Source organism: Amblyomma mixtum, chromosome 10 (assembly GCF_055824585.1).
Source record: "Amblyomma mixtum isolate Tamu chromosome 10, ASM5582458v1, whole genome shotgun sequence".
NCBI classification, from domain to species: Eukaryota; Metazoa; Arthropoda; class Arachnida; order Ixodida; family Ixodidae; genus Amblyomma; species Amblyomma mixtum.
The window spans coordinates 138992816-139136994 of NC_143021.1; the positions used below are offsets into that span (position 1 = coordinate 138992816).

General features: G+C 46.3%; 2 protein-coding genes, 1 long non-coding RNA gene and 1 pseudogene across 3 annotated transcripts; 3 read left to right on the forward strand and 1 right to left on the reverse strand.

Annotated features, from left to right (window-relative positions):
* Window positions 1–3963: 3963 nt before the first annotated feature.
* On the forward strand, window positions 3964–111592 carry LOC149327086 (uncharacterized). The gene is made up of 5 exons (XR_016285904.1): window positions 3964–4289; window positions 102200–102279; window positions 104127–104221; window positions 110137–110275; window positions 110890–111592. It is a non-coding gene; the product is annotated as an uncharacterized LOC149327086 (long non-coding RNA).
* LOC149327087 (uncharacterized) lies at window positions 7433–8134 on the forward strand. The gene has a single exon (XM_089563431.1). It carries the CDS (start codon window positions 7433–7435, stop codon window positions 8132–8134), a length of 702 nt encoding a protein of 233 aa, XP_089419557.1.
* A 10798-nt stretch (window positions 111593–122390) lies between the features above and the next one.
* On the forward strand, window positions 122391–123581 carry LOC149327088 (uncharacterized). The gene is made up of 3 exons (XM_089564781.1): window positions 122391–122548; window positions 123199–123347; window positions 123409–123581. Exons 1-3 carry the CDS (start codon window positions 122436–122438, stop codon window positions 123579–123581), a joined length of 435 nt encoding a protein of 144 aa, XP_089420907.1. The 5' UTR covers window positions 122391–122435.
* A 9002-nt stretch (window positions 123582–132583) lies between these two features.
* Window positions 132584–133831, reverse strand: LOC149327089 (P2X purinoceptor 7-like; annotated as a pseudogene).
* Between the last annotated feature and the right edge of the window lie 10348 nt (window positions 133832–144179).

Here is a 144179-nt window from a genome sequence, read left to right on the forward strand (position 1 = left end):
AGCCCCCGAAATAAACTTCCTCTAACGCCGCAATAGCTAAACAATCGTATTTTTCATGCACTTTAGACACTTTAGGTCAGTGATTACCCCGAAACCAGTACCATCCATATGGCTGTATGACGAAGTTGCTTTTTCCAATTCGTGAACACAACGTGCCTGAAATGTTTAATTGCGCACATTTGTCAATGTTTACCGATGAGCCCGGAGGTGAAATGTCAGAATACCAGTATTTCGACCATCGTCTCATCAGAAGAGCAAGTTGTTGGGCTAGTTGGTGCTGTTGCATCGTTGCAACGGGACACAAGACACAAGGTGGAGCAGCGTCCTTTGCGCTGCTCCACCACGATGCATAGTCTCATGCCTGACAAAAATTGTTACGCTAGCCGATTAGTAGCACTTATCGATTATCTGCAATTGTCTACATCAGCAAGCACCCGTGGAATTAATGCAAAAGCTCTCAAGAGCACTATACTCGTTGTAGATGTTCTATTGTCCCACATTTTCCAGCAATCACTTCACTTTGGGTCGTGCATCAGGCAGCAACGTTGCAAAGATTATTCCAGTTCACAAATGGACCGCTCCGTCATTAAATAACATTTATTGTCCGATTTAGCGAACTAACTTTTCCTCTAAACTAATGGCGTATGTTATTTACCCGCACATGATGAAATCACTAGTCTCTCAAATTCTTTCAACCTAACAAACATAGATTTTTTAGAACTCTTTCCGGTCAACTGAGCTAGCTCAATGCACTAATATATTTGCTCCCGTATGGATAATATAAGGCGCGTAGTTGCAGCGGCCGCACCTACAACCGAGGTAAGGCACCTGGACCACGCGACCTTGCTTCGTCATCGCAACCTGCCCACCAGATTTGGAGCGAACGGACCGCCTTGGCATATGGCATCTAAATTAATGATGGGCCGCGATAGGCTGCTCAGGAAGAAAAACGTGGATCGCACAAGCACCAGCGGTGGCAGCGCCTGCCATTCAGTGCTGAGACGCATCGTTTAACCAACCTCTCCCCCCGTTGTGCCAGTAATGTTATGAGCACCCTGAGGGATCCATGAATGTGCATTCAGGAATCATCCATTCCCAGTATTCGAACACTAGCCCACTGATGCTATTGCGTAATACTCTAAAAGCATATTTGGTGCCCCGTCCAGTGCTTTTTAACTGCTCTATTTTCAATCTAAAACCAGCTAAGCCTAACCAAATCCTTCATGCATTCGGTTGCATCAGGTGCGAAATAGGCCAAACAAAAGGAATAATTTTAATCAGAGACTGAAATAGGCCAGCTGCACTTGAGTTTATATTGATTCATACGAAGAAAAGAGAATATTTCATTTCGTTAATCACGAAAATATAATAATAATGCCTTTTCTAGGTATAGTCTGCTTACGGGAAAGTTCATGTGAAGACCTGGGTTCGCCAGAACCTTGCGGCGCAAGTCCATAACTGCAGCCGGTGGAGGAGCGCGTGGGTTGAAAGTGCTCATTGCGGAATGATGTGCTCGCTTGAGGCGTACGTTTCCTGCGGAAAATAACGTCAAGCCATGCAAAAACGACATGTGAAGGACTACACGCATCATACCAGGGAATGTGCTGTAAATTGGACGCTGCATATTTGGCAAGGTATTCTACTGCGAATTCTTTGAATTCTATCAGTCCTGAAACGTAATAAACCAATGAGGGGTACAAGTTCCATTTCTCTTAATCATCTTTGTCGCCTCCAGGGAGGAAACAAGAGACAAACCTGCTTATGTTTTTTTTTTATCACAACTGTATATTTTTTTAGCTTAACAGTACCAAAGATACACGCCGCATTACCAAATGTGTTCTTACAAGAACCGCTGTTGGAGCCCCGAGATCTAATTTTCCAAATCCGGTGTTGATCTGAGGGTGGGCGGCTTGTGATCTATTTATTCAGGAAAATTCGCAAAATAAAGTTTTAATATTTACTTTTAGACCTGGAGATTTCGTACGGAATTGAAGGTAGTCAACTTCCAAGGCAACACTTGCCTTAATAATCTCCTCAATCGGAATGTCTGTTCAGAAAATTCATGTAAAATCAAGCCCACAAAACAAGAAAATATCGATAATGAACGCGCCAGCCTGTGTTCCCATCATGGCGCTAATTCAGGCCATGAGGCCATAAGAAGCGACTAAAATTAAGTTATTCGACTTTCTCGTGCACGATCTAGCATTATATTCAGCTGTATTGGTACTATAGAGACTCATCTACCTCTAGCAGATTTGCATCCTAAGGTTTTGCAGTTCGCAATGATTCCACTGCAGAAACCCAAATAACTGACACCTAACCTGTGTCACTTGTCTTTACCTTACCCCATGGAAACGTTGGTCTAGTCAGCTTCGTTGCGCCTTAAATAAGGACAGTGTTCTTGTTTTCGTCACTAAAACGCGCGCTCAAGCCATAAAACGCGGCTATGCTTCCGGCGTAACCCAGCGCTAAGTATCATTATGCGGTCATTTCACAAGTATCATTAAAGATAACAATCTCGAAGCAGGTCCTGATTCAGGTTCTAATGCTGCGTTGTACTTTCGTGCAAACAGACTCTAATTCCGCGGTCTGTCCTGCCGGCCTATGAACGAAAACGTATTATTAAAATTAGTGAACTATGCACTTAAACACTCTAGTTTAAACGCAGTACACAAAAAGGATATCCTCGCCATTGACTTACAACCAACCGGCATAGACTGCTACGGTTTTTCACGAGCGATCAAAGAAATAAAGGGGTGTTGCAAAAGTTTCTCGGTACATTTTTTCAGTAGGAAAAACAATTTATAATGCATGCTTACAAGGGCTTTTAGTTAAAATATCAAATGCAAAATAAGTTAAATTTCTTTTCTTTTTCATTACACTGCTTATTGCCTGCAATACGCTTCCAATGCGCAGCGATGGCGTCCACCATTTTCACTGCACTGTTAGCCTACCATCATGTTTTTGTTGTTTTCTTCAATTAATTTGCATGTTTCTTCTTCCCTGGGGAGACATACAATTTTTTTGCTTTGGGCAATGATTTCACTTTAAATGTCACATAGCGCGACACCTGTCCATTATTTTGCAATTTGAGGTACGGCACTCCATTTATTTGGATTTGCAGCCCAGTACTGGATGCTCACGGAACGCGTTATATTTTGTAGGCAAACTCGAGCCACGTCAACGGATCATCTCCGGACAGCGATTGCCTGCCGCGCTGATCAGCCTGCCACAGACAAGGCTGATTGCAAGTCACCGGCCAGCAGATTCAGAGACCTCGTGCCTTGATCGACCGCCTTTCCAGGGACTGGCGCGTCTACTGAACAAGCGGCACGTCATCGACTACAGCGCCCTCTGAGCAGCCTACAAATAGCCATCGCGGTCACCATTGTGTGGGATTTGCAGCCCAGTACTGGATGCTCACGGAACGCGTTGTATTTTGTAGGCAAACTCGAGCCACGTCAACGGATCATGTCCGGACAGCGATTGCCTGCCGCGCTGATCAGCCTGCCACAGACAAGGCTGATTGCAAGTTACCGGCCAGCAGATTCACAGACCTCGTGCCTTGATCGGCCGCCTTTCCAGGGACTGGCGCGTCTACTGAACAAGCGGCACGTCATCGACTGCAGCGCCCTCTGAGCCGCCTACAAATAGCCATCGCGGCCACCATCGTGTGGGATTTGCAGCCCAGTACTGGATGCTCACGGAACGCGTTGTATTTTGTAGGAAAACTCGAGCCACGTCAACGGATCATGTCCGGACAGCGATTGCCTGCCGCGCTGATCAGCCTGCCACGAGACAAGGCTGATTGCAAGTTACCGGCCAGCAGATTCAGATACCTCGTGCCTTGATCGGCCGCCTTTCCAGGGACTGGCGCGTCTACTGAACAAGCGGCACGTCATCGACTACAGCGCCCTCTGAGCCGCCTAAATATAGCCATCGCGGCCACCATTGTGTGGGATTTGCAGCCCAGTACTGGATGCTCACGGAACGCGTTGTATTTTGTAGGCAAACTCGAGCCACGTCAACGGATCATGTCCGGACAGCGATTGCCTGCCGCGCTGATCAGCCTGCCACAGACAAGGCTGATTGCAAGTTACCGGCCAGCAGATTCAGAGACCTCGTGCCTTGATCGGCCGCCTTTCCAGGGACTGGCGCGTCTACTGAACAACCGGCACGTCATCGACTACAGCGCCCTCTGAGCCGCCTAAAAATAGCCATCGCGGCCACCATCGTGTGGGATTTGCAGCCCAGTACTGGATGCTCACGGAACGCGTTGTATTTTGTAGGTGAGTGTATATGATCTGACATTCGGTTTTATTGTTGATACTGTCCATTGGCTGCAAATCCCAAGTAGTGTTTTTGTTCAAGTAGTGTTCTTGTTCTACTATGGGCACTGATTTGTGCACGTACCTTGTCAGAATCGGCCGGTTTGTTGTGCGTAGAAAACCAAACGACAATCATTCACCTTGGTGGAAGCAACCGTGTGCACTTACTGGATGCTGGTGTCGGGGAGGGCGACAACTTGTGGTCCTTTTCTGTGTAGCGCATCTACTTATTTGCTCTGGTGACGTCGAGACAAACCCAGGCCCGGACAAGTCTGACCAAATCATTACTCTCGTTAAAGAAATGGCACTGGCGAATGAAAAATTCCAAAAAGACATGTCTAGTAAGATTAAAGATATTCAGACGAACGTAACGGAGATCAAAAGGCGCCTTTCCAAAATAGAAGATAGGTTTGAGGTCGTGGATAACTTGCACGAAGACGTTACCACTGTGAATGCTACACTTCAGGAATCGCATGCTCAGCTAAAAACTATTGAAAAGAAACAGGCCGAACATGCAAGCATAGTCGTTGATGATTTGAATAACCGAATGCGGCGAAACAATCTAATCTTTAAGGGAATTCTTGAGCAAGAAGCAGAGAAGTGGAAAGATACGGAGAAACTGGGGATCGAGTTTGTGGCAAAAAACCTTGGTATCCAAACAGGTGAAATCGAACCCGCTCACCGTGTGGGCCGAAAAAATATTGACCATGTGGGTCCTATTGTTGTGAAGTTCCTGAACTTTAAGGATAATAGCAACGTTTTGAAAAAATGCCTTTAAATTAAAGGACCTGGATTATCCTTGTGTGTGGATTGAGGAAGACTTCTCCCCTGGAATACAACTAGTCAGGAAAAAAACTCAGAGATTTTGCATGCAGTGAACGGCAGTCAGACGACGAAAAGTACAAACTGCTGTTCGATAAACTTGTTTTCAATAAAAAAATATATGCGTTCGATACTGCAAGTCAGCAAGTTGTTCCTCTCCCAGGACACGAGGCGGCTACTAGTTCGGATTGACGAAAAAAGCATGGTGCAGATAAACTTTCATTTATCGTCTGTAATTTTCGGAGTTTGCTTCGCAAACAAGACACCCTTAGTGCACGCATTGAATGTTGTGAAGCGGATATAGTGCTGGGAACGGAAACGTGGTTGCACCCTGATATCGACAATAGCGAACATTGTTTGTTTCGTAACTTCTCTGTCTTTAGGAAGGACAGGTGCACCTCACGTGGTGGGGAATTTTGATTGCCGTGAAAACTAATTTCCAAGCCACTTTGCTAGACAGCCCTTCACGTATAGAAATCTTGTGGCTTGCATTGCGACTGCATGATTTTGTTACCTGTATTGTCGGTGTTTGTTACCGTCCACCGGATTCGCCTGCTGAATTTATTAGGGATCTGAATGAATCACTGTGCTTTGTGCAAGACAGATACCCAACCTCAGAGATAATCCTTGCTGGCGGCTTCAACTACCAGGTATAAATTGGCTGACGTACACAGCCGAAGGCCCTGCAAGGAAACATGAATGTAAATAATTTCTTTGTTTGATTTCTCAGTTCAGTTTGTCGCAAATTGTTTCTGCCCCTACACGTGGCGAGTCGGTCCTAGACCTTGTATTGACAACGCAACCTGAAAAAATTGCAGTGCATGTTTTGGAATGTGTCAGCGATCACAATGCTCCTCACTGCGAATATACGCTACTAAGAAAGAAACCAGAAATTCCTAGGAAAACCATTTACAACTACGCACGGGCAAATGTTGAACAATTGATTAGTGAACTGTCATTGTTCAGTGAGCAGTTCCTAGAATCACTATCAAGCCGTTGCTCAAATGACAACTGGAATCTGTTAAGCGCTGAAATGAACAAACTAAAAGAAAGACACATACCAAAAATCACGGTCACGACATCATCACAGAGCATGTGGTACACTTCTAACGTCAAACGGTGCATCCGGAAGAAAAAGCGTCTTTACACTAAGCCAAACGTACGACATCTGAGGGCGATTGGAATAACTACCGCGCGCAGTCAAGGATATGCCAAGCAGAAGTTTAGAGTGCCAAAGATAAATTCCTTAATCATGATATATCAACTTTACTTAAGACCAATAGACAAAAATTTTGGAAAGTAGTCAATCCTAAGCCTCTTTCGTCTAGTCTAATAACAATAGTAAAAAACGGTGATTTTATTCAGCCATCTGATGTTGCCACAGAATTCAACCTATTTTTTAGCTCCGTGTTTACTAACGAAACACTAATTACCATAAGTTTAAATGCTGCTACTATAAACGCGGACATGTCTGACATCTTAATTACACAGGAAGGAATTGAGCAAGCTATTGATCGTTTGCCGAGTAATTCAGCCCCCGGGCCGGATGAGATATGTCCAAAACTGCTCAAGCTAACTAAACCAGTGATAGCTCGCATGCTCACTCCCAATTTTCAGCAGTCTATTTATACAGGAATTGTGCCTGACGCTTGGAAAATTGCACGCATTATACCTATATTTAAATCTGGAGATCCTTCTGTCCTTTAAAATTACAGGCCCATCTCATTAACGAGTACACCTTGCAAAATCCTGGAACACATCATATCATCAGCAATAATGAAGTACCTCAATCAGCACATTTTTCCCCAAATTAACACGGATTCTTGCGTGGCTATTCCTGCGAGTCACAGCTATTTGAACTCGTAGCTGACCTGCACGACGCTGTACACCATTTAACGAGAACTGATGCCATATTCATCGACTTCGCAAAAGCGTTCGACAAAGTTGCTCACGCTCGTCTCATATTTAAACTTTCAAATCTCAATATAAACAGCAATGTCTTAAACAGGATTGTTAACTTTTTAACTAAGCGTCAGCAGTTTGTGTTTGCCAATGGATTTTGCTCCGCGTTAACCCATTTAAAGTCTGGTGTGCCTCAAGGTTCGGTGCTTGGCCCCATCCTCTTCCTCTTTTACATTAATGACATAAGCAGCAACATCACTTCCACAATTAGGCTATTTGCAGACGACTGTGTTATTTACAGAAAGATTACTGATCCTCTTGATACTAATGTTTTGCAATCGGATCTTGACAAAATCGCTGAGTGGTGCAAACAATGGCATATGGAAATTGTTTTGAAAACAAATCTTGTAACATTTACGACACCTAGAGTCACTGAGCCCATCTTTTATTCTATTGGTAATGTGGCCATTCAAAAAGTTCCTGTAGTCAAATACCTAGGTGTTCACATTTCGTCGGACTTGACATGGCACAAACACATTGATTACATAACCACTAAAGCATCCAAAACACTCGGTTTTATTAGGCGTCATTTGTACTTTGCAAACCAGGACACCAAACTCTTGGCCTACACAACTTTAGTAAGGTCGCAGCTAGAATACGCCGGTATCATCTGGAACCCGTATCAAGTATATCTTGCCGAGAAACTGGAATCACTTCAAAATAAGGCAGCTAGGTTTATCACAAGGAAATACGTTCGCTACTCCAGCATCACCGATATTAAATCATATCTAAATTTAAGCGCACTTGAAAAGCGAAGACTTGTCACCCTGATAAGTCACTTTCACAGGCTTTATCACAGTCCTTCGCCCTTCACAGAATTTCATATCAAACCAGCACATCGCATTTTCCCCCGATTAGACCACTGCTTTAAAGTGCAACCCAAGATTGCTCACACCAAACTTATGCGCAATTTGCCATTGTTCCGTGCCATTTACCATTGGAATAAGCTGCCTGCAGAAATCGTTTCCGAAAAAAATTACGACGCATTTGTTAGCAAGCTGAAGTGCTTAGTCAATGCTTAGTTATTCTTATTACACTGTTCCTAGGATACAGTTTTGTCTCCTGCATTGTGGTCTATGTGTGTGTGTGTGTCTGTTATCAAGTCTTTCATTGACCCAGTTATGTTCACTCTTTACCGGAGCGCGTTTGTTTATGCTTTTCACATTTTCAGGTTTCAAATTTCACTTTGTTGTGTACTTACTACATTCACTATGGGTTTTTCAACCCCCCTATGTAATGCCTGTAAAGGGCCTTTAGGGTATGTGAATAGAAAAAAAAATGTCCTTGGAAGAAAGAAAAATGTGAGCAGAGGCGTTATTCTGACGAAGGTCGAAACCATTTCTAAGCACTGGTTGCATATCATAGCGCTGGCTGTACCACTGGAGTTCCTGCGGTTTTATTTGGTCTTCAGTGTCGCCGTCCTGGCTGTAGCGACCGCATGCCCCATAACACAGCTAAAAGATAGGCATCGAAGAAGATATTTACAAAGCTGCCAGCAGTGAAGCATGGCCACTCTGCTCTGGTGTTTACAATCAGGCGAAGGAGAAATCGGGGTGTGAATTATAACCGGATAGCTTAATCCAGACAGTGAGGCGCATGCAAAGGATCACCTCAATGATTCATGCGATACTGCGGCTGTTCTATATCTTCAGCGGGAGATCTGTGGCAGTGGCACTGATGCATGGCGCCGTGACTGCGGTTGTCATTTCTGGGCCCACTTAGCGCTGCTCTCTCGTCGTACCCTCGGCATAAGCGTTTCAATTTTTACAGCGCAGCTGTTTAATGGTGCATTTCAAGTGCAAGCGTTGTCCGTTGTTGGCGTAATTGTTATTCACGTTACAGTGCGTCACATCATGTGAGAGAGTCCCAATGGGAGAGGACAGTTACAGAATGCGGCCCTAGGATCGCCTTCACAACCAGCGCGCGAGAGGGAAGAAACTACCAACAAGTTATGCACGGGCGTCTCAAGCATGCTGGCCAGCGAAGCGTCCATGACGTCATTGGACACTTGGCAGGAAAGGAAGCTTGCCTAGCGAACTTGGTTTCTCTCGGAGGTTCCGTAGAATGTTGTCTTGAGCGTCAGCATTAAAGAAATGAGTTATTAAGCAGTGCGTGTTTCCCGACAATGCTTCATGGTACGCATGGGAGCAAAAAAAGTGAAGCAAGAAATTAACGGTCAAGTGGAGTAGTTCTGTCGAAACGCCAATTACGCCGCAAATGTTGCAGCGCAGACACCCCGAGATGCGCTGTAGCTAAGCATTCCATAGTATCGAAGAAGCACATAATTTTTTAAACATCTTTTTCTCAGCTATGGCGAAATTTTATTTTTAAAAAAGCCGTCACAGAGTTATGTCGCTTCAAGTTGATTTCTGCAGTTTTCTCTTCCTCAATGTTCGAAAAAAGAAAAGCCAATGAGGATGTAAAAGAGTGAATGAATAAATGAGCTGTTTTTAGAAAGGAAGGCTCAAGGCCGTTTGTTGGGGAATCGGGCTCTTAAGGAAGGAAAAAGTAGGGCTCTATTGATGCATAATAGGATGGCATGGGTGGTCCAGCCACGCTTTACAATGCTTTGTAGAGGCCACTTATCTTAGCAGATTTGCCAATCTCTTCCCAGATCCCATTCACTCCGACTCTGGTCAATGCACGAAATTCCTCGCCATGGTAGGAAAACTACGTTGGTCGACGAGGTCGTCGCGTTGCTTGCGACTCTGAACAGTGCCAAACTACGATGCAAATAAATTTTCTATTAGCTATCATTGCGCTGTCCATAGTAAACAACAATATCGTTTGAGGATGATATTGAAGATGCAAGACCTGTCAACGCTATTGAGTTTCTGTACAAGATTTCGGGTCGCTTCAAGTCGCTTCTGTGCAAATATTAGTACGTAAGCAGTGATCTGGAGGTTCAGAGTCTAGCCAAACCGTCTACTTTATGTCCGAGAAGGTGGACTACCACGAGCGCTCAGTCCAGCATCACTACCTGCTCATGGTCTGCTACGTCGCACAAATACGTGCTTTCCAACTGATTTGAATTCTGATTTGAATTTGAATTCTCTGTAGATTGTTCTTGTGGCAATCTGTAGTTGCCCTGCGGGGAGGCTCTCTGTGCAGTTGGACTGAGAGAAAGCTCCCCTAGTTATAGTTAGCGACATCATGCTTCTATCCCTCCATGGGGCTATCCGAGGGAAGACGTGAAAGGCAGAAAGCTAGCATCCGCTATCGCTGACATGGCCCTGACCCTACTTAAAGACCCGCAGCACCTCATGCGAGTCGGCTCCAGCATAATTGCTGGATACTTCCCCCTACTTCACGCTCATCCGCAATGCCCGACCCTATAATTAGCAAAATACAGGAGAAACCCTAGGCAGCGATTACTACGTGCTGCGGACCATCTTCGAAAGTAACAAGCATATGAAACCACGAGGGCAAGAAAAGATTAAAGATTGGGAGACATTCAGGAAGGACACCAAACTAGCTGCATCGGAACAAATAACCAATTACGAAGATTTGGCGGCCTCCATTCTCGACCCCAAAGAAAAGCTCACAAAATCCCTCGGCACTACGAAGGACCACCCAGCTGTTGACAACCACCTCCTACATCTTTGGGCAGCCAGACGTGGTCTTATAAAACGGCGGAAAAAATTGCTGACGATTACTTTACTTCCTATTGGGAAATTTGAGCGCAACCCATCAGCTGTTTCAGCTTTTCGATAGATTGAGGCAAAGAATTCGAGCAAGACCTCTATGTACAATTACAGAGAGCTTGTTATTTTTCACACATTTTCCTTCTTCAAGAAACACTCCGCTAACACTTCTTGATTGTCATGAAGGAAGCTTTGTGGTCGAAGAAAGAGTTTGGTATATGCTCGACTTGCTGCACCAATGCCTGGTTCTCAAAGACGAGGTCTAAGCAGTATTTCGCGAGGTTGTCACAGCCGTGGGAGGCGTTACGAGCGAGAGGAATGGGGTGTTCTCCCGCATAAGTCGTAACAAATTTCTGTTTGTCTTTATATGTAGATTAAAGTCCCCACCTACCCTGCCACGCTGGCAGGTGGCAGTTTATAGTTGATCGCCAGAATTCGCTCACCGTTGTCAGCGATAACGCATGCAGCCCGCATCTCTATCTCATCACCCTGCGTATCTATAAGCGCACCTCTGGCGCCCACTGCCTCAGGGTGGCAGCTTTGCGCACTTTCGGTAAAAGGATCGGAGTGTGAAAAGTTGTCAACGCCAAGGAACACAGTGAATGCCGACGGGCTATGGCTTGAGCGCCGCGATTCTGGCACAACGTAAGCGCGATTCAGGCGTTCACTGACCCATGGAGCCTGTTATGCGCACTATGGCTTCAGCGCCTATGACCTCAGCGCCGGGTTTCTGGCACTACGTCGTCAATGCCAACGCATGCAGTGCACACCTGTTACTACCGCCACCCGCCGCGGTTGCTCGGTGGTTAAGGCTCTCGTGTACTGAGCCGGAGTACGGAAGTTCGAACCCCAAGGCAGCGGCAGCGTTTCGATGGAGGCGGAACGCAAAAGGCGCCCGTGTGCAATGCGATGTCACCGCACGTTGTAGATCCCCATTGGTCGAAATTATTCCGGAGACCATCAACCAGCCAGCTCGGCTCGTCGCGCGGTCGCACTTCAGCCATATGCTGTGGCATATGAACGACCTTGAGCCGCCGTTGCCTAGCAGCGCCCCAGCCGCGCTCCAACAGATGGCGCCGCTGCCGTCGCCGCTCGCTCCACCAAGTATGCTCCGCTGGGGTAGAGGGAGAGGAGGTGCCGCCTCGCGAGGGCTATTATATATGCCCTTCGCCTCAGTGGATTCTAGTCGTTATGCAAAGCGTGATAGAGAGGCAACAACGAAAGAACGAAGCGAAGTATCGATGGCGCGCAATTCAACTGGGGTTAACCAGAGCTCAACTAAAGACAATTTGTTCTTCCCCTACCACTTTCCTCTCTTCCCTACGGCGCGGTTCCGGTGTCCACCGGGATAAGTGAAACAGATACTGCGCGATTTTTCTTCCTCAAAAACCAATTTACCAAATTTACCGCCACGTAGCTTAAAGCTCGAGTGAGGTGTCCACTGTTCCAAGAGGGCAGTGATGCGTTTTCCCTCTGCTTTCCAAGGTCCCGATCCATTGGTTTCGCAGCTTAAAGCGTGAGTAAGGTGTCCACAGCTGGTTACAACGGACAAGGCGATGGCAACGGTGACGGCGGCGCCGCGAAATGCAGAAACGAGCGTCAAAGAGCTGCACTCTCAAAAAAATTCTGCCTGATGTCCCGTGTAAAAGACCTCCGGCGACAACGGAAATAACATAAACGTGATCCTGTCTTCCGCGATTTTGAAACGCGCCGCAAATGCAGGTGAATTATATTGCGTCAGCCTTCTGGGTTGAAAAACGAAAAGATTGAAGATAATTACCCGAAACTAAGCACGTAGTACCTCTGCGCTTGAAATCTTAGCAAATACTCCTTATATCCGGTCCAAGCGTCAGCTCCTAGTCTCTCATACGCGCTGCCATATACGAGGTCTGTTAGAAAAGTGTCCGACTTTATTTTTTTTTGCGAACACCTGTTGGATATTAAACAAGCGTGCTTACAGCAGACGACCTTGAACCCTCGTGCGCATGCACAAATTTTTTCCCACCTGCCCATAGCGTCAGTCGCTGGGAAGCAGCGTTTGAGTGAGGCAGTGCGCAGTGCTCTCGTCGGTTTTTTGTTGCAAGGAAAATGGCGGAGCGAGAGGAGCAGCGCTACTACCTCAAATTTTGCCAGAAACTTGGCGATAGCCAAGTGGAAACCATTCGAAATGTTCACACGGCTTGCGGTGATGATGCTGTGAGCAGCACACAGATTAAGCCGTGGTGCAACTGGTTTAAAGACGGCCGCACATCTGTGGAGAGAGAGCCACGCTCCGGTCGGCCATCCACATGCCGAAATGACCAGGTCACTGCCGAAGTGAACGCTGTGGTGATGCGGGACTGCTGTGTGACTATGCGAAAAATTGCGGAAGAGGTGGACATCAGCAATTTTTCTGCACATTCCATTATAACCGAAGATTTGGCCATGGAGAGAGTTGCGGCAAAATTCGTGCCGAAGCTGCTGACGGCGGACAAAAAGCAGCTTCATGTTGAAGTCTCACAGGAGATGCTGGATTCCACAAACAGTTACCCTGACTTCACCGACGCCGTAATCACTAGTGACGAGTCTTGGGTGTACGGGTACGACCCGGAAACCAAATCCCAGTCGTCACAGAGGACGCATTCCACTTCACCAAGACCAAACAAAGCCCGCCAAGTGCGCAGCAATGTCAAAGTGATTCTGACTGCTTTTTTGACTCCCTCAGTGTGGCACACCACGAGTACGCACCCCACAGGAACAAAGAATGACTAAAGAGTACTACAGGGATGTCCTCCATCGCCTACGTGGTGCTGTGCGGCGCAAGAGACCGGAATTGAGGTCAACAAGAAATTGGCGCATCCATCGCAGCACTGCTGCTGCACATTCCTCGCATTTGATTCAGACTTTTCTGGCGAAAAACCCGACTACTGTAGTTCAACAGGCTCCTTACTCTCCTGATATGTCCCCCTATGACTTCTGGCTGTTTCCTAAAATCAAGAGGCCATTGAAAGGAGCGCGATTTCAGAAAAGAAAGGACATTATGGCTGCAACGACAGGAGAGCTAAATTCCATTCCGAAAAGGGCCTTTTCGGAATACTTCGAACAATGGCAGCACCGCTGGGAGATGTATATGGAGTCCCAAGCAGACTACATTGAAGGTGATTAGGTTTCTAACGCTCCAGTTATGCCAGTTTTTTTCTTCGGCCAAAGGCCGGATACTTTTCTAACAGACCTCGTATGCCCATTGAAACTCTTTGAAATATTATGTGTGGTTTAGCTCTGGTTAAACCTTGTTTATTGCAAAAGCAATGCAATGTTATGCTTGGTCACACACAGTCGTGCTGATTGTTTGCTTGTTTAGCGTGGACATCCTTGGTTTTCGTCCGCTTTTGAAGGCGTTCAGCATGTTGTTCTTTTTCCTCGGCACGTCACGTCTCCTAGCTTCATTCCGCATAGCACGGCTGGACTCACATTCTGAACTTGAAGTGGCTTGCTTAGCTGCTTCTGATTCTCGCAGTTTTCGCAAACGCTCTTCTCGTTGTTCCTTTGTTTCCTGGGCACGTTGTTTCCGCTGGGCTTCATTACGTTTAGGTTGCCTAATTCCAGCTTCTGAACTCGATACAGCTTGTTTAGCCGTTTTGGCTTCTCGTTTGGTTTTCTCGTTGTTCTTCCGTTTCTTGGGCACGTTGTAACCTCTTTCTTGCATTCTTCCTAGCTTGCTTGGCTGTGGCCTGAGAGTCAAACTGTTCACAAGCAGTAGAACAACTAGATTCATATATAAACTCTTCTTCGGTGACTTCTATGGCGAGACTCCTCGAGGAGCACCGCGCACCGGCTCCTCCTGGCTGCGGTGGATGAGCAAGCTGACGTCACGCGTCGCCATTGCAACGCAGATGCTGACATCACACCATCTGCTACGCGCGGCGGCGGCTCCTCGAGTAGCAGGGGGGTCCAAGGACCGCACGACGAGGGGTTGGACGTGGCATACTATTGCTTTCGCAATAAAATTAAAATTACTATTGCTACCACGCACAGGGGCCTCAGGGCTTACGAGGTAATGAAGCCGCTGGCGCGGCTGCCCGAGCGCTTACTCACCGGGCTGCTCACCTCAGCTCTTCTGGCTCGGAGACTAACCAGCCGCTGCTGCGGTTCAGGGAAATAATAACGCATTGCAGCGATAACCACCGCCTTTTCCTCGCCCCTGCAAAGGGGCTGAGTAAGACGGAGGAACGAGCTTTAAGGCGCCTGCAGACAGGTACTCTACTCTGTCCTGCAGTCATAAAACATTACGATCCTAACACGGATGGGTGATGCCCGCACTGTGGGGATACCTGTGATCTCTTCCACATGGTGTGGGCATGTACTCAAAATCCCCACCTCCCTTCTTCCCCTACCCCTTCCCGAGAGGCATGGGAGACTGCGCTCCTTAACAGCTCCTCGCTTGAGTCCCAAAGGGCTCTGGTGAAACGGGCGCGAGACGGGGCCTTGTCATGCGGTCTCCCGGACTACGGACGCCGACCATGCAGTGGGGCCACTCTGTGGCTTCCAAACTTTATTTTACCAAATAAAAGTTTGCACCACCACCACCATGAGCCGATGCGGCGCGCATGTTGCGGGATTGACGTCGCGTCTCGCGGGCTTTGATTGTTTAGATCCCAGCTCTCAGGCACCCGTTCCTGCGTACCGCGTCGTAGTAGGCGTTGGCCTTGTGGGAGTAACCGCTTCTCAAAGTAGCAGAGCGAAGAACCACCCGAAAGGTAGCTGCCTCGGGAAGATCCCGGAGGGTGCGCTAGCAGCGTGAGATGCCATCTGCCATCGGTTCAGCGACGTGTGGAGTGATCCGCTGAAAACTCCCATTACAGTCAATCGCAATTACCGGACAATTTTTTTCACCGGTGAATTCTTCGTAACGGATGTAATAGGCTAAAACAGACAGCGAAACAGGAATATATGTTCTACGAATTTCAGCACGAAATATACACACACAAATTATGACTGGATGGAGACATCAGTCCATATCCGTGCTGCTTACGAAAGCCCCAGATTTCTCCCAGTATCGATGAATTTTTAATACTTGTCGCATCGCGAGAGCATAATTGAAATATATATGTTTTTAAATGCTCTTTGTAATTCTACAGACGCACTTTGCTGAATACGTGGACTTTATCGATCGTTTCATGTTGCACTTTTGCGCCTTTTTGATGGTGATTACGGCAAAGCTTTAGTGAAACTTACTTGTTAGTGTCGGCAAGTGATGGTTTGACCTCGGAGAATACCCAGACAGATAAAATTCCTAAATGAAGGATACTGGAGCTATGAGTTCGATTCCTGCTTACGACTCTGCTCTTCGTTTCGACTGTAGCGTTTGTTCAAGAGCCAGGCCGCTAGTCTAGACGCGACTCTTCAGCACCGTCAGCTTTTCGCCTGCTGCAGCGAAATATGTGCTCAAGTCAAGAAAAGTGACATGACCCGTCCAGGATTTCTCTCGAAGAAGAACCTCGAGCCACAAACAATGGCTAATAAAAGTCTGCACAGAATCCACAAAGAGAGTATCTAGATCTGAGGCTCCGCGCAGTAGGCATGAATAATGCCAGATAACTCCCGAGTTGATGGATGAGTCTGCGCAGGCATTTCAATCCTAGAAATCCTATCGCCGGAAACAATCGCCTGACATCGCGTCATGGACGGCATGCATCGTACGCAGCTAGGTACTAGGCTGCAGTTTTGGTGCGGGCAGAAGGAATATGAAACGAAACTGAAGATTTCTTGGTTGTGTGGCAGATGGTGCACCTGAAGCTGTTCTAAATATTGGAGGCGCTCCCTGTCCCAAAAAGGACGCGGCATACTTCCGATTCCAGAAAGATTGTGATCTTCGAGAATAGATTTTACAACTTTCAAAAATAGAATATGCATCAAGCGGGCTATTCGTGCGCATAGCTGCCGCAGGCGTATTAAAATGAATCGCTCCGAAAGTCTACGCTCATAATCTTGGTTCCATATAAACATGAGTTCTGATTACAGCCTCTGTTCCTCATATTTTATCCAGGACGAGTTCATTTGAGCCTTATTTCTGTGGAACACGCCGCACTCTTGCAGCCCCCTTTTCCAGTTAGTAAGTTGAACTTCTGCGGAACATGTTGATAGTAACGAAACAGTCAGATTGTCGTTTTGCCTCAAAACAGTTATGCGGAACACAGGTTCCAGCTACTTCATGAGGCTTTCCAATAAGAGCTAGGTCACTTCTCGCGAGATAAAAAGTTGGTGAGCGCCACGATTGGAGACTGCTTTTTTCTCCCACCGTTGGGCGCATGACCAGCGTGCGTGTGACATCTGGAGGCTTGAAAATTCCCTCCGAAGGAGGGTCCCGCTGGCGGTGGAGGCCCTGCCTTTGTTAGCTTTTCTTTTCTGCACTTGTATTCACCGAAGTCTCCTTCAGTCAATCAATCAGGTTTATTTTCATATCAAGGATGTGAGGAGCGGGGACCAAAAGCCTATACAGGCTTGGCGGTGGTCCCCTCTCGCTACAGCAGCTTCGTTGTGCACAAAAACCACAATCACACAACGCTACAGTACGTGGTATGCCTGTGACATATTTAAATGAAGAACACATTGCATCAAAATAAACAAGTTCAGGGCATGGATAAGTATATAACCGTGAAACATTCGTAGCATGAGGGAAGTCACAACAGCAGGGTAAATTAGTACAGTAAAGAAAGAAGCGATATGTCGTTATCTTCTCTAATTACAGTTCGTCACAATAATATAGGACAGCATTTTTCTGCCGTAGTTAGTTCGCGTTCGAGGTAAAGACGAATTGTCTGTAAAGCACGTATTGCAGAGGCGTTCTCTGCATATTAGTCTAGGCAAATCAGCGAGAAATGCAGTTCCTTAGTTTTTGATGTGTACTTCTTACGCAGCAGAAGCGGGTACAATTCCAAAATAGGTACAATGTGTGATGCCTCAATTCAAGCTTGGCGTGTGCATCATTTCGAAGGTTGTTAATTGCACGAACTGTTTTTTTTTCTGCAGTACATGGAGTTTTGTAGTATTGGAGACAGTCGTTCTACTCTAGACGAAGAAGCCTTTCTAAACATTTTGAAAATAAAGGGACTATAAATATTGGATGGTAATTGGGTAAGTTATTAGCATCTCCTCCGTTATGAATTGCAATGACCCTGGCAGTTTGCATGCTACTGGGAATGATGCCCTGGATGAAACGGCAGCTAAGGACATGGTCCAATATAGGACAAAGGATATCAATTACATGTTTGAATCGCTGGATCTGGAAACCATCCACATCCTTCGACTTGCTATTTTTGACGCTGTTAAAGCATCGCTTGATCTCGTTTTGGTCTGTTGGAGCCAGGAAAACGGTAAACGAAATTGACTGACCCACATACCTCATGCAAATAGGGTCATCAATGGTATGCGCAACACACACAAAGAAAACGTCAGAAGAATCAGCCAGCCTTTTTCCTGATAACTTTTCATCAACTATCATGCTTCCAATTCATTATAGCTTTTGGATGTATTAATAATGGCATCAAGTTGCTTCCATACTTAGTCACTTCGTTTCAGAACATCCTTGTTGAATAGACTATAAGTACTCTTTCTTTGCCTGACGAAGAATGGATGTCACCGTGCTTCTATACGCCTTCCATATAAGGAAGTCATTACTGTTTCTATTCTTAATGGAACAATTACAAAGGTAATTGTTGTGTTTTATCATCTCTAAGCATTCTTTGTTTATCCATGGCTTAGAGCACTCTTTGGTTTTCTGGTGCTCCTATTTTGAAAGCATTCAATATACACCGGTTTTATGACGTCTATAAATAGATCATATGCTTTATCAGGATCTGCAATTTCATAAACAGGACTTCAGTCCTTTTGCTCAAGTCTAGACCGAAAGTCTGTCAAAGTATCCTTATTCACTAACTGTCGCTGTTACTGAGTAGCTTTATTGGACTGTTACTCGACTATCTATGAAGCAAAAATTAGTAGGCGATCACTAATCTGGCCAGAGATAATGCCAGACACGATTGACTTGTCATGCAAATTTGTGAGGAAAGCATGCATCGAAATTGCGGCCCATGTGGGCAGGCGCGTAGGGGTCAATAATGGCATTATTGGAACCATTACAGTCTAGCAGGTTATTTACTTTACGATGCTGAGTAGAGGATGTTGGAAATTCTATGTTGATGTCACCGGCTAAGGACTAAGTAAGGTCTGGTTTGGTTTGTTTTATGGGGTTTAATGTCCCAAAGCGACTAAGGCTATGAGAGACGCCGTAGTGGAGGGCTCCGGAAATTTCGACCACCTGGGGTTCTTTAACGTGCACTGACATCGCACAGTACATGGGCCTCTAGAATTTCTCCTCCAAACAAATTCAGCCGCCGCGGCCGGGATCGAACCCGCGTCTTTCGGGTCAGCAGCCGAGCATCATAACCGCTGAGCCACCGCGGCGGCTGTTTCCTGTTATCCATGTTAAAAAAGTGTCAGGAAACGAAAGAATGTTTGAGACACTGCCACATGAAGGTCTGTACAAAACAAAAAAAATGTTCTGCCCAGCCTTTAGCGAAAGTATTCCAAAATCTTGACATGATTTAATAAGGTCAGGAAGAACCAAACACCGAAAGGATTCCTTTGGAGCTTTCATTACTCCACCGCCTATTTTATTTAGGCGGTTTTGTGTGTATCAGTTATAGTGCAGCGTGATAAGGGCTGCATGATCAGTTCGGTACCAGGTGTCGGTAAAAATATTGTCAAGTTCGAAATCAAATAAGCCAAGAAATGCGATTATTTCATCCTCTTTACTACGCACAGATTGCGCGTTATGATGAAACAATGACGTTACTCTCTTTGGTTTTGCAAGAAGGCTACTGATATCTGCTGGTAGAAAGACCTGGGAAGCAATGCATTATCAAAAGGAAAATCTCACTAGGTGCACGAAATCTTCAGATTACCTTTTCCAGGTGATTAACGCAACCAATCCGGACTACTGACGGTTACATTCTTCTTAGCAAAGATGCGGCCATTCCTCGTCCACACAAAGTTCCATCGCTTATCTTCCTTACGAGAACAGTGAGTCCCATCAGCTTCTTGAGTGACAGGAAGAATGCTGATTTTATAGACAGGATTTGCATCTTCATCAGGGTGGCCAAGATCGCTTGTGGTAATTTTTTGTTCTCTGGCTTTTTCAAGGAAGGCGTCTGTCATCCAACTTCACGCACTTTTGCGTGCGTTTCCAGGCACCCTTAGAGCGTGTGGGGGTAGTGGTCTCGGACTCAAAGGAGATGCTCTCGACTCAGCGTGGCAAGCTCAGCGGAGACCAGCTACCAAGTGACAAGAAGTTTTTCGCCGCTTGGTGCCCAGCTTTCGCGGGTCGCAAGCCAGAGAATGGGTCGGAGCCAAAGTTTCACAAACATCACAACGTTTATACAGCAATGAGACAATACAGAGGATTTCACAATCACTAGTTAAAAACACATGTAACGTGTTAACAAATCAATGCAAATCGTCCAAGTTACACTCAAGAGAGACTAAAATACAAAACGGGTATTGCATCTAAAGTGCACTAACACAAGAGAGAGGCAAACAAACAAAACACAGTTTGTTCACCGGGCACCGCTACAGTCCGACGACCAGAGGTCCACGACGATGCCGTCCCGCAGATTGGCGCGCGCTGCCTCGTTGGTCCGTGGCTGCGGTGTCAGGTCACCGACGTCACGTAGGAAGTTGCTCCTCTAACACCTGCATCCTCTTCATGCGGACCACCCACCGATATTGTTCACGTTATGCGCCTCAAGCCCTACCACGCCGCTCCTCTATGACCGGCCTAACGCCGGGACGGCCCTCATGCCGCCGGGGGTTATGTTACGACGAAGTGGAAGTGGAAGACGAAGTGGCCACCCGCGTGTAAGGGATGAACGTGTAAGGGTCTCCCTGTTCGCGTTGGTGCTCCCTGCTAGGAGCTATTCAGTCTAGACCACTACCGCATGTAAATATATGTAAATAGTATTTCCCCGTAACATCCTATTACCAAAATGCATCTCACGAACTCTTGCTTCAGTGACTCGCATTATTATGTCACATTACATCATCTGGACCATCACCATAAAGTTAGATCTGTTGCGCGCCGCGCCAGTGCTTTTTGCCACTTTTATTGCGAAAGCAATACTGCTTGCACTTTTCTGCCATCGATGGTCGTGGCGCCTCCTTACACAGCGGCGCGTCACGTGACCGCGTGACGTCACGACAGACCGAGAGCCGGCGCCCCAGCTCGCGCTATCGATGGCGGAGGTACAGCATTACACGCCGGCTGCGCCGCTGCCGAGAGCGGGCGCTCGCTAGAGCGGGATAAAACGGGGGGGGGGGGGGGGGGGGGGGCTGCAGCTGCGCTCCTCTCAGTGCGCTATGTCGGATGATGTGTACAAGGCGAGGCTGGAACGATCTGCTGCGGCCAAGCGACGGCGCCGCGCCGAAGAAACAGACGAATAACGGGAAGAACGGCTAGCTATACAGCGTGCGTATGCAGCAGCCTGGCGAGCACACCGGTCAACATCGCTTGATGCGGGTGCATCTACAAGTTCAGGGCCAAATTTAATGAGTGGTGCTTATCTTTCCTCATATCTTCCAACCCTCTTCTATCTGCACGTGGCAGCGTTGGTGGCTCGGCTGGAGCCAGTAGGTAGACCCGTGCACTTTCCTTTTCATCCTTCTCTCAGTCGCAACCAACCAACCGTCGGCGCAGAGCGGCGGTAGACACGGCGGATGCGGGCTGAAGAAACGGATGAAGTTGTTTTTGCAATTTCTGGGCTTAACCATGCTGATCCTCTGCCAATTTTTTTCTTGACTCGCTCAATACAAGACTGGAACTTCCTTCCTGAGGCGGTAATATCAACTACAAATATAATTCTTTTAGTCCTGAAACAGCTCGTGTTCGTGTTCCAGATCAACCATATTGACACGCTGTATAAATATTTTTGAATGAACTCATTGTGTTTTTCTCTGTGTCCTCTCTTTTTCCTTGATATATTTAATATTGAGAGGCAATCTGCATCGGCGTGAGTGCTGTGCTTATCCAACGCCATGAGGGCAATCAACACGTTGTCGCTTATGCAAGTCGCACCCTCAGCAAGTCGGAACGCAATTACACTGTAACAGAGCAAGAGTGTCTCGCCGTTGTTTTCGGCGTACAACGGTTTCGTTCGTACCTTTATGGACGTGCTTTTACAGTCGTCACAGACCATCACTCTTTGTGCTGGCTGGTCAATCTACGCAACCCCTGCGGTCGGTTGGCCCGCTGGGCGTTACGCCTCCAAGAGTTTAACTTCAAATTGTCTTACAAAAGTGGCCGCCAACACGCCGAAGCAGATTGCCTCTCGCGGCTGCCGCTCACGGTTACTACTTCCGATGACGAAAACTTCGACGACTATCTCGCTGCCGTTTCCCAAGAGTTTCCAGATCTTGGCACTTTCCAGACGGAACAACGCAAGGATCAGCACTTGGCGCCGCTTTCTGCCGAAGCCCGTGACCCGGCATCCGCAAGCCCTTTCTGCATTCACGACGGTTTACTCTACAGAACGAATTACTCGCCTGGAGGTGAGCGCTTTCTCCTCGTCGTTCCGGCTACTCTGTACTCCTATGTTCTGCAGGCAATGTACGATGACGTCACGGCTGGGCACTTGGGGTTTGCCAGGACCCTTAACCGCTTCAAAGAACGTTTTTACTGGCCAAAAATGCGTCACATGGTTCAGCGCTACGTGGCCACCTGCGTGCAGTGTCAGCGGTTCAAGCTTCCCACGACTTCTTCGCCTGGACGCCTGCATTCTGTGCCACCTCCAAGCACACCATATGAACAAGTTGGACTCGATCTGCTCGGCCCGTTTCCCCGCTCGTCCAACGGTAACCGCTGGATTATAGTGTGCGTTGATCACCTCACCCGTTACTGTGAGACCGCCGCCCTACCTTACGCCACCGCTGCTGAGGTCTCGCTCTTCCTTCTTCGTGCTGTCATCCTCCGGCATGGACCTCCTCGAGTTGTTATCAGTGACCGCGGTCGCCAGTTTACGGCAGACGTTGTGGAAGAGCTTCTGCGTCTTAGTTCATGCCATTTTCGCCACTCGACGCCGTACCACCCCCAGACGAATGGACTGGTTGAACGTACCAATCCGACACTCACGACCATGCTGGCCATGTATGTCGATTCCCGCCAAATAACTGGGACGACGTGCTTCCCTTCATTACATACGCCTATAACACGTCGAGGCATGAAATAACTGGTTACAGCCCATTCTTCCTTCTTTACGCACGTCCGCCTCGAAGCTCCCTCGACAGCATCTTACCTTTCTGTCTCGACACCGAGCCTTCTATTGCCAACACACTATGTCGCGCTGAAGAAGCCCGTCGGATTGCCCGGATACGGACTTTGACATCGCAGGATCGCTCTTGGCAGCGTTATGACCGCCGGCGCAAGGATGTCTTGTACCTGCCCGGTGACGTTGTATGGTTGTGGACGCCCCTACGCAAGCGTGGTTTATCAGAAAAGCTGCTATCCCAATACACAGGCCCGTTCATCGTTGTTGCTCGCCTCAATGACCTCAACTATGTCATCTCTCCCCAATCAACGCAAGGACGCCACTCAAGGACAACCCAGGGCGTGCATGTCGCACGGCTGAAGCCATTCCACTCTCGGGACCCCGATTGATTGACTGACCCAGAGGGCTTCGTCTGCGAACGGGGTAATGTCACGTGCTGTGCATGGGCTCTGAGGAACAAAGAAGACGTGCGGCGGCTGGAAGAAAAAGAGGAAGTCCAGTATCCTGCCGCTGGCGCACCAGGCTCTGATCGACCTGTCTTGTAAATAGCATTTGAAAATAGAACCTGTAACAATATGTTATCTATCCCACTCTCCTCTGTAACTCCCGACCATGGTGCTGAGAGTTTGCGAAAGAAATAAATTGTAAATAAAAACTTCACGAAAGTAAATTTACGCTGCAGGCTATTGTTTCCCGTACCTATCGCAACTGTGTTACCGACTCGGCAAAATATCCTCTTAAATGAGTTTTTAGAAAGTGGAGATTGAAGAAATACCTGTTAGAATTTACATTAGCTTGTAGGTATAGATTACGCGCTCTAGTTACCGAGGTGTTCAGGCTCCCCCTAGCGCTGCGGTCAGCAGTGAACGGCACACAAGAGCGGTTTCGCCGCCGTTCCTGCGCAGACGAGTGCACCCGACACGGCCTTACTGAGCATATCCGTCAGGTTCATCACCGAGTGCACTACGCACGCATCTGATCCCGGCGGCGAGACAAGGCAAGCGCGGAAGCAAGCGGTCGATGCCCGGTGGCTGCGTTTCCAGCAGCTCCGTTACTGTATCAAAGTGAGCAGCGGCTAGCACTGCATTGTCGAATGCAATATCTGCGATAATAGCGCCACGTATCATTGTAGTGTCCGTTCGTTCGCACTCAAGGCGCCGAAAGAGTTGTTATCGCTTTTATTCGTGACGCGAGAAGCGACCAGACTAATCTCGATTGATCGCAGCCATGAAAAGCTACATCTAGCTTTTTCCAGATTACTGCAGAGCATCTTGTCCCGTTATCTCGAAGTTTCCTTGCCGGCTTTAAATTGAGCGATGCCGCGAGCGGCGGGGATTCGTAGTCCGACGACTGACGAGCAAGTTTGTTGCTTACGCCGTCACCGAGGGATTCAGTTCTTTTGCGGGCGCAAGTCAGCCCAAATAAAGAGCTTCGTTTGCAAGGCTTGTTGCTATCTTCCTGATTGCTGGATTGCCGTCACTACAACGTAGAGACTTCTAACATAGTGCCTCCAGCTACCGCTTACCGCACCCCGCCAGTGCACAGCGCCCATCCACCCCGACGCGGCTGCCATGCGCGCCGCTGAATAGCACATTGTGCCATTGAGCGCCACCGAGGCGATCTGCGCATGCTCACTGACGGCACGCGCTAGGCAGTAAACAGTAACGGCCTGTGCTTTCCTAAGATTTATGTTACCTAAACTGAGGACAAGGCAGCAAGCTATGGATAGGAAAGTAATAGATGCAGTGTTAGGGACAGCAAAAAGGCATAGTGGGTCAGGGAAAAAGCGTGGTTTAAAGACATCCTAGTCGAAATCAAGAAAAAATAGGGTTAAACAGGGCATAATTACACTCGCGTTTAGCATCAATATTCAACAAAGCTCTCTTACCACCGGCCCTGAGAAGTCACCAACAGTGAAATGAAACTATGAAGTTGCAGCACAAGTACTGCGTTGAAAAAGCTTGACGATACTTCTGGAAGAAAAACACCACAACCATCATTTCGCATCTGCACCAGTAGTGTATTTTCTTTTATTGAATGCTTTTGCCTTTTTAACATCAAAGATTTTTTCTACTGTAGACATATGCCTCGATAAGCTTCATAGGTGAAGTCGCCGAACGCGGCCCTAAGTTTTATGCTTTGGATTTCCGCTAAGTATGAAAACTTCACGAGTCGCCTTATTCTTAGCTGCTTGCAAGATGGTTTCCACTCCTATCACTGCTTCCTTTGCAAGATGGATTGTATGGGCGAAAGTGTCTAGTCAAACTACATTCTTTGTTGTAAAATACGCTGCACCCTTGCGATGGTCCAGCATCGACGGCACGGTCCCGAATGTACATTTGACATGTATGCAACTCTGAAAAACAGGAAACATTAGCTTCTTTGTAAGCTTTCATGGCATGCATGCGTCAAACGTACAGTAAAAAATAGCGAGCATAAAATTAAATCACGCAACCGAAAGCTTTCCAGGCTAGTACAGAAGCGAAAACACAAGCAGTGTGCTATTAAAAATTAAAACAAGTGCATAGAGTCTCTATACCTAATATAAAAGTATGATAAGAATTTATTCCAAACCACATTTGCAGACTTGGTATATGCCAGGGCTCAGCAAAAAAATGGCTGAGGCTTAACTTGGTAAAGCCTGGAGAATGCGAGGCATCATCGTGTCGCGTAATTTGGAGGCGCACAAACACAGCGACGGCGCGAGGTGGGCCCCCGTTTCTCCACTGTCGTGACCTCATCTTGTCACGTGGTGTGACGTCATGTATCACGTGATTTGGAGGCGCACAACCACAGCGACGGCGCGAGGTGGGCCCCCGTTTCTCCACTGTCGTGACGTCATCGTGTCACGTGGTGTGACGTCATGTATCACGTGATTTGGAGGCGCACAACCACAGCGACGGCGCGAGGTGGGCACCCGTTTCTCCACTGCCGTGACGTCATCGTGTCACGTGGTGTGGCATCATCGTGTCACGTGATTTAGAGGCGCACAGCCACAGCGACGGTGCGAGGTGGGCCCCCGTTTCTCCACTGTCGTGACGTCATCGTGTCACGTGGTGTGACGTCATGTATCACGTGATTTGCAGGCGCATAACCACGGTGAAGGGCTGAAGTGGTAGCTAAAGTAGTATGCTTCGCATAAAAGTCAAAGCTGCAGCTAAGTATCTCAAAATGTAAACAATAGCGGGCCACACATGACAGCAATATTTTCAGAACTTTACAGAGCGGCAAGGTTCCCATAACTGGCCACAAGTGAAGTGCTGACATGCTTGAAGACGTTGAGGGCGATTGAGTGCCAAACGTGTACGTCACTGTAAACTGGAGCGTGATGCACCTGCAACTTGGCGCGCGCTCAGCTCGAAATTCGAGGCCGTTGTTACATATTCATGTCCGATGTGGAAATACCCACCACAGAGACTTACATACACAAGTCTTCAACCCTGGGAATAAAACGTCTATACATGATAGCTGAGTACTCCCTCCCAATCACAAGGGCAATGCTTCATAAGCATCACAACACACGCAGTCATTTCAGTTCTTTTGCAATAAAAACCTTTTATATTCTACTTTAGTTTTCGCGCATACACAACTTTCCATATGTTGAGCGAAACAATAAATAACACGTACCACATTATTTTTCTAGAGCGCGAAAAAATGTGTGGATAACGCTTGCTTAGCAGCGGAGGCGAGGGTCTCCGGACGCGCGACGATAGATTGTACTGTTTCCCAAATTGGCACTCCGGCAGGCTCCAAACAGAGCGCCTATGTAGTGATTATTTCACGCTCGTTGGGGTACATATCTGACAGCATCAAAGTAAAGGAGTTCTGTTTTCTTACTTTCTGTGCAAGCGCGTCGGTTCTACGCACTCAGATCGCGCAACGCTGGCTATCTGTGTGGGATGGGAAGCTGTGTGAGGCGGATAGCGAGCTTACATACCACCGGTGTATTTTTATATTTTGTCACTCATCATCTTTTCCAGCTATTTTTTTGCTTTAGGCAGTATAAAAGCTAAGCCTATCACCTGTTTCATAGGGTCGGACTGTGAAAAATATCAAAATAAGCAGTTACAAATCGCCTTTATAATCTTTATGAATTCGAATATGAGGATCCCGGCTGGTACTTACAGGAGATTTCTTGGGTGAAGTACAAGCTCGAGTTGTTTGATGCGGAACGCTATCCCGTGCCTGTGCTCGCTGTCACGCCAATGGCCCGTTTAATTCTGAGGCTTCCTTGTTCAGCATGCCTTTCCTGATTGCCGCCCCCACGTGGTTTTCAAGCGCATACGAGACCTTTATTGTGGTGTATAAAAAACCTCATGGAGAGCATTCACACATTACGAGAAGGCGGTTGACTTTTTCAAAACCTCAACTGTCAAACAGGCATTTTGGAACCACGGCGTCCAAAAAGAATACGCGGCGATACTGGAAAGTATCTATAGTGGCTTCACAGATGCAACCGTGCTCCTAAAAAAATGATAAAATTCCAATTAGCACGGAATACAGGGAGACAATCTCTCTCCAGAATATTCACTGGTCGCTTACAGGGGGTATCGGCCCAACAGGATTGGGAAGTATGTGTACCAAAAGGTAAAAAGGGCAAAAAGAAATAATATCTATTTGTTCACTGATTTGTGCAAGTACAGTAACGCCTGTCAGGCTCACCTAAAACAATCTCAGTGGTCCGTCGCGGGAAACTCGGCAGCCAACACGAAGACTTCACACAAAGTTACACTGCTTTAGAGAGAAAAAATCAATGATATTGAACAATTGAAAGTGTGAATACTAATCCTCAAGGCACAACAAGAAGTTTAAAAGAAAGCAAGAACAAACCATAATTATGCACAAAGGTTTTTGCCTTTGTTATCATTGTCCTAATCCTCAGCCTGACTACACCCACTGTAAGGAAACTGCCTTGTCATTTGTCGTTTGCCACCTTGTCGTTTGCCAGTTGCGGCCACCCGATCCCCGCAAACTTCTTAATCTCATCCGCCGACCAAACTTTCTGCCACCCCCTGCTACGGATGTATTTCTTGGAATCCACTCCGTTATCCTTAAGGACCAGCGGTTGTCTATCCTTTGCAATACGAGGGTAATCCCAAAAGTATGGTCACCAAAGGGCTCCGGCAGCAGGGAAACTATTTGCCTGGCTGCTCGCCATACTGCTGTGTTCACTGTTTCCCGCCTTACAAACAAGCCATGACTCAGCCCGAAGGGGATTGTCAGTCTTGGCACAGCAACTATTTGGAATGGAGCTCCCGTTGGTCGCTACCGCCAGGTGCGAAGTTCGCGCAGTTATTCGATTTTTGAACGCAAAAGGCGTTACACCAATCGAAGTTCATCGCCAGCTGACGGAAGTGTATGGAGAGTCGTGCATGCATATCAAAAATGTCCGCAAGTGGTGTAGGGAGTTCGCAGTTGGTACTGAAATTCACGAGGAAGAAAGAAGCGGGAGACCGTCAATTTCTGATGAGACAGTCGCGGAGATCGAAGAAACGATGCCGCAAGATCGGAGGGACACACTCGACGAACTCTGAATTTTGGTTCCTGGCGTTTCTAGAAGCACTATTCATAGGATTTTGATAGCAAAGTTGAAATATCGGAAGGCGTGCGCAAGATGGGCTCCGCGAATGCCCACAGACGACCATCAACGGCAACGCGCTGACTCCTCCGGCGAATTTCTTCGGCCTTATGGAGATGAAAAGTAGACCTTTTATGGTTGGTGAAACCTGGGCATTCCACTTCACACCTGAGACCAAACAAGAATCGCGTGAGTAGCGGCACTCTTATTCGCCGAAGCCGCGAAAATTCAAACGAACACGGTCTGCCGGCAAAGTCAGCCTGCCGGTCAAACGCTTCCTCAATGGCATGGTGGAGAGCTGGTATGGCATAGGCACACAAAAACTGCCCCATCGTCGGCAAAAATGCATAGACCGCAACGGCAATTATGTGGAAAAGTAGGAGAATGGTCTGCCTTTTAAGCGATTTGTAAATTGCTTACAATAAACATTTCTTTCAATTTATAAAAGAACTGGAGACCTTAATGTTCGGATGACCCTCGTACATGCCCTGGCCAAGCCCATTTCTTCCTCTTGATTGCGACTAGGATGTCATTAACCAGCGTTTGTTCTGTCAGCCACTCTGCCCGTTTCCGATCTCTTAACGTTACATCTATCATTTTTCTTTCCATAGCTCGCTGCGTTGTCCTTAACTTAAGCTGAACTTCTTGGCTAGCCTCCGGGTTTCTTACTTTGCCTTAGCAGTCTCCGATTTGGTGATTAGATTTCCTTGCTAGTTAACTCAGAGGGGCGATCTGCAGCTCGTGGTCTTGGACCACTAGGTAAAGCAGATCGGTGGGGCCAGCCATTAATGCGCGGATTAGAAATTACTGTTGAATAGCCTCGGAAGTGAAGAACAATTTACTAAGGCAATGAAACATAGGGAGTAGTAAGTTAATGCATGCACTTAGTGTGCGTAGTGGCCGCAGATCCGAACCATGAGAGTAAAATAACAAGAAGAATAAGAATTCGCGATGGTTCTTCTGGCTGACATTCTTATGATACGAATAGCAGGCTGCACATAATCCCCGAGAACAAAGTGTATAACAAATGCATATTGCTCGTGTTAACCTATGAGGGAGGAACCAGGAGGTTAACAAACACGGTTGAAGTTAAATTGAGGAGAGCGTAACGGGCTGTAGAAACGAAATTGCCGGATGTAATGTTAAGAAGTAGGTCGAGGGCACAGTCGGTCAGGGAGAAAACTGGAGTTAACGATGTCATAATTGAAATAAGGACGAAAAAATGGGCACAGACAGGACATGTAATGCAAAGGCAAGGCCACAAGAGATAGTCCGTTAAAATAACTTTTTGGGTTCCAAGATAGGGCAAGCGGAGCGGAGGGCCTCAGATTCGATTGGGGGGATGACCTTAGGAAGTTTGCGGGAATAAGGTAGCTGCGGCTAGCTCATCAAAGGGTTAATTGGCTCGATATCGGAGAGGACTTTTATTGCGAAAGCAATACTAGTTGCACTTTCAGCCCGTCGCGTAGCGAGGCCGGTAGCTACCATATTAGGATATTAGATTGAGTTGGATTGGATTGGATTATATTGCATTGGATTGAATTGGATTGGATTGGATTGTATAACCGATGCATCACCACAAGTCTAACAAGCACCACCACCGGCTACACTACCAGCTGAACCATGGCGTAGCTACGGATATTGCTTTCGCAATTACCGGGCTTAACCAAGCTAAGCCACAGCCACTTTTTTACTGTAGTCGACGTTTAGCCTGATGGTGATACCAAAGATAGAGTCGACGACGGTGACAAGAACGTGCATGGCGCGCAGAAATTCTAATAGGAGCCGTGCACATTCCAACTATGCCAGCTTTACTTCAATCGGCGACGCAAACGGCGCAGATTACGACAGGTGTTGCAACTTACTTGATGCATCGGTCAAAGGAAGAGCTAAAGACAGAAACTTCGGCGCCAGTATCATTTTAAGGGTTGACAGGTATTCCATCCCCGCACATTGTAAACGTTGCGTGGTCAATAGACTATTTTCTAATAGAGTAATCAGTGCCGCTGTGTATTAGGTAAATATCCATCGGTGGGTGCTCAATGCCCCTTAAAATAGCAAAATTTGCACTTTTGACACTCAGACCGCCATGCATTCCCGAATAAGCCGAAATTTTGCCGACTGAGGTCGAGAGCCTAGCAGAATAAATAAGGAGACATAGTTAAGTATCAGCCAAGCGCTATAAGCCTCATTTTTCATTTGCGCTGTTCAAAACTCCGCCTTCCCTTCCCTATTTCTACCGCGGGACATAGCTGACACAAATGACGGCAAGTAAAAGGGCAGCAGCATATCTGCGGTTTGCTACCACTTGGCTCATGTCATTGTTATTGCGACACGCTTGACACCCAAGATGGATTGCTTTGCCTCTGCGTTTTAGGTTTTTGAAAGCGCACTTAAGAGTTTAACGGAAGGAGGAGAACTGATGTGTTACACTGGAGAGGCTGTATGTAGCGCTTAGCCATCGCAGAAAGCATACACAGAGCTCTGTTTTTCAGACAGCCGCTTAACTACTCTAAATAAAGGAATTAAAAACAAAAACACTGCGAGAAAGAAAACTCTGTCATACAACACGGCCGCCGCTATCGCACTGAGGCCAAGGGGAAAAGTAACTATTCCGTAACTTTTATTTTAGTGCCTATTATATTTCTCTGTACACTAAAATGCGTAAATACGCGCATGCATGCATGGTTTTTTTATCTTTGTCGCAAATGGTATGCGAATACCTATTTAATGAAGAAGTAAACATTTGTCTGCTATTAAACAAACTTACGTACAGCAATTTTTTGTTAAACTTAGCCTTTCAAATGACGCTCAAGATAACTCCATCCAATTATTTTCTTATTATAAATGAATTCGCTGACTCGTTCTGGCTATGTGACCTTTTAAGGTAGGAAAGACGTGTGTATTGCAGAGAAGGTTGTATTTAACAATATTCTCGCGAGTCGAGTGAACCTCGTAACGTTCTTACTGAAACGACCGGATTGCCACCGCCTTGAAGTCGATAGCTGCGTAGCGTAGCCTCTGCGTAGCGTAGCACTTCACTTGGAAATCGGCGGGTAATGGCGACACCTGTGATTTTTTTTCTGGCTTATAGATTCTGCCAGTGAGAGTGGTCTCTCTGTAATTAGAACTCAGAACCGTAGCGATGCAGGCCGTTTTCTATTTGTCCTCAGTGACAATTTAAACGCCGTGCTCTGCGGAGGTTACTTGGCTTCTGCGATACAAACGACTTCAAAAGCTGATGGCCCTGCTTTGCTTCCCCCGAGGCGGCCAAGCCTAAATTTGGCATATTCTTATAGCCGAATTAGCTGTGATTAGTGCTGAGAAGGGTAACAAGAGGTGACTGTTTCTCAACAAATCTTCATCTAGTCTTGCCAGATGAGTGCATATTCGAAACCAAAGCGGTCATTTTCGCATATGTTTTATACTCAACATCTTCAATCGCACTTTTCCCGCACCAGCACACATTCTGCACACTGTCACCGTAGTGCCTTTACTTGCAACGATGCTGCGATGAGTGTGAACTTCGTCCAGCCAGCCTAGAACTTTACTCCACACATTCAGAACGCCACTTCCACTTCGAGCAGATCCGGGGCTCCGTGCAGCAGGAAACTGATTCACACCACTTGGCGGAATTCAGTTTGATATCATGTTAGGCTGGCAGGCCATCTTTTTGGTCTGGTCTACCAGCTTTACATAATCCTGATCTTGCTCTCATCCCAATTTCATGCTGAAGCAGCTCTGTTTCGCAAAGCACAGAGCCAGATATTTCTCGCGCACATGTCTATTCCTATAACCTCACTAAACCTCAGAAAATGTGAAATGCGCTCGTCTTTTTTTTTGTTCAGTGAGCAGCCGGGGGGGACGCATCAGCCTGAAAGTTCTGGTATTTCTTTGCCCGCACTCACAATTGAACTCAGCAGAAAAATCATGCCAAAAATCATGAAAAATCAAATTGGCATTAAATAATCCTGAGTAGAGCCCTGACAAGGTCACAAATAGAATGACAGTGCACTGTGAAGAAAAACATCTCTCTGTGCTCTGCGTCTCCAGGCGAATATCATTTGGAACTAACGGCGTAGGAATCAATCCGCACGCACCGCGAACGAAACACAAGACGTATTAAAAGCATCTGCATACGTCCGCAAATTTCTTAAGCAACATGAAAGGTCCCAGCCACGCAGTCCCCTTAAAGTGTACCTCCCTTTAAAGTCCTCTTAAAGAGGCTGTCACCCAACTTCGCTCACTTTAGCGTGAAGTTTCCAGACACCCTTAGAGCGTGTGGGGGTAGCGGTCTCGGACTCAAAGGAGATGCCCTCGACTCAGCGGGGAAAGCTCAACGGAGACCCGCTACCAAGTGACAAGAGGTTATTGGTCGTTTGGTGCCCAGCTTTCGCCGGTCGCAAGCCAGAGAATGGGTCGGAGCCAAAGGTTCACAAAGAAAACAAACTTTATACAGCAACCACCTGGCTCGACTTGCTTGGCGCTGAAGGGGAGGAAGAACAGCCACTTCTGGTCGCCCAGGCGGTTGACATGCTCGGCCTACAAATTTTGGCCCAATAAAGGTCTTCTACTACTAATACTGTACAGCAATGAGACGACACAGAGGATTTCACAATGACTCGTACGAGTACATACAAAGTGATTAACAACACAATGCCACTCGTGCAAAGTTACACTCGAGAGAGAATACAATACAAAGGAATTATTGCACCTAAAATGCACTAACACAAGAGAGAGGCAAACAAACAAAACACAATTTGTTCACCGGGCACTGCGACAGTCCAACATCCAGAGGTCCACGACGACGCCGTCCCGCAGACTGGCGCGCGCTGCCCCATTAGTCCGTGGCTGCGGCGAGTGGTGCTGTCGCGGGAGTCGACCGGGCGCGCGCCGATGAAGCTTAAACGGCGGCTCGGGCTAAACTGACAGCGGTCAACGCCCTTCTTATATAGGCTTGGTCCGCGTCTGTTTGTTCTACGTGCCGAAGTAGGCGCGCACATACACACAGCATCGGCCGTGCAGTCTCCTTCTCGCGTCGGGCGCGCGTCCCTGATCGGTCAAATGCCGGGAGTGGCAACACTTGTTGTTGGGGTAGTTGGTAATACATACTTCTGAAGAACCAGCGCACAAAACACAACGGACAAGAAAAAGGCGGAATACGACGGACAGGAGCGCTCCTGTCCGTCGTGTTCCGCCTTTTTCTTGTCCGTTGTGTTTTGTGCGCTGGTTCCTTCAGAAGCCGGGAGTGGCTTCCAGGAGCTTCCGGAAAGTTCAGTCCTGGTGCCGCCGCCGACACGCCAGTGAAGAGGGGGATGACATCTCTTAGCGCACGCAAGGCTACGCCCTCTCCACCGGTTTGGAGTAGAAGCATCTCCAGCATACTAGAAAAATCGAAGTCATGGTTGACTGATTCCCTCCGGCGAGCAGTGGTGCAGGGGCCAGCTACACACACCAGGCTAGTAGCTCTCCGGGGCTTCCTTCTAACCCGTTTTACGACCCGCGCTAGCGAGATGTGTGCGCGCGGCGCTGTTTTTGTTTCTTTGTTTCACAAATGCGCCGAATTTTGTGAGACTGCGCCTTCCTTTAAGAATATTGTGCAAGAATATTCACAAAACACAAAATTCGCGCGCTCATGAATGCACTTACAAATTCAATGGCGAATGTCAAAATACATTCAACAATACAATGATGTTTTCACATAAATAACACAGTGCAGTAGACAGAATGCATTTGAAAACACGCCGCAGTTTCGCGGTACTCTGACACAAGACTACAAACAGGAAGTGCACAAGTAGAAGCCATTCTTTCGCCTATACTTCCATGTTTGGCCTATACAGCGGGCTCGTAACAGGATTGTTTCCTTCAAGCTTTCAGTCGCGCTTCGAATTCTCTTTCGCAAGCGACTGCGGCTTTTCTTCCTGTCTCGGGTTCGACTCATCTTCCGCCTTCTACTGAGGGTTCTCTTTCGTACGCTGTTCTGGCCCAGCTTCCTATTCGTACTCTTCTCTGTGTTTCTGCTCGTACTTCGAGCTCTTCCTCTTTTCCTGCGGCTAGCGCGTCTGTTGCGAACGAACTTAACGCCAGTTCGCTCTTCACCGCTCCGCTTTTCGCTTCCTCTTTCTCCTCGGTGGGCGCTCTTCTGTTTGCGCTTTCGTCACCAGTCCAAGTCCGTGCTGAACGCTGGGCTCGTTCGTCTGAGCTTGTTCCTTACTTTGCTGCGATGTTCGTGCAGCTCGCTCGCATACGACTCAGCTATCTTCAGCTTAGTTCTCTTTCTTTCCATTCTCTTCCTCAGCTTCCTGCGAGGCCCGTCCTGTTCAATTCCACCTGTGTCTGTGGTACTCGATTCGGTTCTCTATCTTTTTACTTCCTTCCACATTCTCCTAAGTGTCAAGCCGAGTTCACTGTCAATTGCGTCATTCGAGTTGTTCTCTCGCGATGAAGCCACTGGTTCAGCTCTATTTTGTTCTTCGAGGACTGAGCTTATTTCTTCGAAGCCCTTTTTCCTTTTCTTCCTCTTTAGAAGCCTTCCTCGCGATGAGTACTCTGAGCATGGCTCATTAGCCATTAGCGACACATTCCCCTTACTTTTTAATTCTGCTTTCTCCGATTCTTTCTTCACTTTTTCAGTTTCGAAGGAGTCGTCGCTAGGCTTTCTCTCAGTCTGCATCATTGTTTGTGCTGCACTTTCGCCTTCCTCAGTGCCAAAAATTTCCTCGCCTTCGTCATAGGCACAAATTTCTTCGCCTTGCTCACAGCTCGAGGGTCCACTCGGTATGGTTTCCGGGTTTTCCCTGAGTGCACTCTCCTCAGCTATTGCTACATCGGAGCTTTTGTTCTCTTCGACATTTGACCGCTCTGTCTGACGGTCCCTAGTGCAAATAGTGCAACGGCAATTGACTTATTTATTACTAATATTCTTGATAATAATATACTTAGTGGTACTGTAACAGCAGCAATTAGTGATCATTTACCTATATTTCTGGTTGCCGATCAGAAACTTATACCCGCAAAAAATTGCATGCAAAGTTTTATCATTCAGGATGTTACAGAAAATACACTTCAGCTGTTTCGAAACGAAATAGCTGTCACACACTGCTATATTGCTTCCTCGCCCAACGACGCATATGACCATTTTATTTCACTCTTTTCTTCAATATACAAGAAATATTTTCCATATAAAGTAGTAAAGAAACGCCCTGGATGTAGTAAAGTAGCAAAGAAACGCCCACGAAAGCCCTGGATGACTAATAAATTATTAAAAATGATAAAGGTTAAAACAAGTATGTATCACAATTTTCTTGACAGTCGTGACCGTGTAGTTCTAGAAGATTTTAGAAAATACCGGAACTTGTTAAATAAGTGTTTGAAGCGTGCAAAACGCTACTATTATGCACATCAATTTGACGGAATTACGGATTCTAGACAACCATGGAAGAAACTGAGTTCAATTCTACCTTCCAGGCATCAGACAAGAACTTTGGAATTAAAAATAGATGGCCAACAGTACGAGGGAAAAGCTCTAGCAGGAAAATTCAATGATTATTTTCTCTCATTAGTCGAGAGTCCTTACAACACCGACGCCCAGCGATATCTATCTGCCCCAATACAACATTCCGTGTTTTTGAATCCTACTGACGAGTGTGAAGTCCTGAATTTATTCCATGCTTTGAAGAGAAGCAAATGCGAGGATATAGATGGAATAAAAATGCAGCCGGTTAGCTTTGTCATTGACCTTACTGCCCCATACCTAACCGCAGCTGGCTACCTAACGCACCTGGCTACCTAACGCAGCTGGCTGAGGGCGATAGGGGCTTGGGTCCCGTCGTCGAGGTGCAGGACGGCGCACAGCTGCGGCTTAAGTCATGGCTGAGGGCTGCAGAGGCTGCGTGGATGTCGGCGTCACACCCAAGGCCTGTTGAACCTCGTCCCGGATGACGTCAGTGAGCGATGAAACCTGCGGCTGCGTTCCATTTGGCAGCAATCGTCGGAGCTCTTCTCGTACTACTTGGCGTATAACCTCCCGCAGGTTATCGTTGTTAGCGGCGTCCAGGCAGTTTGCTGAAAAAACGCGCTGCTGGCGCTCATATTGGCGGGCTCGGGCGTCAAGTGTTTTTTCCATCGTGGAGGCCTCTTCTATGAATTCCGCCACGGTTTTCGGTGGGTTCCGTACGAGGCCGGCAAAGAGTTGTTCTTTAACTCCTCGCATAAGCAGCTTGACCTTTTCTTCTTCCTTCATGTTCGAGTCGGCACGCCGGAAGAGACGCTTCATCTCCTCAGTGTACACTGCAACGGTCTCGTTTGGGTGTTGTATGCGAGACTGTAGCAGCTGCTGGGCTCTCTCCTTTCTCACGACGTTTGTGAAAGTCTTGAGAAGCTGCTCTTTGAAGGTTGCCCAATTCTCGAGGCTGGCTTCCTCATTCTCAAACCAGACTCTTGCTGGTCCCTCCAGGGCAAAGAAGACGTACCTAAATTTCATGGCATCGTCCCAGTTGTTAAAGACAGCCACTCGGTCGAACTGCTCCAGCCATTCTTCGGGGTCGGCGCCAGGCGAAGCGTCGAAGGTTGGTGGCACCCGGGGCTGCTGCAGAATGATTGGAGTCGTCGTCTGGGGCAAGCTCATGGTGGACGTTGCTGCTGGCTTTCGCTTCCGGGTAGGGTCCGGCAGATTCCCGAACTCTGGTGCGTCCCCTTGCAGGCGTCGGCTAGCGCGGTGGACTGGACTCAGGTCCTGCGGTTGATGGCTCAGAGGGCTGGCGTCACGGCTTGTAGGGGGTGTCCGGTACATAGAAGGCTACCCCGCACCTCCACCAGATGTCACGTTGTAGTGACGGCAGTCCAGCGGTCAGGAAGACACCAGAAAGACTTGCAAACGAAGCTCTTTATTTGGGCTGACTTGCGCCCTCAAAAGAACTGAATCACTCGGCGGCGGCGTAAGCAACAGGCGTGCTCGGCGGTCGTCGAACTACGAATGCCCGCTGCTCGCGGCATCGTTCAATTTAAAGCCGGCAAGGAAACTTCGAGATAACAGGTCGAGATCATCTAGAGTAATCTAGAAACACGTAGATGCAGCTGTTCATGGCTGTGAACAATCGAGATAAGTCCGGTCGCGTCTCGCGTCACGAACAAAAATGATAACAGCCCTTTCCTGCAGCCTAGAGCGTGAACGAACAAACACTACAATGATACGTGGCAATATTTACAACCTAGTTTTGTATACCGGTGTATTTCCAGAGCAACTAAAGACTGCTAAAGTGACAGTAGTGTACAGCCTCCCTGATTTTTAATAATATAGCGCGAGCGTCGACCGAACTGCTGGTCAGCGCCTTATAACGGCGATAAGCGTGCAACAAGGCGAGAGTTCGCGCACGCGCACGAAGGCAGAGCGTCGTCTGCTAGGCTGTTCCAAGCACGAGGACACACGCCCTGCCGCAATATCAGTTCGCAAGATCCCGCCAAGCCGTAAAGCGCATGCGCATTATTAATATGTGAGACTGCATGAGACATGATTTCTTTCTCTCTTTTTTTTTGTTTGCCTATTACGGGAGGCCAGCCTGGCGATGCAAAGTGATAAGAAAAAATAAAAGTAAAGAAATATAGCAGCACATTGAAACCATTGCCTGGATCGCGATAAGCGGGGTTCCAACCAGCTCTTTAATGAGCCTTGCAGTGTCTCGACGGTATAAAAAGGCACCGCAGCTCTCAAACGCCCACTTCGGCGGAGAATGCCTCCACGCGTGCCACTGGAACAACGCCACCGCGTCATCGCAATGTCGCTTTGCGGGAAGTCTCAGAATGAAATTGCTAAGAGCGTTAGAGTCACTCAGGCTACCGTAAGCAGAATAGTTCAGCCTTATCGCGACGAAGGGCGCATTTGTGACGCTCCTCGACATTTGAAGCGCAAGACAACGGAAGAAGAGGACCATGCCATTGTTGCTGCGGCTTGTGTAGCGCCCTTCATGACTGCTGGCCAATTGAAGCAGGTTGCTGGAGTGGACGTGAGTGACAACTTGGTGCGTACCCGACTTCGAGAAGCAGGTCTTCGCAATCGAGTTGCGGTGCAGAAGCCGAAGCTTTCGGCGACTAACAAGGAGAAAAGGCTACAGTTTGCACGCGACCATATTGAATGGACCGTGGAGGACTGGGAAAATGTTGTCTTCACAGACGAGTCCACGGTTTGCACAAAATGGAGCCAGCAACAGAAAGTTTACCGGCCAGACCTCATGAGGTTGGTGATTTATCATTGTTCATTTTTTCGATTTGGCTATGTTTGGCTTAAACCTGCGAAAGTATATGGCATTTGCTTCCCGGGGTGACATGTGATTATCAATGTCAGCTATCACTGTTCAAGAAATAGATGATGCAGCACAGGCGGGTAAAATGGTTCCTAAATAGAATTACTTATACTTGGTTAAATTTAAAAGATGTTTGCTGAGATTGTGGATGGATTATACTTCCATGTGAAGAGGGGGTGTATTGTCGCTGTAATATTTTCATTACGTGTCGTTTAATATTGTCTAGGAGTCATTGACACACTTTATGTTGTGTATAAAATTTTCTTCCACTGTTGCAGGTATGATCCACACTATGTTCAGAAGGTCAAGTCTAGTGGCAGGACGAGCGTAAACATTTGGGGCGTAATAACTAAGAACGGCCTTGGCCCGCTCCGTCGTATATCGGGCCGCTTCTGTGCTGAAGCATACCTGGAAATTATTGATCAGGAGCTTCTTCCCCATCTTCTGGACGGCCCTTTCACGGATGGTTGCTTCTACCTACAGCATGACCTGTCACCGGTGCATGCTGCACGCGCCGTGAAGGAACATTTGGAACAACTAGGCATCATGACGTTGTCTTGGCCTCCCCAGGGAGCGGACCTGAATATAATTGAAAATGTTTGGGGTATCCTCAAGTCCAACTTGTCAAAGATGAGTCTCCACGATGCATCGGCAGACGGCTTGTGGGAAGCCGTGAAGAGTGCATGGGATGCCCTTAAGGATGACGTGGACCTTGTACCCGCACTCTTCGACTCCCTGCCCAGGCGCATCGCGGGTGTTGCTCAGTCCGGAGGCGAGTTTCAGCGCTATTAACTTATATGTATGATGTGTGAGAGCCTTGATACAAGGCCCTGTTTCAGTTCTAAAATGCACCAAGGAAATAAAGGTTATTTGATGAAAATACACAGAAGTGTTCTACATTCGCGGATACATGCAGCTGTGTCTTACTACCCCTTCCTCTCCTGAAAGAACGAGCTTATACACCCCACGCTTCTCAATGCATTCATCGCTCCTAACGTGGCGACTGCCATTTCCAGCTCAGGTGACGCATGCTGAAAGCGGCAACCTTCTTGCAGAAAAAAAAGGAGGCGCAACCATTCGTGGCTCCGTGGTTTTGCTTAAGTAGTTCAGGAGTGAGCGGGTAAACTTTACAGAATTGAGACAACAAAAAAAGACAGCATAAGTGGGCCTTGGTCCAGAGCCACAAAAACCGAAAAATGATAACTCGCAAGGAGGCATTCTCCGCCGAAGTGGGCGTTTGAGAGCTGCGGTGCCTTTTTATACCGTCGAGACACTGCAAGGCTCATTAAAGAGCTGGTTGGAACCCCGCTTATCGCGATCCAGGCAATGGTTTCAATGTGCTGCTATATTTCTTTACTTTTATTTTTTCTTATCACTTTGCATCGCCAGGCTGGCCTCCCGTAATAGGCAAACAAAAAAAAAGAGAGAAAGAAATCATGTCTCATGCAGTCTCACATATTAATAATGCGCATGCGCTTTACGGCTTGGCGGGATCTTGCGAACTGATATTGCGGCAGGGCGTGTGTCCTCGTGCTTGGAACAGCCTAGCAGACGACGCTCTGCCTTCGTGCGCGTGCGCGAACTCTCGCCTTGTTGCACGCTTATCGCCGTTATAAGGCGCTGACCAGCAGTTCGGTCGACGCTCGCGCTATATTATTAAAAATCAGGGAGGCTGTACAAAAGTGGAGAAAAAGATAACTTAGTAAATTATAGGCCAATATCAATATTACCAATATTTTCAATACCACTCGAGAAAATCATCTTTATAAGACTCACTGGTTTCTTTGATGCTAACTCTGTTATTACATCATCGCAATATGGCTTCCGGACAGGTAGATCTACTGAGAAAGCTCTACTTCACCAAAAGGAATTAATTTTAGATAATATTGAAAGGAAGCAGCTAACACTAGGACTATTTGTGGATTTCTCCAAGGCGTTTGACAGAATCAATCATAATATCCTGCTAGAGAAACTGTCTTGCTATGGTGTTCGTGGTATTTCTTTTAATTTGGTTCAAAGTTACTTGACAAATAGACATCAAGCAATATGTATAGGAAATGAAATGTCCTCATTACAAAAAAATAAACATGGCGTACCTCAGGGGAGTATTCTCGGCCCACTGTTTTTCAATGCTTACATCAATGACCTTGTATCTCTAGATAACACCACAAATTATGTTATATACGCCGACGACACCAGTACATTTTTTACAGGAAGCAATGCAAATGACCTTGTCAAATCCGCCAACCTATTCTTGGGCAAACTGTGTAAATGGTCAAACGCTAATAACCTAAAAATAAACTGTTCCAAAACAAAACCAGTTCTCTTTCAAACTAAACAAACAAATGTTCGCATTAATCCACTGAAGCTCCATAATACGGAAATAGAATTTTCTTCATCAGCAAAATCCCTGGGTGTCGTTCTTGATGAAAACATGCTATGGGATGTTCACGCCGAAAACATACAAACTAAACTGTGCAAAGCATTAGGTATATTGAGAAAAGTACATTTTTTACCTGTCCCCCCAAAACTAATGCTCTATAACACGCTTTTTGCACCTCATCTATTATATTGTCATCTGGTTTGGGGTAATGGCACCAAGAAATCACTAAATAAATTAGTTACATTACAAAAAAATGCAATTAGACCCATTTCAAACTCTCCATATAATGCCCACACTTCCCACCTATTCCTTAAATACAAGATTACTAAAATTTCTACGCTTTATGAACGCCAGTTGCTGGCATATTTGAATTCTGAAATCCATAAAAATATAACAACATTACGAGCCGTTGCAAACTTGCAGATTAACATGTCATCTCGCTCCACCCACCACCATGAACATTGGCACGTTCCGCGACCACGTACTAACTACGGTCTCCAGATGCTTCGAAACAGGCGCCTAGTACACTAAACAAATATAAGCTAACGGAAGAGCAGCTGCGGATTCTAACCAAGAAAAAATTATTCGACATTATTAACTAACCTATCCTGTAAGATTTGATTGTATTTTTTAACTAATGCACTCATTCACTGTTTTTGCACTTATCTTGTTCGTATATTTTTTTCCATTTGTTCTTTGTTATTCTTCCCATCATATATATTTTATGTACTCCCGAACTGTCGTGCTTGCTGCCATGTTGTCCGGGTAGACGGGGCCAGTCAAGCTGCCCTTGACGCAGCTTTTATCCCGTCAACCTCGCCACACCTCGTACATGCCCTGTACTTGTGGGAAATAAACTGAAACTGAAACTGAAACTGAAACTGAACTCTCAGCTGTGCAGCACTGTGATTTGTCGCTGGTGCTCAAACTTCTTTCGTCGTCTTCAGGCAACTTCTTTAAGGTGCACTCTGACTGAAGCGTGAGAATGGCCTTCTCCTCAGTGCCTACTACCTCGGTAGTAGCCACACTTTCACTTTCTTGAGGAAGCGACACTCTAGTATGGTCATCACTCTCTATAATTTCAGTTGCAGGAACTGGTTGTTCCCCAACCAAACTTCTAAATGTGGAACTAGTCACAGCCTCTTCTGTGGCTGCTAACGAATCGGTCTTGTTATAACAGCACATGTTTTCGCTAGAGGCCCACAAATGATACTCCGTTTTCTCAGTCTTCGCTTGGGCTTGCACCGCCGTCTCTACTGAAGACCTCTCGCCTACCGACCTTTCTTCTGTATTTGGAGCGACGGTCTCGTCAACCGCATCGGTTTCCCATATTTCTGGGTCGTTCGGCGATATCGCGCCCTTGATGTTACCCACGATTAGGTCATACAGCAGGCTCTCCATGCACAGCGCTGTCACTTCTCTGGTCAGGTACGGAGTCTTCCCGCGCACTCTGGCTTCATGTAACACTCGAGCGGAACCATCCAAGAAATACGCGGGGCTCATCTCTCCAGTAAGTTCTCCATCGCTAACCAATTCCCTTTTGATGAAAACTCCGGTGCTTCCTGTGCTTCTCAGGACGGACACCGACTTTCTTCGCATTTTGCCAGGGAAAACCGGTGGTCCCGCAATTAGAGAGCCTGGTTTGACACACGTAAATATGCACAACACTGGAGGTTTCTCCCAGTACGCCTGTTCTACGCGGTTGGCCCTAAAGTCCGCCTCCTCGCTGTTGTACGAAGAGCCACAGGGATGCGATATCTGTGGGACTGGCTTTTCGAGACTTGGGCACGCCTCTGCTTTGTGTCCCTTGTCTCCACACAGGAAACAAATCAGGCATTCTCTTGCTAAGTTGCTACAGCAATTCGAGGGGTAGTGGCCTATCTGCTTGCAGCGGTAGCATTTCGGCGAGGGCTCTGACATTCTGTCACTCCTGCCCCTTTCTTTGCTTAGAGCTGTGAGCTGAAGCTCGCTCTTATTCCTCACTTCATCCTTTATGAGAATCTCATTCTCTAGATGGCTGCTCCTCGTTTCAATTCGAATTTCACTCCCACTCTTCGGGCACTTTTCCTTTCTCTCTGCGCTTCTTCTCGCGCTTTCTTAGTGGTTGTTCGAGTCATTTCTCTTTTTCTTTCGGCAGATTCTCTAGCCACCTCTCTTTGCCACTTCTCATTTTCTTTTCGTTCTCTCTCTTCCTTCTATTTCTTGGTTCACCCAATCCTCAATCTCATATTCTTCCAGGCCCAGCTGAAGACCCAACTTCATGATATTGATGTTTAAAATGTGTTTTCTTTGTGAACCTTTGGCTCCGACCCATTCTGTGACTTCCGACCAGCGAAAGCTGGGCACCAAACGACCAAAACCTCTCCTCACTTGGTAGCTGGTCTCGGCTGAGCTTGCCACTCTGAGCCGAGGGCATCTGCTTTGAGTCCGATACCGCTACCCCCCCCCCCCCCCCACTGTAAGGGTGTCGGGAACGCACGCTAAAAGTGCGTGAAGTTGGGTGACAATTAATGACTTATTTAAAATAAATGACGATCCCGATTATATTTTGTAGGCCGATGACACTAGCATATTTCTAAATGGCTGCTGTATTGACGAACTTATTAGCAAAGGTAACGTTATCCTTAGAAAGTTGCATAATTGGTCCAACGTGAATGCGCTAACGATAAACACTAGGAAAACAAAATTTGTGCTGCTTCGACCCATTAACTCTAATACTAAACTGACGAACCACCTTATGCTTGGAAATCATTGCGTACATTTAGTTGACAGCTTCAGGTCACATGGTGTCGTCTTCGAGTCCACCATGACATGCAACAGGCATGTAAATCATGTTATTGAAAACCTATCGCAGTCAGTTGGCTTCCTCTCAGGATGTCGATCCGAGTTTCCTACGCGCTTAAAAATACTCATTTATCACGCGTTATTTCTCTCCTAACTAAGTTACTTTCATCTGGTCTGGGAACAACCTCAAAAACAAACCTCAATAAATTATTTTGTGTTACAAAAAATGCAATAAGGCATATTGCTGGATTTAATTTCACAGCTCACACCCGTCCTTTCTTCCTTATATACAATATATATGAGTCAATATTATATACGAATACAGAGTAATGTACCATCTTAGGTTTTCACCCCTGTCGTGACTTTATTTCTGAAATCCCTTGCCGAACATGGATTAAAGGAAAAAGTTTTCGCCACAAGATCTAGGGAACAATGGGCTGTCACCCGTAATAGAGCAAATTATGGAAATCAGACGCTACACTTTCTTATGCCAACCATTATAAACAAATATAACCTATGCAATGCACGCTAAAAGTGCGTGAAGTTGGGTGACAATTAATGACTTATTTAAATAAATGACGATCCCGATTACATTTTGTAGGCCGATGACACTAGCATATTTATAAATGGCTGCTGTATTGACGAACTTATTAGCAACGGTAACGTTATCCTTAGAAAGTTGCATAATTGGTCCAACGTGGATGCGCTAACGATAAACACTAGGAAAACAAAATTGTTCTCACTTAACGAGCTAATCAGTTTAAAATGCATTTTCTTCAGCCTAAAGTGTAGAAGCTTATATTTTCGAATTTAAACCTTTGTAGAGTGCACGTGCAACAATATGTTTTTTGCCATTTTGTTGAATTGCCTGTACTGTGGGCGTTGTTTCTGCCTCACCCCGTGCATGTACTTATGTCGTGTGCCTGTCCATATGCTGCATGCTATGTCTATGTGTGAGGCCTCAGACACCCTCAAGCTGCTACTTCCTACTTTGCAGCTTTTCCTCTGGGGTCCTCTTCCCTTCTACTAGAATGTGAATAAAGGCTTTCTTGTTAACAAATGCGCACACAGTTCCGCAACGGTTTCCTTGCCGAATCAGGTCGCCTAAAATTCTTCACCGTAACTGACTGCACTTTTAGCACCGAAGCTGTTTTTGAAAACTGAGATAAACCTATGTCTTGGGCCTCGGCGCCTACTTTTAATAAAGCCCTCTTCGCAGAACTCATATTGCATACACGTTAACTGTTGATTCAGCGCCTCAAAAACGCAGTTTCCTCACTATTGGTGCTCGCACTGTTCTCGTGTTCCGGAGAGCCTAATAATACGTTCGCCAAAGATTAGAGCGGCCCCATTGCCACCTGTGTCATGCTATATATATTGTGACGGACTAGAAGACGACGAAGCGGACAGTGGCATGAGCAGGAGCGCTCGTGCTAGGCTCGCAGACATTAAACCATATCGTCGCCATCGGTCATGTAGTCCTGTCTTCCATCGCTTGCCGTCACGTAACATTTGGTGGAGGTGCGGGGTACCTTCCTCATCCCTGTCCCGGAGCTTAGAAGCCTTCTGTCCACCGAGGTCGTGGAGTGCTCGCGACTTCGCACCTCCCGGCGCTTCCCCAGCCTGCCAGGTATGCCCCGCCCTTTGCCCCGACCAGAACACACGCCGACACAACGACCGCCGGAACTGCCCTGTGACCCCACTCACCGCCTACATGAGAACATATATGAAAACCTAGAAGACCCAAAGACCTACGACCCCACTGAATCGAGACCGCCGTCACTGACCAGAGACCCCACTGAACACCCACTCACACACGAGAAACAAGTACCCCAACCCCGGCCATTGGGTGCGTCCACGGGCCTCGGCGTTGACTTCCGGAGACCGGTGGCTCCTCAGTCTTTGCGGACCTGGCTTCACCCGCTCATCATCTCTTTCATCGTGACGGCAAGCCCTTCATCTTCTCTTCTCTGTTCATATGTTCTGGCACACCCATCATCGCGCCCTGCTTGTCATCTTCTGTGCTATTCTTCTAGTTCGCGGGAGCGGGACGATCGCTCGGTGGCCCCGAGTCATGTCACGGACTAGAGGACGACGAGGCGAGCAGTGGCATGGGCAGGAGCGCTCGTGCTAGGCTCGCAGGCACTAAACCATATCATCGCCATCGGTCATGAAGTCCTGTCTTCATCGCTTGCCGTCACGTAACAATATCAAGAAAAGCATTAGGGGTAATGGCCTACGTCCACCGACTCCCATTTTGAAATAGAGCGCGAGATATCTCGAGGTAGACACGAGTTTTATCGGCGCCGCAAGCTGTGAAGCGTGAGCGATATCCAATAAAAGTAGAACGATGAGGTCTGTTTGTTGTTCGAAACTCGTTACCATGTTCATTGAGTGAAAAGTTCGTGTGGGCGCGTGGTTAAAGAGGTGCGTTCAGTAGCTGGCGCGTTTATACTCGTTAAACTTGGCGCTGCTTAACTAAATAATAGTTACTGATAAATCGATTTTTCCTGTTTATTTCATCGGTTGATTTAGAAAATGGTGTGAACATTTCACTGCAGCGCAGTACCTGGGCCGGTTGTCAGCAGCTAAAGAATATAAAAGTCCTTGAACGCACCAAGGATAAGTTAGCCACCAATAATCTTGAGGCATCGGTGATTAATAAACTAGGAAGCGAGAGGTGTGTCCATGTTTTACCTGTGGCTTACCTAATATGAAACTTATGTTACTGAATTTTAAGCATTTTTTGTCCTCAGAGCTGTTTTTTTCTTGATGAAATTTATCTAGGCTTCTTTCTCTCTGCGGTTTAAAAATAAGCAGGTGTTCTCGCTCTTCCTAGTTTTTCATTTTTGGATTCAATTTCACGCACTGAGAGCATGATATGGGTTCTCAATAACCTGTTTCTCTTTTCAAACTACGATGCGCTTCGTTTCTTTTTTGCAGTCTCAAATCGTGTGTTTTTAGGCAAGTGCCTGCACATCAGCAGATTTTTTTATGAATACGCTAATGCGAGTCAACTTGGAGGTTTGCATTTTTCTCTGTTTGGGCCGTCTTTCTGCAATGCATCTGTTAGTCAATGCCGACTGCACATTTACACTTTACTTTAATAGCCCGTGGATTGATTCTGCTTGCATCAAGACGACCATTCGGCGTCAGTGCGTCTGCTATGAGCCTGCAGATATGTTTTCTCTTTATATTGCCATCGACTAGAACAAGACCAAGCGCACAGTGTCATGGTCAGGGCGTCCTGCGCAGGGCCCGAAGCCTTTAAATCATGCCATCACTACACGTCGTGTCGTTATGTCGTCATCGACTTGTTGTCAAGGTAACAGTGTGATCCGTTGAGAATGTCGGTAAATTGTTCCTGCGGAAATCGTTACTGTTGCAGCGAACGAAGCGAGTAGTATTAAGTTCTACCTTACCGTCGTTGAGCTCGGGGTACAAGTAAGATATGGAGAAGACGCTACAGCTGTATTCTCTTGGGTCTGTGTACAACAATGTCATGAAGTGTTGGGAACTATTATCTGAAAAGACGGAAGAAATGAATGCCTTAGTTTTGGTGAATGGAGTATAAAAAATCAAGTTTTTTATTCCTCGTCAAATTTCGTCTCTGCGCCTGAAATGCGCAAATCACTGAGCTTTCTCGAGCTTTCTCACTTGAAAAGGGTTTTCAGCTCTATTTGTCATAAACTGTGTGACGCTAAGCGAGGGAGAGAAGTGACAGGGTGTCTTCCTCCCTCAAATCTCGCTAGGGTGTCTAGAAGGGGAGGTGTGAAAACCGGTCAGGAAAAGCTGGCCCCTTCCGCGTGACTGTCGCGCGGCGGCGCTGTTGCCAGCGGCGCCGTCCGCGCCCGCAGCGCGTCTGCTTGCGCGAGCAGGGAGAAGGCTGTAGCGGAAACGCGCTTTATTGAATTTTCGAAGTTTTGGCAAGCGCCACAGTTCTTCAGACATTATAAAGCTGAGGCGACGCTGCCGTTGACATAAAAACGCGGAGAAACACAGCAGTATCTTTGGGCATCTGCGCGAGTTATCGGCGAGCCGAGGGCATGTATTTTACGGATCTCTGCTAAAGGCACTGAATTTTCGTGGTGGTTATCTAGGGCGGAATGTGTTCTGCACAACTATATAAGCAATTTTTTTTGCTCCTGAATGAACGCGATAGTTAACGCCAGGATTACCGGATTTTTTCGGACGTTACCTTTTGCGACGGTGTTATCACGTTCGAAAGTAGTTGATTCCGTTTCTACCTTCCAAAGCAGCACTAAACCATTTTGAACTACTTTTTCTCGAAAATTCGCTGCCTGTGTTCTGGGGGGGGGGGGGGGGGGGGGGTCGTCATGCAGCCTACGTAAACGAAATTGAGCGCATTACCCGAACAGCTACAAGATAGTGTGTTGCAACTACGATTCGTGCATTTTGAATATAACAGAATCCAGTAAACACATCCAGTATGTTCCTGGACAAGCGAGCTTTATTGCCAGCCAGCAGATCAGTTTTGCTGCTTGGGTCACATAAGACAAGGCTTTGTTATTTTTCCTTTTTTTCATTAATATCTTGTTTGGGGCCCTTCAAAAGAAAGCAAATCTGGTGTGGCAGAAAAAACAGGACTACGTATTTTGTGAGCTCAGAACAGTGCTCCACACAACCAATTTGTGGCTCGTTTATGCTCACCGTGTGAAATATGCTGAAAGCAACAATTAGAATGCAGATTGGTTGTGCAGAATTGGTGGGCTAGCCTGCTTTCAAGAGTATGAATCAAATCGTCTAGTGAGGTGGATGGGTTCAGAAGGCCACGCAACTCCCACTCTTTAAAGACATCAGTTCAATTCTCTTGCAACGGCTTGTCGGCTCTTCGCATGGCACGTGCCCACTTCGAGAACTTATCCGGGCAAGACGGCGTACGGAAAGGAGGGACTTTTTCCGAACATGATTGCGCTCAGGAGCAGGATACCACCTCTAAGTTTTTTTCTTTGACGTAGGCGGCATTTCTGCCAGCACGCAGCAAGGGTATTCATCAAACTGAACACGCAGGAGATCGCACCGAAACACACTATGACGACGGGTCAAACCACGCGGTGACCACCTTCACCCTGCCGCCTCCTCCGGAATGCTGACGGCGAACCCGACCGCAGCGCTCGGTTTGGCCCTGGCGGCAGTAACGCGCAGGGGGCCACCCCTCTCTATGGGCAGCGCGCCGCGTTCTTCACACCTCCCCTTCTAGACACCCTAATCTGGCCTTACTGTCTGTTCATTTGTAGCCATTTAGGTGAACTGGTAAGAACAGGTTCGCAATTGCGCAAGTTTTGCAGTCGGGATGCTTATGTGCAAAAGGTCTCCTTATTTACTGCTTCCCTTTACCAGAACAAGTCAATCATATAAAAAATTTGAACGTTGGTGTGGACTAGCGGTTACTGATCGTGAAAATTTATGGCAGCACGAAACCACTCCCACGACAAAGACAAAGAGGAGGGACAGAACGAAAATTTTCACTTGTTTTCATGTTCATTCTTTTCCTTTCCGTTTCGGTTTATGGGTTTATTATATGTTGCTTCCGTGCATTATATTAGCTACTGAATATAGAAGCCAAGACTACGTGCAGAAATCTTCAATGGTGAGGAATAACAGTGCATGAACGAAGGGCGAGTTAGGGAACAGCGCCCATTAATCGATGCACGTTTGAAAAAAAAAAAAGCTTTTCCCCAGCGCGCATACATTAGAATGTACACAAAAATCACAAAAGGTAAAACTTGCCATAGCTACACCGATGGAGGCAAATGGAAAGTAACTATATGCTTTCTGCCTGGTCGCAGTGTGGATATGGAAAAGAAACCGCAGGTTATTGCTTTTCAACAAAACTCCGCTGACGTTTTTGCAGAGGTGTGGAAGATATAACTTTAATGGATGCAACCGATGCGCTAAAAGTACTATCTGAAACACGAAATATAGAAACAAACACACAGCTCCTACACCCTGAGGGTGATATTTCTTTGTAGTGTTTTTTGTTCATTCTTGAAAGCTGCAGGCACGCCGCTTTATCGCTTTGTTTGTGATGCAAGACGCGCCTAGATTTATCTCCATTTATCGCATCCAGGCGGAGCCGTTTCTACGTTGTTCCGGAATGTTCTAGTAAGTTCCCAAGTTTTATCTCGAAAGTTCGCTACCAGCTTTAAAAATACCACGGCCGAGAGCAGCGGGCGTTCTGTTCGACGACCGCCGTGCCCGCCTGTTGCTACGCCGCCGCCGAGACATGCAGTTCTTTGCGGCCGCAAGCCCGCCCAACTGAAGAACCTTATTTAGAGGCCATTCTCGCCGTTTTTCTGCTCACCGTACTGCAGTCACTACTACGTGACGTCTGGTGGAGGTGCTCACCTGGAATCCAGCGATGCCCCCCCCCCCCCACGATGGAACCTGTTGTACAGTCAACGCCCGTGGAGCTTCACCAGCTCCGTGAACCATCGACATTCCATGGAGAATCACACGAAGATGTAGAAGACTGGCTGGTCGTGTACGACCGTGTGGCAGCGCTGAACGCCTGAGATGACAGCGCTAAGCTTGGAAACGTTTATTTTGCATTGGACGACCCTGCTAGAACGTGGTTTGAAAACCACAAACCTGCCTTAAAAACCCGGGTTACCTTCAAGAAGAAGCTAGTAGGTACGTTCACTAGTGTCGTGCGGAAAGAAAGAGCGGAGGTGGTGCTGCAGTCACGAATTCAACGCCCAAACGAGACCGTGACTGCGTATGTGGAAGAAATGAAATGTCTTTTCAGGCGCTCTAACCATGACATGAGTGAAGACAGGAAACTGACCTTTCTGACGCGTCGCGTAAAGGAGCAACTGTTCGCCGGCCTGATCCAGAATCGTCCAGAAACCGTCCCCGAGTTCATAGTCGAAGATCCTACCACCCAAGAGACCCTTGACGCCCGGACCCGTCAGTACAACCGACCACTTCCGGTGCTGACGGCGAGCCCCCCAGATAATACCCCTGCAAGCGGGGAGAACCTTCGACATCTCATGCGCGAAATTCTTCACGAAGAACTTCGCCGAATGCTGCCATCTCCAACACAGCAGACGCAGCGGACTCATGTGGTGTCCCTCACGAACATCATCCGCGAAGAAGTACAGCATGCACTTGGCTCTCCGTCACCGACGACACGAACGGAAGTTGAAGCCATGACCTACGTCGCCACACTACGCAGTCTTGCGTCCCAACGACACCACTGTTATGCCCGAGCATGCATTCCGCTGGCCTTCGAGGAAACCAGCGCCATGCACTCGCTATTGCGGAAAGCAAGCCCGGACTCTCGGACATGTCGTGGCGCGCAGCATGATTCATCCAGGCTCGCCCGGTGCAGCCCCTTCCCATCTCCTCGCTAGCGTCGGCCCATGACTCAACTGCCGCTCCGCTCACAGCCTCTCCAGGCTGCAAACTTTCAACGGCCGAGCTCTTCTCTTCAAATTCGTCCTGTTCAAACGGCGGCCAGTGGCATGACCTGATTGGAGGGTTCGGACGGTTGGCTGCTGCAACCGTCACCGGAAGCTATAAAAATGGAGCCACGCTGAGCCGGAGCAGGAGACGGGTCGCAGACGAGACATCACGCCAGAGGGGCGCTCTCCCGGGGCATCGCCCTACTCCTTTGTGCTAGCCCGTTGTGCTCTCGGCCTTTGTGCCGATCTTGTAAAGCCCTTGTACATACTGTACATAAAGGTTTCGTTGACTAACTGTCGCCTCTACCGTTTCCTCGCTACGTTCTGCGCAACAGTGGCAGCAGGCTGAGATGCTCCAGTCCCAACAGTGGTGAATAGGCCCGGAGGGCCATTCATAACAGTGGTGGCAATGGTAGGATGCGCAGTAGTAACAGTGGCAGCAGCAGTGAGATGTCCAATCGTAACATGCCCCAAGGCCTCTTTAACAGGCACTAGTTCAACAAGAACGACGGCATCTAGCTCCTGCCCGCCCACTTTACAGCGACGCAACGGAACTTGGAAATGCGACCACTGGAGGACTCTGGACAGCCGCCCAATGTGTTTGCATTGTGGCCTTGCCGGGCACATACTTCGACACTGCCCGTGCAGACTCAACGGCCTGCGAAGTTTCACCATTGGCGCCCGACGACGACTCCCCGGCCAGCGACCACGGGAAGTAGACGACTATCTTCGCAGAGAAGTGTACGTGTCGTCAAGCCGTCCCTCCAGCTCCATGTCGCCGTACACCACACGTTTTGCACCAGGCCGCAGCTACGCCGCGCCTATCCCAGGAAGGTTACCTAGCCCTCGTAGGGCAAATTAAACCAAGCAACCTGTGGAGGTCACGATGCTTGCCGAGGAAACGACGAAGATTCTCCAGCGACCACGCCGTATGAAGACCCCGCACCTACTAGGTTGACACTTCATATAATGAAACCTTGGCCACGACGCGAACCGCCTTCAAAACGACGCCGGCGTCAAGAAAAACTTCGACCATGAACCCCACCCATGATTCACATACCCGACGAAGCAGTGACCCGACGCCGAGGACGACGTGCAACGCCGGAGCCAGGACATCCGACTCAGAAGTGGTTATCGACGGCCGGAAGCTACCGCTCTAGTCGGCCCGGGAGCCGATTATTCGGTGATGAATGGAACAGTCGCTGCGCAGTTGTGGAAAGTAACGACAGCTTGGGACAGCCCAGAAATTCGCACCGCTAGGCGCCACTTCATTACGCCATCAGGATGATGCGGAGCGCGAGTTACTCTCAAGGGACATACCTATCCTGCCACCTTCGTAGTGCTACGGCAGTATTCCCGCGAAGTGATCTTGGGCATCGATTTTCTTAATGAGCATCAAGCGAGCATCGACCTGCGATCCAAGCTCGTCGCGCTTTACACGGACGAGTTCATCCCTCTCATGAGAATTGAGGGACAGTGTCCTGGAGGAACAAGTGACCGTCCCACCCCGCTCAGGCGTCATCATCAGCGTAAGCGCCACGGAAGCCAATAACACTGGAGCTATCATCGAGGGGAACATGCAATTGCTTCTAGACAGAGGAATCGGCGCCGCAAGAGGCTTTTAATTGCTTATTTTCGCAATCACCAAGCTGAAGTACTGCCGACTAACTTCAGCGAAGCATACCGGCACGTGAACAGGGGAACGAAGATTGCTTTTTTCGACGAAATGTTTGACGTACAAACTTCTTCGCCCTCTCCGACGCATCGGTACAAGATTCGCCTGACCACGAAAACTTGCCCACTTACGGCATCAACCCAGCCCTGCACCCGAACAGACAGGCCCACATTCGCAGTCTGCTTCGAAGCTACAGCGAGTGCTTATCGTCATTGCCAAAGGTCCGACAAACGCCGATTGCCAAGCATCGCTTATAATCGACCAGCACGCCCGACCTCTCTACCAATGCCCCTACCGAGTGTCGCTGCGAGAGCAAGCCATCCGGGACCAAGTTGAAGAAACGCTTCGCAACGAAGTAATCCAAGCTTTTAAAGAGCCGCTGGGCGGCACCGGTTGTTCTAGCGAGAAAGAAAGACGGCGCACTTCGATTCTACATTGATTACCGCCCCTTGAAGAACATCACAAAGAAGGACGTCTATTCCCTCCTCCTCATCGACGACACACTAGACCGGCTCTGCAACGCGAAGTATTTCTCGTCGATGGACCTCAAAGTCGGCTACTGGCAAACTGAAGTCGATGAAAGAGATCGCGAGAAGACCACATTCATCCCTCCAGATGGCCTCTTCGAGTTCAAGCTGATGCCGTTTGGTCTCTGTTCTGCACCAGCGACATTTCAGCGAGTAATGGATACAGTGCTGGCAGGTCCAAAGTGGCAGATTTGTCTGGTGTATTTAGATGACGTCGTTTTTTTCGCCACGAACTTTGAGGAACACCTAAAAACGCTTCGGACAATATTAGACGCAATCATATCCTCCGGCCTAACCTTGAAAGCAGTGAAGTTCCTATTAAGAGCTTTCTGTTTCTAGGACACACTGTCAGCAAGGAGGGAGTATGCCCAGACCCACAGAAATCAGCTGCTATCGCAATCTTTCCAACGCCGGCCGATAAGGAAGCTGTGCGCAGATTCCTCGGACTGTGCGCGTATTACCGACAATTTGTCAAGAACTTTTCGCGCATCGCCGCGGCACTCACTCACCTGGAAGAGACAGACGTGCCATTTAAATGGGAAGCGCTGCAAGTGAAAGCCTTCGAGGAACTTCATCGTCATTTACAGTACCCACCGATCCTCGCACAATTTGATGAAAACGCCGAGACAGATTCATGTCGACGCAAGTAGCGCGGGCCCAGGCGCTGTCCTCGTTCAGAAAGCTGACGGACTGGAGAAGGCAATCGCATACGCTAGCCATTCTTTGTCCATGTCCGAGGCTAATTATTTGAAAACTGAGGAGTACCCTGCCATCATCTAGGCTATGTCAAAATTCCGCCCCTGCCTGTACGGATGACCATTCAAGGTCGTCAGCGGTCACCGCGCATTGTGCTGGCTCGCCAGTTTTAAGGACTCCTCCGGCCACGTCGCTCGGTGGAGCATGCGCCTCCAGGTCTTCCACGTCACCGTCGTTTACAAGTCCCGACGCAAGCACTCTGACGCCGACTGCTTTTCACGAGCCCCTGCAGATGCACCGCCGCCTGACGATAATGAGGACGCCTTCCTGGGACCCATCAGCTCCAGCTCTTTTGCACAACAGCAACGCTCGGACCCCGACATAAAATGCCTCATCGAATACTTGGAAGGCAAGGTTTCTTCTCCCCCCCGCCTCGTTCAAGCGAGGATTGTCTTCGTTCTGTTTACAGAACGATGTCCTCGTGAAGGAAATTTTTGCAGCGAGCAGGACACCCTACCTCCTTGTTGTACCTGTAAGTCTGCGCGGAGAAGTTCTTCAGGCCTCACACGACGAGCCGACAGCTGGACATCTCGGGTTTTCTCGCACCCTCCGCCGCATTCAAGACAAGTATTACTGGCCCCGACTGTCTGCCGATGTCGCACATTATGTGAAAATCTGCCGAGGTTGTCAGCGACGAAAGACCTCTCCAACCCGACCAGCAGGATTTCGGAACTCCATTGAACCCCCTCAATGCCCTTTCAGCAGATCGGCGTGGACTTGCTTGGCCCTTTCCCGAAATGAACATCTGGAAATAAGTGGATCATTATAGCGACCGACTACCTGACCCGCTACGCCGAGGCAAAAGGGCTACTGAAACCAGCAGCAGCAGAAGTGGCCAAATTCTTTGTGGAGTGCATTCTCCTGCGACACGGCGCCCCCGATGAGCTCATCACGGACCGAGGAACAGTATTCACGGCGGAACTGACGCATGCCATCCTGCGCAAGTCGCACCATGCACCGGAGGACAACGGCATACCAACCGCAGAGCAACAGACTGAATGAGGGCCTGAAGAAAACCATCGCCGATATCCTCGTCATGTATTCCGATGCCGAACACAAGACCTGGGACGTCATCCTACCTTACATCGTATTCGCGTACAACACCGCAGCGCAGGAGACCACCCAGATGACGCATTTAAGGCTCGTCCATGGCAGGGAGGCCACGACCACTCTTGACGACATGCTGCCCAACGTGACCGAAGAAGATAACGTCGACGCCGCCACCTACCTTTGAACGCGGAGAAGTAGCCAAAAGACTTCCCCGATTACGGATCAAAGACCAGCAGCTGAATGATGCCATATGCTTCAACGTACGAAGACGCAACTCGAAATACAAGCCAGGAAACCTAGTCTTGGGTTGGACGCAAAATTCGCCGCCGCGGACTGAGTGAAAAGCTTTTGCGCCGCTATTTCGGCCTATTGAATAGGTGAACTGGACTACGATGTCGTCCCTGAGCAAATGACTGCACCCCTAAGACGCCCCGTATGACCAGAAGTAATCCAAGTCGCCCGTCTAAAGCCATATTATGCGCGATTAAGAAAGCTGTGTCTTTACTCAGTTCATTTATTTCTACAATCTGTTTTAATTTTAATGTAGTCGCCTTATTTTCTAAACCATCGGACCGATGCTTCTTCGAGAGGGGAGTAATGACGCGAATCTTTCTAGTGTTTGTTCATTCTTCAAAGTTACCGCCACGCCGCTTTATCGCTTTGTTTGTGATGCAAGACGTGCCTAGATTTATCTCGATAGATCGCATCCAGGAGGAGCCGTTTCTACGTTGTTTCAGAATTTTCTAGTAACTTTCCATGCTTTATCTCGAAAGCTCGCTATCAGCTTTAAAAAGAGCACGGCCGAGAGCGGCGGGCATTCTGTGCGACGACTGCCGAGCGCGCTTGTTGCTACCCCGTCACCGAGTCATTCATTTCTTTGCGGGAGCAAGTCAGCCTCATTAAAGAGTCGTTTAGAACCCACTCTCGCTGTTCTTGTGCTCGCCGAACTGCAGTCACTACTACGTGACATTATTACTGGTGATCTCCGAAGAAAATGTTATGCCTTTGATATATTCAGTTGATTTGCCATGTCGTGCTTTTTCTGAAATTATTTAAAAACGTTTTCCCTCTGTATACACGCCTGTTAAGTTAAAGTTAGCCATGGCCACACCTAAAACTATAGAGTAACATCTGCGCACACATATTCAATCTAGACCTTGACATTCTTGAAATTACTTTTGTCGCACACTTTACAAATACTGAATAATATTACTTACCATGCAGGTAAGTTACTTGCATAGACTTAGGAGGCTGAGTCGCATTCAGTATGAACGTTCCCTTGTAATGAGTAGCTATCCTGCAACAGCATAAAACGTAGATATGGATCAGGAAACCCAATCTAAATGAACCTTCTTGAGAATATAAAACCCCGATGTGGACCGTGAGACGGGTCGAAGAATTGATTTGTCGTCATAACGTCTAAGAGCGAAAACGAAATACTGGACAAAGTATTCCCGTTTCTAGTCTAGAGAAAGCTTCCAGTGGCGTCTACGAGCCCTATTACGCAGTCTTGAAGCAAAGCCCGTTAGTCTCTTTAGTTCTAACAAGGGGCCCATAACACTGTAGGTGTGACAGGGCTTTCTGGCCATAGCATTTATAGTTTGAAGTTCGGTTAGCGAAATAGAAACATTTACACAAGACGATATGCAGTTTGAACGTCTCGCGGGGAAGACCGAGCTTAATACACAAACACACGCACGTGTTTCGCTACATAGAGCAGACACCAATGCTATGAAAGAAAGCTTTGGTCAGACGTCATCGGAAAGTTATTTCATCAAGTCGCTAACTCTGAGGCCCAGAACTGAGCAACGTTTCAATGTAACTTGAAATGCTAGTTCTCTTCAGATAACTGCTGCGCTCGTAACTTCTAGCTAATGTTCTGAGGAGCCACCTATCAGCACGTTCCTTCACGATCTCTACGCAGAAACCAAGTTTCAGCAGCCTTTAAGCTGGCTTAAATTCATGCAGGTCTGCATGAGTGAAGTGATCCATCAGTAGACTGTCCTCCATTAGTTTCAAGATGGCACTACTGAGACTGTCTTTATGTTATTTCTACCAGTTCAACCATACGGCATATGATTTCATATCGTGCTTTACAGTCATGCAAATAGAAAGTCAGTGTCCACATCCCCATGCTTTTTAGCAAGATGTTGAATTTTCTAGAAAAGTTTGGACATGGAACGAACACAAGGGTGTCGAACACCGTTTATAGAACAAGAGGTGCTGTTGTGGCAGTATCCGCCGAATCCTCGTGCTTATTTCTTTCACCGTCGTTTTTAGGCTAGACATTACCTTGTAAAGTGGCTTTATATTCACTAATGAACGCTAAAATGGGTGTTTCCGAGCACCTTCTAACTTTTTAAAGATATTCCTCTTTGCTGAGTTTGTGAAAGGCTTGAGAAAAATTCTTGAAATCATACGATTCTCGCCGGCCACTGACCTTACTGAAACTGCTCTTTATTAATCGCTCTAAAAACTTAAGTTCGTGGCCTCCCCTTGTCGTAGAACTCGACATTACATAGTTATTTATGGAGTTTACAGGAATTAATAACGTCAGTGTAAGCAAAGTTATCAAATTTGAGCAGACAGGTGCTGATGCAGAGGTGTAGGGTCACCAGAAATGTAGCGGAAAGCGTGCAGCCATGTTTGTGAATGCTTCACGTGACACACTATCCTCACCTTCTCTCACCTTATACATTGACCCTACCGCACTGCTAAATGCAACCAAAATCCAATACCTCGTAGCGCAGGGTGCGCTACGGGCCGCTACCGGTATAAACTTTTTTTTTTTTCAAAATGCTGCCATACTGTCGGTGCCCGATAGGCTAAATAAGACTGATGCCTTGACTCCGCGTCTTCTCATTGGCCACAAATCTGTATTGATCAGTAAAATAAGTTACTTTCTGTCCCTCCCGTCTTCTTCACAGCACTTAACGACACAGTTTGAGTGCGCTTCAGTCGCCTACTGCTACCCCGCCCTTTTAATCGCAAATTCCTTTTGCAGCTGTGAGCCTGTTGTTGCGATTTACTACAAAATTCCTCATTGTACTTCTTAGATTAATTCTATAAAATCTAAAAGATAATTTTTGTTTTAAAGTTACTAGTTATTCTGGATCACTGAGAGAGGTTTTCAAGAACCTAGCAAATTTTTATTTTAATGCAATAAAATTTCTAACGTCTCGAAAATATTATTATTCGGAGGATTTAAAGAAGCAAAAAGGAGTTGTATGTCTTGAAGAGGAAGAAATATCTGAAGAGAGTAAAAGACCGAAGAATGTTGAGAAAATTTGGAGGTCCATTTCACGATCAAGATAGCCATAAATATCCACTTTACAAACAAAGTGCTGCCGCCCCAAAGTTGGAGCGTTTCTGCGAGGAAAGGTAGCTAGGACAATTATTTTATTCCGACTCGATCAGAATGGTTTCCCACATAAACTAAAAAATGATTCAGGCTCAACGAATTACTTGCTGTCTCGAGCAATGCCACAAAGTTGCAAGTTCACATCGGTCCGCTTCAGCGAAGCCCACCAGTTGTTTTTTTTTTGGAATTCACTTAAAAGAAATAACGGTAGCTTTTTGCGCCTTCGGCGGCAATTGTATCACGATAACTTGTGTTCCCAGCTCGCTCTGGAGGCTGGGAGTAGCGTCCCAGCGCCATGTACTAGTGGGGATTCCTATGTCCGCTCCCCAGCCGCTAGGTTTTTGAAATATGCGCGGGAGAGCAAAAAAATTCTATTCAACGCAGTCGCGAGCAGAATAGCATTATCAAAATCCACATATAGGCATTAGTAGCAGTAAGCCGTAAATCATGATTTCACCCAGACGCCATGCTGCAATAAAAAACGCGTCTTTTTGAGTCAGTAGTAAAAACCTATCTTTCTACCGAATATTAAGAGTTTAATTAGCCACCTGGTAAGTTACCGTGACCCTTTTCTTGAGATATTTCCAACAAGCGGTACCACTACGGTTCAGTATACAACAGATTTATATTTCAATCAGGCCATTAGGAAAATTATTGCAGTACTTCAGCAAAACAGCCTGCAGTGCATGTACACGCAACTCTCCCATTATTCCCCTGATATCATCCTTGCTTGCTATGTACACACCAACTTTTGGAAAAACACTCGCATTGACACTCATGCAGACCCACAAAAGCAGGCTACTTACTCGCGTGATTCAAATATCAATTTTTGTGTATACTTGTACTCTGTTTTTGATATTGCTGTCATCTGATTGCGAATGCATGTATATTCTTCCTTAAGGATTCTGTTATTTTTAATCATCGACACTTCATCTTTTAAAGTTTGCTGATATAGCCAAACCCTTTCACTCGTATTGAATACCTGTAATGGAAACGTCAGTTTAAAGGGGAAAAAATAACATATTAGTAGGCACCTGCCTTTTCTCTTTAAACTGGCATGTACACATCTCAAGCTAATGCAGTCAGGATTCGGAAGGTAAAATCTGTGGTAAACACCCCCAAGATCAATTTTATACTTAAAGAGAAACTGAAGTCGAATGCTAAGTCAAACTATATTGGTAGGCTATGGATGTGTGATAGCAAATAGGGAATTCTTAAGAAAAATAAAGCACTGCTAAATTAATGCACATCTAAATGAATGCAGTCATCACCCCGTCCCGCCCATTTCTCTATCGCTATCGATCGGACCCTTGTTCTCCCAACTGCCCCTGTATCTATGCGGACCTGGCCCATTGCCTCTTTTATTGCCCGGCTGCTCAACAGTCGAGTTCCTACCGCCCCCCCCCCCCCCCCCCCCACTTTCTCTATCCATCACCACCTGGCTCGATTGGCTTGGCGCTGCATGGGAGGAAAAACAGCGACTTCTGGTCGCCCAGGTGGCCGACGTGATCGGCCTGTAAATTATGGTCGAATAAAGGTCTTCTACTACTACTCAATCTGTCTTGTCTTGTTGGTTTGTTGATGGCTGTCTTGGATAAATACAAAAACAAATTCAGGATTAAGTGCCGAGTCATGACGTTTGGATGGTTTTCCTCGTACTTGTTCCATTGTGCATGCAAGTGTAGCGGCTCTCTTTTTGGGACACCGTCCTTATGATGCGGAGTGTGGGCCATTGCAGTTTGTGCATTTTGGTTGCGCTCTCGACGTAGTACGTTCCTTATGTGAGTAAGGGTCCGCGCATACTTTGCAGCCAAGGGGCCGGTGCAATGTGTGGTGATGTGTCCATGTCTCTGGTATTTCAAACACTGCGTTTCTGATCCAGAGTATTCAGTGACAAGGTAACTGCAAAAGCCCACTGTGGCGCGTTTAGGCAGCAGCGAAGTTGTGGCGAATTTCGAAAATTACTGTGCGTCGACGTATCTCTTTGATGTTACCACCGTCTTTACGAATGTAAGCTGTGAGTCTCCTTGCTGAGACGACGCCTTGCTCACGGAGATACTCATGCAGGTTTTCCGTTGAGTAATTCAGGGGTACGTTCACAATTTTCCCATAGCTAACCGTGCACGAGTATGGTACGCGGGCCTCTACAGCTACTCCAGCTAGTTCTGTCACTTCAAGCAGACGGTGCACGGCGGGCAGCGTAGATACCGAGACCATCAAGCTTCCGTCCTTTTTAAGACAATGTCTAAGCAGCATTTCTTTGGCTGACATCACAACTGCCAATGCCATGATGTTGGGGTTGGCTTTCGAAAGGTCGCGTCCTTGTGGGCATCAAGACGACAGGAACTCCAGCAGTACGGTTTGGTTTCGTTTGGTTTATGGGGTTTAACGTCCCAAAGCGACTCAAGCTATGAGAGACGCAGTAGTGAAGGGCTCCGGAAATTTCGACCACCTGCGGTTCTTTAACGTGCACTGACATCGCACAGAACACGGGCCTCTAGAATTTCTCCTCCAAAGAAATTCAACCGCTGCGGCTGGGATCGAACCCCCGTCTTTCGAGTCAGCAGCCGAGCACCATAACCACTGAGTCACCGCGGAGGCATCCAGCAGTCCATTTTTCTTGTAAGACGCGACCGTAAATGCGGTCTGGTCGATGTCCTCTGCATATTCGCCCGAAGGGTCGCCGGTTGCGCGACATTCTCGCGATCTCATGTTTGCGTCTTCGTGGCCCGTGACAGCGGCTACAGTAGCCTCTGCTGCTGCTGCCACTTCCGCTGTAGACGCTGCGTTGGCATTTGCCAGATTTGCCATGAGTGCAGCATGGGGTGCAGCCGGTGACGGGGCAAGTCTGGCCGGGTACGGCGCTGAGCGGTCAGGAGGCGGCCCGACGCGCTTCTTGCGGTGGGCCAAGCCGCCAGATCGTCACACGATAAATGCGCAGCACAGATTCACAAGTGTAGAGCATAGAAGCACAAAGAAACTGAAATTAGGGGCTGCGCTCAGAGAGACAGGCCACTAATCATTCTCTTCCTCGTCTTCCAATTCGGTTCGAACGAGCGCACGATGGGGCCGGGCTATAAGCAACGAAACTGGAAAACGCCCCTCTACAAGTGCACATGAGCACGTCACACAGGCTGCAAACAAGCAGGCAGATAACAATTTTGTTTTGGGAGATGTTATGGAGGGGCTGCAAAGGCAGCCGCGGCGTAAGGGCTTGCGGCCGCCTGTTCTCCCTTCAGCACCTCTCTAAAGTCTCCCAATATAAAATTGCCACCTGCCTGCCTACCTCACCTCGCCTCACAAACCTACCCACCTGCATGCCATGCTGTGTTGTATTTAATGAAGATGCCTTTTATTAGCGCATGAGTGAAGCACCGCCATATCTACTCGAGGGTCCTCGAGGTATAGTTAAACTTAAGTTTCACTAGCGCCTCTTGAAAACTACGGCTGGCTGTGTCTTCCTCCTTCAAACGAAAGGTGTGCGTCCGCTAAAGCATTTGACGCTGACGGCACTATCAATCAACCAATCAATCATTTTATTTCTGCCTCAAAAAGTGACAGAGGAGCTGCAGAAAAAGCTGTCATAGACAGCTTGACTGAGCCGCAGCCCCCATTATACCGAGCAGCAGTGACAGGCGACGAGAAAAGAAATAGCAAAGAAAACAAAAGAAAACAATTCAGAGAAAAACACATTAACACCAAGAAAAATGACCCCACTGACTCACATATAGAGAAGTGAGTGACGTTTGTCGTGCTTACAGTGTAATCAAATTTTCGGTAAACTTCTGAGCATGTGGAAAAAACAATTCCATTTCTGCTGATAACCTCCGCAACTTTAAATAACTTTGAACAGACGTTTGTTCCGCCATACCGGTACGCTTGTCTCCTCGTGGCTTCTGTCATTGTGTCTAGAAGCCCAACACATACTCCATATATCCGCCAAACAACCAGCATATAATGAAAGACTACTGACCGGGCGAATGGCATTGGGATCGTCTCTTTCTAATGTTTCTCTTTTCTTCATAGTGCTACCACTTGAACGTGCACCACAAGCCCCAAGTCTGACTCCTAGCAGATTCAAATTCACCTCTATTTTTAAGTGCTGCGTATTCTGTATCGGGTGTTTTCGATACTCCTAAACTATCATTTTTTGCAAACGATACCTACTACGGATACACAAAAGTTATCAAAAGATAGTATCGAAGATACATGTATCTTCACATGCCTAGTAGCCGTCACATGTCTTGGCCATAATGCAGTGGCCGACTTCCACCCTATCTAGTGCGTGGCCAACCGCGGGCTGCCATTGTGCCCAGAATTATTGGCTGGTCCCGCTCGCTGGCGATCAGGAGATGTCGTCTGGCCAATGCTCGGCAGTCGCCTATGCCGCCTACGAAGGAATGAGGCGCCTACTTTCTGTAAAAACAAACTGCAGACTACATACCATTTTCGCCATATTTCAAGGCGGCCCTTTTCTATAAATCGTTTCTTAGCACTTTTGCCCCCGAACGCCATGCTGTTGAGCACAGGAGTTCACCACTATGGCGCACCGTAGCGGCTGATATTGTGATTGCAGTTTTGGGCGTTTCGAGGTTCACATTACAACTCTTCTGTGCCTAAACTGTGTGACGCGCCAACGAACGTCCTCCTGTTAATATTTATTGCGAGTACCTTCCTTCTCAAGCACCAAAAACACCCAAGCAATATTCTTGTACAAATCACACATCCCCAACCGCCGGCTAGAAAAAAAAGGAATTATTTGTCAACCTTACCGCTCTGATGTCTAAGTCGTCCTCATTGTTGTGTTGGTCTCCTATCGGAATGTCATAGCCATTCGTGGTGCACACACAGAGTGCAGTGATCAAGAAGATGTGGCTGAAGCATTGACAAATATTCATTTTAAGCACTCAGTATATGAAGTAATGCATGGAAAGCTCAAGAGGGAAATATTTACTCCGCTGAGCACTGCGCTGAGTGGCCCTGGGGACCGAACTACAGACCACCGTGACTGCAACCTGAGCGTTCCGTATTTATGTAGCTTCTGTAGGTGAAAATAGTGCGAAATAGCCGGCCACAAATAAGCTTCATTTCTGTCAGTGATGTCCTTATTTTGTAATTTTATGTATCTTCTTCAAACGTTAGCTGCCTAGCTTCAATCATTAAAATTATTTTTTCAACTTTACCAACCTTACTAAGAAATTTGTATTTTCTTAAAGCGATCCAATTATGCTAATTGTACATACTTGAGCTTAAGCGCTTAACAATGTAGGCGCAATAGAGATATCCGAAGCAGAAGTTTTGACGCATGAAACAAATGGAAGCGTCTGCCTCTTATCGCTGCCTTGGCGCCTTTCATGCCAAACCGTATGGAATGTGGAGTATGTCCTTCAAAATTAGGATAAAATTTTAGCTCATGCTCTCTTTAGTAAGATACAGACTTTAATGAATAAAGGAGAGGCGCTTTTTAGTAAGGATAATTATTTGATACAGTAGCACTGTAGAGCACTGCACTAAAAGGATTTGGGAGACTTGAGATTGCAAAGGACGAGGAATATACTTTTCGGCTAATACGTTTCGAATCGTGAACTGTGGCCGACAGGAGGGGCATCTAATATACGATACAAAATGTGCCGCTTCTAGGAAGTGTTCATTGCAAGATGAAAGATACACGTAAATTACTTCAAAAAGAATTTCCTTTAGGTCGTGGAACAGTGCGGGAAAGATAATTGGGCGCCTTATTATAGTGTGTTCTCCCCGTTCTTTCAGCTCCAGGGAAAAAGCAGCAATGTCTGTCGTTTGAGCCCTAATGTAATGGTGACAAATTGCGCTTAGGTAGCTGCTATACACAAGAACATGACCTTTATTTAACAGGCCATCGGATTTGAACCTTAACGCTTCCAGTGAACTAAGGTCCTTTGAAACTGTCTTGGTGCTAAATAATTTCTTCCTGGAAAAGCTTGTTATTGGTACTTTCGCACTGTAAGAAACGCTCGGTTGCTTGTTTAATCCAACCACAGAAACCTGTAGTCCGCCACCATATTTAAAACAAGAAACCTAAGCTGTTGACGTCCGCCTATACTCCTGGAACGCTCCCTACACAACCCTCCTGATGACACTTTGCGAACGTTCGATGATTTCGGAGTGATTCAAAACGGTATCCTCCCGGTAGAATGTTTTATGCGTAGCATATTGCAATCACTCAGTTCAGCCCTTGGGCGCGGCCGGGCAGCCACCAAACCACGTGACGTGACGTCACCAAACCACGTTAAAAATGAAAAAAGAAGAAAAAAAAGAATAAAAAGGACGGCTGAGCATGGTGGCGGTTGCCACCGCTCCGTTTCAAAGGGGACGCTCCTATCCATCCATCCATCCATCCATCCATACGTCCCGGAGGAAAAGCTGCTGAGAAAATCGAGTGCCGCCAAGCAATACCTCGCGAAAAAAGACCGCGCAATATGCAACGCATTCTTGGCTTAACCAATTAAGCTAAGCCTGGGCAAATTTTTATAAACAGTACAGGAGTAAAGAAGCTATTTGTAATTTGTTTGGTTTTAACCGCTTCTCTAATATCGAATTCCATCCGTTTTCTTCGCGGAATTTCTGCTTTCATAAGCATCACTGGTTCCTTTCACTGAGCCGACGCCGCTGCCGACATCAGCGTTAAGGCAGTATAGTCTTTAGGACCAGCAATGAAGGGTGTTACTGCAAGCAGCGAAACCTTGTCCCTTGCCTAGGCTGAAGACTCCTGAACGGCTGAGCCTAAATTCTCTGCGCTCGGACCACTTCACCGAGTTAATGCAGCAATGGAAACATCTTTGGAAAGCAAGAAGCCATTACGAGAAGAATTTTACGAGAAGAAAAATAGTCAGCACGCTAATCTCTAGCACTTTAGTAGATAGTTTAGGCGTGGAAACGTTGAAGGGGTGGAAGCGTTTCTCACATTTCTGACTTGACCCAGCGCATTTGAATTCCGCAAAGTGTAACCCATATTATTACAAACTAATGTTTCTAGAAAGGCGGTGCATCTACAACGAGTTCACACAAAGATTTCAAATTAGTCACTACAAGAGAGAAGTTTTGAACAGGAGTATTTGTTTTAACTTTCTAAACAACCACGTTCAATGCACTCATACGCGTCGCTCATAGGGTCCTGGTCTATTTGTTTCTTTTTTCCCCACAAGTAATGCTTGCCTATTTTCCACTTGTTTTAATATCCAAAGCAATATTGCGTGCAGCATCATTTTGGGAATGGTTTCTAAAAGTTTTCAAAGAATATGGCAAACACAACGTGGTGAAAATAATCGCGGTTGGAGGTTGCGAAAGCTTAAACATTCTAGCGATTGTCACAACGCTAGCGTCTGTTGCCAGCAAACTTGTCTCGTTGGTATACTTTTATTTTCTCGGGCCGTAAGTGCCATGGATAAAATGTCATGGGGCGAGTAAATATTTAACTATGCTATGACGAAACGCCACGTGCCTTATACGGGGGGTTTTTCATCTAAGACACTACACAATGTTTAAAAATAAGGTTGTTGAGTGAGAACAGAGCTTTTTTCGACGTTGCATCGTCAGCGCGGGAGTACGTGAGAATACGGCTAAGACGTGCAAACTACAGGACTGGTAAACTAATATCGAATGGTTAACCTTGAACTATTACTATTGGGTCTCCTAATTATTTATGTGTGTGTGGCACACCGTAATTAATATGCATATTACTTTTTAGGATTTAGAAACGCCGTTACCCTCTGCGCTGTGGCGCAACAAATTTTGGCTATTTCGCCGAGTTCGTTGCACTAGGGAGGTTGCTTTGCCTGCAAGCTTTTACGGAAGCCCATGTATTTTGGAGCGACGCAGTCAGAATTTGCTGGGCCTCAGTGCCGATGGCAGCCGCGTTTTCCAAATTCTCAAAACTGGCATGGATGTTACGATAGGCTGCAGGCATGTCAGTTATCTAAGAACCTAACAGTAATAGCTGAACAGTTCACTATTCAACATAAGTTAACCATCCTTCTACTTAGCCTATCTTAGCTGTATTCTGAAGTGTTAGAGCGCTGACAATGCAATATCGAAAATCCTCTCTTCTAACTCAAAAAGCCTATTTTTAAGCACTAGGGGAAAAATCCTGTATTCCGTCCCCTATGGAGGCACTGAGGTGGACGCAGCAGTTACGTGTGTTGCTAAGAAAACTTCTGCGTTATAAAAGGCGCATTGTTTTGTGCTTCTCCATACTCGCTTTTCTTTTTTTTTGTCAGCTTTATAGTAGAATCTTGGCGCTGCGCATCTTTTCATCTCGAGAAAAGACTGACTTCAGATGAGCAAAACAACAATAAAATAAACCTCGTATATTCATAAGTAAGGGAAATCAAAGAATCCTGATTCAGCGTCGGCTTTCTTTGAAATCGCTTTGAAGTGTTCACTTCCTTGTAGTCCCGCAGAGCTCAAGGAGCAGGTCTATGCTTTTGGCCTTGACAACGATCAAAGCGCGCCTCTAAGAAGACCAGGTCTGTAAGATTTCACTCCCATTTAGCAGTCTTTACTTCAACACTCTAAAATTTCTATTTCTTTACTGTAAATTTCCTGCCTATTTGCCTTCGACGCTGTTGGTGATGATTTTTTAACGTGTTTATACGTTATGCTGAAGCATGCAAACCCATAACTCACTGCACGAGACAATTATGAAGCACGTGCGAAACCAACTAATCTGCAAAGAAAGAAAGACGGCTAAAGAGAAAGCTAAAGCAGAATTTGGCGCGAAATGCACGCAGTTTTAACTCACCCAATTTGGACGGAAAAGCGGCAAGCGGACGTGGTCAACGTGCCGCTTATTGCTGCCAAGTTTGGCGTCTGCAAACCACGTTAGCATTCTTTTTTTTTAACACTGATTCACTATACTACATGTTAGTCTAAGCGGCGGCCAAAATAAAGCCAACAAACGACGTATTTCAAAACTAGTGATACTGAGGTTCTTCCTTATGCTGTCCGAGTTCTACTCTTCCAACTTAATCGCTCTCATCGGCTGCGCTCAGATACGTAAGTCCACTTGTCAAGAACACAACCGCTCATTTCGGATCATGTCCGCACTCCAGTAGCTGGAAATGAAAAGACTAACATATGATCCAATGATGCACACAGCCAAAGATGCAGATGAAGCAGTCAAGCTAATCGGCCGCACCAAATATGGCACTCCACGGAGCTGGCTGAAAGGCACTCCACGCATTGGTCGACTCCGCCCACCGTATGGGGAGAATAAAAAAAAAAAGGCGGGAGCCGGACGTTAATCCTATTTAATTAGAGAAATCGGCCACACAGGGCAATAAGTCGAAGTTTCTAAGAATGTTCAGAACGTGTAGATTGAGTTCCCGCGGCAAAAAGACGAGTTCAGATTCCTCTTCACTGTACCTTTAAAGCAGCATAATTCAGAAGCATTACTATAAACTCCTTAGAGCTCAAGCTTTACTCTCGTTTGTCATTTCTTGATCAGAACTGCACAGTGTAAAAATAGAACCCGTAATTGTTTTTCAGACACAAACACTGCATACCCTTAAAGTTGGCGTAGTGCTTCTTCGTTAAGCTGCCACACAACCGCAGTATCTTAATGCAATTTTTTTCTTTTATGACTTTTCAAGCGACTATATTCCTTGCATTCCAATGGGGGACCACGAAGGATGGGGTGCGTTGAGATTACGATATGTTTTCTGCAACACATAACCGCATCCACAAAGCCATGATCGATATGCGTAATATTATTGCCCGCAGGCGTACGTTTCTGTTTTGGTGTCTGTAAATTTTAAATGTCGAAAGAAACATTTCGCAGTGCCAGAACATGAGATGTGAAAAGTTGTATTTGTTGGATATTTGTCAAAAATTACTTTCCCTATTACTGCAGAAATGTATTTTATTTAGTATTATTTCATCGCCTCATCCTAGAGCGGTGTGCGGTGTGCAAAGTACATAAAGTGTGTGTTGAGGTTCGTTTTACAGTTTCGGTAACGGTGAAAGAGCACAAATTCTAGATGTTATATACTGCTTAAGGGGCCAAAATGAAGAGACCAGCTGTGGGTATTCGAAGAAAAGTTTTTGCCCAATAAAAGACGTGATTTTTTTTTTATTTCGTCCAGGCCGGATTTCGTGGGTGGCTTGTTTATCATGGACAAGCTGTTGCACGTCTTTAAAACTCACGCAAGCAAGATTCTTTTCATATTAAGAGTGCAGTGATAGAATAAGCTGTACAGCTATGGGCAAGAGACTTTAAAAAGGCCGACTGGCGCGTTAGTTTTCATTCACTCCACTTCGCGATATTTTCTTAAATCTTCTATCAAACCGCCCACAGCGCAAGGCGCAGGTGTGTACATACAGATATGACATCGATGAAAGCGCGTTTCTGACAAAGCCTGTCTCTTGCTAGAGCACTTTTAATATTTTTCTGCGCAGTTATACTCACATGAAAAATTATAGCGTAAGCTTAGAGTATCCAAAAAGCACAACAGGCTTTGCACATTTCTATCAATATGAGCAGTGATGCTGGCGCTTCCTAGCTGGGTATCATGAGCAGCAAAACACGGGAAATGCCTAGCTATTATTTTGGATGTTGACACAGCATAACATTTCAGCTCGTTTATGATTCTAAACGATGATTTATAGCTGTTTATATTTCTGTCGCCATTGAGCCAAGAAATACCGAGTTCCCTTGCTAGCTTTTTAAATTGCTAACTTAAATGGCTGCCAGTCTGCATTTTTTGTTTTCCTTCTTTTTGAAAGCAATCGCCGTAACTTTCGGTCATACCTACAAAATGGGTCTAATCCTCACGTACGAACTACCTAATCATAGTGCACTGCAGTTTTTAGATATTAGCCTCACCTTAACACCACATCATATGTGTTTGATGTACTCGCCACGGGCCCGAAAAGACCGCGCGGTAAGAGGGAAGGTAGATTATTCAGGATCTCCCTACAAAACAGATATTCGGGTTTAACCCAGGATGATGGCATTCATGTTCCAACACAGAACGATAATCACATAGCTATTATTATAGAGTGCGCAGTATAAGTAGGCGGCAGAATGGTTAGAGGAAATGAGCAAATTCTTTCAGGAGGTGAAAGTAGTGATTAAGAAACGCCAAAGCATGAAAGCCTTTAACCCCACCGACAGACAAGAACTAGCACATATATCAAAGCTAATCAACAAGCGCAAGGTAACCGACATAAATAAGTGCAGTATGGAGAGAACCAGGCAAGCTCTTAAGAAAAGCACTAGCCTAAAAACGGTCAATAAGATAGTAGGCACAAGCAAAAATCAGTTGCAAGCAACAAGAGACAAGGAGGGCAATCTCATTAGCAATATGCATAAGCTAGTTTTAGTAGCTGAGCATTTCTGCATAAATCTATAGAGTAGCTAATATAATAAGGTCTTGAATGAAAGAAGCTGTAGTGTGCAACAATTGGACGTTTCGCAAGTAACCAACGAGGAAGTAAAGAAAGCGTTAGAAACAGTGCCATCTAGAAAACACCTTGTGAGGAACAAGTAACAATAGATGTGTTGTAGGACGGTGAGGAGATAGTAAGAGGAAAACTAGCCAACCTCTGTACGCAATGCCTCATGACCTCAGCATACCAAAGAATTGAATGACCGCGGACGCCATCTTGATTCATATGGAACGGGACGTCAAGAGGTTGAACAGTTACAGCTCGATCAGATTTCTGTTCGTTGCCAACGTGGTACTTACTGAGGTAATCGTTAATTAATCAGGACAACCTTAAACTTCAATCAACCAAATGTTCTAGAGGGTCTATAGGGAGTGCTCATCGCGTTAAGCGGGGTACTTTAGAGTTGGCCTTTTGTTCTTAATTGCAGTAAATCAGGTACTCTGAAGGCAAGTGCTGTTCAGTCTTAATTTGGTAAGTGCTTTATTATTAGCCCATAAACACAAGGAGCGCAGGTAATCGGCCCAATATTGCAAATAGATCGTCTCACGCTTCTCCTCTGTAGGATCCGCGTTTGCGAATACGCTTGCAATATTGGTCCGATTGCCTGGGCTGCTTCAGGAGTGGCTGAAGAGTACTATAGCTCTGCCCAAAGTTAAAAAGTGGTCTCACCTGGAGGAATGCGGAAGGGTTCCGTTATACACGGGAAGACAAGCGCCGCATGCGCCGTAGAAACAGCGAGTAACTGCTGATGAAGACCTGCAATGCATCCAGTGTTTTCCTGCGAATAGTTCATATATTTGCTTTTTTGTCTCATTAGAGCAGCCTTAAAAAAGTATAGCAGATGAAGAAAGCAATATCAAACAACAGATAATATGCAGTATAGTTTATAACAATTTTTGTATCACTGCGACGACAGGTATGGGTGCACACAACGATTATCTAAAGGAAGGCCAGGGCACCTTCGAAAGGAAGTATATCATTGGCGGTCACGTAACCACAAGCAGATAACTATTTGACAAGGCTCATCGCAACAATTGCACTAGACAGTCGTCGAGGTCAAATGACATTGATGGACAATGTAATGATGAGTGTGATTCCTCGTGGCAATGCGCAGAAATGCCAACAAAAGCTTCCGACATCATAGCAAATGCTTTGCTGGATCGTAATCGGGGTAGAGAAATCTGGTCGCTCGTTGGGGAAAATTGTCAGAACACGCGCCAGCATGGATAATCAAAGAAGGCAGTGAATGAAGCAGCAAAAGGTTCTGGCATTTACCGTCACCCCCATGTTAATGAATGCTGTACCAAATATTTCAACTCAAAATTAAAACCACACAAAGAAAGCAAGCGATACTATTCAAAGACTACCGTCCGTTGGAGCGCATAAAAAGGCTTCGAGCACACGACATGCTCGATTTCCGGGCGAGTGTGGCGGAGCTAATATACAGTCTCTTCCTCGGAAACGGCTTCGTAATTCAGTTCTGAAAGTTTTTGAAGTTTTCTAATTGTATCAAGTTGGAGGGGCAAACATTTTTAACTCATTATCTGAGAAAAAAACATCAAAAAGAAATTTCAGGGGGTACATACGTAATGCAAATAAGAGGTTTTCCCCTCGTTACCATGCCAGAACAAGAGTTTCGCATACAATTATCCCTGTTAAAAGAGGTAGATCTAACGATCTGGGGCGGAGAAAAAGCGGCGAAGCATCGCCGAGAATTTTTGGCAGACTTCTGGTGAGCAGTCGATACATTTGGTCGTTCAGATACTCTCTCAGAGTCTTTTCTTCAGCCCTTCGTAAAAAGGTTCAGCTTTGGAGGCAATTGGCGCAAAGAGCTTTGATAGGAATAGCACTGCGCACCCACACAAAAATGAAAAGTGTTAAGCAAACAAAAGGGAAGAATGGCCGTAAGAACTACTGCGGGGCCGCAACAGTAACTTTGAAAAAATAAAACATTACCATTAGAGTGCATATCTCTCGCAGCTTCTGCGGAAACTTCGTCTGTGTGCGTTTTCGTCAGAAACTTAGCACTTTTCGGCCCATCAACAGTTATGTTCAGAATGCGAGCCGTAGTAGCAGGTATCTCTATCTAAGCTGCTGTCTAGAAACTAGGTTCGCAACCTACTGAGCAGGGCGTGATGACGACAAAAAGTTACGTGATGGTGTAGAGTTTAAAGTAATCCCCGAAGATGGAGTAAATGTTTATGAAGGGAGTAGTCACTCATTGGCATCCACCCAAGCGCAGCCATACAGCTGCAAAAAGAAGCTCTACAGCTTCCACTGAAACTTCGCAGTTAGCGAAAAATTCCTCCCTATTCGGCGTTCGAACTCGGGCCCTTCACCGGAGCGGTCACTCTACGAACTGCGCTAACCGGGATAGCCGAGTGGAAGCTGTATAGCTTTCCATTGCAGCAGTTTCGCTTCGTTAGGGTGGATGGCAATGATTGATCATTCCCTTAGTGCAAATTTAGTAGACCTTAGAGGATTCCCTACCACATCAGCAACACTGTTCCCGCTTCGAGTGATCGATCAATTCGCTCTCGCCTTACAATACGCTAGCCGTCCAGGTTAGGACAGTTGGTGGAGCGACTGCTCCGTAGAAGCGGTGATCCTGGGTTCGCACTGTGAACCAGGACGAATTTTTCTTTAACTAAGCAGTTTCACTGGAACTACTGCTTTTCTTTGCTACAATTGGGCAGATGCCGATGAGCTTGGTTTGGTTTGGTTCATGGGGTTTAACGTCCCAAAGCGACTCAGACTATGCGAGACGTCGTAGTGGAGGGCTCCGGAAATTTCGACCACCTGGGGTTCTTTAACGTGCACTGACATCGCACATTACACGGGCCTCTAGAATTTCTCCTCCAAAGAAATTCCACCGCCGCGGCCAGGATCGAACCCGCGTCTTTCGGGTTAGCAGCCGAGCACCATAACAACTAAGCCACCGCGGCGGAAGATGCCGATGAGGAATTGCTCCATTATTACACAGTCAGGCTACCTTCCTGCGCCAATCAATAATTTAGTTTTTACTTGTCACGGTGAGTGCCTTCCTTAAAATGCGGTGGCCAGATTGCCATTTTCCATGGCGGGCAGGTTGTGATGACGTCAGCAGGCTACTTCACCTCTCTCGGCCAAGTCAGCGTGGACCATCAGGGCAATGTTGTGATGACGTCAGAAGGTCACCAGGCCTCTCACGACCAATCAGCAAATTTCGCCTCGGGCACCATTGGGCTTTTTGGTTGACATCTCGGATGTTATCACAACAAAATGCAAATAATTTTACAATTCCGTTTTATTTAACGTATAACGAAAATCAGGAAACCGTGTTCTTGTATATTGCACGTTGCAGATTTTGAGGTAAAAGCGCCATTTGTATACTTCCGTGCAAAATTTTTGACCGGTCTCGATTTCTCATGTGTTTTATATCGAGGTTCACTCACTGGAAAACACCGGACAGAACTGTACAATAACAGGGACTGTGACCAAAAGTATCCGAAATTGGTCTACGTCCTGTCTTTCGTAGGAACTCCGCCGTTAGGAATGGCCTGCAAAAATAAAACCACTCTCACAAATTAGGTTTTTTTCTGTAATTGGTACCTGGCATCAACATATTTCTATTTGTGTTTCGCTTGTCCAAAATAAGTTTCTAACCTGCTGCGCATACAAGGGCAATCAAGGAAAGCGATGATAGTCACCTTCAAAACTTAGCAACTTGAAATTCCGTGTGTCTAATAAGGCATGACTGCCGACTACCACTGCGCAAGAACCTGGGCTGCGGCGTTTCTGCAAATTATTTTCCGCGGTCCCCGCGGTAGACTTTGTGAATCACGACGACTTAATTGTGATCTTCTGTTTTCCTGTGTACTCTGCATGCAGCATCCGAACCACGGCGCCAGTGCTGAGCGGGATGGATTCCACCGCTTTTCTTCGTCTCCTGGTTGTCCTTGCCTTTGCCATCGTAACCGGCCAAGATCACTGCCTCTTGCAGCTATGTGATCAGTGGTGCTTCTTCATTACCAAAACGGGAGGACAATGCAATGACACTGTTTGCGTATGTGTATATGGCAGCGGACCCCGTTTTTAACAGGCAGGGAGAGAAGATAGATAGATAGATAGATAGATAGATAGATAGATAGATAGATAGATAGATAGATAGATAGATAGATAGATAGATAGATAGATAGATAGATAGATAGATAGATAGATAGATAGATAGATAGATAGATAGATAGATAGATAGATAGATAGATAGATAGATAGATAGATAGATAGATAGATAGATAGATAGATAGATAGATAGATAGATAGATAGATAGATAGATAGATAGATAGATAGATAGATAGATAGATAGATAGATAGATAGATAGATAGATAGATAGATAGATAGATAGATAGATAGATAGATAGATAGATAGATAGATAGATAGATAGATAGATAGATAGATAGATAGATAGATAGATAGATAGATAGATAGATAGATAGATAGATAGATAGATAGATAGATAGATAGATAGATAGATAGATAGATAGATAGATAGATAGATAGATAGATAGATAGATAGATAGATAGATAGATAGATAGATAGATAGATAGATAGATAGATAGATAGATAGATAGATAGATAGATAGATAGATAGATAGATAGATAGATAGATAGATAGATAGATAGATAGATAGATAGATAGATAGATAGATAGATAGATAGATAGATAGATAGATAGATAGATAGATAGATAGATAGATAGATAGATAGATAGATAGATAGATAGATAGATAGATAGATAGATAGATAGATAGATAGATAGATAGATAGATAGATAGATAGATAGATAGATAGATAGATAGATAGATAGATAGATAGATAGATAGATAGATAGATAGATAGATAGATAGATAGATAGATAGATAGATAGATAGATAGATAGATAGATAGATAGATAGATAGATAGATAGATAGATAGATAGATAGATAGATAGATAGATAGATAGATAGATAGATAGATAGATAGATAGATAGATAGATAGATAGATAGATAGATAGATAGATAGATAGATAGATAGATAGATAGATAGATAGATAGATAGATAGATAGATAGATAGATAGATAGATAGATAGATAGATAGATAGATAGATAGATAGATAGATAGATAGATAGATAGATAGATAGATAGATAGATAGATAGATAGATAGATAGATAGATAGATAGATAGATAGATAGATAGATAGATAGATAGATAGATAGATAGATAGATAGATAGATAGATAGATAGATAGATAGATAGATAGATAGATAGATAGATAGATAGATAGATAGATAGATAGATAGATAGATAGATAGATAGATAGATAGATAGATAGATAGATAGATAGATAGATAGATAGATAGATAGATAGATAGATAGATAGATAGATAGATAGATAGATAGATAGATAGATAGATAGATAGATAGATAGATAGATAGATAGATAGATAGATAGATAGATAGATAGATAGATAGATAGATAGATAGATAGATAGATAGATAGATAGATAGATAGATAGATAGATAGATAGATAGATAGATAGATAGATAGATAGATAGATAGATAGATAGATAGATAGATAGATAGATAGATAGATAGATAGATAGATAGATAGATAGATAGATAGATAGATAGATAGATAGATAGATAGATAGATAGATAGATAGATAGATAGATAGATAGATAGATAGATAGATAGATAGATAGATAGATAGATAGATAGATAGATAGATAGATAGATAGATAGATAGATAGATAGATAGATAGATAGATAGATAGATAGATAGATAGATAGATAGATAGATAGATAGATAGATAGATAGATAGATAGATAGATAGATAGATAGATAGATAGATAGATAGATAGATAGATAGATAGATAGATAGATAGATAGATAGATAGATAGATAGATAGATAGATAGATAGATAGATAGATAGATAGATAGATAGATAGATAGATAGATAGATAGATAGATAGATAGATAGATAGATAGATAGATAGATAGATAGATAGATAGATAGATAGATAGATAGATAGATAGATAGATAGATAGATAGATAGATAGATAGATAGATAGATAGATAGATAGATAGATAGATAGATAGATAGATAGATAGATAGATAGATAGATAGATAGATAGATAGATAGATAGATAGATAGATAGATAGATAGATAGATAGATAGATAGATAGATAGATAGATAGATAGATAGATAGATAGATAGATAGATAGATAGATAGATAGATAGATAGATAGATAGATAGATAGATAGATAGATAGATAGATAGATAGATAGATAGATAGATAGATAGATAGATAGATAGATAGATAGATAGATAGATAGATAGATAGATAGATAGATAGATAGATAGATAGATAGATAGATAGATAGATAGATAGATAGATAGATAGATAGATAGATAGATAGATAGATAGATAGATAGATAGATAGATAGATAGATAGATAGATAGATAGATAGATAGATAGATAGATAGATAGATAGATAGATAGATAGATAGATAGATAGATAGATAGATAGATAGATAGATAGATAGATAGATAGATAGATAGATAGATAGATAGATAGATAGATAGATAGATAGATAGATAGATAGATAGATAGATAGATAGATAGATAGATAGATAGATAGATAGATAGATAGATAGATAGATAGATAGATAGATAGATAGATAGATAGATAGATAGATAGATAGATAGATAGATAGATAGATAGATAGATAGATAGATAGATAGATAGATAGATAGATAGATAGATAGATAGATAGATAGATAGATAGATAGATAGATAGATAGATAGATAGATAGATAGATAGATAGATAGATAGATAGATAGATAGATAGATAGATAGATAGATAGATAGATAGATAGATAGATAGATAGATAGATAGATAGATAGATAGATAGATAGATAGATAGATAGATAGATAGATAGATAGATAGATAGATAGATAGATAGATAGATAGATAGATAGATAGATAGATAGATAGATAGATAGATAGATAGATAGATAGATAGATAGATAGATAGATAGATAGATAGATAGATAGATAGATAGATAGATAGATAGATAGATAGATAGATAGATAGATAGATAGATAGATAGATAGATAGATAGATAGATAGATAGATAGATAGATAGATAGATAGATAGATAGATAGATAGATAGATAGATAGATAGATAGATAGATAGATAGATAGATAGATAGATAGATAGATAGATAGATAGATAGATAGATAGATAGATAGATAGATAGATAGATAGATAGATAGATAGATAGATAGATAGATAGATAGATAGATAGATAGATAGATAGATAGATAGATAGATAGATAGATAGATAGATAGATAGATAGATAGATAGATAGATAGATAGATAGATAGATAGATAGATAGATAGATAGATAGATAGATAGATAGAACTTTTATTCACGTCAATTGCCAGACAACTTAAATCAGGCCTACCAAAGCCTCAAAGGGCTTGAGTGGCAGCGCCTGGCAGACAGCTAACATTGGCAAAACAAAGGAAAATAGAGACGTTGCAATGAACTTTTGCAAAAAAAGAAAATGGTCACCAAACAGAATGAAACAAATATATAACTATTACAACATCAAGAAAGATTACAGTGATTTGAAATTAATACAGTAAATAGCTGAAATAACTACGGGGCAGGAAGCAACACGGAGACATACCGCAAAGTTTTTTTCAGGGTGTATTTAGTTTTCATGCGGAGTACAGTAGGAGGCAAGCTATTGAAACAGGCAGGTACATAGTAATGACGTGTGCGCTTACCGTACCGGGTTGAGGAGCGAGGAATGCAGTAGCGGTATTTTGGTCTTAAATCCCGAGCAGGGACATATGGAACGGTGAACTGACTGTACCAGAAGTGTTTTAGCACAATAGTTTCTGTTAATAAAGAGTTAAAACTTGGAAGCTTTAGTCTTCTAAAAATATCAATGTCATTACCAATGGACAGAAGCTCTTTCTAAATATGATGATTGTAGAAGGCCTGCTTTTCATCCTGTGCAAGCACAATGAATTCAATGCGATTTTGCATATGCAATAAAGGGATCCGTAGAGCGCGATTAGGAACCGTTTGTGTATGATTTTCTCGCACGTGTCATCGATTAATATCCCAAAATTTATCTGCAATGAGATAGAACACTGTATTCGCCTAAGTCACATAACTTTTGTTATTATTTCGGAAATACGACAAAATATATTTCAATATAAAACACCGGCAAAAAAACTGAAGCTTCGAAGTTTTCGTGTCTCGCGAAAAGTTTTTTTAAAAACATATGTTGAAGTAACCCGCTATTTCAGACCGTCTTTGCGGTATCAATTATTTTTGGAACAGAAAAGGCGGCGAAATCTTTGCTCTTCTTGCAAAAAAAAAGAAAAAAAAACAAAACAATGTCAAGAAATCTGCCGATCACGTGAAGCCAGCGCTTTGTATTGTCTACATATTCATAGTAGCCAGCAGGAAAACATCTTGAAGGCATCGCTTCGTATCCTATAAACTCGGAGCGCTGGAAACGAAAGGGCATGATTCATGCTGTCGCAAGAATAGACGTAAGAAATATGCCAATTTTTCTCAACACCGTAATTTAAAACGAAAATTCTTGACGTCTTAAGCGTTGCGTACTAAGCGGACTTATCCCTTTACAGCCGAAATATAGAGTCATACGGGGGTGGTGTTTATTTCTTCAAAATTCCAGTGTGCTCGTCTGTTTCTGCAAAGCAGGCCCCCTCAAGCCACTTTCTAAGCTCTCCAGCGCGGTAATCTGCTTGTGACCAATGCCCTTCGGCGTACGAGCCGTTTTAGGCGTTCACGGAAATCGGTGGTAGGTCGGCCTGCTTGTCTTAAATCCTCGACATAGTTGTAAGGATGCAGCGAAGAAGAGAACGCAGAGCATGTACACACAGAACGTATAGTATGTGCACCCTTGTGTAAAGCGCTCGAGCAGCGCATTGGACTCCAAATAAAGCGACACCTCGCTGCAGTTGCTAGGCTTTGAAGGCACTGTTTGCGCTGAGGTAGAGCCGTATAAACCTAAAAGCCTGGTGGAAACCAGCGCTTTACTCGAAAACCATCTGAACATTTCCTTAGACGACGTCTTGCATCGTGTAGCCTGAGGACTCCCGAGCATGGCGGCGATTAGCATCACGACTGCTCTTGAAATTTTTTTAATACGCTGGACTGACAGAGCAGTGGTGGCGACGCAATCACTTAAATCAGTGACATAGGCGGAACAACTGCCGATAGTCCGCTGTAAGGCTAATCCCACCTGTAAATAGAGAAAGAGAGCGAAAGGAATTTTAATGAGAGGAAAAGGTGGAGAGGTCAGCTGCTGGTAACAAGGCCCTGGCCTGCTACTCCACACAGGAGAAAGGGAAGGGGAGGAAAGCGAAAGTGCAAATGAAAGTGGATGATGGCATAATACAATGAGTTTCATGGGTGATGTCTACACACACACACACACACACACACACACACACACACACACACACACACACACACACACACACACACACACACAAACTCGCACGCACGCACGCACGCACGCGCACACACACACACACACACACACTCACATGCACGCACGCGCACACACACACTCGCTGGCATTCGCATCGCGGTGAGTAGACTCACGTAAAACTCGCGTCTACAACACACACACCGGCACATGTCATTAACAAATACAGGGGTAGGGGCTCTATGAAAATACAAATGTAAACCGTGTAAATTGCGTAAAATATGTAGTTAGTGCACAGGCGGTCACAGACGGGTATCCAGGCCTGTTTCACACAAAACCTTCAGCACGGCCTCATCACAAACCACCAATCAGAATGTTACGCACTGGCACCTAGAAGGGCTTCTTCAGAGAGAGGGCGAGAGTCCAATTGACTCACGGTCGCTTCGAATGTTCTCCTCTCATGAGTGTAGTTCGGGCCCTCGCAAAGAAGTGTCCAATAGTCTTTGGAGTGCGGCACTGTACGCAATTTGGGTTATTTTCGTTGCCGATCTTGTGAAGATAGTGTTTGGTGCAGGCGACGCCAAGCCGTAACCGGTGGAGTAAAGTCCCATGACGTCGCACCACCTTAAATGGCAGATGAAATCGTGAGCCAGCGTCAAGCATAGAGACGCGGTCTTGTTGATGGTTCGAATCATTCCAGTGCGACTGCATTGCGGCTTCCATTAAATGCGCCAACAAGGCTCCAATGTCAGATCTGGAGAAAGTTATTTCATTGAAACCACCATCATCATGTGCCAGCCGAGCCTCGACAATACCACGCTCGTTTCCCGCTATGCCGCAATAGCTCGGTAGCCACTATAGCTTTATGATAAGGCCGCGGGGAAAAGCCTTGGCTAACAACAGCACAATCTGTTGAACCAGCTTCTCGCATGTCCTTGGTTTAACTTAAGTCTTTATGGCCTGAAATGCCGATCTGGAATAGCAGAATATAGTCCATTGGTGCGCTTACTGGTGACCAGTATAACGGACGGCCACTCGCGTTGCTGCCAATTCGGTTGCCGTAGATGACGTTTAATGCATGAGCCTGAAACGGTGACTTAAGGCATTTCCTGGCACTATAACCGTGCAGCTGAAGAGGTCGTCGTCACGGATCCGTCCACAAAAATATGCTGAGAGTCACCATACATAGATGAAATAAATGACAGCGCGCGCTGTTTCAGACCGACTGTTGGGATGTGCGTCTTCTTTGCTATCCCTGGAACGGTTGTACGTATATATAGTTTCGGTACAGCCCAAAGTGGCACCTCCGCAATCCGGTGTGGTATGTAGTTTGAAGGCACCGCATTGCACAGCCTCGACAGGGCTTTAGAAAAGGCTGAATCTAGACACACAGCACTAATATCGGTCACGGAGTGATGGCGATGCCTGGTCATATTTCGCAAATGCAAGCGAATAGCCTCCTGTTGAAAATAAATTCGAGCTTGGCAGGCGCAGGCCATATAAAACGTACTCCATGTAGAAGATTTGCGTGGTAAACCCAAGCATACTCTTAAAGCACGACCTTGCGCGCTTTCAAGCGCACGCAGGTCAGATAGTCTGACCCCCGAGATATCGGCTGCACTGCATCTGAAAAGACCAGCTACCAGCGCCTGGTAAGTAAAGATCGCTCAGAGGGATCCCAGGATTTCCGTGGTCCCGCCTGCACATTTACACCACCACTGCCTTCACCTCTCCACAAAAGGGTGACGCAAACTGGCTGCTGTCTGCTCGCTATTTGCACGCTGCAGCAGCGAAGAAGGCGGAGATCCGACTGGGAAGGCGACGCACACCACATCACTGAATGAACCAGGACCATACAGGAATGAAAAATACAGCAGACATAACTCGTGACAGGTGTACAAAGTTCTCATGTTGCAGCCATTCACTGAGCACCGGCAATGCAGAGTAGCTTCGCTTTCAACACTGCCCCTCCCTTGCTCTTGCCACGCTTCTGCATCAACTCGAAACGCTTTGCCCAGATGGCACACACTCACGGACCGAACGAAGTTGTAGAGTTTCTGTGCGTATTTTGCCGGCTGTACACTGAAATTTCAATAACGCCTTTTTTCATTGTTTTTGGGACTTGACCTTTTTTGAGGCAGATCACGGCAGGTGTGAGACGCCCTTCGGTCGTCGCGTTTGCGGCAAGTATTCGTCTTTCGACTTCGGGGGCAGTTTACGGCTGCACTCATTCATTATAACGGAGTGGTGCGGCTACGTTTGTTCATTTTATCTAAGATGCAGTGCTGTAGTCATAACGCATATTTTGACGGTAACACCATCTTCGTCCCTAATAAGCGAGCGCTCGTTATATCTGCGGCCATTATAATTGGGCTGGATTGCCCTAGGCTCGTCTAACCACCGACGTGAGGCATTAAGTATGAATTTGCCGTGGCTGTCACCGACGCAAGGTTCAGCCCATTGATTCATCCGTTATTCTCAACGCCATTCAATCGCCCTCCAGATCATTCCAACAAATCGGGATGGACTTGCTTGGATCGTTTCCTGCACCAAGATCGGGAAATAGGTGGAGAGTAGTAGCTACAGACCATCGCTCTGGATAACGGTTCAAAAGAATTAGCTTTTTCTGCAAGGTGCGCGTTTCATTTCAACGGTCAACGTGGAACGAGCTCTTGTAAGTTATTGTCCTTGTCCTTTGAAGTTTACGGAGCAGCATAGGCCACAGGTTTGTTTTAATTAACTGGTTCATGTGTACACCGAGCGTGGGTTCAGGCGTCCGCGGCGTGCACGGAAGAAATCGGCGCGTCGTCTGCTATAGCGCTGCTCTTGGACCCTCCAGGAGGGTACGCGTGTAGTCCCGACTGAAGCGTTTCATATGAGCCGCTTGAATGGAGTTATAAGAACACGGAGTCCATGAGACGTGGAATAATATATACAAATTTGTACATTACTGGACGATGTTCCTAATCATTCCACATAATTTCGATATAATTTCTATGCAGTGTAACTAACGTCATTTGGTGTCCATAAGCTCCTATACGTGCTTTTCATATAGCCCACACCGACTCCATATGCTGCACATGAACTTCATATGCTTCACACCAACTCCATATGCTTCACACCGACACCATAAAATATCTATGGAAACGTATGAAATCATGGGGCTCATTATATGCAAAATTTTCAGTAGTGGTTGTCACTACCTTTAACAAACAGAAGAGTAAGCTGCCCTCGTAGGGGCTGCACTCACTTACGTCTCGCAAAAAATAGAACTCCACGTTTTTGGAAGCAGGAAGGTGCGGAGCTGCCGCACTCGTCAAATCAGCGCATTTGGTTCCGTTTTGCATTTGCTGCCCTCACTTGTCCGAGATCTCGCGAAGCCTTCGCGTGGCGCATTCTACTTGCGCAAGGTAGTCGTATAAGCATTCGACTATCACGTACGTCTGTGAGACTCACGCGGCTCCATTACGTTCGGCCCATGTGCACTGCCCGTACGTGTAATTAAAGCTGGCTTTTAACGAGCGCACTATCGACGCCCTCCAGCCGTACCAGAGTTACACTATTTTTGGCCACCGCCGTGGACGCTTTCTGTGTCCCCATCCTACGGAAGCAACTCCGTTTACGCCTCCGAGAATTCCTCCAGCGTTGTGCCAGGGAAATGGCAGCGTATTTCACAAGTTTTATGTCGATCGAAACCGCGACGGCTGTGGGCAGGATACGAGTACTTCTCTTTTTGCTAATAATGCACAATTCCCTGTTGCGCCACAGTCAGTAGCCATTCAGAAAGGCAACTAACAGGTCCGCCGAACCATATGGAATCGATTATCCTTTTGCGCACGTAATAAGCTGCAGTCTGTGTAAACGGCTCCAATGAATTAATCATTCGCCCTGTTAGAACTCGACTGTATTGCGCTCAAAACATTCCAGTTTAGGTGTCCTCTTTAAAATACCCTCGCCTTTTGTGCCACAGATAAACTTAAGTTGTGTGTTGTCACGGAGTTCCAAGGAGATGTTAGCTTTGCCCCTTGGAGTTCCAAAACAGCATAACACTCGGCGTGTCGAGTGCGTAATCTAGAAAAAGAAGGATCTCATCCTAGTGAGGAACATCTAATAATGCAGCAGGACTAATAAACCTCTTTATGCTACCGTACACTGACGTAGAGGGAAGTTGCCTGAGGGCAGAGTTGCCTGACGGAGGTTGCCTGAGCGCGGAATTCTGATGAAATGGCTTCTGTCACGAAATGATTGGGAGCGGAATGATTGGTACGCGAATATTTGTGCCCTACGCGACCATTAGCAATAGTAAGTGGATGCTTTTGACAATCGGTCGCTGTGGTGTGCGGAAATTCGTTGGAATTAGTTTGAACTTTGTTCGCTCTCCTTTAACGCTTGTATCCAGGAACCAGCTGCCAGTTGTAACGGTGCAAGACACAACAAAATCTGCCTGGCTTGTTTAGAACACTGGCTGATTTGAATCTTTTTAACCACCCTTACAACAATGAATGGCAAATAAAAGAAATTGCCTCGTGTCGTCATCGCTATTTAAGCGCTCCAAATGGAAAAAGTGTTTCTTTTCAGCGCACTGATTGATGGAGCCTAGTGAACGCAGTCCTGAGCAGTCCGCAAAAGTGAGCGCGTGGCGCTTTTGAAGGTGGTAATTTTTTCATGTCATAGGGAACGAGAATATGCACACCGTTTCCTTGACTTCAATGTCAATAGAAACCGGAGCTTTGCGTATATCAAGCCCTCTTCTACAGCTCTCTCTTTCGTTCCCCGCTGGCTATCCTTCGTGCCTCTCCTCATCTGCTGTACGAGGAAGAGGGTACCTCATAGCAAGCGGCAAACCACGAATTATGGCCAACAATATTTCTTTCATTTCTCATCACGAGGTTACGATTTATACAAAAAAGCGTTCGCCATCCATACGGTTAGCTTCCGCTTAACGCGCCCACTCGGGTCATCAGTGAATTGGCACACCATCAGAACGAGCGAACGAATACAGGCGTCCAAACGTGCTAAGCGTGAAGTGTGTGGCATTCAACTAGAGGATGCACTAACATGAAGGGTATTTATCTTTCCAGCAAAACGTTTCTGTGAGAGAGCGGCTTCTTTTATTTTCCTAGTCCTGCAGATTTTGCGGTTCTTTTATAGCGCGGAAATATCCCTAACGCCAACAATGGGCCTATTTCATTATCACCACCGCCGCGGTGGCCCAGTGGTTATGGCGCTCGGCTGCTGACCCGAAAGACGCCGGTTCGTTCCCGGCCGTGGCAGCCGAATTTCGATGGAGGCGAAATTCTAGAGGCCCATGTACTCTGCGATGTCAGTGCTCGTTAAAGAACCCCAGGTGGTCGAAATTTCCGGAGCCCTTCACTACGGAGTTCCTCATAGCCTTAGTCGCTTTTGGATGTTAAACCCCAAAAAACCAATAAACCATCTTTCATTATCCGCCTCTGGCTGCCCGCGGGCAGCCCGCGGTTTGCCAGAGCGCGGAGCCAGGCGCTCGATTTTCTCGGGCTGCTCCGCTCACTTCCGGGGGATGCGCAGAAGGCGTTCGTTTTTCTCTGGCTGGGTTGTTTCGGGCCGCCAGCGGGCAGCAAGATTCGCCAGGACGATTTTCTGCTAGCAGCACTCGGGCAACTGGCAGACCACGCAGAGGTGGACTAAAAGCACGGTGGTTCTTGATATAAAGTGTTATTCGATCACTAGCATGACGCCGACACTCGTTTCGCACAGACAAAAGTTCAAATCATTTGTGTTGTCTGCAATAGCGCATTTTGCGACAGTTCTCAGTTTATTTACTTATTTTGCATCCATGCGCGGGCGTCATCATTTCTCGATGATCTCGCCACCTAACAAGCACTAATTCTTGCTTCGTATAATGCATGGTTCGGGCTCACAATATATTTTGGCTCTTTGTTCCACGAGCCTGGCTGATATTACGATGCTGTTCGCGGCCTTCATCGAGAGCGGCCGCAGATTCCAACTTCGAGTACGCGCTCGCACAAGCGTAAACATGCATGTGGTGAATGTGTTTAGCAATGTTTTCGTTTAGCGCGATACGAGTGCGTAAGCTTCCTTCTTTTGTTCGCAGTGGAAAAGCGGATATGCTTCCAAAAACGCTTTATTGTTTGAAACACGAGTGCTTGAAGGCCTCACGTGCACACTGCATCGGTGTCTGTCACGGTGGCCGAGGCGAGTGCTGATTGGATCTTCCCCGACTTCGAAAATCTGGATTCTCTGGCCTTCTACCACAAGTGCTCAAAATGTCTTGAGAAGTGCCATATTCACATAACTCTCTGCATTTTATTTTTAAAGGGAAAATATTTGCCTGCACTGACCACCATGCAACACTGGTGCTCATGCAGACGCAGTGCGTGACGCGCAAAAACACAAAGCCGGATTGTAGCGCCTTTAATTCGAGTATTCATTATCTACGGTAAAGCAGTAGCATCGAGATGCAATATGCCGCTCAATTGGTACAGTAAAGGCGCTTCCTCGATAAAAACATCAGCTCAGATGCGAGTCCGTCGAGATGTGCGTTCATTTCTAGCCGGCAGCAAGAACCGGCGGGAGACACAATACAATTGAACGGAACGTATCCTGATTCTTCTCCGCTTACAGCCCCCAGGAAGCAGCTCACGAACGTGAAATCACAATGACCAGAGAAACGTCAGTCAATATGCAGGGTCGATTGGCTGCGGTAATATTTACTGCGTAGTTAACGAACGCCATAGTCCGAGAGCATGACATATCATGTGATGAATGCAACACATAATTCATTCCACTGATGTGGTGTCGAAAGAAAGTTATTAGCGACTGCTCGTCACATGCTTCTGTGGACTTCTCCAAGCTCATGTGCACACTTCACGACAGCACACAACGTACTGAAGGCCACACACTCACTTTATAGTCACAGATGTATACGTGTGCAAGTGCCATTTGCTGTTTGTTCTCAATAACTTCAAGTCGTTTCTTTCATTCCAAGTAGCCTATTTCTAACATACGTGTGCGTAGCAAGGAGGTGCAGCAGAACTAGAAGCAGAGGAGGGCATCTGTCTTCCGTGATCTGTGCTCAGACTTGCCGCCGTTAGAGTCGGCCAGCTGGGTCCGCCGGCCGTCAGCCCATATCACCAATATAACCATGGTGCGCCTCCCTGTCACAACCGAATTTACTGGCAACCAGCGGCCTGCCCGAGCGTAGCAAATCAGAGGTCTGATGTTGCATATCCCCGTTTAGTGTGAGCAAGGCACATCGTCATCGCAATCACTGGCGCTGCGTGCCAAATAGGGCGCCCAAACCAAAGTTTGGCTGTGCGGCAACAGAGCCACGTCGCTCCCCTGGCGCCTAGAGGCTAAATTATAGCGAGGGTGCACATACGTGCCAAGTGGTGTGTTGGCTCTGAGCAGTGATCCCTGCAGATTCATGTGCAGATGGCAGAAGACAGAGCCAAAATCCCCTCCTTAACGAAACGAAAGTCACTTAAGTCATCTGTGTGCAATATTCTCCGATGCTTTGCTATGATATCGACTTCTGCGTCTTGGCAGAAAGCTGCAAGTCGTTGATGTTGTGCGGTGGAACGTCACAACAGTCTGCGCAGTTCACAAAGAGCTAGAAAGCGCCCATGAGAATTCAATGTTTCCGAGGCAAGTGACACGAAAGAGGCACAAAGCGTGGATCGCAACATTGCACATAGTCATGTTTTGCAGAAGTACCGGCTTAATTCACATCGCGTGGCGGTATTAGTTTTCGTAGGCATACTTATGAGACTAACATGAATGCTGCCATTGCCCACGACGCACTCGCTCTCTTCAAACGCCGTTGAATTGATATGTTCCTTGCACGAGCGAAGGCAATGCACATCAGAACTAGGCGGGTCTAAATGAATATGATCGTGTTGCAGAGATTAACAGGATCGAGAGTTGTGCTCCTTTATTTAGACTCATTTCGTGTTAGCAGCACGAAAACGCGAAACACGATGGAAGAAGCGATGCGCTTTCAGCGCTGTGTGAGTGCTGTTTGTCATTATGTGGTGATTCGTGTTTATTGGCAGAGCTTTCGAATTCGAGATGCCAGTGAACGGCACTTGGCAGTAGTTTTCGTTTGGGTTTGAACTAGCGCGAGATCTTGAAAGCCGGGCAAGCGATTCCTGGCTTTACCTGGCAACAACGATGCGGTCAGAAAGCCGGAATCACCTGTTTTTCGAGCGCTTTTGCACAGGCTGCAGCTTTCAAAGTGCTGCTTAATAGTAAAGGGATGAACATCAGCAATAGTCATATGTGAAAACAAATATCCCCAATGTGGATTCGATTTGTAATAACGGAGTAATCGCTCATCTGCATCCATCCACGCGCAGCCATACGGCTACAGAGGAAAGCTATACAGCTTCCTCAGAAACTGCACAGTTTAACGAAAATTCCTCGATGGGCAGTTTTATCGACGACCGAATCAGTGCCGCGTTCGCCTAAAGGTGGTGAAGCGCCTTGCTTCTCACGTTGTCTTCCCTCAGATAACACATTTTGATTGCAGGAGTATGCGCTGTTAACGGATATCTATGGAGTTGGAAGGAATTTTTTAATGTAGATGAAGTGGCCGTGCGGCAAAGCAGGACGCTGGAGTTCTGAACGGAAATAATACTCAACCGTCTTTTCAATCATTGTTTGTTACTTCCGCAAAGCTGGCAACACGCAGCCTTATCGCTTCGTTTTTGATGCAAGACGCAACTAGATATACCTCGGATGATCACCGAGTCGGAATCGATTCTCTTTTGTTTGAGACTGTTATGGTTTCTTTGCCCACTGTATTTCCACAGTTGGTTGTTAGCTTTAAATCGAGCACGGCCAGTAGCGGCGGGCATTCTGCTCGACGACCGCGGAGGAAGTTTCTTGCCATCGCCGCCGCTGTGTGATTCAATTCCCTAAGTCATTCAGGACAACCCTAATCAACAGTTTCTTTTCGGAGCCCTTTTCGCCGTCTCCCTCACTGCTGCACTTCCAGCGTCACTACGTGAAATATGGTGGGCATACTTGGTTGCGCGGACCAGCAATGCTCCCCACGATGAAGGGCGGTGCTGCGTCTTCACAGCTGGTTCTTCAACAGCCACCAGATCCTTCAGTGTTCAGTGGACTACCTCAGGAAGACGCCGAGGAATTCTTGGATCACTCTAGCGTGTCACGTGATTCAACCAATGGGACGACCAAGAGGAACTGCGGTAGGTCTTTTTCTTTCAGAATAGCCCAGCTAGAACATGGCACGAAAGTCATGAGGCGTCCCTGCCCTTAGCGAAAAAGAGGATGTGCTAAAAATGCATTTCAAACGTATTGTATTAATTTCATATTTATTTCGCATTTTTTTGTCCCTATGCTTAAACTGCAATACGAATGCTTTCTAAGTATACTAGGAATAATATTTTAAACGTTCTTAAAAATACGTGAAAAGTACATATTTTCCCGCTTAGCATATTTATAATGCATTAAAAATATAATAAAAATATACATTAGAAATATACTAAAAATATACATTTAATACATTAAAAATGTGTTTACTCGGGCTTAAAAAAAGTCTACTGGGCGGCTCCGTGGAATGACACGGGTTAATTCATCAACTGGAGAACAAATCGTACACGGGTATTTATCATTAATCAACAGGAGTCTGATATTATAAGGTCACGTGATTGAATCGGAACGGCAGATACCTACATACAGCATACCAAGACGACAGCGACACAGCAAACAACAAATCCTACGACAAGCGCTAACTTGGCTTGCCGTATATATACCCAGCGGAAGTGACGCACTATTTTGCACGGTGATGCCTTTTTTTGCGCAAATACTGTGGGCTTCCAAATTATCGCAGAAGTACCCTACTGGTCGCGTTCGAATCTGGGATTCGTTGAGAACAGAATTGCTAGTTGAAACTTGCGTCAGGCACAGGTCAGGAGTCGAACTGTCAACCAACAGATACATGGGCGTGTAAGGGAGCCGGTCTGCCCTGCCACACGGGGTCCTTTCCGCTGGCTTATTCGGACCCAGAAGTACCCAAGGCGCTTTTGCTGGTATAATGCTATCACGTTCTCACACGGAAATGTTCGAATGACATTGAGTGGAATGGCATTCGAGAATAGGAATGACATTCGGACTCGATGGACTGCCGCGGTGCTGCACGACGCTTTCGAAACGCATTCGAAAGCCTCAGCTCGTTTTCAGTTTACAGCGACGACGACGACGGCGGTCACACTAGTCCGACAACGACAGTATATATCACGCTGAACAACAGCATGTAATTATAGTGAAATATCTAGTTTACTATAATATGATTCTAGAGGGACACGTTTTTCAGGCCAACGACACCGACGAATCCGGTCGGCGGACGGTCAGCCTTGTCGGCGGCTGAGCGAGAGCACGGTGATGAGGCGGCGGTGTGTGTATGTCGCGCTTCTAAATGAGCGAAAAGAACGGCTATATTTCACGTGTGCATACCTGAACACTCACCAGCGATAAGCGCTTGCCAAATCAATTTCAATCGACGACGGCTCTGTTCCCTTCCGCGACGACTAGGCCCAGCGAGTTCGCAGGGTTGGATCTGTGATTTCGGCGGTTGTGAAGAGCGAATCACAAGCTTTAGCGAATGCAAATGGTCACCAGGTGTAGTTTTGGCAACAGTGACCTGAAATCAACTATTGCTTACATCGCAGGGCACGATGAACGGGAATCGCCGGTGTGACCCAGACTGCCGAGCCGTGCTTTACGGCCAGCAGCAGTCGTCGCCGTCGCTAGCTTGTGGATAACAAGTTAGGCCGTTTCAGTTAAAGCGAACAGTCGCCATACATACTTCTGGATAAAGTAGTTTAAAAAAAAGTACTGGTCACGTCGGAGAAAGCCGGGACAAGAAGCGAGAAGCGCCAGTCCTGCGCGATGCCAACAACCCGGCTTTCTCAGGCGTGCGATCGCATCATCGCTTCCCACACATTGTAGCACTGCGTAAACAATCGCGAGTACAACCAGTAAAAAAGAAAACAGATTGTTTATTAGAACCAAAGCGCAGATTGCGTTTTATGTTATGTAAACAAGCGATGTAAACAACAGTATGAGTGCAGTCGTCCTCATCGGCGCACTCCCGGGGAAATTTCATGCTGGCGCGGTTAATATTCATTGACGTAATATTATCTTCAAGCACTCCCTTCGACAGAACACGTGTAGCATCGTTAGATGACATTCGGCTGGAAGGCATTCGAAGCGCCCGTGTAGCAGGGGTATAAGTGGTGATCACCTTCCTGCTAGAAGTTACCATAAACGAAAGGATGACAAAAAAGGGAAAGTTTTCACTCTTCGCTGAAACGTCATTTCGAGCCCTAGATTGTTCCACGGTAGCTTGAAGTGTAATGCAAATATGTTTACGCGGACAACCCATTTGTTAGAATTTAAATATACTTCAGACGGATTAATTGCGTATTTACGAAAGTACACTTTGCCAGCACCAAAATGCGATGTCCCGAAACTCGATTTTGAGCATTAGATTGTTCAACGACAGCTTGTAGTGCGCTGCAAATATGCTAATGCGGACTGCCAATTTGCTAGAATTTCAGTGTTCTTTGGACGAATTAATTACGTATTTACGGAAGCACACTTCAAATACATTGACGACACGCAACTGCCATTTCCCGAAACACGATTTCGAGCACTCGACTGTTCATGGCAGCTAGAAGTGTGCAAAGACGTTTAAAAGGACTGCCGGTTTGTTAGGATTGAAATATATTTCGGATTAATTAATTTCATATTTACGAAAGTTCACTTTTAATACATTGACAAGATGCTAAAACTGCATACATATACGTTTACAAGGGCTGCCCGTTTTCTAGAATTGAAGTATACTTTCGATGAATTAATTTCATATTTCCGAAAATACACTTTTAATACACTGACAAGATGCTAAAACTGCATGCATATTTTTTCATGTATTTGAAAATTGCTCGAAGAATGCTTTAAGTGAGGTATTTTTGGCACATTTTAAAAATATATTTCGAATACCAAGCATGAAATTTCAGAAACGTATTTCCTACATATTTTTAGTGCATTCATGAATACAAAATATGTTTAAAATACATTTTAAATAGACCTCCGTATATTCCAAACGTATTAGTTTTTGCTAAGGGTGCGCACATGGAATGTGTAACGTGGAAGCATTTACGTAGTGAAAACATTCACAGCCAACGTCCTTAAAGAAAACTCGAAATTTCGGCCCTAGACGAGCATCGAAGACCCGAATTAGACTGTCGTTTCGTACGTCCAAAAGTCGGGTAGAGCGCATATGGCATGTTTTCTCAGATCTCCCATGTTCTCTCGCGAATAAGATTAAGAATTTTGCTAGGAAACGGTGGCCGCAGCTGGCAAAGGGCACGGTTAATTGGGGAGACATGGGAGAGCCTTCTGCGTTGCAGTGGCCGTAGTCAGGCCGATCATGACGGTGACGTCGAATAGATGTGCTGTATATTTCGATGCATAGACTCTAGTATGACCGAGGAGAAGAAGGTGCGCTTCTCGAGGACGGACATTAGCGAACAACTTTTAGTCGGGTTGATTTGAAACCCCCTAGCATTGCTGAGTTCACAACCGAAGCATCTACAATCGAGAAGACCCTCGAAACTTGGGCTCGGAAACACAACTGGACGCCATCGGCCTTCTGCAAGGGGGAAGCGGATACTTCAACGACCACCAAAGACAGGTTTCGTGACACTATCCGCGAAAGCGTCTCCGAGGAAATGCAATGACTGCTGCTCCCTCGACCATATCCTCAATCCGCGACTTTCATGAATAAGGTAAGGGAACAAGTGCAACAGGCACTTGGTGCCACTTCTGCGACAGCCACAGAACCCCTAGCCATCACTTACGCCGCCGAGGTGCGCAGCCATGGACATCCTGCCAACCTGCTCCAGGAGCCCGATGCACTACCCCAAAAGACCTTATCACCCACCCAACCACTGATGTTGCAAGCTAAGCAAAGAAAAGCAGACCTCTTGAGTGCCGGCGACTGGCGCCGCCTCCTCTGCTTCTAGAGCGGCAAACCCGTGCACATCTTGCATCACTGCCCATACCATGTATTACAGTAGCGACCCACTATCTCAACCGATACGCCAAGGCAAAAGCTCTGCCTGCCGAAGGAAACAAGAGCAGTGCATCTTTCTGCGACATGGCGCCTTCGATGTCACCATCACAGACGGTAGAACAGCGGTCACAACGATGTTGATGCAAGACATCATGCGCTACAGTGAGGCAAGCCAACAGAAGACGACTGCTTACCATCCGCAGACCAACTGAGTCCCAGCACGTCTGAACAAAACTAACGCTGCCATCCTCGCCATCTATGTGGACGCCTAACACAATACCTGGGAGGCAATCCTCCCCCGTATTTGCGTACAAACACCGCAGTGCAAGAGACCACAAAGATTACGCCGTTTAGAGTGGCCCATTGCAGGGAAGCAACCAGCATGTTCGACGCCATGCTCGCAAACATTACTGCGGAAGACAACATCGACGTAGCCGCCAACCGTCAGAGTTTCAGAAGGATCTCGACGACTTACCCGCTATGGATAAAGGACCCGCATTGCACCGACGCCCGACGCTACAGCCTACGCCGACGCCACACGGAGTACAAGTCGGGTGGCCGTTTATGGATGTCGAAGCGCATTCGTCGCTGCAGATTGAATGAAAAGCTTCTGCTCCGCTACTTCCTCCTGTAAGAGATCATTCGTCTACTTGGAGAGTTCCAGCTCATTCAGCACGGGACAATTCCCTCTTGGCAGAATCCCTCACGGCGAACTAAAGAGGTCCTCGAGGGTAGCATTTTTTTACCTGGTTCACATGAACCACCTGGGTCATTCGTGAGCATCGGCTACTGTAAGTAAGGTGCGGGAGGACGTAGTTCAAATTACTTATGCTCTCCAGCACAAAAAAAGGACCAGGCCAACAACGCTTTAGCGGCGTCCACAGCCACACTAAATCGCCGGGGACTTAGGCGATGGGCCGGCGTCGTATATCGTAGAGCTGCTTAGAGCATTCCTGCGAGTCCAAAATTCGGATGCCGACAAGTCGGCGTGCTTGCTCAGCTCGCCAGAGAGTGGCGACAATTGCAGGATCTTCGGGAAGTGAAAAAGTAAGGATAGCGTCGAGACAGCTACGAGGCACGAGACCGTATAGAAGGTAAAATGGGCCGTAGCCACTTGACTCATAGTGCCCAGTGCTGTACGCATAAGTAATGAAAGAGAGGACCTCATCCTAATTCTTCTGATCAGAAGTGGCGTACTTACATAGCCAGCGCAGAGGTGAGTGCGCGGTTTGTGCTTTCGACGAGGACATTCGTTTGGGGACGATACGCGGCGTAGAGTGACGGAGCCGCTCTTGAACAACGTTCGCAGCAAACTGGCGCCCACGATAACTGATCAGAACATAGGGAGGGCTGTATCAGAGAACAAGAAAGCGCAACACAAAAAATTCAGGGAGGCACTCTGCTGACCTAAAGTGCGCTGAGGCGAAAGCCTTAAGCGCGGTGTTGCTGCTTGTATCACTGATGCGTTGTTAAGATGTTAGGCTTCGCCTCCGAGTGAAACGCGACAGCGTCTTGCAATGCTGCCAGGGAGTCCATAAAACGCCTTCACCCGGTCGGTTGTACGCCTTGCTCGTCGGTAATTGGTTTTTGACGAAAGGAAATATATCTGCATCTCATATCTCAGTGGACACCTAAACCTCGCCGTAACGTGAAGGGAGGAAGATGGGAGTGAACAAAGACACCTTATTCACTAAACACGGCTTTGTTCATTCGAAGCCAACGTGCTGGCTGTCGTGCCGGAGTGGTACTCACTATTAGTGATGTGCTGTGCCTTGCCCCTTTTCTAGTGCATGGTCTTTTCAATATATATTGTTTAACACTGTTTTCATAACGGCATGTATATAGTTCATGTACATAGAACATTACATCACTGTAATAAATACCATGTTGAAGAAAAAAGTGCTGGCGTGGCGGAGTGTTTACATGCTCGTCTTGCACTCCGAAGACCGGGGTTCGATTCCCGAAGTCGACCAATTTCCTACACGGTTTTATTTATTTTTCTGGCCTGATTAGAAAGGTTAATTAGGCTAAGTGTAATTAAAGCAGTTAACTAAACTCATTCCCGCTTACTTGGAGCATCACTATACGATCCCTTTAACTGGTTGCATGGTTACTAGCCAAAGTGCAATTGGGCCCATTTGAAATTCGCGCACTCTGACGTCACGACCGTTTCGACCAATTGAAAAGCGTGATATTTCTGTCGACAACTCCTGTTTACAGCGATGAGGCATTAAAGGCTTCCGCCTTAAAAGAGACGCAACGGGAGCAGTGGCGGACGGTGCGGCGCCTGTTTCCCAGTACCATGTTCGGAGGTGGACACATACGATAACCCAGCGGTTACCACTGGCAAACCGGGGAAAAGGGCCTATCAGGTCAATGCCCACTTGCTCAAATGCTGCGGTCGGAAGTGTGACAGGGTGCAACTGGCCAGGGAACACGTCGTAAGGGCCTTAAAACGCTGGTATTCTACACAGCTGCCCACGTAGCGTTGGATCTCTTGGCGCATTTTGGGTCACTAAAATCGTTTTGGTGCGGTGGAGAGCCCGGGCAACTCCCAAGAGGCTAGACGTGGCGTCGTCATGCGTCATTTCAAAGAACAGCGATGCGAAGGCTCTCCGGTACGAGGAGAAGAAACCGCACACCACCGGGCGTGATATTCTTTTTGCAAAGTAAACCGGCACGGACACAGAAACGGTTAGCAGGGGAATCATGTGCGGCATCGAAGAGCGACGTTAATGTCGTGTCCTTGAGTTGTTCGGTGTCGAAGAGGTGAACATCAGGAACTGTGGGTGAAGTAGAAGCGCGGTAGTCGTCGAAGTTCTCATCGCAAGCGGTTTTGGAGAGCTGCAAGTGCGAGAGACATAATAGGGTGGGGCAGTTTCCAAGCAACTAGGTACTAGCCGTCAAGAGCTCTTCACGCTTTTTCAGACATCGGAAGTATGTATGAATTGATCCTGCCAGCAGAGGCTTAGGTCGTCCGCCTACTGTCCCACCGACCGTCGGCAACGTGATCTAACCCCTCCAGGGGGACCCACCTGTGCTTCCAGCCAACCAACCAAACACGCATTTCTTATTTTCTTTCCTAGCTTGCTCTTCTCCTACTGAGGAGTTAGTGTTCAAAGCAGGTCCGACAGGGCCACATACCAAGAACATGGCTTAAGGTGAGATGACCCGGATCTACTTGCAGCGCCATCAGCACGCACTCAGCACGTGCTTTAATGAAAAACTGATTTTAACCGGCGTGAATATTCGCTGACATGCTACTCTGTGTAAAGGTGGGAATGGGGGAGTAAGGATTTAAGAAGGGCGGTAAAAAAGAGCGTGGTCATTGAAGAGGGTTACAACGCTATAGTTCACTGCATGATGGCTACTTTTAATGATACCGAAGACAAGTTCTCTGCAGGTACGGCGGGATGATCACGTGTAAGGTCAATTCACAGTCTGTCTGAAGTACCAATACCATCTAAATGGGCAAATAAGAATATCATTGCATGTCGCCGGTGTAAGTAGCAGCATAAAGGGCCTAATATAGAGTCCACTGTGAGTGGCACTTGGGTGGCAAATTGCATGCATTGTTCATAGCGCGCAAGTTCGTTGGCGTATGCTGGACACCCGAAGATAGTGCGAATTATAGCCCATAATGATCCGCAGTTGTCACAATACGGACTGTCTGCTTGCTTCAAACGCTATCGTAGACTGTTCGTGAATGCAGGATGCGTAAATGCATCTAGATGACCCAGAAGCCCGTGTGGTAGTCTGTGAGTGAATGAGAGAATGAGCTCAGCGTGGACGTAGAAGAGGCTGGATGGCCTGGCCGTGCTGCGCTCACCGTCCCCGTCGCCGAATGTTGTAGATAGAGGCCCCAATACGGGCTCAGTACGTGCTGAGTATGTAAGAATATTTTTAAGAGTTGGAAGTGTGTGTGTACTTCCAGGTATCTATACCAGATATCTCTTGTCCAGAGAACTCCTCACATAAATTCGCTTTAATTCAGTAGCTGGCACCCATTTTCGCGTCAAAACTGCTAACTGCTTGCGTTCATTTTTTTGGCTCGTGCTTTCATGTTGTCCTTTGTTTGCACCATGTTATGCTACATAGTATATAGCACTCATTTTCATTCGGCTTTTTTGTTTTCTTTGTTCATACATTCAACTTTGCAGGTATCCTTTATAAGTAAGATATCTGAACGCGGTGACAATTGATCCACGATAAATTAAAATTAGGCCGTTCAGATGACCCCGAAGTAGGATAATAAGGAAGAAATAGTTATATACACCCTGCAAGATGTTTAAAAGCCAGGGGTAAACATTATTTTACCTCTTCCTCTGCGAGGCTAACTGAAAGACCGGGTACACACGCCCGGTGGATATTTATGTTCGAAAAACCTCGATGCGAAAAAATCATATAAACAGAAGAAGCCCTGAATGCGGACTCAACGCCTCTGAGGTGTCAACATCTCAGCCAAGCAATAAAAGCGTCAATTTTTTCTCACCTTCCGTCTTTCAATGGTTATTAAAGTGCATTTGGAACGAAACCTTAATCTCTTGAAGGTTTGAAGGATATGAAGGTTTTCATATCGGACTACGCTTCGCGCGTGTGAACCGCTGATGCGTAGTCAGAGAACCGATGCGCCTCCTCCTCATAAACCTTGATCCTTCGGCTCCGCCAAGCAAGACCCCAATAAGTTCTCCACAGCAGCTCCTCAAACAACATGCGACATGTCTTGTTTTGCTTCGCGCTACTCTTCTGCATTTCAACTAAAGTAAGTAACGCAAATTTCATTCACTCGCGTACTATGCCTTTTTATTCCAATTTTCTTGTATTAACACAGATGCTCTCAATAGGCACTGGCATATGAACTTAACCTGCAACCCCAATTTCTCTCTTTTTGTGCAAGCTTTCCTACGTTGATTCCTTGCAAAGACCAAGTTTAACACTGTTAACTGATGAGTAGCTTGTAGTGTTGAGACTATTTGTGCTCGTCGCACAGTCAACACTGAGGGAACTTTCAAGCAAAGCAGTTAATTTCCACGTATTTTGGTGTTGTCCATTTGCAGAGCACCCTAATAAGGTAGTTCGCTGCACATGAGGAAACAATACCACGCAGTACAAACCGACAAGGCCAGCGCTTTCCTCCAAATCAAGGCAGACGTGCGGCCTGAATTGTTTTAGTGCGCATTGTTCACTACCCACAGTTATCACCGCTGCACTTCATAGCACTAATGTGCACAAATATACCAACGGCGGATGCTATTAATGAGCATTAATGTTTAGAAAAGGCAGTATACATTTTTAATTTCTTACTAATCTTTTCCAAAATATGATGAATTTAAAGCCATGGTGCAGTTCTGATGTTAAGAAAGCGAAACTTATTCTCATTCAGGGGGGCGCATGGACGGAGTGGAAGATCAACCACAAATGTAAGTCCCTCCCTCACGGTCCGCTTATGACCATGTGGCCCTTTCTGCTCCGCAAAATGCGGAAATAACGACGGAGTGCTTTTTTATCGGAAGTCTGGCTGGTGACAATGCTGCTGATCAGATAAAAAAAAACGCGTCAAGGAAGCTATCAGCACCCATGGGATTGTTGGAGAAACCCGAACAAAAACGTAAATCAAATTAATGTACTTTCCACCGCACACCAAACATGCTGTGAGTAATGACAGCTACCCAGGGTAGCGCTTAAACTCCGTTCCTCCAAAAGGGCCTATACCTATAGCTTCGTCCTTTTTCATTCGCGCGGCTTCTTTTCATAATGCATTCTTGCCAACAAGCTCAAAGCAAGACTCTAGTTGACCTATACCTTAAGTTTCAAAAGGAAACATCCGGAATGTTTCCTTTTCGAAAACACCCCTTCTAAGTACTCAGCGTCGCCATACAGGGTGGCGACACGCGATGGCACGCGCCGCGCCGCCGCCTTCTCCGCGTTCGCCATCCTGGGGCAAGTCGCTATTCATACCAATGCTGCGGAGTGTGCGAAGCTGTTGTGACGTGCGCGGGATGCTGGGCAATTTAGTTTTTATATCGTGGAAACTATCATGCCAGGCTGTTGCACTCCATTGTGTGCCGGCTCGGTAAAACAAGGTGCCGGATGTTTTCGTTTTACACGGGATTAGAGACGGAGAACAGTACCTGAGGTGAAAGTGAAGCACGGAGACTGGAAAGCGAATGACAACGTGATCTACAAAGTAAGCCATGGTACCTACATCATTAATCATTAAACATCTTTTTCATTAAATACACACACAAGCACAAAGCGCTTGTGTATATGTCGTCTATCTCGTGGTATGTGTGTGTGTTTGCGATAAAACTTTTTGCGCAATCTTTTTATAAATCTTTTTTACAAGCGCAAGTCCTGCGTCGGTGTTTCATGTGTTTGTCTCCCTTTCGCGCTATTGATTTTTCTGTCTCAAATTATAAATGTCGCACACAATTATGCTCTTCCGGTAGGAATAAAATTATGCCCCGACGCTTCACTCATCCGCTTGTAAGCACTAACCTTGTGAGGTTTGGATAACTTTTGGGGGGCTTGTTCATCCATCTCGCAGAGCTCGAAGCATCGAAGCTGGCAGAACATTTGAATTGTGAGATATGTAAAGTCTCATAAGCTAAATATATGGACCGTTGCGTCTGCTGTATACCTGTGACACGAGAGAGTTTCACTCAGTGAATGACAGTCGACATCAGCATCATTCGCGTAGTGTCACACCATGACCTTACTGACTCACGATCTCGCCTTTCAGGTTAAGAGTCGCGGTGCGAACATGAGAAGCAACTCGAGCCTGGTAATTTATCGCACCATTGCACCCTTTCGGCAATTTACACTCAATCTTGAAAGCTGGTAGCAATTGCCAAGGCTTCAGGTTGACGCAGATTAAGGGACATTCACCCTCTCTCGTTTTCGTAAAAGAACCCAATAGTGGTTTGGTGGATGCATTTCCCCTGGTGCTAACCACCTTTGTGGGCAGAGTAGGAAGTGAAAAAGCAATCGGTGAACAAAGATGTTCGGTTGCAGAAAACCTGCCTGTGTGTCAGCCGTCCTAGAACTTTGCAAGTGGTCTATTCACAAGTACTCTTTTTCTCAAACATTGGGGGCAGCAATTCTTCGCGAGGTCTTTGCAATTCGCAACAATCGCAAATGTTGAGTCCTCGCGAAATTTAGGGTGTTTAGAGTATATGGCTGGCAGTTCTCTTAGGGTCGAAGAAACTTTTGTAGTGAGATGGCATGTACAGCGGCGTCACTTTAAGAAAGCGGTCGCGAGGAAGCAAAGTGCCTACGCAGTACAAACGCTCATCCCGCATGCAACTTTTTCTTCCCCGTCTAATTACATATCGCCAGTCGAAGTGTAACAGTGTCAAACGCGTAAGTACCCGTCTGAAGTGCAGCAAAATCTGCAAGGTAATGCACGTTATAAACTACTCCATGTTCTGGCAGTACATAAGGCATTGCTTTATAAAGCGGTTTCTGTAGTCAAAACAACCGCTCTGAGCATACCAGACGGCCAAAGAGTACGTGCTGACCTAGCTGCGTAATGGTCATTATGTCTGTGAGTTATGCACGCATTTTCTCTGTGAGCTACGCATGCAAGCAAAGGCGAGTTCTTTTCTCGTTTATTTCAATCAGCAAAAATTGCTCAGAATAGCAAGTATATAGGCAAAACATTATACAGCTGGGTCCGGTAGCGAAACAGCATGCTGAACAAGAGCACCGGTCGACGCTGTTTTTCCCGGCATTTCTACGCCTGCCCAAGACGGCCGCCATGAAGGCCGAGCCTCGACGCTGTACGGCGGTGACTGCTTCACGCGCCATACTTCGAAGTAAAGCCCCTTCGAAGCACAAGCACCGCCATCTACCTCATGTACTTTGCACTCGTACTACGATTTACAGTGACCTTCGCTATATGCGGTATATTTCTTCGCTATATAAGTTAATAAGTTTTATAAACGTATGCATCACAACACGACGAACCGTTTCGCACCATCCGGGACCCTTAGCGAGAAACGGTTAGGCCGTAACAGCCGCCTGAAAGTCCTCGGAATGCACAGTTTAGGGGTGGAAAGCTCGTCGTAGTGATTCCCGCACATATTTTGGGCTTCATCTTAACTATTCTTTTATACTCAGGAACATGCTAAGTCATTTCAAAACGCTTCGAACATTCTGCGTCAAACGGGGGACCCCCAAAATTTATGCAAATTGTGGTCCCGTGAGGCCCCACTTCGATGGCCGCTATACTAGCACGTATACGCGGACTGAAAGCTTAGGAATAAATAGAGGCGCTACGCGCCCACTCTTGCTGTCTGATATGGTGTGGTCACATGATTACTGTATTGGCCAATTTGACCTTCATTGCAGAGAGACGCGTCCTTGACAAACGCAAGAAAGGGGCACCGCGAAGCTTTCTTTATTGCCGAATAATATCGTTGAATGATTGCAACATCGTTCCAGAGACCACTGCAAAAAGAATTATTCAAATCTGGAGCATGCAAATGATAGTTATTTCAATTGGGAAATTAAAAATAAAAAGATAAATCTAACACTCGTTTCACTCATCCAGTACTGAGGTTGGGCGTTACCAATGCGAACCGCGCCTGGCTCTCGCGCAGCGGAAGCTTACATTCAATTGCTGCTTTGCCGGGGCAGCCCACAGCCGCGCATTTTGACCGTGTCGTCCCCGCCGTGTACTCACTATAGACAGGGCAGAGGTGACCAACTCAACAAACGAAGCCCCCTGATGTTTCTTTGTTGGCAGGAATGAAAGGTTGTCTCCCTCCCCTCATTCCTTCCCCGATTTTACGGCTCCTTGTTTTTACGTTAGAATTTATGACCCCATGTTATGCGTTTGTTTTTGGTCCCGAATTTCATGGCTTGTTAATTAAATGTTTGGAAATTGTTGAGGGCTACATATTGTGCTTACTCGAGAAGGTGACTCAAAACCTTGTTTACTAGGATGCCTGTTTGCCAATCACTGCTCTCATTTTCCTCTCCCGCCGTTGGATAATTATAAAATTTGTTTGGTGCGAAAATTTAGATATTAGTAGCCAACTTATTTAAGCTACAAAAATTCCCTCAACGGGCGCTGTAGGTACCTGAATAAATAAATAAAAGCTTCAAACATGTGTGTATCTCGAAACGAATTTTAGGCAGTTGAGCTGCACACAAATCTCTTCCAGTTTATACTCCAGATTAGCCTTTGCCTCAATATATTGTCTCATCATGCAAGTAAAGCGGATGGTTTCCTTTTTCAATATTTGCAGTCTGCGGGCAGACCAGTCCTAGTCTGTCACCCAGATTTGTGGACGAAGGGGAAATAAATAAGACATCGATGCCATGGGTTGTAAGACATCGTTTTTTCTGTCTGCATGTTTGCACATTTCACTTGAGGCCAAATACTGAGGCCAATCAGCTCTGTTTAGAATATGTCTCTGTCGAAGTACACGTGCTGCTTTAAAAGCTTTGCAGAAAAAACCATTCGAAGCACACTGCCCACAGTCTGAAGTGGTAATCCGAGTTTCAAGTAATTGCTTGGACGCTGCATTATAAATTCTAAGTAAGCGTTTCAATAGTTTCTCAAATTTTCTCCTGATTATGTGAGCTCAAGCCGAAACGAACGTTTAGTTACGACTACACGTAAGCGACTGGACTTCTGATTTAAACACGAAGACCATTTTTACGCACGCTTATTTTTAATCGTATTCTTTACAACACCGAGGCTTACCAATACGATATATAGATATATCTCAGAATTCTAGCGGCTACATCTGAACTCAGTGCGTTAAGAATAGGCTTTGAAACAAAGAAGGTCTGTAGTTCAGTCCAAGCGACCGAAGGCTGTAATTTTCATTTGCTCGCAGCTTCCTGCGATTTGTTAGACCTCAGCTAATGATAGAGTTGCCGTTGGACAGCTTTTAAAAACATGCAGAAGTCAAGCTGAAAATAGCCAAAAGCCACTATGCATACAGTTTGTATTAATGTACCCAAGAAACAGAAAAGCGCTCAACAGTTCGACCCTTTTGCTTGGTATTCTAGCGGAAGGCGTTGCGAATAAGTAAATAAACTACTAAAAGTTTAGTGCGCGTTCACGGAGCTTATCTAAAATAAATAGGGTTTTTAGTCCAATGTTTAGGGTAATCCTCAAGGTGAAGTAGAACTGTACAAACTACTAAGAGCACATTAGCATCCAACCAAGCGGTGCCAAAAATATGTGCAAGAAAACAATAAAGCTTTCATAGAAAATTCGCAGTTGAAGAAGAATTCCTTCTGACACAGGGTTCGGGCCCGCGACCACCGCCTGTCTGCGGTACTCGCTCTATCAACAGCACTATCCAAGGACGGCTAGCAGATGACAGGGCGCGAGCTAATTAACCGTCAGCTCGAAGTCGGAACAGTGCTGGTGCACCGGAATCCCCCAAGGCGGACTAGATATGCAATAAGGAGCTAATTACTCATTTGCTTGCACCCAAATTTGTGGTCCTTTCGCCATTCTTCTCAGAATCTACGCGTTGAACTTTTTGTGCCATCCCTTGGCAGACGGTGGTTTCGGCACGCTGAAGTAGTTAAACAGAAGCTCTGTCACTTTGGACTGCTCAAGCGTTTTGTCGCCGGTATTGTAGTTGTCGTTTTCTAGTGTTACGTAGCTTTATGCCATCTACATAGCTCCGCACATGTCTCTGTGGGTGCCTTGATGCGCACCATTGCAGCCGCCGGCGGAGAGGGCGCGTGCACGCATCGGCCACCACGAGAGCAAAGCTCAGAAATAGTGGGTTGACTTAATTTTTGCTTGCTGTCATGTATGCAATTACAAAAAAATGGCTAAGCAATCGGCTGATATAAAAGCTCAAAGTAGTCGGAAACTAGCCAAGTAGGCAACCTGAAATTTTCTTCGCCAGACAGGGCCGTTAAGTAGCCAGTTTGGCGCAAAGTAGCCATCAACGGCAACCTTAGAGCCTAACGATGATGGTTTTGTCTGCTTCTTTAATGCCGCTATCCCAGAAAAAAAATCCATTGCATTTCGAAGTAAAATGTATCACTATGTTGTTGGCCACAGACAACACTTTTGGCTTCTAGACCCCTGCGGCCGTATTTATACATGCGACGTTCAGTCCTTATTCAATTTTTACTATACATTCATGAATGATTACGAAATGACACCAATAATAACCGCTCTCTCTATCTTCGATGCAGGTGCAGCTATCTATTAAAACCAAGGGAGGACGTCTTTTCTTTTGCAGCGGGAGCATTATCACCAACCGTGTGATCCTAACAGCTGCTCACTGCTTGTAAGTAACCACCACAACTTTTATTTATTTTTCTTTTCACTCTTTTCAGTGAATGCTTTGCGCTGAGCTGTGAACTGTGTGTCACGGTATATGCTTAGCCTCCATCCACGACATTCTCACCCAAACAACCTCCCAAAACCACGCTGAATCTGATGCCGAAAAAAAAAAACGAATTCCCGACCCGAAAGTGGACGTATACGTGATAACGAAAGCACACTTAGTGGACGTGAGCTGGATTCGAACCGAAGGCGCGATTTAAGCGCCTTCCTAATTGGAGCCATAAGCAAATCGACCATAGCCGCAATGGTGACGTTGTGTTTATAGCAGGTTTACGTTTCTCTTTCTGCAGAGGAAACATATTTCTTGGAGATTATGTTGACAGACTAGATAGTTCTACGAATAAAGGCCAGGAATATCATGTTTTCTATTGTACTGTTCCTCAGCCTTGTTTTCTTTCATGTCTACTATTTACCAGCTAGCCCATCGCAAAAATTGCCAGAAACCCTTCCCCCCATTCAGAAAAGTGTGCATTCTCTGTACTTGTCGGACCAAACGTCGGTGCTTTAAATGGGTGGAGACATCACATTTTTGGTTGGCGTGTTCTTTTTCCAAACGTGCGTATTGCGCTAGGGTGCGTGATGGATGCTGCGAAATTCATATATTTGCAGAAAAGAATTTACTATTGCAATATTTATATTTAATGATTTTGGTTTCGGTTTCTGAGCGCCGGGGTGTGATAGGACTTCAGTATGAGGCCAGGGGAGGGCCTTCATATTCCCAATGCAGTGTCGAAAGTGTGGCGGAAGTGACGCCAAAATCTAGGCTTAAAAAGTCGGGCCACTAGCGACGCTGTTGTTGCTGCTGTGATAACTCGGCCACTAGCAACGGCGTACGGCATCGTTGTTGCTAGGGGCCCCAGCGCGCCATTGTGTTTCTCAGTGGCGGTGGATGGGCTTTCGGCATGGTGTGTTAGGCCTTGCGTGTTGAAATTCTACATGCCTCGCGTCGTGACATTACGCAAGGATCTAGGATTGTTTTTAAATGCGCCGAGTATAAGCTGGTTTGATATTTTGTTCGTCAATTTTGCCGTCGTGTCGCAGAGCGATCGATGCATTGAAATGAATATTGCGATAAGGTGGCACACCGGAATCGCGCCTCGACACGGGAAGCGTTATTGCTTTTGATCAGTGGACCTCGCCAAACAGCACAGAAGCATGAAGCCGCTCTCGGCGATGTGTTCCAAAAGCGACACGGCTTCTCGGCCTGGCGTCGGAACAGGTTCACCGCACCTGTTCGCCAGTCTCTGTCTTGGTGTGTGTTTGCCGGGAGGGAGGTGTAGGAATATTCCGGCGAGCGGGGCAGTTTCGAGATATCTTCTTTCACGAAGCGCTTGAACAACGTAGCGTTGGCGGGGTCCCTGTTCGTCGTGCGCTCTGGGTGCTGCATTGGATCACAACGGCGCATATTTGATGCTAGCTGACCTTTCGTGCCCAATTAGTGCGTTGACATTTTACACTACGGACGTGTGTCACCTCTGATAAAGTAAAAAGTAAGAAACTCCGTCTTTTGCCATGACGCTATGCCATTAGTGCGGAAGTTTTGGTTGACAGGATTTGCTCCCAAGTGCAACACGAAAACAATTAGTAAGCAACTCATGCACGCGCTAAACCATGTACACACCTTGAAAAAGTGCGCAGAGCCGTACGCATACACTGCAAGAAATTTTTTTAATACTTCTTCTAGAGAACAGTTAAAACAAGGCCGTAATGCAAAGCTAACTCAAGGCCCTTCCAGTTCATCAAGTGCATTTGTTTGCACACAATTTTGAGCACGATTTGCATAAAATCTTTGAGCACGTTCAACCTTTGCAGACCACAGCATCGCTCGAAGCCTTCTGAACAAGGGACGTCTTGGGATAGCGCTGCTGAGCGCATATGGGCTATCTGAGTCAAGCGTCTTCATCGTATGCAGCGCACATACAACTTATTCCCCTAGTTCCAAGCATGGTCATCTCATTTCTGCTTGCTATAGGCTAACGAATGTGGCCAACATAACGTGGAAAGTCTTGATATTTGCAACACATTGGCAGTCTATTATCTTCAGTTGTGAAAGTAATCCATTGACTGCACAAATGCATTTCGGTCAAAATCATTTATTAAGGCTCTCTGGACCAACTTATGCAGCCCTCTCGAACACACATGTAGTGTACTGCTACAATAGCTGTATGCTACACTGAACATTGATACCCCACACTGAAAGCAGAAGAAATGTTTTGGATAAAAAAGTGCTAAGCGTGAATGTTGCTTCTTGTCTGTCATCTGGAGATATTCTGGTCCTGCAGCAAAGCGTGTTCATAAGAATGGCCTTCAGACATTTTATAATTTGAAGAACAAAATTTGCTACCGTCTTCAAACACAGATTGCGATGCTGCTAACGCAGTTTAAAAAATCTGGGCCATGCGTGTTTCATGCTGAGAGCTGATAAATAAGCAATAAAGCTAAATATGGAGTGTGGTGGTGTTGTGACACTTTTTATTAACAGCCTTTATGTTAGGCGTTCAATAGGTCCTAGGCCAAGGTGACGAGGGCGCGTTCCACGTTCACGTCCCAGGAGGCAAGCCAGATGGGCCACGGTGCGGGTGGCGAGAAAGGATAGGCGGGGGACTGGAAGGCTACGTAGCATTGTGTAAGGCAGTGTTCTATGTCTGCATATGTGTGTGGACAGTTTGGGCACTGAGGTGTGGAAGTGTGCCGGTACAGATAAAGTTTGGCTGTGTACGTAGGAGATTAGACTGTATTCGGCGAAGAATGCGACCTTCACGGATCGATAAGGATGGGTGCGTTGGTGGTAAATCAGCTAAATCCAATTTTTGCTGCGCGTAGTATTCGTCAACAGTGTGTCTGTAAGCCCTGACCGCCTGCTCCGTCGGTGGGCTCGTCCATGAGATCCCCGGCGCCCGGTGTACAGTTTCGCAGGCAAGCTGGTGAGCCAGCTCATTGCCGGGGATGCCCATGTGACCAGGGATCCACCGAAGGGTCACCGGTCGGGGGCTTAATGCTAAGAGGGCGGCATCTAAGGCCGATCGGGTAGGGAAAGGGAGGGCTCTTTCATGGAAGGCACTCAGAGCTGCCTGCGAGTCTGTATAGACAACGTATTGGGGGGCGGGGGGTAGGGTGCCAAAGTGTGTGATGGCATCGGCGATCCCGTGTATTTCTAGGGCGAGAGTGGAGGGCGGGGAGGTGTATGGACCGGCTGTGTGAGTGCTGGTTGTAGAGAGGCAAGGGTGGAGGAAGAAGGCTGCTGTAGATCCCACGGTTTCCGTGAGACAGGCGTCGGTGTATGTCACCGCCGCCGCGTCCAAGGGTGGCTTGTGGTTGTATGCGTATGTCTGGCGGCGGCCTGCGTGTGTGTGGGCGGACATGTTGCGTGGAATGGGTGCGAGGCGGAGGTTAGGGGGATAGATCGGAGACTGCGGTGGGTCTGGGAAAGAGATGGGTGCATAGGGAGTCTGTAATAGTATCCACCGCACAGCTGATGAAATGGACAGGCGGACGATTTGTCTCTCTCGGTGCAGGTTAAGGAGGGCTGGAAGGGGATGGAAAAGGCCCATTCTGTATAGGGTGTCTGTAGAAGCCTGAGGGGGGAGCCCTAGTGTTGCTTTGTATAGTGTATTGAGGGCCCGGATTAGTTTGTCTTGTTGTGTACTTGTAAGGGGGCAGTAAGGGACATAGTATAAAAATTTGTTCAGGGCCAGCGCTTGAGCAAGACGGCTGGCATGTGTCTCGGAGAGGCCGGCATGTTATAAACCTACGCGGCGGAGTAAGTGTGTGATTGAGTGTCATGTGCGTATGGACTGATTGACGGCAGAGGTGAAAGTGTTGGAGGTCAGTGGCATACACAGGATGCGACAAGAGTCGACACGGGGGATGCGTTGTCCGGCTAGGGTGAGGGAGATGGAGGCGTTCATTGTACGTTGATATTTACTGCGTGTTATGAGTAGAAGTTCAGACTTCTCCGGAGCGGGTTGCAGGCCCGCTTGGGAGAGGTGTGAGGAAATGGTGTTAAGTGCCTGTTGGAGTGTAGTTAGGACCTCTCCCGGTGAGCCAGTGGTGACCCACAAGGGGAGATCGTCTGCATAGAAGAGGAAATGAAGGTCGGGAGTATCGGCTAGGGCCCGAGCGAGCGAGACCATGCCTAGGTCATGCCTGGAGTGTAGAGTCATGCTATGAAACCGAATCATAATGCCGAGTGAAAAATATGTACAGAAAAAAGTGTCTCAGAAAGCATGTATTATCGGGGGCAAAAGTGGTATACTCCACGCGGCGGGAGCTGGAGCAACGGAAAACTGTGCCATTTCGGTGAGCTAAAGCACGACACATTCAAACGAGCCAAGCGACATGCCTGCTTATAAGGTCACCTATTGGCTGTCTCGATTCCAGATTCCGCCTGTAGATGGCGTTGCAACGCAGTTTTCCGTTGCTCCGGCTCCCGCCTCGTGGAGTATAACGTGCATCGGCGAGAAATGATGTAACATAAGAATTTATGAAGCACACAGCCAACAAATGGGCTAATAAAGTTCGCAGCGTGAAGAATGCATGAGGGTAAACATGCAAGGTGAAATCCGAGCTTGTCAAGATGTCCAGTGTCCTTTGAATAAATAACAAAAAGTTCTTTCCATTTCTCTGTTGACTAGGGCAGGCTAAGGGACCCAAAACACTGTCCATTGTACACGTGCTGGTCGCGAGACGAAACCCAGAGCCGCCCCCATTTGGCAGCGCGTGTTCGGATGCCGGCGCCTATTGCTCAAGAACCTTAGCAGTTGCGCTCAAAAATGGCATTTTCCTATTCGTGTTTCCGTTTTTGGTGCTTTTTGCTTTTCACGCGACAGCCTAAGATCCCGGTTCTGCAGAAAAGCCGGTTTCGGCGCTGCCGGCGTTGGCGCCGTTACAGAAAAATCCGGATTGGTCGAAAAAGGTCGCTGTTACAACACGCCCCCATAGATGGCGCCGGTTACACCAGCAGCGCATCAGTTCTCATCGGCAGCGCAGCTCGGGAAGCCTGCCGCTGCCTTCCTCCTCGTATAAAAACAGTTGAGATAACTCGCGTTATAAGCGCTGCCTCTCAAGTCACTACGCTGCAGACCTATCTCTGTATTCATAGTAAGTGCACCTATGGAGCCCGAACAGGAACCGAGCCACTTAGGCTGCGACTCAAACTCGTTACCGCCGTGCCACGCAGGCACGTTCGCACAGCATGGTGTTCTGGTCTTTCACAAAGTAATTGTGAATTAGGACACCGTGTGTCAAGAGGAACCGCTGTCGTGTCATATATACCCTTGAAGGACATAAGTGTCCGCACAAATTTTTTCGTCTTACTGTTGACTTTTTGTGACACGCTTATATATATCTCAGCGCTTATTTTTATATAACGTTTTTCTCGTTGTAATTGTGTTCATCCGTAGTTCACGCCTGATGGTTTCTTAAAAGTTCCGCTGCTCCCATCTTCGAATCTGTGCTAATTACACATGTATTCAGGTTAGGGTGGTTCGCTCGGCTCGTTGGTCTCGGCTTTGAATGTTTGGTTTAGTATCAGTGCTTACGCACGGTGTCGTGGTTTGTCTAACGCCCTTCGCTTTAACTTGCCTCTATGGAGCCTGTTTCTTAGTGTATGTTGTCCATTAAGAATATCTGTTTATAACGAACAAAAACGAGGCAGCAACTGCGCTTCTTCATGCGAAACTTAAAAGTTACGCCAGCATTGATAATAGCGCGAAGTGAAATGACGTAGTAGCTGTTTAGTTTAGACTGCCCGCTATCCGGAGTGGGACGCTTCTAAGTGTGATGAATGCACCCTTAACCACGTGTTCTTTGTTAAGCCTGTCACAACTTTCCTCATTTCTTTTTTTTTCCATCCAGTTCCCACGCGATCCAATCAATCTACGTGCACTTCAACTCAACACCCAAACCGTGGGGCCCAGTGCTATGGGCAAGCCGATATATTGTGCATCCAAAATTCAAGACAGCTACTTACCATAATGACGTTGCCATGCTGCAGGTAATACTTTAAAGAAAAAATCATTATCAATGAGCCTCACCTCAGAATAGAGGAAAGGTGCCGTCTTTCAGCATCTTGTGTCCCTCAGCATAAAACGCTACTCCATGGATTGCTTTCGGCTGAGAAGGAAAAGATATCAAACAAGCCACCACTCTGATGTCGCTACCTTTTTGAAGTATTAAATTGCATGCTTCGATGGCAATATTTGCGCTGGCACTTCGTCGAGTAAATTCATATCCCGTTATGCCACCAAATATGACCTTTTAATGCGTGGCATTGTGGTATGAAAGGCAAATAAGCAAAATAATAAATAATAAAAAATAATAAAGAAATAAAAAAATAATAAAAAAGCTGTGGTATGAAAGGCAAATAAGCAAAAAAAATAAAGATGTAAGGATCGTTTTCTTCGCCCATGCTTTTTTAGATTTATATGCATCAATTTATTCCTGTAATCTGTCGCTATTGATAATTTTTCTTAATGGCTCAGAAGCTCGGTGGTTTTTTGTATTCTTTTAACAACAAAAGGTAGCACAGCTGGCAGCTCCTACAGATATTAAAATATGTCTGGCGCTTGTCTACGCAAAGACCGCTAATTTTCTCTGAAAAATACACAGGTGCACGTAGAGATTACATTCCAGAGATCGTTCTTGCCTGTATGTCTACCAACCAGAAAGACAAAATACATCGACAAATACTATACAGTTGGAGCCTGGAAATTTAATCCTGGAGGTAAGAGAATATGGATCTTTTGGAAAGAGCACGTTTTCGGCGAACTTAGCACTTGTACAAGGTGTGCACCACATACCGTATCGATTATACTATAGATTACCGTATAGTATAGAATTAGTTAAGCGGTGTATTTATGCAGCCAGTCCAAAAGTGAAGTGACTCCATGGTTTATTCTATTCTCCACAGTTTATGCGTTGCCAAGCGCGCTAACTATAGTCAGAACCACGGCTCCAGAGTTCCAATGGCACCGTTGCAGGTACAGAAAAGATATTGTTCGTGCGGAATAAATTTAAAGAATATTAACACCGTGGATCTGTCGGACCCTTGCTTTCTAATTTCATTAACTAGTTTCTTCGCCATATCGAAATATAGAACTATTCACGCCACAGCACTTGTGACCTAACAGACTACGTGTGTGTCGCTCGTGTTCTTCTCTGCCCGCCGTTTAGGTTTTGCTGCTCTGCATTTAAAAAATGTAAAACAAACTCGACCAACACTACTTGCAATAAGAACTAATAGATATAACTGACTGTTAAATTTCCTAAAGACATTGCGTAACCTAAAGCACCTATACCGGACCAGCGCATACTCTAGCACTCGTCTTAGGCATACTACTTTGATTTTATCGGTTTTGGTCATGTTCTACGCGTTTTTTATTCCGACGTTAGCACGGTTATATTCCTCTACAACAGTGGTACGACCAAGTGCTTTCTCGCATAAGGGCACTTGCGATGACATAGCCCTTTTTTCTCCAGTACGACCCGAGACCACGCAGTTTCCCTGTTGCGTTAGTGAGCGACTCAGTGACGACTCAACTCGAGCCACCTATACCGTGACCTTGTGACATCGTGCTTGTGGCGGCCGAAGTGTGAAATCAGACCAGTAGGGATTAACGTGGACACTGAAAGCCTTGCCATTGTCCAGGCTAGTCTCAACGATGCGCTGAAGGGGAAGAGCGAGAACCTCGAGAGGCAGTTAGAAGTGGGCATGCATAGGTTTAAAGAGGCCTCTGAGAGGGTGCATGCGACCATATGCACAATCCCAGAGGTCAAGAGGCAGTCTAGTAGGATAGAAAAGAGGGTCATTGAGGGTGACCGTGTCATTAGTATAATGACCAGACGACTGGGATACGTCGTAATGGGCGTCAACAAGGACATGTACGAGACCGGCTTCCAGACTTTTGCGCAGGATGGCATTCACTACAGAGGTGCCACTGGCAACAGGGTAGGGGGTAGAGGAGGTGGCCAGGCAAGAGCTGCTTTTTTTTCGGGGGGGGGGGGGGGGGGGGGGAGAGCGCTGAGGGCAGCAGTGTAGACAAGGAGGAAACGAGGGAAGCACCAGTATCAAAGAAACGTAGCAGCCGTAGGAACAGAAGTAAACGTAAGTGCCCGTGCCAATATAGCTCAGACATAGGGTACATTAAACTTTCAAGGTGGCAGGAATCGGCTGAAATGGGGAAAAATAGAATAATACCTAAATAGGGGTAGCTGGTGGTATATGTGATTGTGGAAGCACATCTCAGGGACATCGAGCAACCACCGTGTAATCCTGACTACGCATGCGACTATTGCAATAGAACAGAGGGCAGCAGAAGGGGGAGAGGTGAAATCGGGGCATTTCAAGCAGGAATGCATTTTTGGCTAAAAGGAAACGTAGCAGGGGAGCAAACACTGCTTGACTTTGTTCACCTGAGGAGAGGAGCTAATGCCAAAGAGGAAAACTGACAAATGGTGGGATGTATCGCTAGTGACATTAATGAGATAGGAGTAGAGGGCGAAATAATTATTATAGGCGACATATATGCCCACATAGAAGGCCGGGATGGGTACAGATATTCGTTAGGAAGCATGCTGCTGGATATGTGTGGCAAGCGTCATATAGCTGCATGTAATGGTACCGAGAAGTGTAAAGGGCTCATAACAAAGGAGGCAGGGAGTCTTCAATCTACGATACATTATGCACTTTTTGGATAGATGGATGGACCGAGGGACGGACGGACGTACGGACGGACGGGGATTGCTGATAACGAGCCTACAAAAGCGTTATTCAAGAGGATTTGTGGGACATACTGGGCACATTGCACGTGGAACATGGCTTAACTAATCTTTTCAAAGACATGTATGAAAGTAAAAAAGTGCACATAAAATTAAAAAAAATATATCAGAACCTAGAGAGATACAGCGCGGGCTTAAGCAAGGATGTCCTCTGTCACCATTGTTGTTCATGTCGGTCCTACAAGGTCTAAAGAACAAACTAGAGAGGAACGGACTAGGCTTCTACCTTTCTTTTTTTTTCAAGCAAGGAGAATGGATTGATAGTCATTAATTGCAACGACCGATGTACGCGAATTATATAGTGGTAACTGCTGACAGCAGTGAAGATTTGCAAAGGCTGATGGACATCTGTGATAGCGAGAGATAGATTAGGTTTCATGTTTGGTATGAAAAAATCTGCAGTCATGACAGCGTCCGGCCGAGGCCAATGTACCAGGGCGTTCTCCAGCACGTTTTTGTTGCTTTCCTGAGTGAGCATGGCACATACCCACGCAGAGTGATTGGCCAAGGTACGGTGGTGAGGAAGTATTTGAGCGGGAAAAATCCAGCGCGTGCCGGTCACTCTTCATCGTTTTCGGCATTTGGCCACTGCTGGCCGCGTGGGTCGCTACAATAGGATACAACAGATCACGATAAAGGTAGTGGATAGGCACAAGTATCTTGGGGTGCGGATAAATAAAGGTTCGGAGCATCTTACGGAGCATGAAAAATATATGAGGACGAAAGGCAGATCCCGTCATGAAAAGCAGGGCATTGTGTAATTACAATAGGTACGAATTGCTAAGAGGACTCTCGAAAGGGGTTATGCTTCCTAGTCTGACTTTCGACAATGCGTGCCTCTGCTCGAAACCAAAGGTTCAAGCAAGGTGAAAAATTAAACAAAGCGGACCAGGTAGGCTTGCTATGGGAGCTCATGGCAATGCACTAAATAAGAGGGTACAGGGTGATTTGGGATGGACATCATTCGATAGCAAAGAAGCTAGAAGTAAAATAGAATTTGAAGTGACTGTGAGACATGGGGGAAAAGCAGTTGGTTAGGAAAGTTTTCAGTTGCTTGTACTCGGGAAAAGTCGACTCAAAAATGCAGAAACCGAACTAGACAACTCAAAAGCAAATATCTGGACAGCGGTCCCCGAGGCAAGTGAGGGAGAGACTATCGGTTAAGAAAAAGGTTTGAAGGAACGGAGAGAGCTCTGGAAAACAGGGATGCTGACGAAATCAGTACTGGGAACATAGAGAATGTTTAAGCAAAAATCACCAAAAAATTTATATGGATGGATGGATGGACGGATGGACGGATGGACGGATGGACGGATGGATGGATGGATGGACGGACGGACGGACGGACGGACGGACGGACACGAGATGGACACGTTATGCAGTGCATGTGGAGAGGACGAAACGGTTGAATTCTTGATACTTTTCTGTAAAGGCCTTTACACAACATTTGGAAGCAGCGGGGACGATTAATGGAAAGCATTGAGATTTAAGTACAGTGAATTAGATGAAGGTTAGGTGACAAAAAGTATGCGACGCCTTTCACATAATATCCTGAAATAGGAGCGTATATAAGCCATTCGCGAGTAACTCTGGCAAACCAGGACATTGAGTTCCTAATAGGCACTGACCGTTGGCTTCCCTCTGCCTTTGAATGAGCGATTGCGATGCAGAATGCTGCGCTATTAAACATAATGCTTTGCTTGTTTGTTTGTTTGTTTTTGGTGGCCATTTTTTTTTCGATACGTTATAAGTATCAGACAAATTCGTTTGAAGTAAATGGACCTCGAGTTCAACCGGTCCTTATCATTAATATGTTCTACTTTCGGGGCTCCGCAGCTTGTCTACCCACACTGGAGCCCGAATAAAGCTAATCGGTAGAAGCTGCATGTTATGATAAACAGCGCGAGAAGTGTGGCCGGTCATACCAACGCATGCTGGCCGAGAAGAAAAGCAGTAGCTAAGAGCTTGAAACAACCTATTGTTCTATGTTTTTCTTTACTTCCAGGTGGACCCCTGCAGCATCGGTCCAGAGTGAAAGTTACGCTGTGGCCTAAGGAATACTGTCGAAAAAATATTAATATGATAAATTTTAGAACAATAAACTTTTCTTCAATTATTTGTGGAAGTTCTGGCCCTGGAGACTTTTGCGACGTAAGAACTGTTCCGACCGAGTGAACGGCGGATTGCATTGTTCATTACGCGCCACATTCAGCGAGATGCAAATGTTCCGTTTTCTGATTTCGAAACATCGTCAGGTCTGGTTGTCTATTTTGGCGTTGCTTTTGGTTGAGCAGTATGCTATAAATAAATTCAATTCTTCCTATATAGCCTGTGCCTTGTGTTTGCAGTTACGAACGATTACCAGAAAACTTTTGTCACAAGTTTCACTGCTTAAAGCCTCCTTGTGTTCAATTTCTTTAGGGATCTTCAGGAGGTCCTCTCAACGGACTTAATGCAAGCAACCGCTGGGTATTGACTGGAGTTGTTTCCATGGGTGCTGAATGCCAAGTTTCGCCCACCGTCTTCACTTCCGTGGCGTACTTCATGCCTTGGATTAAGAAGGAGCTCAGGAATCAGGCCTCTTGGACTCCGTTGCCGCACCCTAACAGCTCTAATTACTGGCCCCCGAAATTGAGGATGTCTCGCTAGTGGCTGTTTAGGCAAAAATAAATCATTAGAAAAGCCATAAGATGGACTTGGAACACTTTCCTCCGGACGCTTCTTTTCGCGTTTCCTTTCAGTCTTCAAGAGCATTATTTCGGAGTTGCAGGGCCCGGACTGACCTCTCGCCCGCCGAAACCAGCACGAATTTCTGGGATGGCTTTCCTAGATGCCGATGTAGAGGTGCCCACAAAAGTTTTAGAACACCGAAATCACAAAAACACATAAGTTTCCTCGCTGACCAAAAGCATTGCAAGGCACTAAGAGGTGCACTTTGCCGGTCGCGCTGGGAACTACAAAGCACACACTTCACTTCATGGCTGGATTGTTAGGTTGGCCAGTAATTAGGTTTTGTTGCAATTGTATGTTCCGAAAACATTTCTTTCGCACGCTAGGAGCGTGCGATAGCAATCTGTTTCGCCTGCATTGTTTGGTTTTAAATGTGTGTTTTCACATAGAAAACCTGTGCGTCGGGACGAGATTGCAATTGCGACAGTTAATTCTTTCTAAATTTTCAAGAAGGCATTTGTTCTCCCCTTTCGATGCGAAGTATCTTTGGGCGAAAGTTTTGACGAAAAACAATTTGTCTTTTCAGGCAGCGATAAACCTGCTATAATTAAGACAGCCTGAAAGTTGCTGTCAAAGCATTAGATGAACTGTTTTGCAAATTGGCAAAATATTTTCATCACAATTCTTTTCATTTAATGAACTAAGACTTTAGAGTGCCCTGGTCATCATTTAGTTCACAACAGATCAATACTTTTACAGTCTCTGAAATGAGAGCGCCAGAACCTAAGTTTCTTGTATCTCCTACAATAAAGAGAGTCTCGTTCTTTAGTAATCTTTGCGTCTCATTTCACCACCAACCGGCATTTCGTGCCCCTGTTTTTTTTTCGATTAAGGCTGCGTCACTATGTGTACTTGGTGCTATTTCTTGCTTTACAAAAGAGAGCGAGCATTAGGCCTGCGTAAGCACTTGTTTCGCTACTGGTTTGCTAAGAAATCACGTGAACTCTGCTTCTACAATTTGAAATTCTATTTCGTGTACAAAATCCCAGACAGTCGGTCGAGCCCAGCGTAATCTAGCCCGCATCGTTTATGGTAGGTACATTGGCAGACGATGCTTGATTGTGTCATAAGCAACTTTTTCCTCGGGTCGCGCGCAGAGAAAAGCGGGTAATTTATTTCCTCTCTAAGGTACCGTACGGTACCATTCATACAACAATTGGTACAACTGCTCATAAATTCGATGAGTAGTTTCGATCAGAGTGCCTTCACATAGCAGATTGAGACTACGGGCGCCTTTCAACATTCTAAGCCATTGACGCAATAATCGCATGAACAGGCCTCTCTCAGTGAAAGTTTTAGCACAGAGACTGTGATATTTTTTGCCCTATTTGTCTGGTACAACAGCTCAAAATGCGATGAGTAGTTTCTATCAGAGTTTTTTCAGATAAAAACTTCAGTCTGAGGGCGACTTTCAACATTCTACGCAATGGATATAGTAATCGAATGAACAATCCTCTCACAGGTAAACGTTTAGTACACAGATTGCGATATTTTTGCCCTAATTGTCAGCACGACTTTCCTCTTGTGGGCATTATTGTTTGTTCTATCCACCGATGCGTGACTTGAGGTAGTTGCCTCATATTTCATCACTTTTCTATTGTCAATTGTCCTTCCTCTGCACGTAACGTCCATTCTGCTAATTACCTTCTTGTGTGCACTGTATCCTGTCCTGGTAACCTCACCGTCGTTACCAGCTGCCATGCTACTGGTGGACACGTGAAGTAAGACAAATTAACAAATAAGATATCTTCATTTCCTATCTGATCTAATAAAAAATGTGAGGTACATATCCTGACCATGCGGCGCAGTTGGTGTGAATCGAATATATTGGTACCGAGAACAGACGGGATCATCACAAAAAGGAATACACGGGGCAGCGCTCGACTAACAGCTGAACTTTAATTAACAAACAGCCAACCCAGGACACCAAACGACGCATTCATATAAAATGCGCAAAACATGCACGGCGAGTCTTCATAGCGCTGCAAACACGTTGAGACTTATGTGGCGCACAGAGAAGAATGAGAAATACTTTTGTTCCGTCGAACCTACATGTGCACACTACAGTTTAGCAGCCTAACCCCTCTGTCCTGAGCAACAGTGACAGTGCTCTGATGCACACGGAACTGCCTTGCGTCCTGTATGTTATGCTTTCCGTACTTTCCTCGTCTCCTCGTTCTTTCTTTTTTAAGGCGGAAGCCTTAAAGGGATGCTGAAACGGTTACCGAATTGAAAGGACGCTCGCTCATTGAAATTACCTTCTGCACAATATGTAATTCCGAAGTTTTTTCGGCGATTTATGCTCTAGCAGGCTCGCAAGACTCGATTAAATATTGGCCGTTGCCCCGCCCCTGCGCGCGACACCGACGGGAGGAGCGCGGGCAGAGAGAAGAAAAAAAAAAAGAAGCGAAGCGGAAACTACGTCATCTTCTGTATCCCCGGTTCACTCTTCACTTCCTTTCAATGGTTTTGCCTCGTTTTTCGGCGGTTGTGATCCTTTTCGCTGTTTGTTTCTCCGCTTTTGTGTGCACTTTTTCAGCTCTAACTGCACAGAAGCTGCAAAGTACTTTTCCTGCATGCTTTGAGCATCATGCCGTCCTTCTGTTCGGCGTACGGCTGCTCAAACACGAGCGGACGCGATGATGTTATTTTCCATCGGTTCCCTAAAGAGAGGAAGCCTGCAGCTCAGTGGGTGGCTGCTGTCAAGCGAAAAACCTTCAAGCCGTCGAGCAGCAGCATGGTCTGTTCGGACCACTTTCGTGACACGGACTATTTTCAGAGTTTGTCGCTCATGCGCGACATGGGCATCTCAGTGAAGAACGCACGGCTGAAGCCCGGCGCAGTCCCTTCTGTCTTCGCGCACAAGCCCAACGCATCACCACCACCACGACAAGCTTTCGCTAAAAGAAGAAGACTAGAGGTAGGTGTACAAATTCGCGTAAACGTGCAAAAGGGGGAGGTGGGAATTGCTGTTTTAGGAGAAGTTGCGCTTGTCGCGTCCGTATGCCCGTCGCGAAGTGCGGAAACGTGCAAGGGTGTGCGCGCTGTGCGGAGCCCAGGAATGCCAGTGGCGACGCTATGTGCTGGGCGGTTGCTGTGGGATATCGTAAGCACCCGAGTTGCTTTCGGTGGAATTCAAAGGGACAGGGAGAAGCACAGAGAAGCGATAGCGAGAAAGGAAATGGGAGAGCTATGCGAGTAGAAAAAGTAAACAGGTATGCGCTGCTCGCGCGCGAGTGACCAGACACTGTCGGAAATAACTGCGCGCATGCAATAACTGCGCATATATATACAGAATAAATATACTGCGTGCAATTAATCGCGCACACGGCACCTGCACAAACGGCGGGGTTATGGAGGGGGATGCTGGCTGTTACCGTTACATTTTCGTCGTGCGCTGACTGATACTGCCGCGTACTCAAAGGATGCGGGTTCGATCCCGGCTGCGGCGGCCGAATTTCGATGAAGGCGAAATTCTAGAGGCTTGTGTGCTGTGCGATGTCAGTGCACGTTAAAGACCCCAGGTGGTCGAAATTTCCGGAGCCCTTCACTACGGCGTCCCTCATAGCCTGAGTTGCTTTGGGACGTTAAACCACAATAACCCAATACTGCCGCGGGACCTTTGCTACCGGCTCTCCGCCGCATTTGATCTTCAGAGGGAAAACGCTGATATTCACAACTTATGTCTGTACCAATCGCTTTGACAGCAGGAGTAGGGTGTGTTTTGTGGAGTGGTATGAAAAGACAGGGAATGAAATCTCGGCCTGTTTTATCTCTTGTGCTATAATTAGTCATGAACCTCTGTGTCTTGTTCTTGCAGACGTTGGCCGAGCTGCTAAATGACAGCACGGAAATTTCAGCTGAAGCAGCACTAGAGGAGGACAGCCATGTGCCTAGTCCAGGGCCTTTCATCTTCAGGAACTCGCCGCCACCAGCGGCATGTGAAGAGAGTTCTCTGGCAGATGCTGTACAGCCAGACACACCGTGCACCCAGATGGTTGTTGCACAAGTTGCAGAGGCCAACACCGAGACGGCTGAAACAGCCACACAAACCCCGTTACCAGCAGAAACATGCAGCCAATCTTCGCAAATTGATTTGAAAAAATCGACCTCAACGAAGAAAATCCAGGCAAGGTCTCGTGGTGTTCCTGTTGGGAAGTTGTGAATGCTGCAGACTCATTTCGCAGTTGTTCAAAAAGGATGCCTATCAAAGATTTAAATACAGTGTGCTGCAGAGCATGTACTTTTGTGCCCATTACAAATAGCTAATTACTGTGCGAGTTGTGTTTATGCACACTATTCCGCTTATACCTCTTGTGCACCTTCTTTCAGGTATCCAGGTTGGCAGCTGCACTGCTGATGTGGGAACACAAGTAAATATGGCGCACCCCCGTGTTGAAGCTGAAGCTGATGATTTTGTTGATGAGCCTGTGCTCGATGAGGACAGCTCCGACGATTACAGCCCTTTGGACGAGCTGGAATCAGAGTACGTAAATTTCACAACGTTGATTCCTGCTTAATTGTCTCTCTAGAAGTAAAACAACTTAGCTATGTAGAAATGCATAAACTAGTTAGCTTCTCTAAGTGCTGACTGCCAGGGAAGATTAAAAATTTGCATTCTTGTTGCATGGATGTCCGCTGTTACCTCAATTTTATATTGGACTTTTTTCCAGGTTCGAAGCTGGTCGTGCATCACAGGAGCCATGTCCTGAACAACAGACGAGGAGCCGCATCTTTTTAGTCAAAGAAGAATTTTTGAAACAGCTTTTCACAACCTGCAGAGTCTGCCTTGCACCTTGTGATTTAGTGATGATTTGTGAGGGGACTCTGCTGCAGGTGCAGAGTCAGTGTGGAGCTGGCCACTATTTTTCATGGTCAAATCAGGAAATAGTGCATCAGCAACCTACTCTCAACCTGCAGCTGTGTGCAGCCATCCTTTTTTCAGGGAACAATGCCGCTACCACTCTAAGGATGCTGGCTTCATTTGGTGTGCAAGTGGTCACCAAACGGACATTTTTTAATATTCAGCGTTCTTACTTGTGGCCTGCACTAAAAAAAGTAAGTGGAGGCTACAAAAAGATTTTAAAGTTCTTCATCCATGAAGTGTGTGATTTTTTCTTTAGGTTTGGGAAGAAGAGCAAGCTGTGTTACTGGCGGAATCCCAAGAAAAGGCGGTGACACTCGCTGGTGATGGGCGTGGAGACTCGCCGGGGTTTAGTGCAAAGTTTGGCACATATAGTCTTCTAGATGTAGAACGCAACAAGATACTACACTTTGAAGTTGTGCGGGTATGTTGTAATTTCTGCTCTCATTTTACTTCCTGCCAGGGCTTGGCGTTATTCCTCACCATTAATTATGTTCATAATGCTGCCCTTTCATGGCGTGCCATGAAACCCAACGCAACGCTTTTGTTACATGTAAAATTGCAGTAACATAATCGTATCTTTCAGTCCAATGAAACTGGTGGCAGTTGCTGAATGGAAAGAAGGGGCCTTGAGCTGGCTTTAGCATACCTCGAAAGTCACGGCGTCAGAGTCCAAGGAATGGTGACGGACAGACATTCACAAATAAAATCCTTCTTCAAAAAGGAAAGGAGCGACATCAAACATGAGTTTGACGTCTGCCATGTAGCAAAAGGTACCATTAGCAGTCTTCATTGCACCTAGTGTAACAAGATGTTTTAGACAACCGTGATTTCATTCAGTCAACATCTTTCAGGGGTTTGCAAAAAACTGCAGATAGCTGCCAAAAAGGCTGGCCAGCAGGAACTTGAGTCATGGATTCAGTCCATCAACAATCATCTTTATTGGTCGGCAGCATCAAGTGATGGCCATAAAGAACTGATTGTTCCGAAGTGGACGTCGCTGCTTAAGCATATCACAAATATTCACACACATGAAGAGCAGCTTTTTCCAGTGTGCTTTCATGGAGACGTTCAGCCCAGAAAGTGGCTTCATTCAGGTATTTTTTCTGCTTGTTATTTGGGGCAACTTTGCTAAGAAGTTTTTGAATACCTTTTTACTCTCCTGATAACTCAGTGCTTTCATGTGACGAGCCTTGTCAAACTTGAATCTGAGGCATTGCAAATTAATTGAAACATCACTAAGGTGTGTAGATTGTGAGCACATGTAATTGCGAGCAGCAAGGCAAGCAGGTTTATAAAGAACTCCTTCCAGAATTTTGGCTCACTAGTTACCGTCAGCTGCAAAGCTATGGATTGCAGTTTGCCATTCAAGATGTAAACAAGTGACCTTTAGACACCATTGACTTTAGAAAATGGATTCATCAGAACAAACTGCTTTGTCTATAGGGGAAACGAAGCTGTTTATCTTTTTCAAGTGTGCATTGAAATTTAATTTCTCTGTAAAATCCGAAAATACTGACATGCTTATTGCGTAGCTTTGGTTTCTCCCGTGGCAACTTGTAATTGCATTAGTATATTCCACAAAATCTGACTCGTGACAAGTTTGTGGCATTGTGTGCTCATGGTTGTTTCTAAAGAAAAAACATGGTTTACCTTCTTCTCCTTCTTCTTCCTGTGTGGTGTTCGCGCTGCTGATACATATGGTTATACCTCACTTTTTCTAGACTTCAAGGCATACAAGAAGCTGAACGAGATTGCAACAGCTAAGGTTCTCCTATCTGACATGCCACAGCTCTCAACAAGGTTTCAAACCTACGGGTTGGAAGCATTTCATGCCCTGCTGCTGCATTTTGCTCCGAAGTCCTGCCAGTATTCTAATCCTGGAATGAAAGCCAGGTAAATTCCTAGACTTAATGTTCTTAGCATTGTGGTGAGCCTGATGGAAGACAATCGTAGTTACTGTATAAAGTGTTAGTGTTTGGATTTTTCTAGTTGTGCTGGCAACAGCGACCAGACACACACCAATGGGCATGCTTTCTTAGCCAAAATCGGGCAGAATTATTACTACAGAGGGTACACTTGCCAACATCCTTGCTTTTCGGAGTCAAGCCACTAGAAGCAGCCCGTTGTGCCGGGTAAGCTTGTACAAAATAATTAGTGTCAGGACGTAGATGGTGGAGATTGCACTAACCCAATAATTGCAAACACTTCTAAACTTCGAATGGCTGGTATGGTGTCACGGTGAATCTACCAGCGCGAAAGACAGGGACGTGAAAGGAGACAAAAGTAAATGCAGCATTGTTCGAAAACGCTTTTAGATTTTTACTTGAAATTTCAGTCTGTGTTAAGGTTCGTGGCGTTGCACCTATTACAAGATCCCTCAAGTATAAATAATCGATGTTTTGAGTGCAGTATGAAGTAATTTTAATTTGCTCGCTGAATATGGCTGGAGGGAAGCTCATGCATATTGCATTGACCCAGGTGATGCAGGTCAAGTGCATTTTTTTATTTCCTGATGAATGCTTTGATGACATGCACCTTTTCAGGACGCGACTTGCAGTACTTCATTATAATGAGAACTGTGAAAGAAGACAAGCATGCACAACAGATGGTGTGGCTCGGTGGAATGTGAAGTACCCAAAAGCAAGAGGTGGTGCACCTACTGCTTGTCCTGTGAAGGAAAAGCCCACATTTGGTAAGCTCATGGAGCCATTGCATTTCCCCACAGGTTACAGTGGTTTTACTTGCTTACACAGGTTACGTGCAAAAGCTGATGGACTACGTTCAGTCGGAAGCAGGCAAGCACAAGTCAAGAAAGAAGCAGAAGGCGGCCTCACCAACTCCGCCGCCCCTCAGCAGCTGCTATCCTCGAGTGGCAAAGGAAGATGTTGTGCAGAACAGACAGTCAAGGTTCAATGTGCAGACATGAAAAACTGTAAAAGCTTCCTCTTGCTGGCCGGAAGCTTAATCTGGCAGATAAACAGTGCACAAACAAGGACAAAAGAACACTAAATATATGACTCAGTGCTGTACCAGCTGTTCTACATACAGCATCCATGCAGTCTGAGATGCATTGTGTGCGTTTGTTGTCATGCGTTGTGCAGGAGGCAGACTTTGGTAGCTGTATACTTTTTTTTGTCATTTTGTGTGCGGTTTCCCTGCCAGAATGAAGCTCCAAGGACTAGCCTGCTCACCATTCTCATATGGTTTGAAGCTGTTAATGTTGCTGTTTTTTGAAGTTTGTACAGGTGCGTCTGCGAAGCGCAGGTCGGAGGCCGTTGATCAAAGACGCGTCACGACAGGCACACACCCAGAGTCACTCCGGAACCAGCACAGCACTTCGTTCACCTCTTCGTCGCACCGCGTGAACGGATGCCGGTCGTTCCCATGACAGTTACCTCCCCGGCGAAAAGGAGCCATCCTGGCGACTTACGGGGACGAAAGAGTTGGCGGGTCATAGGAAAGAGTTGGCGGGTCATAGTAGGGCTTAAGACGCTCGACGTGTACAGTTTCACGCCCCCGGCGACGTGATGATCCGGAGATGGGTTAAGGGGCTCAACTACGTAATTCACGGGAGAAGTTTGTTGTAGAACGCGGTAAGGGCCGTGATAGCGGGAAAGCAGTTTCGTGGCAAGGCCGGGAGTGGAGGAAGGCACCCAGAGCCAAACGAGTGCACCGGAGGGATATGACACGGGAGGGTCCGAGGGGTCCCGAAGGTGCTTCTGGTGCCCCTGCAGTTGTGTGGTGAAAGAGCGCGCAAGTTGTCGACATTCTTCGGCATACATGTGAGCGTCGGAAAGGGATGTGGTCTCGGAAGGCTCAGGACGGTAGGGGAGGATGGTGTCCATGGTGGATGTAGGCTCGCGACCATATAAGAGAAAGAAAGGGGAGAATGCCGTCGTTGTCTGCGTAGCCGTATTATAGGCGTAGGTTACGAAAGGAAGTACTTTGTCCCAGTTGGAGTGGGCGGTATCAACATACATGGCGAGCATGTCACTGAGTGTGCGGTTGAACCGCTCAGTCATGCCATTGGTTTGTGGGTGATAGGCACTGGTACAGCGATGAACGATTTGGCATTCCTTTAGCAACGCCGCGACGACTTCCGAGAGAAAAACACGGCCACGGTCACTGAGCAGTTCTTTCGGGGCTCCGTGACGAAGAACAAGACGGTGTAGGATGAAAGAAGCAACATCCTGTGCGGTAGCAGATTGGAGAGGCGACGTTTCTACGTAGCAGGTGAGGTGGTCAACGGCCACGATGACCCAGCGGTTGTTAGCCGAACTCGTTGGAAGCGGACCGTAAAGATCGATGCCGACGCGGTCAAAGGGGCGGGCAGGGCAGGGTAACGGCTGCAATGGAGCGGGGTCGTGGCGGGGAGGGTTCTTGCGACGTTGGCAGGCTGTACATGACCGAATGTACTGACGTACGAAGCGGTACATACCGCGCCAGTAATAGCGCAGACGCAGGCGAGCATACGTTTTCAATACACCGGCATGGCCGCATTGTGGATCGGCGTGGAAAGAGGCGCAGATCGCAGCACGGAGGTGGCGAGGAATCACCAACAGCCACTTCCGCCCGTCGGAGAGGTAGTTACGCCGGTATAAGAGGCCATCACGAACGGCAAAATGGTGGGCTTGGCGACGAAGAGTCCGGGACGAAGAAAGTGGCGAGGGATTAGACAGTAAGGTGAGGAGGGAATTGATCCAAGGATCCTGCTGTTGTTCGGAAAGCATATCAGGGACACCGAACGACGAGAAATCGTAGGCACAGACGAGGGCAGAGGCGGAATCGCAAGGGAGTGGTGAACGGGAAAGTGCGTCGGCGTCGGAGTGCTTGCGTCCAGAGCGATAAATAACGTGAATATCAAATTCCTGGAGACGTAAAGCCCAGCGGGCAAGTCGGCCAGAGGGATCTTTGAGCGAGGACAGCCAGCAGAGAGCATGATGGTCGGTGACGACATAGAACGGCCGGCCGTAGACGTAAGGGCGGAACTTGGCAATCGCCCAAATGATGGCGAGACATTCTTTTTCTGTGACAGAATAGTTGGATTCCGCCTTGGTGAGGGCGCGGCTGGCGTAAGCCACAACATATTCCGGATGGCCAGACTTCCTTTGGGCAAGAACTGCGCCCAACCCCACACCGCTCGCGTCAGTGTGAATCTCGGTCGGACAGTCGGGATCAAAATGGCGGAGTATTGGGGGGGGAGACCAGGAGGCGACGTAAAGTGGTGAATGCTTCATCGCAAGCGGGGGACCAAGACGATAGATTCGGGCTGCCGGCAAGAAGCTGTGTTAAAGGTGCAATGATACAGGCGAAATTCCGGATGAAGCGGCGGAAGTAGGAACACAAGCCTACAAAACTGCGAAGTTCTTTTAAGGTGGTCGGTTTGGGAAAGTCAGCGACGGCGCGGAGTTTGGCAGGGTCAGGAAGGACGCCATCTTTGGAGATGACATGGCCTAATATCGTCAGTTTCGTGGCACCGAAGTAACATTTCTTCAGGTTTAGCTGTAGCCCGGCAGCAGTAAGGCACGTGAGAACGCGCTGGAGGCGTAGTAAATGAGAAGAAAAATCTTTGGAAAAAACGACAATGTCATCCAGATAGCACAGACACGTTTCCCATTTGAGCCCGCTGAGAATATTTCCATCATTCTTTCGAATGTGGCTGGAGCATTGCATAGGCCGAATGGCATGACATTGAATTCATACAGGCCGTCTGGGGTGACGAAAGCGGTTTTAGGTTGGTCAGCGGCAGCCATGGGTACTTGTCAGTAGCCAGAGCGTAAGTCTAAGGACGAAAAATACTCCGCTCCCTGCAAGCAATCTAGTGCGTCGTCGATTCGGGGAAGAGGATAAACATCCCTGCGAGTAATCTGGTTGAGACGACGGTAGTCCACGCAGAACCGAATGGAGCCATCTTTTTTCGTCACCAGGACAACAGGAGAGGCCCAAGGGCTGTGAGAGGGCTGTATTATGCCGCGCTGTAGCATATCGTCGACATTGTCACGGATGACGCGGCGCTCTGTGGGCGAGACGCGGTATGGTAGCTGGCGCAAGGGGGCGTGCGTACCTGTGTCGATTTCGTGAGAGACAGCAAACGCACGGCCCAAAGACGGTTGGGAAAGGTCAAAAGACGTGCTGAAGCGCTGGAGAAGTGTGAGTAGCTGGTCACGGTGAGCGAGCGGAAGGTCGGCAGCGATGGCGCGTTGAAAGACGTCGACGGGAAGCGGATCGGGCGTGGTCGCACAAATGTCCAGGAGAGCAACCTCGGGACAGGCACGGTGATCGGAGAACTCGTGGGCAAGAGCAGGGTCCAGTTCTTCGACACGACCGAGGCATTCACCGCGAAGGAGTGAGGACGGGAAAAATTCTCTTGTTTTCTGTAGTACTTACGGTTTTAATTTCATATAATGCTTGTTCACAATGCTTCTGTTTTCTGCATGTAATGAATGGTGTAACATACTTTTTTTCAACGGCTTTTGTAGCATAGAGAGTGCAATGTATCTCGCCAGTAGGCGAGGCCTTGTCAGGCGTAGATGAAACGCCTTTTGCCTCGTCTTCCCTGGTAGAATCATCCTCTTTTAAACTCTCTTGCTCATGATGTATACTTGCTTTCTACCAGAAATAAAGTGAATTTGAATTTGAATTTGAAAAGGGTTGGAGACATAAATGGCACAGTGACCATCGGAAATCGTGAGAACGGCGAAAGGAATCAGAAGGTGGTGTCGGCGGGTGGCAGCTGTGGTGGTTGTGAAGAGAACAGGGCTACTGAAGGCGGAGTCAGGTAGGAGCGGGACGAGGGCAGAAGAGAAGGGAGGTATGGCGGTGTCGGCAGCTACGAGAATTTTAGCGGTGGGCACTGGCAGGTCGCACACGGAAACGTTACACACCGAAGATAGCGCGAGTTCAGCACGAGCACAATCAATCACTGCACGGTGGGTTGAGAGGAAGTCCCATCCTAGGATGACATCGTGAGAGCACGCACTCAGCAAAACAAACTCGATGATATATGCACGTCGTTGACAGAAACTCGTACCGTGCAGGCTGCGATGGGGTGGATGCGCTGTGAGCTGGCCGTACGGAGCGAAAAGTCAGACAGGGGCGTCGTCACCTTGCGAATTTTGCGGCGAAGAGAGTCACTAATCACAGACATGGCAGCGCCCGTGTCAACGAGCGCGAGAACAGGGACACCTTCGACAATCGCATGAATCACGTTGGCGGGAGGAAACGGAGGACTTGGCGAGTTCGCAAAAGACGCAGTTCTTGTCTCCGGAACTGCGGCAGTTAGTTTTCCTCGCGGATTGGTTCCGGTCGCCGAAGCATTGGGGAAATTGAACGGCGGCGAGGGGAAGGCGAGCGACGAGTAGAATACTGGGAGCGAGGCATAGACGAGCCAGAAGAGCCATCGGTCAAGGGCGGCTCGGGATCGTATCCGTACGGATGCACAGCCTCCCCAGAGCGAGGCAAGCGCTGACGGCAGAGACGTGCGACGTGCCCTGGAAGTCCACAAGCGTAGCAGATGGGCCGATTATCGGCGGTGCGCCAAGGGTTCGTAGGGCGTCGTCGTGTGTGAGGAAACGAGGCTGGGGGAAGTGGCATGGACTGGGGTGGAGCATAATAGGCAGGGCTGCTGCGATACGTGGGGGAGGCAAGCGAGCCCGGTGTCCGGGTGACGGCTTCAGCATAGGTGAGTGGTGCTGCGACAGGAGGAGGCGGGGGGCTTGATGGCAGGACTGCAGCGACCTGCTCCTGAACAACACGGCGGATAGTCGGCGCAAGGGAGGGCGCGAGGTCGGCAGTAGGGCACACAGGGTCTGGAACGTGATGGAGAAGAGAAAGCTGGCGGGCGACTTCCTCGCGTATAAAATCTTTTACGCGCTCCATGAATAGGGATTGGTCCGAAGACGAGGGACCAAGAGACAAGCCAGCAAGACTCTCGGTAGGCGCACCAGACTGCCGCGTAGAAGCGCGTTGCTTGCGCAACTCGTCATAGCTCTGGCACAGCTCGATGACGGCACTGACGGAGGTGGGATTCTTCGCCAGGAGCATTTGGAAAGCGTCCTCGGCTATCCCTTTGAGAATGTTGTTAACTTTGTCAGTCTCTGGCATCGAAGGGTTGACGCGCTTACATAAATCGACCACGTCTTCAATGTAGCTGGTGAATGTTTCAGCCGGTAGCTGGGCTCGAGCACGGAGACGTTGCTCGGCGCGAAGTTTCCGCACGGCGGGGCGGCCGAAAACGTCCGCGAAGCTTGCCTTGAATGAAGACCAGGTGGGAAGGTCGGCCTCATGGTTACGAAACCATACGTTTGCAACGTCTGTGAGGTAGAAAAGGACGTTGCTCAACTTCACGGCGTCGTCCCACCGGTTTAAGTGCTGACGCGCTCGTAGGAGGCCAGCCAATCGTCGACGTCCTGGTCGTCCGTACCGCTAAATGGGGAAGGGTCGCGCTGGCGTTGGACTCCGGAACAGAGGACGGTGGGAGGGATGGCCGGCGATGACTGCGTCGAAGTGTTTGGACATTGTTGGCGGTGCAAGTTGCGTTCCGCTCCGAAGTTCCAGGTTGAGCACCGGGACGGGGATCGAAGCACCTCCACCAAGTGTACAGGTGCGTCTTCGAAGAGCAGGTCGGAGGCCGTTGATCAAAGACGCGTCACGGCAGGCACACACCCAGGTGTCACACCGAAACCAGCACAGCACTTCGTTCACCTCTTCGTCGCACCACGTGAACGGATGCCGGTCGTTCCCATGACAAGTTATTCATGTCTACTCTGCACACCTGTTCATTTATTCATAGCCCTTGTTGCATTGCCTGCATTTTAATGCTGGCAAAATGCAGAAATATTTGTGTGCTACGCAATATCAGTAGGCATTGAAGGACCCAATGTGGCCTAATTAAACCAGAGCCTTCCGCTACTCCATACCCAATAGTCCACTTGCAGCTTTCAGGCACTGGACCTCGTATATCACACTGCGGTGTACCATTCAGTCTTGTACATATATTCTTTATGCTAAAAGTGCGTGCTGCAGTCATGGGCTTAAATTCCTTTCACCATGTAAGGATATGGCAACATAGCAATTAGCCACAAGGGTCCATCGCACCTGTCAAGAAGGAAAAAAAACGCTTGTTATTTTAGAGCTAAAACAACAGCTGGAGTTTCCAAGTTCTCTGAATCGCTCAAGCGTGTTTTACAGCCGTGTACTATATTTCTTCATGGTTTACTGTGAGTGTGGTTTCTGATGTCATGGTAGTGTCCGGCAGTCAGAGGTCCTGATTGCCAAGCCCCCTTGTGTATAAGAACAAATGGATGCATATTCTGAGTATTGGACATAGTACTCCTGTGTCGTTTTTGAACTATGTGGATACACTTGCTGCCATTGTAATTATTGCATTCTCTCATGATAATTTGTTCCCAACCAATTCTTTCTGACTTTGGCAAAAGTGATGTATGTGATTTCAGTTCTTAAAATATCTTGGGAGTACGATCAGTATGAAGAGCCAGAACTTTCATTTTCTTTTTTTGCAGTCTCTCAATTGGTAGCATATGCGTACACACACTTTCTGAATACCGGTTGCGACTGTGCCATTCTGTTTCTGCGGTGATGTTTAGGTTAAAAAGGCACTTTAACATTCCTATATGAATGATAATGTCGATGCTAAAATACCCAGATGCTTAGAATTAATGCAAAACCCTGCACGAAGGGGTGCCTTTTAGCCGCTTGCCAGGGTTTGGCCGGTAAAAATTCAATATACATGTACTGCGTCCAAGAAATATGCTGGTATCAAATGCACTGCTTATTGTAGCGATTGAGAAATCTGTATTTTTTATTCCACCTTTTTATATTAACGAGCAGTTCATACAGGAACAGTATTGACAGGACAAACTGGTTGTTGAAGCTTTCTTTGCAATGAACCACTGGTCTGTGTTGGTCTACAAGGTGCTCGTCTCAGCTGACTCCATTCATCAATGCCTGCTTGACGGTCATCTGCAAACATGAAATGTGAAGTAGATTCCTTTCACGATGAAGGCACCATCTGAAGTAGGGCTCTGAGAAATTTGAGGCTAAAGGGTTAAACAAACACTGCTTTAGCCATTTGACTATGGGAATTCTTCAGTTGCGGCTTTGCCATCCTTGGTTCAGACTCGGAGAACATTGATGTGCTTGAAGTTGAAGAAATTTTGTATGTTGTGAATGGCGATCGTTGTGTTTCAATCAGTGATCAACTGCCTTACAATGCCAATTCTCGCTTCTTGAGTTGATGTGCCGATAAAGTTCTTTGTATCTTGTTCAGCCTGGCATGCTTTATATGTCATGGAGTATTAATAGGGGTCACACTGAGATGAAATTAGTGGTGTTAGTGTCACTCTGACCATTTATCATTCTTCCTGTCTCCTCGACCAGGTCACTTGATAATATGAAATGTGCCAAGAAATGCACCCACCTTATAGTATGGTTTTCAGCTTTCTCTGCTGCAATATTTCCTTTTTAACTTCTGTTGCGTGCTTTTGGCTATAGTTTTTGTTCCGAGCTTTTCCTTAGGTGCAAGGCCTGCTGATCATGCCACTTGTTTTCTTTTTTTAATTCACGTACTTCCATGATTTATTGTGCTCCAAACATTTATGCATGTGTACATTTTTTTGCAACTCAAGCAGGTTCGTTGCACTTGACAAGCGCCATTACCTGGATTCTTCCAGAATATTGTGTGGTGCTACACTTTTAGAAGCCTCTCTTCTTGTGATTTTATCTGCCTCATGCAAGAGTATTTCACTGTTACAATCTTTCTATGAAACTGTTTTTTACGAGTGTAATTTTAATTATTAAGACTATTGTAGTATTTAATGTAGGCTGAAATTTATTACTGTAGCCTGTAAGGAAGTGCACTCTAGTGATTCTAATTATGGTAGGGAAGGGAGTGAATTTTAAGGGAGTGTAAACATAGCAAGAGGCGACCGGTGAGATTATAAAGTTTTTGGGTACAGTGGTCACAGCTGGCATAGTACAGTGTTAATTATTTACATGTCATTTGAAGAGGACTTTGTTCTGTTGTAAACTGAGTGGGTTGGTGAGTTATGGTAGTAATCTGTTGCCTGAAGTGTCCCTGCTTATCTGTGTTCTTGCACTGTTGATGTTGCAACATTGCAGAGCAAAACCAGACCGTACAGAAAATAGCTTCCATTCTTCCTTGTTTCAGTGAGACTGCTCTCATATTTTATAGTTCAGCTCAGTAGGAAACTTGAGGGATGCCCTGTCCATGGCATGTTTTTGCTGTTTCTTGTATGTCTCCACGAACGAAATCAGTATGACATCACTAATTACCTGTGAACCACAGTTCGAAACACATATAGGTAACACCAGCTGAATATAGCCATTTCTTTCTTTGCCTTTGAAGAAATGTGTCACGGCTTCTTGTCAGTGTAAAGACAATGTTACGGAACACTGTGTGATGGAGATTGTGAGCTAATGCAGTGCCCAATTTGGAAAATGGCGAGATTATAAATTCAGGCGCTGAAAATTAATGTGGTGCCATGAATGGAATTTGCAGATATGAAAATGAAAACACTAAAAATGAAACAGCTGGAATTATCATTGTATTGTTGGGAATGGGGGACTACAATCTCATTCTCATGCAGCTCATTCTTAGCATGGTTTCTACAGCCCACTTGGTTCACATTCTTACTGGTGAGATGTATGCTGACTTGCAAAATCTTTGCAAATAAATTATTAATTTATTGAAAGCATCTGTGTGTTTGTTACGGTTGCATATTTATGAAGCACTCCACACAGAACTCTGGTCTTGCCAGCCATGGATGAAAATTTATTTCATAAAGGTGCTTGGGATTTGCATGAACTCTGAAAGGAGGTACAAATAATTGAACATTAGAGGAATGGCTTGTGTGCCTAGCTATATAGGCTTCATGATGTGTACATACCTCAGCAAGTGTAAGGATGCTTGAATCCAGTGTAAGTGCCATCTGGAGATGGATATTTTTTGCCTATGGCACTGACCACGCAACTCGGCAGGATTCTTCTGTTGTGCCTGCCCCAGTCGCTTCCACACAAGGTGCACAAACTGCCTATAAGCAGCGTACCTCATCCTCCTAAAATAAAGAATGCAGGTCAATGAAACTGCCCAAGCTACCATATGTGCTCCTTCTCACCTGTTCACACAGCCCCTGTCGTTTCTCGATGATGTACTAGTTTCCTGTTGTGCCAGAGCAACTTGAAGCACAGCTTTATTTAGGCACACATCTTTGAATTTTTTTGTTGATGTGATGCAGCGTGCCTGCTTCTGCTTTCCCGTAATTTCGGGGATCTCTTGACAACAGCAGCTGTCTTCTTCCTCACTCATTACTGAGCAGTGCATGCAGGAACACCTGAGGTGGAAGGTAAAAAGCTGTGGTAATGTTTCAGTGCCGAGACTAGGCAAAACGTCTAAAATGGTGTTATGCATTACTCCAAAAATACGAAAAACAAACGTGCGCAAGCCGAATAATTTACGTTTACTGAAAGAACCTATGTTCAAGACCGACTGTCATACGCAGATCATGCTATCTGTTTAGTTTATTGGGGTCTAACGTCCCAAAGCGACTCAGACCATGAGAGACACCGTAGTGAAGGGCTCCGGAAATTTCGACTACCTGGGGTTCTTTACCGTGCTCTGACATCGCACAGTACACGCGCCTTTAGAATTTCGCCTCCATCGAAATTTGGCCACCGCGGCGGGGTCAGATCATGCTATCATACGGCATGCGCAAATACTGGAGTAACTGCCTGTTCCTCGAATCTATTTGTCGATAAAAATTGTGTTTACAACTGGGATAATGTATTGTGCCAACGCGCTCTAAGACTATCCGCGCTCTATGCCTGCATTACACCTGCGTACTCCTCGCAACGCAACGCAGTAAACAAATGCCTGAATGAGACACTTGCGCTGTCGGACCTCGTCAGGAGTACCGCAGTATCAACAAAGCAGCATTTATACGCGCGGGAACCGATTAGCAATCGAGATACTTACCAGTTCACATTCCCCACTCGTGAAATCGCTTCGTCGCTTTCGCTGGTAGCCAACGACGAACTGTCGCTCGTCGGGAGTGCACTAGTATGCTCTTGTGGGGATGCTTCAGGTTCAAAAAGGTAAGAGGAAGTACCGAGCTGAACTGTGGAATAAAAGCCTTCCATAAGGTAAAATAATTTAGCGCAGATTCACAATAAACACGGGCACACGTGCTAGATCCTAGTCACCTGCGTACCGAACTGGCCGCGGCAGGAGCGACGGTACCCGATGTTGACGTCACGAATGTTTCGACCAACCACAGGTGGCGACGGGGCTCGCCGCGCTTGCCTGCGGCGGTGGGCACTTATTTCTGCAAAACAAAGCTATTTATCGTTCTCTACGTTTATTTTCAATGTGATATTTGAGTTCAGGGAGCAGGGAAGTGCAAAAATGCGTCAGAAACTCGTTTTTTTTTAAAAGTGTTTCAGCTTCCCTTTAAATGGCTCTACTCTCGTCCGTTAGCAGAGGGTGTCACAACATTGGCAGCGTTTAACTCGTGATAACTCTGGAACTAAAAATGTTAGGAGAAAACGAATGGTTGCTTCAGACAGAGGAGGAAAAAATAAAGCTAGAAGCCATTTGATGAGTGTACAGTAGATAATTAATTATAGTAGAAGTTGTCGAAATTACGTCGAAATATCGCAGACGTCGATACAGCCACGAGAACGGTGTGACGTCACATCCACCTGAAGTTGTAACGGCATAGTGAAAATTGTCACAGATAGAAAAACGCCGAAACTGTGTCAAGTTAGATGGAAAAATGTGTAATTTAGCGTGGTTAACACTTAAGATAACCGAAAGATGTATAATTTGGGTATTGATATAGCCACAGGAACTGTGTCACGTTACATCCACCGGAAGTCGTGACGGCATAGTGTCCTCGGTAATCGCCTCTGAACACTTTAGTTGCCAAAGTGTCCTCGCAGTTTTTTCTATTACTAAGTGTTTTTTACAAAGCATGAACACAGATTTCACTGTGTCTGCAGGTGTGAGGGAACTTATTATCATCAGACGTATATTTTATTGATTTTTTTCGTTCGCGTGCATGGTTATTCGCGCATCTGCCAGTTTTACCCGTATACACCCTACAAGAAGAGAGGGGCATATTATAGGTGACACCAGTAGGACCACCAACGAGCATGTTGGTATGTTTGCAGCCATTGGATACCTGCTTTCCTTCTTTGCCCTTTGCAATTCTTGAACAGAGGCCAGACAGTTTACAGAGTGCAAGAAAGACCAACTTCACACCGTGCCGTTGTGCCACCTTCAGGTTGCGCGAGGTGCCATTAAGATAGAGCACTACTTCGACTTTTTGTGCGAAAGTACTCATAGGATCGTCAGAGTCGAGCAAATATCTTCCTTGCGCATCTTGCATCTGGCTTGAGCATCTTGCTTGTGAATTGCTCGTTGCCATAGCAGCTGCGACGCCAAGTGGCAATTTGCCCCGCGCCACCCCCCCAATTTCGCCTTGCCCGATTTGGATCAAAATCGATGTCCAACCATAACTGAGCACGCCCTACACAATGGTGACATAACATTTGGCCCGGCTCATTGCCAAAATTTGTCCCTGGTCATACCCGAAATTTCACCTTGGCCGATTTGAGCCAAAATCAATGTCAAATTGTAACTTACCGTGCCCGACACTATGACGGCACCCCAATATGACCCGGGTCATTTCGAAGAATTTAGTCCGGGCCACTCTCGAAAAAGTTCTCCAGAGCTTTCAAGTCAAAACATCTCGTTCTTATGGTGCCACTGATGGGGCCGCCATTTACGTCACCGCGCTTTGTTATGTCACACATCGGTTTAAGCCGATTTGACCTCCGGCTTATTAAGGCGAAAGCCTTTAACGCCTTATCGCTGTCGACAGAAGGTTGTCAGCAGAGTTGTCATGCTTTTCTAGTCAGGCCAGAAAAAAATCTTTGTGCCCTATGGGATTCGAACCACCATCCTTCCGTTCCGCAGCCGAGCGTGCTAATGGCTACGCTACTGCCTGCCAACGCATACGTAGTTGCCTCCTTGTCTAGGACGCTGGAGAGTGTTTGCTGAAAGGCGTCCTATCAGACGGATGCCTTCCAAACGCCCTCCAGTGTCTTCAGCGTTTAAGATTCACAAACACTGGTGTACTTAACGTCTTAACCACACATCACAAGCAGCAACACCGCACGTAAGGCTTTCGCGTCACCGCACTTTAGGTCAACATAGTGCACCTTGAATTTTTTTCCCTCTCTACACTACCATTTTCCACACGCCGGATGTTGTAGTTTTGCATTTTTAGCAGCAGCGACTCGACAAGTGAATTCAGCAAATCAGTTGGATGAGCTGCTCTCTTGCTGACCCGGTTATCCGGCTCACTTGGTTATTTTACTGAGAAAAGTTCAGCACAGTTTGCCCCGCTCTACAACACGTCTGAGAAGCAGGTTGCCGCTCATGCGCAAATGCCTCCAAGGTTAAACATAATATTCTCTTGCAGATTGGCTTCTCTATCTTGCGTTGGCTCTTATATTCGGTAATCAAGAACCTCTACAAATAAGGGCCTTAAAAAACATACGAAATATCTGGGAGGCGCGGCTCCGTTCAAAAGTCTGTATGCCGATTCCGCTCAGATTTGAGCGCTCAATATAGTGTCTTGGACCTGGTAAGCTATACTGAGCACCATAGAACTTTTCGCCTTTCGACACTAGCATTTTTTTTTACGTCACTCAAGCTTATGATCGTGCTATAAGGGAGTAGTTACTCATTGACATTCACCCAAGCGCCAGCCATACGGCTACGAAAAAAAAGCTAAACAGGATTCTCATAACCTTCGTAGTAAAAGAAAAGTTCGTCCTGGTCCGGGGTTCGAAATCAGGACGACCGCTTCACCGGAGCAGTCGCTCTAACAAATGAGCTAACCGGGACGGCGAGCTTATGGTAGGGCGAGAGCGAATTGATCAATAACTCGAAGTGGGAACAGTGTTGGTCAAACGGTGTTCTTCGGGGCTCAATACTAAACCGTTTGCAATTGTCATTGGCGCACAAGGCCCCCTTCTAAAATTAATCACGTGTTCGTATGTAACCACAGGATACGGTTGCGGTTAGGGAGCGCTCGGTGCACTGTAAAGTCGGTACTGTGAAGTGTGCCTTGTAGGAGTGTTTTTCCCCACACTCTTTAATGTTGTCATGGCTGGTCTCTGCCAGGCTTTGAAGAACAGTAGCAGGCGGCTCCGCCTATATGTATGGAGACGACATTTGTGTTTGATTTAGCAGCTACCATCACTAGCAGTGATGACTCAGCACGCTTTTAATTCGCTGCAAGTGTATCTTCGAGATGGGGCATTGACTATACAAGCGAATAAGTCCGACGTTTTCCTGTCCCCAAGCAAATCCAGCCGTTATAGGCGGATACAGGAAAGAGCTTCCACATTGGCCAATTTATTCACATGCGCTTTCCTGGCGTTTTTGTTGACTCTCTACTCCATTGTACCCTGTTTTCTGCCGCACTTCAATGTGATGCGCACAACCACAAGCCTGCAATGGAGAAATCATCCTTCTTCGACGGTCGTACTTCATGAAGCGCTGGCGGTGAGCCGCATAATGTAGCAACTACCTTTTATATTCCCATCCGTATCGCAGCGTGATCGCCTAAAAGGTTTCCACTGAAAAAGCATAAGGGGACGCCTTGAATGGCTGCAAGCTACTGCGAATAAGTCTGTATTTAAAGTACTGAGCCTTTTGGTCTCGCGAAGGTTAGTGACGCATCTGTGTCCCCTTGAAGAGACAGTAGCTTGTCGAGCTCTTCTACAGCGTCTTCGAAAGGGGTCTGAGGGCCTGGTTTGCTTGGAATTTAACATTCGAATTACCCCAGGTCTTAGACAGAGGCAGCGGTTAAACCCGCCTTGGTTCTTTGAGAATCTTGACGCTGCCTGCACCATTTCTCACTTTCCTACTAAGCGGATTACTTCATTGGCGGAAACTTATTCGTTCGTACTGGTGCATTTTTAAATAGAATTTCGCCACCCTCTGCAAATTTTCATGCGGAGATCAGCAGGATTAGCGCGTCAGTGTTCTATATTCCATCTTACAATAATAGCTGCTCTGGCCGAATTACTCAGGTCGTTTCCTCCACTAGGGCTGAGGTTGTTGCCTTTCGGGCAGCCTTATGGACGGTAGTGTATTTTCCGCCTGAACCTGTAGTCTTCTTCGCGGATTCAAACTCTGCTCTTTCAGAGTTATAGCACGGGTTCCCATCTGCAAGGCTGAGCCTTAGTTCTGTGCACTTGGTGCAGCAGCTACGCAGCAGGTTCTTCTATTTTTATTTCCAGTGGGTTCCTTCGGCCACAGGTGTCCCGGGCACCGAGGTGGCAGACAGCATCGCCCATGAAGCCCTGCTTGCGGCTCCGTCAAGAAAGGCACCCATAGATGAAACGAGAATGTTCAACGAAACTGTGCTCGACCATTTCTGATCCCATTTGTGCTCTCCCAGCGAGCCGTGTGCGACCAAAGGACTAAAGAGACCTGAAGCCAATGTGTTGCACCGCATTCGCGCGGGCTGTGATCGCACCCGAGCGTAAATGTATAAGAGGGGTCTGGCAAAGTGTGCGGGGATCTAGATAAATACCTTACGTGCTGGTCAGATTACAACGCAGAGAAGTGCACCCTGCTCGAGTGCGTCAAGAGAGCTCCAGTGCCACACAATTTACTTCAGCACTTTACTTACTTTCACGACAACCGGTCATATAGCCAGGACGTTTATGATCTTTCAAAATTCCTTCTGTAACCATCTGTGCCCAAAATGGTTACAGCAGCATCTGATGACTGGTGTGGGTGTTTGTTGGCGTGGCAGCGTAGCTGCGCTAGGTCACGGGTCTTTGCAAAAACTCTTGCAGTTAATATTTAAATGTCGCTACGGTGGAGCAATAGACATCTTAGAAAATTCAGTGCCATGCGGTACTGTGAATGTGAACTGATCATGGCCGCCATTCCGTGATCAGGGTCATCATAAATCCCTGAGATATCTCTAGGAGTTTATCTTGCATTTGTCGCCCCCGCTCGACGACACCTGCACATCCAAGAGTTCATTTGTTTTCATCCGTTTGTGCTTTGGCTGCCAGCATCCTGCAGCGTGCTTTTTAGCCGCCAGCACGCAGTCGGGTAGGCGCACCGAAACAAGGTACAGCCGGCCAAATCTTCAGCTGGCGTGAGCGACGGCCGCTTTTTCTGCACTCCTGCGCTCCACGACGAAGCAAACTCGCGGAAAGTTCAATATTAAGCACGGGCTTATTGAGCCTGTGCTTGGATTTAATATTTTCGGAAGTTTGGTCAGTCATAAGCTGCAGGAGCACGGATAACGCGGCCATCGCGCACGCCAGCTTAAGATTTGGCCGGCTGTACGTGCGTATACATGCAGCCATTCCTTCCTCCGTGCATTCAACACGTCGAGTGCATGCCGCACTATTTGGCGCTGCTACAAGCACAGTGACATCTATAGTGATGTATTGGTGATGAACGTGCTTTCAAGTCCTCTTGAAGAGATCGGCGCTTGTTGCTGTGTCACACGCAAGCGATTGAGCAAACCTATTTGAGCCTCGTCGGTTTGGTTGCTGGAGCATCTCGAGACATTTTTTCGCGGCGGCCGGTTCACATGCCAGCGAAAACGCTCGCGATTTCTCCTGCAGAGACACAAAGACCTCTTTCTAGAGGCTGCGGCAGCTCGAGCGGCCAGGACACCCGAGATTCAAAAATACAGCAAAATCACCTCATCATTCCGTCGCTGCTCTGCTAAGTTCGCTCATTCACTTGCATGCGAAAGAGGCTTTACATTTGAAACAGCCTTTATGCGCATACCATTGGCGGCCAGCAGTGCTGCACTTGCATCGCACAGGCACCGTTTGGATGATTTGGCAATGCGCTTTTCTAAAAACCCGTGCTCAGCTGCATTTCAACGCGTAGACAAATGCGGACTTTCGGGATAGAAAACTCATTTGAAAAGCCAACATATTCCTAATAATGAGCTTGATTTTTCGCACATAGAAGAAATACTCTTTACTTCAGTGCTGTCTTGGGTGCCTTTTTTCTTTCATTCAAGAGTGGAATTTTTCATTTCTTTTGTGTGCTGCATTTCCTCTGCCCCTGTGCACAACAAAAAAAAAGCGCAGCAGCGCGACGTCAAATTCAAAATCTGCGCATGTCGTCCTGCGTTCGAAGTGAAGTTTCAGCCTTCCATTGTGTCGGCGCTACATCAGCCGAAGTTAGACTAAAATATGCCTAACAAGCGCTAGTTATGTACTGTACTCACCTCTATTAATTCAGCCTGTATTGCGACACGTGGCAGTGAATTTTAGGATATCTGCTTTTCCTGGAGTAACACCAGAGAATTGATTGCCTCAGCGAATTATATTAACGCACCGTAACTGGTTATTTTTTGTTTTGTGGGCTGTTTTCAGGTTTAGTTTTTTTGGTTTTTCAATCGAAAGCAATTTGAATAAGAGGAAGAAGACACGAAGTCAAAAAGGTCATATTAACAAGTAACACTTAAGTAAGCTCAGGACAGTTTATTGGCAGTAACTCTTCCCCAAGCTATGTATCTGGATTGGAACGTTTTATGGAACACGTAATGCCAACTGCTTGATTTTTAGACAGCAGAAGAACTGCATTAAAACTGTCCCAAATGGTGTCATATGCAGAGGATCAAATCCAGGCTCAGCATTCAGGAATGAACAAAATCTCAGGTGATAACGCGCTTAGAAAGCTGCTGCAGGGACAACCCCAGGCTTACGAAGTGCACCCTGCGATAATTGAGTAGTAGCTGCAGCGGCACCGCTTCATATTTGCAAATTACAAGGCCCACGGCAGGAACAAGGTCATGAAAATAAAACCAAGGGACTTCAGCATCTGCTGAACAGAACTCGCGTTGCTTTGAGGACAGCAAAAGACTGCATCATTCGAGCTCAACAAGAAGCAAAAGAAAAATAACTTAAAGCAGTGAAGCAACATCTTTTATCCATGACCAGACACGTGAACCTGCGAAGCAGGCAGCAAAAATGCTGTGGAAAGAGTCTGCAAGCATTTCTCTATTGACCGCTTGAGTACTGGCTTGCAGTCCTACAAGGATTTAACAAAAATTCTCACTTTTTTGAACCCTGGAGAAGATGGAGAAAATATGAGGTCATGGTCGAAACCATAAAAAACACAACTAAGCCAGGCAGATCAAAAAACCTTACGATAAAACATCAACACCATCAGCCTAACTATGCCCACCGCAAGACAAAGGCCTGTTCCGTACCTCCCCAATTAACCCTCTACTGTGCCAACTGCGGTTATCTTAACTTTATCTCATCCGCCCACCTAACTTTCTGCCAAGCCCTGCTACGTTTGCCTTCTCTTGGAATCCACTCCGTTACCCTTAAGGACCAGCGGTTACCTTGCCTTCGCATTACATGCCCTGCCCAAGCCAATTTCTTCCTCTTCATTTTGACTAGGATGTCCATAACCCACGTTTGTTCCCTCAGCCACTCTGCCCGCTTCCGGCCTCTCAAAATTACGCCTATTAATTTTTTCCATACCTCGTTGCACTGTCCTTGAGCCTAACCATTTTCATTAGCCTCCATGTTTCTGTGCCATAGGTAAGGACCGGTAAAATAGAGCTGTTTCATACTTTTCTCTTGACGGATATCGTTAAACTGTCATTCATGATCTGAGATAACCTATAATATGTGCTCCATCTCATTCTTGTTCTTCTAGTTATTTCCCCCGCATTATCCGGATCAGCGTTCACCAGCTGCCCTAAGTAGTCGTATTCCCTTACAACTTTCAGTACCTCACTACCAGTTCTGAATTGCTGTTCCCTTCCGAGACTGTTCAGCATTACTTTGGTTGTATGCATGTTAATTTTCAGACCCACCGTTCTGCTCTGCCTGTATAACTCATTGATCATGCTTTGTAGTTCATATCCTGAGTGTATAAGCAAGGCAATGTCATCAATCGCAGATTACTTAGATATTCTCCATCAACTCTGCGCTCAACTGCTCAAATCGCAGGCCTCAGAACACCTCCTGTAAACCGGCAGCATATAGCATTGACGAGATCGCGTATCCCTGCCTGACATTCTTGGTTATTGGAATTTTAATGCTTACTCTTTAGAGGACTATTGTAGCTGTGCAGTGCAATAAAAAAATGATTTGCCTTTCCTCGTGAGGTTGCGACGCGGACGTTCTGAAAAAGACCTTGCAGACAGGGTAGGTTTCGCATATCGATTGCAATTCTATGAAACATTTGCATCACGCTGACCAAATGCAACTTCATTCATTTTTATTATTTAAACCTATTGTTTTTCATGAGCGCGTGATTGAAGAAATGCCGCAAGCATTCAAAGAGAAATATTTTTCTATTCGTGTCATCTTGGATGCGACCGAGATCAGACATCAAGCTGCCCGTTCCACTCCACTCTGCTACCTTTTCCTCTTGCATGTGAACAAATAGATCGAAAGGTCTCAGAGCATTTCTCCCGATGCTACAGTGAAGTTTGTATCCAACCTGTCTCCAGGCTCTCCTGCAAACAAGGAATGCGTGAGACGGAGTGAATTTTGGTTATTAGTTCTACAGAACACGATGTTTTAATGGCTTAAGAAAGGCTTGAGGATGTAGGATATAATGAGTGAGATCAGATTTCAGTTAAATACTCCGTTTTTTTCTAAAGCACAAGTTTGCGCACACTCAGGTCATGACAGAAGAAACTGCCTTAATTCGGAACACATGCCGAAAGACGTCTACAACAAATAAATAACTTCCAGTTCTCTGGAGCGTCTTATAACTGAGATGTGGGCGGTGTGTGTGATCCTGACCAACTTGTAATCCACCCTCCTGCGGCCACCTATCGATGGACATGAGTGAAAAGTGATGAGTGATGAGTGAATTGCACAAGTTTAAAGCACGATACATTACATGATCCTTGCCGTTAACGTGACAGAGTTAAGAGTGCTGTTCAGCACAAATGAGAAGCCAGCGTAGTACTGACCATCGGCACGTTGACAAAATTAGGATTTGTTGAGTAGGTCGTGAAATCCGGCATTAAATTATGATGATAAAGTTGCAGCACGACTCAATCCTTATAGCATGTAAGACTGCAAAGTAAAATGAGCTCAAAAGAAAACTGGGACACTCAAAAGAAATAGAACCTGTGAACCTAGGGATCCCCAGTAAGATACGCTATACCTAGGCCATCGAGGCACGCTTGATTAACCTGGTCAGAGAGGCCTTGTGCGTCTTGTGTCCGTGTGTGTGAAGTGATATGCAGAGGACCCAAGGCCGCTACAGGGACATCCTGTCCTACTCGTAAGGCGGACCTTAACTGCCCCTGAATTTTTTTGTACATAGCATAAAAGCTAAACCCAACTATTACCAAACTATTCAGTTCATCAGAGCAAACTTTTCAGTTCATCTTCAAGGTATTCTATTGCAACTCAAAATGTTCTCTCATGCTAGTACTCTTCCTGCACTGAGCCGCCCCGGTGGCTCAGTGGTTATGGTGCTCGGCTGCTGACCCGAAAGACGCGGGTTCGATCCCGGCCGCGGCGGTTGAATTTCTTTGGAGGAGAAATTCTAGACCCCCGTGTACTGTGCGATGTCAGTGCACGTTAAAGAACCCCAGGTGGTCGTAATTTCCGGAGCCCTCCACTACGGCGTCTCTCATAGCCTTAGTCGCTTTGGGACGTTAAACCCCATAAACCAACCATCTTCCTGCACTGAAGTACAGTCCTAGCATGTTATTTCAGACATTTGCAGGCAAAAAAAATTATTAGCGATCTTGGTGAACTGTCCAACAAGCATGACTAATTGCAGTGACGAAGCCAGAGGACTGCATCATTGATAACTCCGAATGAACTGAATTGTGCAGTCCCAATTCCTTCACTTCATTGACGGACCAATGACTTCAGATACATAGTGATTTCAACCAAATGGCGAACGGTATCAAGCTCCCAATAACATAATTCCTGAGGAGACGGTGAAGCAAGGTGAGACAGCAGGACAGAAAAGAAAAAGTGGTCAAGTTTATGTTTATCAACAGCCCAGTCACTTTGAAATTCTGAATCTTTAAACAATCATTACCTTGTCGGGTAACACGACAAAATCAATTCAAGTAAATCTTGATAAAGCCATCTGACCTAAAACTTGAAAACTGTATTGACGAGACCGGTCTAGTCTGACGTCATGATCCTCGCCTTTCTTAATGGAGTATGTCTGCGCTATTACTGCAACCTGCCGCAACCGCGTCCAACTGCTTCGAGAGAAGGGGGCTTTGGCAGGTCGCGTGCTCGACTTTTTTTTCCTGTTCCGTCAGCAATGTCGATAGATGAATAAAACTTAATTTATCTCAACTGACCAGACCGCACGCTGAAATTATGGCCGTGCATATTTCAGCGCTAGAAAACAGACATATCATGAAAGTGAAAGGATCGAAATCTGCTAAAGTACTTTCTCCAAAATTTCAAAACC

Coding starts and splice junctions, on each gene's coding strand:
- LOC149327087 (XM_089563431.1), top strand. CDS start 7,433: ATGGAAATTGTTTTGAAAACAAATCTTGTAACATTTACGACACCTAGA.
- LOC149327088 (XM_089564781.1), top strand. CDS start 122,436: ATGCCACAGCTCTCAACAAGGTTTCAAACCTACGGGTTGGAAGCATTT. Junction 122,549..123,198: donor AATCCTGGAATGAAAGCCAG/GTAAATTCCTAG, acceptor GCACCTTTTCAG/GACGCGACTTGCAGTACTTC. Junction 123,348..123,408: donor GAAGGAAAAGCCCACATTTG/GTAAGCTCATGG, acceptor TTGCTTACACAG/GTTACGTGCAAAAGCTGATG.